At 31.8% G+C, this 139712-nt stretch overlaps 16 protein-coding genes, 3 long non-coding RNA genes and 2 other non-coding genes across 48 annotated transcripts in view; 6 read left to right on the forward strand and 15 right to left on the reverse strand.

The window, feature by feature from the left end:
- Positions 1 to 2645: 2645 nt before the first annotated feature.
- LOC108473988 (serine/threonine-protein kinase BSK7) lies at positions 2646 to 8676 on the forward strand. Of its 4 annotated transcripts, none has more exons than XM_017775829.2 (11): positions 2646 to 3229; positions 3642 to 3851; positions 3938 to 4158; positions 4542 to 4677; positions 4927 to 5060; positions 5134 to 5239; positions 5691 to 5776; positions 6412 to 6600; positions 6956 to 7108; positions 7426 to 7539; positions 7868 to 8676. In XM_017775829.2, the coding sequence occupies exons 2-11, from the start codon at positions 3770 to 3772 to the stop codon at positions 8111 to 8113; spliced, it is 1467 nt and encodes a 488-aa protein (XP_017631318.1). In that variant the 5' UTR covers positions 2646 to 3229; positions 3642 to 3769; the 3' UTR covers positions 8114 to 8676. The 4 variants fall into 4 exon arrangements, with proteins under 4 accessions (XP_017631318.1, XP_017631321.1, XP_017631320.1 ...); XM_017775832.2 differs by having other exon boundaries at positions 3655 to 3851; positions 7848 to 8676; XM_017775831.2 differs by having other exon boundaries at positions 3655 to 3851.
- Positions 8677 to 8726: 50 nt separating this feature from the next.
- On the reverse strand, positions 8727 to 11417 carry LOC108471383 (PHD finger protein MALE STERILITY 1). The gene is made up of 3 exons (XM_017773011.2): positions 11102 to 11417; positions 10385 to 10673; positions 8727 to 10283 (listed from the first exon to the last, which is right to left on the reverse strand). The coding sequence occupies exons 1-3, from the start codon at positions 11415 to 11417 to the stop codon at positions 8921 to 8923; spliced, it is 1968 nt and encodes a 655-aa protein (XP_017628500.1). The 3' UTR covers positions 8727 to 8920.
- Positions 11418 to 12081: 664 nt separating this feature from the next.
- TRNAV-CAC (transfer RNA valine (anticodon CAC)) lies at positions 12082 to 12155 on the reverse strand. Its single transcript has one exon. It is a non-coding gene; the product is annotated as a tRNA-Val (tRNA).
- Positions 12156 to 12606: 451 nt separating this feature from the next.
- On the reverse strand, positions 12607 to 20592 carry LOC108471004 (kinesin-like protein KIN-14J). Its single transcript, XM_053022768.1, has 22 exons — positions 20264 to 20592; positions 19722 to 19780; positions 19372 to 19519; positions 19135 to 19292; positions 18893 to 18991; positions 18187 to 18390; positions 18003 to 18086; positions 17760 to 17837; positions 17571 to 17663; positions 17446 to 17475; positions 16350 to 16691; positions 16193 to 16274; positions 15984 to 16082; positions 15735 to 15914; positions 15499 to 15605; positions 15252 to 15408; positions 14826 to 14994; positions 14483 to 14736; positions 14182 to 14345; positions 13500 to 14035; positions 13241 to 13341; positions 12607 to 13076 (listed from the first exon to the last, which is right to left on the reverse strand). Exons 3-21 carry the CDS (start codon positions 19457 to 19459, stop codon positions 13278 to 13280), a joined length of 2988 nt encoding a protein of 995 aa, XP_052878728.1. The 5' UTR covers positions 19460 to 19519; positions 19722 to 19780; positions 20264 to 20592; the 3' UTR covers positions 12607 to 13076; positions 13241 to 13277.
- Positions 20593 to 21970: 1378 nt separating this feature from the next.
- On the reverse strand, positions 21971 to 26815 carry LOC108470830 (uncharacterized). 6 transcript variants are annotated; one of them, XM_053022759.1, is made up of 7 exons: positions 26657 to 26815; positions 25646 to 25891; positions 25403 to 25467; positions 23633 to 25202; positions 23410 to 23552; positions 23100 to 23289; positions 21971 to 23009 (listed from the first exon to the last, which is right to left on the reverse strand). In XM_053022759.1, the coding sequence occupies exons 2-7, from the start codon at positions 25830 to 25832 to the stop codon at positions 22417 to 22419; spliced, it is 2748 nt and encodes a 915-aa protein (XP_052878719.1). In that variant the 5' UTR covers positions 25833 to 25891; positions 26657 to 26815; the 3' UTR covers positions 21971 to 22416. The 6 variants fall into 6 exon arrangements, with proteins under 6 accessions (XP_052878719.1, XP_017627807.1, XP_017627806.1 ...); XM_017772318.2 differs by having other exon boundaries at positions 26551 to 26815; XM_017772317.2 differs by having other exon boundaries at positions 26393 to 26809.
- A 6530-nt stretch (positions 26816 to 33345) lies between these two features.
- LOC108473362 (UDP-N-acetylmuramoyl-L-alanyl-D-glutamate--2,6-diaminopimelate ligase MurE homolog, chloroplastic-like) lies at positions 33346 to 37041 on the forward strand. 3 transcript variants are annotated; one of them, XM_053022767.1, is made up of 7 exons: positions 33346 to 35309; positions 35424 to 35540; positions 35636 to 35811; positions 36137 to 36282; positions 36535 to 36732; positions 36861 to 36908; positions 36985 to 37041. In XM_053022767.1, the coding sequence occupies exons 1-5, from the start codon at positions 33431 to 33433 to the stop codon at positions 36551 to 36553; spliced, it is 2337 nt and encodes a 778-aa protein (XP_052878727.1). In that variant the 5' UTR covers positions 33346 to 33430; the 3' UTR covers positions 36554 to 36732; positions 36861 to 36908; positions 36985 to 37041. The 3 variants fall into 3 exon arrangements, with proteins under 3 accessions (XP_052878727.1, XP_052878726.1, XP_017630363.1); XM_053022766.1 differs by having other exon boundaries at positions 36535 to 36764; positions 36861 to 37041; XM_017774874.2 differs by having other exon boundaries at positions 36861 to 37041.
- A 3540-nt stretch (positions 37042 to 40581) lies between these two features.
- Positions 40582 to 57203, reverse strand: LOC108473361 (uncharacterized). 8 transcript variants are annotated; one of them, XM_053022764.1, is made up of 20 exons: positions 57052 to 57203; positions 56813 to 56946; positions 56406 to 56523; positions 56138 to 56240; positions 55895 to 55996; positions 54265 to 54446; positions 51774 to 51969; positions 49752 to 50009; positions 48839 to 48982; positions 47137 to 47215; positions 45872 to 45985; positions 45617 to 45789; positions 44842 to 44960; positions 43490 to 43613; positions 43310 to 43381; positions 42949 to 43075; positions 42724 to 42838; positions 41464 to 41654; positions 41253 to 41365; positions 40582 to 41044 (listed from the first exon to the last, which is right to left on the reverse strand). In XM_053022764.1, exons 3-20 carry the CDS (start codon positions 56483 to 56485, stop codon positions 40769 to 40771), a joined length of 2568 nt encoding a protein of 855 aa, XP_052878724.1. In that variant the 5' UTR covers positions 56486 to 56523; positions 56813 to 56946; positions 57052 to 57203; the 3' UTR covers positions 40582 to 40768. The 8 variants fall into 8 exon arrangements, 7 of the variants coding, with proteins under 7 accessions (XP_052878724.1, XP_052878721.1, XP_052878723.1 ...); XM_053022761.1 differs by having other exon boundaries at positions 56138 to 56243; XM_053022763.1 differs by having other exon boundaries at positions 56813 to 56970; positions 57052 to 57199.
- A 4437-nt stretch (positions 57204 to 61640) lies between these two features.
- On the forward strand, positions 61641 to 63843 carry LOC108473757 (uncharacterized). Its single transcript, XM_017775496.2, has 2 exons — positions 61641 to 61818; positions 62122 to 63843. Exon 2 carries the CDS (start codon positions 62147 to 62149, stop codon positions 63725 to 63727), a length of 1581 nt encoding a protein of 526 aa, XP_017630985.1. The 5' UTR covers positions 61641 to 61818; positions 62122 to 62146; the 3' UTR covers positions 63728 to 63843.
- A 756-nt stretch (positions 63844 to 64599) lies between these two features.
- On the forward strand, positions 64600 to 66495 carry LOC128285221 (uncharacterized). Its single transcript, XR_008275663.1, has 3 exons — positions 64600 to 64684; positions 65146 to 65229; positions 66429 to 66495. It is a non-coding gene; the product is annotated as an uncharacterized LOC128285221 (long non-coding RNA).
- Positions 66496 to 67936: 1441 nt separating this feature from the next.
- Positions 67937 to 73830, forward strand: LOC108473756 (signal peptide peptidase-like 2). Its single transcript, XM_017775495.2, has 14 exons — positions 67937 to 68839; positions 69401 to 69559; positions 69663 to 69774; positions 70020 to 70139; positions 70247 to 70398; positions 70508 to 70690; positions 70862 to 70896; positions 71289 to 71445; positions 72023 to 72076; positions 72251 to 72343; positions 72478 to 72620; positions 73001 to 73071; positions 73281 to 73364; positions 73450 to 73830. The coding sequence occupies exons 1-14, from the start codon at positions 68693 to 68695 to the stop codon at positions 73581 to 73583; spliced, it is 1644 nt and encodes a 547-aa protein (XP_017630984.1). The 5' UTR covers positions 67937 to 68692; the 3' UTR covers positions 73584 to 73830.
- Positions 73831 to 74124: 294 nt separating this feature from the next.
- LOC108473758 (uncharacterized) lies at positions 74125 to 75042 on the reverse strand. The gene is made up of 2 exons (XR_001869806.2): positions 74858 to 75042; positions 74125 to 74562 (listed from the first exon to the last, which is right to left on the reverse strand). It is a non-coding gene; the product is annotated as an uncharacterized LOC108473758 (long non-coding RNA).
- Positions 75043 to 80397: 5355 nt separating this feature from the next.
- On the reverse strand, positions 80398 to 83349 carry LOC108471061 (cytochrome P450 86A22-like). 2 transcript variants are annotated; one of them, XR_008276141.1, is made up of 3 exons: positions 81536 to 83349; positions 80798 to 80905; positions 80398 to 80701 (listed from the first exon to the last, which is right to left on the reverse strand). XR_008276141.1 is itself a non-coding variant. In XM_017772632.2 (2 exons), the coding sequence occupies exon 1, from the start codon at positions 83164 to 83166 to the stop codon at positions 81583 to 81585; it is 1584 nt and encodes a 527-aa protein (XP_017628121.1). In that variant the 5' UTR covers positions 83167 to 83349; the 3' UTR covers positions 80398 to 80905; positions 81536 to 81582. The 2 variants fall into 2 exon arrangements, 1 of the variants encoding a protein (XP_017628121.1); XM_017772632.2 differs by having other exon boundaries at positions 80398 to 80905.
- A 9137-nt stretch (positions 83350 to 92486) lies between these two features.
- Positions 92487 to 94175, reverse strand: LOC108472917 (BTB/POZ domain-containing protein At5g41330-like). The gene has a single exon (XM_017774483.2). The coding sequence runs from the start codon at positions 93999 to 94001 to the stop codon at positions 92607 to 92609; it is 1395 nt and encodes a 464-aa protein (XP_017629972.1). The 5' UTR covers positions 94002 to 94175; the 3' UTR covers positions 92487 to 92606.
- Positions 94176 to 95260: 1085 nt separating this feature from the next.
- On the reverse strand, positions 95261 to 98620 carry LOC108470769 (uncharacterized). Its single transcript, XM_017772216.2, has 2 exons — positions 98195 to 98620; positions 95261 to 96876 (listed from the first exon to the last, which is right to left on the reverse strand). Exons 1-2 carry the CDS (start codon positions 98306 to 98308, stop codon positions 95617 to 95619), a joined length of 1374 nt encoding a protein of 457 aa, XP_017627705.1. The 5' UTR covers positions 98309 to 98620; the 3' UTR covers positions 95261 to 95616.
- A 6065-nt stretch (positions 98621 to 104685) lies between these two features.
- On the reverse strand, positions 104686 to 104757 carry TRNAT-UGU (transfer RNA threonine (anticodon UGU)). Its single transcript has one exon. It is a non-coding gene; the product is annotated as a tRNA-Thr (tRNA).
- Positions 104758 to 105037: 280 nt separating this feature from the next.
- On the reverse strand, positions 105038 to 107540 carry LOC108474089 (ubiquitin-conjugating enzyme E2 4-like). The gene is made up of 6 exons (XM_017775991.2): positions 107372 to 107540; positions 107203 to 107282; positions 106709 to 106823; positions 106502 to 106554; positions 106251 to 106379; positions 105038 to 105393 (listed from the first exon to the last, which is right to left on the reverse strand). The coding sequence occupies exons 1-6, from the start codon at positions 107413 to 107415 to the stop codon at positions 105260 to 105262; spliced, it is 555 nt and encodes a 184-aa protein (XP_017631480.1). The 5' UTR covers positions 107416 to 107540; the 3' UTR covers positions 105038 to 105259.
- A 1643-nt stretch (positions 107541 to 109183) lies between these two features.
- Positions 109184 to 112927, reverse strand: LOC108474088 (probable E3 ubiquitin-protein ligase RHB1A). Of its 3 annotated transcripts, XM_017775989.2 has the most exons (5): positions 112708 to 112927; positions 111428 to 111549; positions 110340 to 110772; positions 110097 to 110206; positions 109184 to 109997 (listed from the first exon to the last, which is right to left on the reverse strand). In XM_017775989.2, exons 2-5 carry the CDS (start codon positions 111488 to 111490, stop codon positions 109968 to 109970), a joined length of 636 nt encoding a protein of 211 aa, XP_017631478.1. In that variant the 5' UTR covers positions 111491 to 111549; positions 112708 to 112927; the 3' UTR covers positions 109184 to 109967. The 3 variants fall into 3 exon arrangements, with proteins under 3 accessions (XP_017631478.1, XP_052879210.1, XP_052879211.1); XM_053023250.1 differs by lacking the exon at positions 109184 to 109997 and having other exon boundaries at positions 110022 to 110206; XM_053023251.1 differs by lacking the exons at positions 109184 to 109997; positions 112708 to 112927 and adding an exon at positions 112550 to 112676 and having other exon boundaries at positions 110022 to 110206.
- Positions 112928 to 117712: 4785 nt separating this feature from the next.
- LOC108472510 (uncharacterized) lies at positions 117713 to 120661 on the reverse strand. 3 transcript variants are annotated; one of them, XM_017774048.2, is made up of 8 exons: positions 120314 to 120661; positions 119530 to 119682; positions 119099 to 119432; positions 118664 to 118808; positions 118436 to 118572; positions 118284 to 118343; positions 118136 to 118204; positions 117713 to 118041 (listed from the first exon to the last, which is right to left on the reverse strand). In XM_017774048.2, the coding sequence occupies exons 3-8, from the start codon at positions 119288 to 119290 to the stop codon at positions 117952 to 117954; spliced, it is 693 nt and encodes a 230-aa protein (XP_017629537.1). In that variant the 5' UTR covers positions 119291 to 119432; positions 119530 to 119682; positions 120314 to 120661; the 3' UTR covers positions 117713 to 117951. The 3 variants fall into 3 exon arrangements, with proteins under 3 accessions (XP_017629537.1, XP_052879264.1, XP_052879263.1); XM_053023304.1 differs by having other exon boundaries at positions 119976 to 120661; XM_053023303.1 differs by having other exon boundaries at positions 119781 to 120661.
- A 3220-nt stretch (positions 120662 to 123881) lies between these two features.
- On the forward strand, positions 123882 to 125651 carry LOC128285142 (uncharacterized). The gene is made up of 2 exons (XR_008275560.1): positions 123882 to 123957; positions 125281 to 125651. It is a non-coding gene; the product is annotated as an uncharacterized LOC128285142 (long non-coding RNA).
- Positions 125652 to 130005: 4354 nt separating this feature from the next.
- Positions 130006 to 132648, reverse strand: LOC108471384 (serine/arginine-rich splicing factor SR45a-like). 6 transcript variants are annotated; one of them, XM_017773012.2, is made up of 6 exons: positions 132502 to 132648; positions 131922 to 131981; positions 131704 to 131815; positions 131312 to 131461; positions 130530 to 130593; positions 130006 to 130415 (listed from the first exon to the last, which is right to left on the reverse strand). In XM_017773012.2, exons 4-6 carry the CDS (start codon positions 131393 to 131395, stop codon positions 130231 to 130233), a joined length of 333 nt encoding a protein of 110 aa, XP_017628501.2. In that variant the 5' UTR covers positions 131396 to 131461; positions 131704 to 131815; positions 131922 to 131981; positions 132502 to 132648; the 3' UTR covers positions 130006 to 130230. The 6 variants fall into 6 exon arrangements, with proteins under 6 accessions (XP_017628501.2, XP_052878412.1, XP_052878411.1 ...); XM_053022452.1 differs by lacking the exon at positions 131922 to 131981 and having other exon boundaries at positions 130548 to 130593; positions 132502 to 132639; XM_053022451.1 differs by lacking the exon at positions 131922 to 131981 and having other exon boundaries at positions 132502 to 132635.
- A 6145-nt stretch (positions 132649 to 138793) lies between these two features.
- Positions 138794 to 139712, reverse strand: part of LOC108473091 (uncharacterized) — a 1368-nt gene continuing 449 nt past the window's right edge. The window contains exons 1-4 of the mRNA XM_017774653.2: positions 139577 to 139712; positions 139351 to 139485; positions 139131 to 139259; positions 138794 to 139023 (exon numbers count right to left, since the gene is read on the reverse strand). The exon at positions 139577 to 139712 is cut by the window's right edge and continues 449 nt beyond it. Coding sequence (XP_017630142.1) covers positions 138925 to 139023; positions 139131 to 139259; positions 139351 to 139485; positions 139577 to 139712 — 499 coding nt within the window. The 3' untranslated portion in view covers positions 138794 to 138924. The remainder of the gene's footprint in view (positions 139024 to 139130; positions 139260 to 139350; positions 139486 to 139576) is intronic.

Below are 139712 nucleotides of genomic sequence, written 5' to 3' on the forward strand. Positions count from 1 at the left end.
TAATTGATACTTTAAATACCGAAATAAATTATTCAAATTCTGTACTAAAATAAATATTTAAAAAATTGATAAAATATAAATACTATTTATGACCTTAACCCTTCAAAAAGAAGACTGAAGACCGACAAGACATCCGTTAACATTGTAACGGGATTGAAAGAGAAAAGAGACGAAGAGTGAAGACAAGGATTCATGGAGGTTTAATTTGTAAAGCCCCCTTGCGTGATTGGGTTATTTGTCATTATCTACCCACAAAGACAATGCAATAACAGATCAGTATTTGTCAAACCTCATTTTATCTTTATTTATCTCTTCCAATAATGTGGTGTGTAATAATACTAATGCTAATACTACTAATTATTATTTTTTGAGTTGTGTTATTCAACAATGCTAATAAATAACGAATTAGCTTTAAAACATAATAACACAAATGTGTTGAGGTACTCATTAGCAGTGAATAAATGATACTTCAAAGTCTTTTCTTTTAAGGAATCGAAAATCTCTCAATAATATTTTAAGTTTTGTACTCTTTATATATTTAAAATTTAGTTTCTTTATTTTTATTTCAAGGAATTTAATCATTTTATTTTTAGATTTAAAATATAAGTTCAATTGTTATCATCTATGAGAAAATAGTTAGCATAGTATTTATAGAGTTTTAGATTCTATAAGCGGGATCGAGGATTAACAAATATTTTATAAGAATATAGTAAATTATTAAAAAGTCAATATTTTAAAAAATAGAGATGTGGTAATTTTCTAAAGTTGCTTGTGAAATAAAAATAGTACACTTTTAGCATACCAAATACTAATCCTATAAATATACATTTTTTAAAAATCCTACTTAACTTCGTTGATCTCTTTCAACAATAGTTGTTTGTATCGAGCCGGGCTGATTAGTTGGACTAGTTAGATTGGAACCAACCAGGGTACTAATTTGAAGAAGAGCCATAGATTGATTGACTTGATAACTAGTATGGACCGACTGAATTCGGCGGTTGAACTGATTTTTTTAATATTTTTATTTTTTTATAAAATTTTTAATAATTTATTTAATTGAATTGACAATCCAACCGATTCAACTAATAATTCAATTCTAAAAATTTTACTTTCAATTTTAATATAAATGTATTTGTTTTAGAGAAAACTATAACATAGAATGATTTAAACATAAAAAATATATATATATATATATATATATATATATAATTTCAATAAAAACAAATACATCCGTGATGCGTGGAGGCAACTTTTATAATATGAATGTAAGACCAATTAGCATTGCTACAATTGGCGGTGTGTTTTGAGGATTGCAAAATCTATTAATAAATATAAGTGTGTAATCCATTTGCTGAAATTTATTGCTATTTATTTTCACCTTTCGTTATCAGCTTCACCTCTTTTAACATTAGAACATCACTCGCATCAACTTCAGTTCATTGGTGCTTTTCCTTTTCAACTGTTAAAGGACGCGCTAATCAAAAACCATAACACAAAACAAATTAACAACAATATAATATTTACACTTATGAAACATGTATTATGAAATCCAGCAAAGTTACCTCCAATAAAGTAGATTTAATATGATTTATTTGTTGTTTAAACATAAAATAAACACTAATAATTAAATGCATTAAAATAAAAAATCATCACATGAACTTTCATTTGATTAAGGATCCCATATTCAAGTCACAAAGGGTATAGCAAGCAAGTCAAGACAAATAAGCAACCACAAAAATGCCACACAAGACATGGAATCTAGACATTCTGCTTAAAGTCATGATATGAATCAACCTTAATCACCAAGTTTGGTTCTGTACGTTGATAATCACATGATTTATTTTCATGGTTAAAAGAAATTAATATGTATATACTCATCGTATCATTAAAATCTAAAATTAAAAGAAAAAAAGGTAAAATAATATAAATTTTCAAATAAAAATAAAATTATATTATTAGCTTAATTAGCATGAATATTGTTGGTATCGAAATTGTTTTCGATGTAGGAAGATGTTTAAGAGTTAAGAAGGAATTATGAATAGTTTTAAACATTATATAAAAAATAAATATGATAAAGATTAATATTAAAAAAATAACTTTTATCTGACTTTAGCATCTTGGTCTTAATCTTTATCTCATCATTTAATTTTAAAACAATTTTCTTTTAAACTTTTCTAAAATGGGGTGTGAATTGTTGAAATCCAGCATGGCTGCCTACCTGAATTTTCAACTAGGAGCAATAAATTTTAAATTAAAATTGCTTCAATTTTTTGTATTTTGTATTTTTATATTTAATATTTAATATTTGATTTTTATTTTTATTTTAAATTTCAAATTATTTATTTTTAATTTAAAATTAAAAATTTTAATTATTAATATTGTTAAATTCATTAATATGGCATTTTAAAATAAAATAAACATTAAATTATTATAAATAAAGAAAATAATATTATAGTGAACTATAATTTTTTATTAATATCAATAATTAAATTTATATTTTAAAGTTAAAAATAAAATGATTAAAATTTAAATTTAAATTTAAATCATATACATTTTCAATGGTTCATGAAAAAGGTTTTGCTATCATTTGTCTTTTAATAGGAAAAAAAAGTATAAAAAGAGTTTTTATTTTAATTTTCAAAGGAGAAAATGGGTAGGCTATTGATTGTGGGGACTTTATAGGCGTGGTGGAGAAGAGGTCATGTCGGTGGAAACAATAAAATGAAAATAAAAACAACATTTCTTTAATTTTAATTTAATTTTAAAAACCGATAAAAAATATTTAATTTTAAAATTGAATAAGTTTTTATATCCATATTTTCTTTTTTCTAATCCAAATCTCGGTGCTCTGTAAAAAAAAAAAAAATCATTCGCAAAGTTCTGAGAAATGGAGAGAGAGAGAGAGCTGAACACTGATAAAACGGCTCAAAGGATCCCAGATTCAAAGATAAGTGAATCTTAAAGGAACAAATTAACAAAGAAAATAAAACTTTTTTTTTTTACTTAATTCCCTTTGAAAGAATCGAGATTCTCTTTAACTGATTCAGATTCTTCTTAAAAAAATGTTTCTTTGCCCCTTCTTTTTTCTTGTTTGTATTACTTAGCTTTGAATGATTAGAGGAATTGTGTCGAGATTACAGAGAAGTTGAAGTCTTTACGAAGATAAGCTTTCACTGACTGGAAGGGGAGAAAGTGAGTTGACTCGGTGGAGAACTCGCTGCTGCTAAAGGTAACGTTAATATTCTGTTTCTCCTATTTCGTTTGGTTGTTTCATTGTTGAGAAAGTTAAGCTGAAGATAAATGTTTTGAAAATAATTTTTAATTAAATCAAATAAATATATTTTTTGGTTTTATTTTTTCGGTGGATTGAAGTGGAAAATTGAGCTGAGTGAAACGGGCATGGTTTTAACCAGAATCAATATATTTTTTTTATTTGATTATAGGTTTTAGATTCGTAGTGGAAAAATAGAATTGAATGCGACATATGAGATTCGAATCCTTATCTTCAGTTTCTTTATTCTTTCTAATGGATTGCCGAAATGGAATATTGTAATCCAATTTGTTACTGTTGCAAGTGAATTGGGAGTTTTCTTTTAACAACATTTTGGAAAAATAAGGATTTTTGATTTACATTGAGTCAGTGGAAATTGCTAGGATGAAGAGTGTTTGTGAAGCTGAGCATACACATTGAAACCATAGAAAAAGTTTGGTAAACTTTAGACCCTCATTCGGTTTGTTAGTGTTGGAGGAGACCCGTCGAAGTATTGGGATGGGGTGTGGGTGTTCAAACCTATCTGCATGTTGTTGGAGTTTGGATCAGAATGGATCAATTCCTGAAGCTGATAATGTTGGTAAGTGTGACTGTGAGTAATGGATTATGGTTATTGGTTATTCTAACAGAGAGTGGTTTTAATACTAAAATTATGTTGTTTTCTAGAAAACGAAGACAAGGGTGAAGAAGATGATTTGCCTGCATTCCGTGAATACTCAATTGAAACACTCCAGATGGCTACATCTGGATTTGCCATGGAGAATATAGTTTCAGAACATGGTGAGAAGGCTCCTAATGTAGTTTACAAGGGCAAGTTGGAAAATCAAAGGCGTATTGCTGTTAAACGTTTTAATAGGTCTGCATGGCCTGATGCCCGACAATTCTTGGTAAGCAAATGCTGAACATGTAGTCAGTTATTTCAAGGTTTCCTATTAGTCATCCCTTAATTGCTCATCTCTGAAAAGTACAATAACAGAGGAAAAGGAGAAGCCTCTCTATTTCTATTTGCATTAGACATTGGACTCATTAAGTTAGGTTTTTTGAGGGTTATTATCTTCTTAGAGGGATTTGTCTCTTTCAGTTAAGATGCTGATAGGTTGTATATGCATGCATATATCGAATGTCTCTTAATTGTAATTGTAACCTTCAAGAAGACTTGTTCTAACTAGAATCTCTCTCTTCCTACTGTCATTAATTTTGTGTAAATGGCTGCAATTTAAGTTTGCTTTGTAGAACTTGTGCCTTCTAACTTTAGCTTCTATAACTTTAGGAAGAAGCAAAAGCTGTTGGTCAGCTCCGAAATCACAGGTTGGCAAACTTACTTGGTTGTTGCTGTGAAGGTGATGAGAGGTTACTTGTTGCAGAATTTATGCCCAATGAGACATTGGCAAAGCATCTATTCCATTGTATGTACATTCTTGGTTCCCTTGCTTCAGCTTCAGCACTTGGTTTATATTTTTCATTTTTCCCTGTCTTTTGAACAGCTGCCATATATGGGTCAAATAAAATTTGAACTCGTTAATATCTGTTCAATTATGGTTCTTTCCTTTTTTTCAATTAGTTTTGATTCTTTCATTCCCTATGCCTGGACTGGATTATTATAAAAAGAAATGTTAGTTCATACTTACCTTATTGTTGCACTTATGGGTTTTCAGGGGAAGCACAACCAATGAAGTGGGTAATGCGACTAAGGGTTGCTTTGCATCTTGCAGAAGCTCTAGAATACTGCACCAGCATGGGACGTGCCTTGTATCATGATCTAAATGCTTATAGAATAGTTTTTGATGATGTAAGTATGTTATTTACTTGTTTTTTATCCATAGAAATTAGTAGAGTTCATTACTTAAGCATATTAATTTCAGGAGGGGAATCCTAGACTTTCATGCTTTGGTCTGATGAAGAACAGTAGAGATGGGAAAAGTTACAGCACAAACCTGGCATTTACTCCTCCTGAGTATTTGAGGACAGGTGCTTATCTTCTTAAACAAGCAATAAGGTTCTTTAAATGCATGCCAATCTTTATTGACTAGCATCATATTTGGAAATTTGATGGTTATATTTATGGGCTCAGCTGTTGAATGCCCATGAAGTAAACCTAGTTAGAATGAATCAGGCTGTTAAAATAGGATTTTTCCCTGTGACCTTTTTTCTCTTCCCTTTATTTGATTCTTTTAGTTATTGATGTTCTACGTTACCTTATGGAATATGTTATACGTTAGTGGACTACCTATAGATCACTATCGTTTTCCTCTGTTCATGCAAGTACTTTTCTTTTATATTGTTATCTGTTGATTTATATGAGAAGTAGACTATGCTGAAGAAGGTATCTGTTCTTAAGCTGATGTACTGCGTACTATCGTTCACCTTTTCTGGATAGTTCAGTATTCCAAATTATTCTTGTGTTTTGTTCTTTATGCAGGAAGAGTAACACCAGAAAGTGTAATGTATAGTTTTGGAACCCTTCTGCTTGATCTTCTCAGTGGAAAACATATTCCTCCAAGTCATGTAAGTATATTAGGAACCACTCTGATGCAACAGACTTCCTGCAGAATATATGTTTCTTTATATTATCTTTCCATGGCGTTTTCATTAGTCCAACATGAAGAGAGGTATCAAGTTTTTTATTTATTTTCTGTTCAAAACATGATTTGTGATTTAGGATAGTGCTTGTCAATCTTAGGATTCTAAATTGATATTTTAGATTTTCTGTTTCGAGATCCTTAGAATGTGAGACAGACAACTAAACTTTGAATAATGGTTCTGGAGATAATTTTGTTGAACTAATACTAAATCATAAGTTTATTTCTGGACTGTTGTTAAGATTCAGGCTGAAACCTGTGAATGATACCACTTAGGTTGGTTTTTTCTCTAGATATGCTGGTGATGGAATGAAACTTTTTAAGTAGTTTTTCTTCTGGTTATTCAGAGTTTGTTCGTATGGGACTGCCACTTTATGCTCGCCAAGAATGTTATAATATAATTTTGTTGCTCGTATTTCCATTCTAGGACAGTGTAGTTACACTAACTGCTGTAGCCCAGGAATGTTATAATATAATTTTGTTGCTCGTATTTCCATTCTAGGACGCGGTAGTTACACTAACTGCTGTAGCCCTAACATTTAGTTTTATTACTTTGTTTAGGCACTGGACCTTATCCGTGACAGGAACATTCAGATGCTGACAGATTCTTGTTTGGAAGGGCAATTTTCAAATGATGATGGCACTGAGTTAGTGCGTCTAGCATCACGATGTTTACAATATGAGCCCCGTGAGCGTCCAAATCCAAAGTCATTGGTTACTGCATTAATTCCTCTTCAGAGGGACACTGAGGTTGTTTGTCTTCTCTTTCTCAAGTAAATTCATTTTATAATTTCCAAAATTTACACTCCTAAAATCATTTGGACATTATGGCTGCCATCGGAAGTCATATTCTGTTCTCAAGCCTTTACATTTATTTGAAAATAGAAATTATAGTTTCTTTTGATTTTCTTGTTCAGTCAGAGAGAGAGAGATAGAGAGAAGGGGGGGCAGGCGTGCATCTCGTCATCCTACATATATAATCTTACTGAACTCCAAATAGATGTAGATGTTTATTTTATATGCCAAGTTATTAGGTCTTTTCTATAATAAAGTTGAATAATACTTTGCCTTTAATGAGAATTTTCCTTTTTCAATTAATTTGAAGGTTCCTTCTCATGAATTAATGGGCATACTTCATGGAACTGATGCTGTTCCTTTGTCACCACTTGGGGAAGCCTGCTTAAGAATGGATTTGACTGCCATTCATGATGTCCTAGAAAAGCTTGGATATAAAGATGATGAGGGTGCTGCTACTGAGGTTTGTTTTCTTGTCTTAGAAGTGAACATTTTTTGTGTATTATTTGACATTCAAAATTGACAAATCAAGGTTTGACATAGTTGTTCTTACCTCTCCTTGGGAGGTATAAGGTCCAAGATTCAAATTCCGGTTTCACCCTTGGACTTGTTCATTATAATGCATGGACATGACAGAATTCTTATTTACATCTTGTACCATACTATTTTGTCAATATTGTATCGATTTCAAAATTTTTCATGTATAATGACTACTGGTTGTGTTGCTTCTCTCAGCTGTATAGTGAGTGCTTTTCTCACTGCTATATTTATGGTTTGCAGCTTTCCTTCCAGATGTGGACAAACCAGATGCAGGAAACACTGACATCAAAGAAAAAGGGTGATGTTGCTTTTAGGCATAAGGATTTTAGAGCTGCTCTTGAATGCTATACCCAGGTTAGAATTAGTTTATGATTCTTCTCTCAATGTCAAAGGCTTTACCTATCAATGTCTTCTTGCTAAGTAGAACTTATTGGAGGCAGATTGAAATAGCCAGAATTGCTTTTGCACATCATTTTTTTAGATCAATGCTCTTTTTTCCAGTGCTTTATATTATCTATTGTGATATTTATCATCATCCTACTAGGGTTGAGTTAATGCCATTAGAAAATTATAGAGAACAGTAATTTTGGTACTTTTGGTGTCATGGTTGGATCTAAAAGGGTGTAAATTATGATACTGATAATACATTTTTGAGCTGACAGTTACTAAATTCATGTCCCAGTTCATTGATGTTGGAACCGTGGTTTCCCCAACGGTTTATGCTCGGCGTAGTTTGTCTTACCTCATGAGCAACATGCCTCAAGAAGCCCTCAATGATGCAGTGCAAGCACAAGTAATATCTCCTATTTGGCATATTGCATCCTACTTGCAAGCGTCTGCTCTACTTGCTCTAGGAAAGGAGGATGAGGCACTAGCTGCTCTTAGGGAGGCTACTGAGCTCGAAAATAAAAAGAATGCAACTTCTTGACAGTGATCTAAGCTAAAATAAGTCACTCTCCAATCAACCCAGATGACCCATCCATTGGCAAAAAAAAAAAAAAGCCTCTCGCTCTCAGTTTTCGGGTAAGATAAAGAACAGCTTTTAAACTTCAAAAGAAACCTCGAACATAAAGAGCACATACAACGTTGCTCCTCGACTGCAAGATTGGTTTGGTTCATGGTCAGATCAAAACACTCTGTTACATGACACTGGAAGTGGGTTGGATTTTGTCAGTTTGACAGGTATTGGGACAAATCCATTATATCTACTGTTGTTTTCGCTCTTACAGACATATCTCAACACAATGATGATCCTGAGGGGGAATAATTAGGGAACAGAATATATATATTTGTAGAGAAGGGTTTAGTTGTTTAAAGTTGCATTTTTTAAAGGGTGAATAGGAAGATTTCATGTTTGTAATTTATGTATAGTTCTGATTCTGGCTGCTCACTTGAGATGAAATTGGCTGCTCTTTTTTGGTATGTTGTTGTTAGCTTATTGTTTGTATGACATTACATGGAAGAGGAAGGAATTTTTGTCACTACCAACAACTTATTCAATGTCCCCCCCCCCCCCCAAACAGGTTCATATTTTTAATTAGAAATCTTCACTTACCTAATGTAATTTGTGTGCAAGCTTTGTTTATTGTGGTTCACATGTTTGAAAATAATGTGATGGTTCATCATTATTACAACCCATTTTTTATATTATTTAAAGGGGCATTGGCATTAGCCAAGCATGATAACAAAGCTTATATAAACTATTCTTAAGGAACATGTATCCGTATGGTTGATTTTAGGGTAAAGAAGACAAGAACACAATCTTTTCCTCACATTGTTTGCAGAGGAAAACATGTGGGATTTCTTCATTATTTGGAATCCTAACACACCTTGTATGTTGCCAAACTTCACAAATATCACACGATATCAACCTTTCACCATCATCCTCTTTAGCTCCACAAAGGCAATCCACAATCCCTGACCCACTACCGTCGTCCATCTCTATCTGATCTTCGTTGCTGACAATGAAAACAAGTTTCTGACCCATTTCGACTGACCCCATTACCAAATCCGATCCCTTCACACTCAAATTCACTATTGTTTCCACAACGAAATTCCTCAGCCTCCAATACACTTCCCTGAAATTCTTCTCCACCTCTTGTTTGAGCTCATCAAACGTAGCGTTTTCTTTTAAACATACACACTCGTATGGGGGCAACGGCTTCTTCAACCCTTCATCTATCTCATCGCTTCTCGATATAACTGTACACAAGAGCTTGAATGTTTTCCCATTTGAGCAGTTCGAGTTGCCCTTCATGGAAAGCTCTTCCGTATATTCTTTAACAAGGAATTTAGTGTCGAGAATTATCCGGGTTGCCATCGGTATTGCTGAAAAAACCCCTGTACTCAATGTTGCCTTTTGATCTTTCAGGATATGCCTGTATAAATATGCAATGTCCTTCATTAGTTGAACCTTTGTGATCTTACATCTAGGCTTTGCTTTTGAATTGTTTATAATGAGGGCTTCAGAGTTGGGAAACACAGTGGAAATATCTTCCAAGCAATATTCTAGCACTTTAGTTACTGGATTTAAGCAACGACGAACCAAGTAGTTCCCCACTATGTGATTCCCAAGTGATTTGAGAACGAAATCTAGCAACCCTGTGTCACCAATATAAGCTCTTGCAGCATCCCTTACTTCTTGCCTCGAAACCCACCTGAACTCGGCCTTTTTTAGAGCTTCAACGATCACCCGAGTGGCCGCTTCAACTCTCTTCGGTGACCATCTGCAGTTAGTCTCTACTGTTGAAGGGTTACATGAATCAATCGAATTTTCTTTTGGAAGTCTTGACCTCAACTCCAACATGAAATGAAACAGGTCACCGAGAGTCACCATGGAATGGTCAGACAATGCTTGATACCTAGAGAAAATGACAGAAATGTCATTATTTGAAATGCTGAGATGATGATTTAGCAAGCACAAAGGTATCCCCTGGATTGCTTCAATGGCTTTTTGATAAATCGGTTGGTTTACGCCATAACATCCTCGTCCGAATTTGTATCCCCAACGACCGAACCAGGGATGACCATATGCTACTCCATAAAGCAGCCTCAATTCCATACCTCGTTTCTTTGAGGTATCATTTAAACTCACTTTCCTAAGAAAATCATGCATGGTAAAAAAAAATGTTGGAATATGCTCTAATAAAATGGGGGGGGGGACTTGAATTATAACTTGTAAATCAAGAAACAAGCTAACCTGGCTTGCAAACCAGTACATAAACGATCCCAGAATTCCATAATCTGATATCCAGCCAATTGATCCGAACCCATCTCCATGCCATTGACACAAAGTAAATGCCCAAATCCATTAGAATGAAACACACCGTGCATTATATGGCCTTTTAATTCCACTAAATTGAACTTACCCTTCTCTGGATTTGGGTCATCAAAGCTGGTTTCATCACAGTTGAAACAAGCAGCTACAGTGTCTTTAGATGGTAGCAGAAAATGATACTTCTTATTGCACATCATATGGTGCCCCCAGCCTGTGCTATATCAACAAAAAAAAAATCACTAACAAACAAATAAAGCAAACATGGGTAAAAGTATCATAGAATTTTTTGTAGTAAGAGTCAGATTGTATTTTAGGTTTTTTTTTACTCAAAAATGTGTAAACTAGTTATTGTACGTTAGATTAAAGAGCAAATTGATCTTTATGTTAAAAATATCATCCATCTCTATTATTAAAAATTGGTACACATGGTATGTCATGTGTCACTATCAGATTATTTCGTCAATTATACTAGTTTCGAACAACACAAATAAATGAAATTTTTAACAAAAATGACCAATTTACTCTTTAATCTAATGCATAGGAAATTTGCCAATCTTTTAAATAAAAGAAGCAAAATGCAAGCTAACTCTATGGTAATTTTCCCGGCAAACATGATGGAAATGGGAGTTTAGACTTCACCAACATATTGACAATGCTTGCAATGAAGGTTGATAGATGATGATGAAGATGCCTGGATTTGTTCTTCAACAATAAACAACACTACATGCAAAGGAGGATGACGATGGACTTCAAGCTGAAAAGACCAGCTAAAAACCCCATTGCCGCAGAGATTAATCTCTAAATGCCCATATTCAACAAGTGCTTTGACATTATCCCTAAATGACCCATCAAACTCAACTGGACAACCATTCTCACCAAAGGTTTTGAACTTGAAAACCCTTTCTCCTCCTCTTCTTCTCTTCCTACAACCACCCAAATCCAAATATGATGACATTTTTTTGAAGCTTGTGGGAAAGCAAAGGTATGGGGTTACATCCTTTGATATACTGCTGCTTGGGTTCACACAGATTGTGCTGGGGAAATAAATTTGGAGATGATTCACTATCTGCATGAATTGTTTGAAAAACATAAAACCCTCCATGCAAATCTATCGCCAAAGGGATTTTAAAATGGTGCCACGCTTGAATCATGTAATTGCAGCTCTGTTTGTTCCGACAAATTTTATGGTTCAGCTGGAACATGTTAAGTTGTTGATTCTATCTTTTAAGGATTCCCATAACATAAACACCATATTACTTCGCTAACTACCCCTTCCAGTTTTGAGTTTTTTCTCAACAGAAATAGAGGTTGGAATTTTGTACTACTTTATGTAATTAAGAAATTGCTACACCTTTCCATTTATCGATAATATTCAAAGTTGTTTGAAAGACAAATATATATATATATATATATATATATATATATTATAATAGAAATACCCTTGTTCTAGAATCTCATTTTTTTGTTGTTGGAAGTAGCTAGGAAGATGTTTCTTTTCAGACAAATGATTTCTTGTTATATAGTTGATATTATATCAATACTGAAAGGAAATGGGATTTTGAAGGTTTTGTCATGTTGTAATTAATTTGTCCTTTTGTTTTTACAGAACGGGGGAAAAATGTCTGAGCCCGGGTTCGAACTGGGGACCTCTAGTGTGTGAGACTAGCATGATAACCAACTACACCATCCAGACTTCTTTGATGACGTGATCGAGCAGTTGAGCTTTTCAACTTCATTTGATCTTCTCATATTAGTGTTTCCGATCCTTTGTGATATTTTTATAGTTATTCATTTTGCTTTCTTTGATAAAACAATAAATTATTATAAATTGCAAATGAGATTAGCAAATAACATAATAATCGGCTAACATATAAAAGGTCTAATTAATAAAAATAATATGATGGGTAATAATCCTAAACTAGTTTAAAATATATTTTCATACTACTATGAAAAGCAATAAAATAAAATGATAATTATTTAATATACTGCTAGTGAAATTTTTGGTTCACAAGTGGATTGAGAGTGTAACAAGTCACATTTATTTATATAATTAATTTTTTATTTTTACTACACTTATAATATATTTGTCATACATTCAATCTGTTTATGAAATCTAAAAACTTTACTGATAATGTATTAAATAATTTTCCAGAAAAGCCACTGCATTTGAGTTGAGAAGAAAATAGTTGAGAAAAATATCAAATGAAATAAATGGTTGGCGTTTTCTTCTCAACTAATATATATGGTATTAGCCTAAAATGCATAGATAATTCTTAAAATTTTAAAATTAAAATATTAACTAAGAATTCTTAGCCTATTTAGACACATATACAAACAAGATGATGCGAATCCAAGTGAAGATGACCCCTTACATCTGTATTGTGTTACAAGTGAACTGTTAATTCTCTAAATTTACCTTCCAATAACGTAAATGGAAGCTACTAACAACCTCCAGGCAATAAAAACATAGTAAAGCTGTAACTATAATTATAGATTAGGCTGACTCAGATTTCTACTACCATCTAAGTTATAATCATACATTTGAATCACTATCGTCGTTTCAGGGGCTTAGTCAAAGAACTGCCAGTGCTTGCAGCAGTAATTTCCTTAGCACCTAATTTGCATTGCAAGAAAGCCAAACAGTAAGAACATGAAAAGAAGAGGACCAAGGCTAGCTGCTGCCGATGGTGCTCAAGCACCAAGGCCAAATAATTAACATAATGAGAAAATGGCAAATAAAACAGTTCAAATATAGAATACCATTTAAATTTTACCTACTTGGTAAAACCTTTGAGGAGTTTATTAACATCGACAATCAAGTGGCGTGTGTTTGCACCACCTTCTGGGACAGCTGTGGAAGCTTTGTTGGGATGGTGGACCTATTTTCAAGCAACTTATTAGATACTACTTTCAGGAAATTATAAGCACTTTTAGTTTCCAGGATCCAGAAAATAGTTGATTACAAACTAAATCCTAGAACTCAATCCAGAACAAAAATCCTACTCAATAAAAGCTGAAGGAATTGAAGGATACTCACTTCCTTGTATTATCCGATTTTTCAGCTTTGTCTGATTTGCCAACCTTCTCCTGTTTATCAGAAGATTTGGATGGTTCTGGGAAAAGAGTCAACTGTACAGCACTACAGATTGAGCCATCAGTTTGGTTACCACCCATTGGTAGATCACCATCAGATGTATCACATAATCTCTCCTCCGAATTTCCATCTCTAAAGGCCAAGAGTTCAATATCATCACTGGTATTTTGACCCAAATCTGTTCCTGCAAGGTTTGTCTGAGCAGAAGATTCATTATTAAGCTTTGAGTCATCTACCGACCAATGAGAGCCAGCTTCAGAATGCTTATCACCGTTAACTGAGCACTTGTCCACATCAGAGGCTGTTTTCTCATAATTTTCCATGTTTTGCTGTCTAGAGAGGCTCTGGCTTTGTTGAGGATTCCCCCTAGAGTGTCCCCTAAGTGAGCTCATACCATGCTTAATACCATTGCCATTAAGTAACTGCAAATGCTCAATCTCCTGATCTTTCTTAGTGATGGTTTCTTCGAGGAATGCAACCTACAAGATAAATAGTAGTTCAGAAATGAAATGGCAGATTATTAAACAGAGAATATTTCCATTGTGTACTAACAATTGCTACTTGGTTCCAACACATATGCTACATTAACTTCTGGGAAAAGGGGGCAATGAGAAAAGACGGTTACTTGTTCCATAAGTTCTTTGATATCTCTCCCTTCTCTGTGTGTCTGTGGAGTACCTAACTCAACGCCAGAAACCCTCTGAGCAAATTTCAAGGTACTTATGGTTTCAGAATACGAATCTACATCAGGATTAAGGTGCACAAACGCAAGTGTTTTTGCCTTACCACCTAAAGTTTGATATTATGAAACAAGGACAATGTCAGCAAGATAAAATAAAAGATCATTTAAAATATGTAAAATATTATTGGGCAGAATGATCTGTGAAGCCACACTAGCGAAATTAAAATTTGAGAAATGAAATTACCCAGAGAACTCTGGAGAACTTGAGTCAGCTTGCTATTTCTATATGGTACGTGAGCATTCTTTTGTGCCAGAGCAAAGATAACGTCTCCAAGAGCAGAAAGAGATTTGTTTATATGTTGTGCCTCCCTAAGCCTATCTCCAGATGCTTCAGAACGATCTACCCGCTCACTGCCAGCAAGATCCACCAAATGTAAACTACCATGCAAAACAGCATTAGTCTTTATTTCCGTGCCACAGACATGAACTGTGAGAACACTGCACATAGTAATTTACTGAAACCCATTAGGCACAGAACTCCAAATAACAAGACATATTAGATACAAAATAGTAAGTGAAACTATAACCTATGGGATCTGCTACTCCTCTCATTTAGTGCTGTAGAGCCAACAGCCCTATTCCTTAAACCAATATTCATCAATTCCAAAACTTCAGTGGTTGATTTTACAGAATGCATGCTTGCTTCAGGGACAGCTAACCCATTTGGTTGGCTGGTGCTCCAAATCCCAAGTGTGTGCAAGTCAAAGGAAACAAAAATATATATATTTAAAACAGGAAAAAAGTGAAAAAGAATAACGCGTAACTATGAGACCAAATACATAAAATTAAGAATGAGGATGGCTGGTTTGTAAATCAGGAAGGTAACATAATGATAAATTTTGGTAAAAGATAAGTTATGAAACCAAATTTTCAGACCAGAACTGAGAAATTAAAGAACAAATGAGATCCAAAAGATTAAACTAAAGGATATCTTCTTTGAGAACTGTCATTGACAAGTAGATCACGAACTTGTTCATTATATATCTCAATCATTTGAACACCAACTTCATATATAATGGAACTTTTCCTGCTTTGAGAGGTTTGGAAAAGATCATTCAGTGCTCTATAATTGACTCCCCAGTCTTCTTTAGAAGACACATTGGGTCCACTCTGGAAAGAGAAAAAAATGCATAAGATTTAGCATAAAAGTTTAAAATAGATTACATATTTCAAATGGAAAGATGTTAATAAGTAACTAACCATTGTATAAGTTTTTCCTGAGCCAGTTTGACCATAAGCAAATATGCAAACATTGTACCCGTCGAGAACAGATCGAATCAATGGTTGGGTGTCTAAATATACCTCCTCTGAAGACGTACCAAATTGAAGAGTGTACACATATAAGGTGCAGTATTGAATATCATGGCTAAGACGATGTAGCAATTAAGCAATGAAATTGATTATTGACAAGGAAGAAAGTTACAAAAATTTAAAACCTTGATTAGTTGCTGGACTGAAGACCTTGTTAAACCTGAAGAGTCTATGAGCATCCTTTCTTTGCTTTAAGGGATTTGAAACAACCAGTTCACCATTCTCGCCAATATATTCTATTGTTGTTTGTTTCTTGCTTTGCCCTGGAAGAAATGGCCTTATCCTACAATAGACTCTAATATTTCCTATACAAAACAAGAAATTAATTCAGCTGCTTGGCAACAAAGCCCAAACAACTAAGATATACAATATACCTTTCAGATCCTGAATCTCATTGTACAATATTCTGTTTTCAGCAAGAGTCAAATGATAATTCCTGGCAGCATCTACAAGTCCTTTAAGCTTTTTTCCTACTTGAGGAAAGGGTTCACACAATGAGAAATGGTTCAAACCCAACATAAAAAGAACATGAAATCTAGATGGCATACCAAGCCAAAAGAACAGCCAGAAAAACCAACACTACCTAAGTGATTAAGTTCCTCTGAGTGGCTCTTTTTTGTCTTTAGCGCTTCACGCTTGATGAACTTAGATATTTCCCTCAATCCCTAAACAGTGTAAAACTTCGTGTTAGAGGGCCATCCATGAACATCAGATTGAAGGAACATGGCAACAGAACAAACTTTTAAAGCCCCGAATTGTTGATCAATGAAGCTCTGATAACTGCACTCCCTACTTTTCCATCTCTTTTGTGTGGATTCAGAAAATGACTGAAGATCATCTGCTTTTTTCTTTGAATCAGTTAGAAGACTCTCAAGTTCTTTTAACTTCACTTCTAACACCGCTTTGGTACCCTCAGCCTGAGCTTCCAGTTGTAGACAATGCCTTTCATGCATCTCTTTGCTGCTTTCTAGTTCCTTTCTTAGCCTAGAAATCTCAAGGTCATTCTGAATATTGTTCTTCTTAAGCTGAAGCAAGTTCTGCTTTTCAACGTTACCCATCTCCTCCACTTTGCTCTTTTCAATCTGCAATTCTCAAGAAACATGCAAAGCAATTATATAAAAATGCCTATGGAAAAAATCTGTCTTTTTGGTATAAAAACAACAATTCCTTGCAAAGCACCACAAAGTGGTATGGTATTCAGGCTGTCAATGAAAATTAAAAATAAACTATTTAGTCAAATTTTGGCCATGTCAATCTTAGCTTGACTTCAACCAAACGGAACAAATTTAGTCTTCTCTAAATTGTAGTCTGGAGTTCCAAAAGCCTGCCTTATTAAGCATTTAAGCTAACATAAAAGTATCACAGCTCAAGGCAAGTACTTAAGCAAAAGACCCAAAATCATTTCTTTTTAGATAGATTAGAACAAACCTATTATAAATTTTCTAAATTAAATAATACAAACTAAATCATCCATCAAATTTTCTTTTTAAACTGAAGTGCTATTCCTTCACAAGAAAGTTTTAACTATCAAGTTCCCTAGTATCAATGAATCACTCCTGATCACTAGTTGAATTTCATACAAGATATAAGTGGAAATAACATGCAAAGAAAAAGTATGTTGTCCTTCTAGGAAATTTAAACAATAGTAAATATAAGTTAAGCAATTCGAAGAATTAGGTGCAATTTTGAGTTTCTGGTATATGAAAGATGAAAATACATGAAACCGATAGAATATTATGTCAATGGGAGTCTTTAGAAAATTAAATGCACATAACTAGAAGAAATTAAGAATAACAGTAAGCCATAAATTAAGTAAAAGAGACATAAGAATCACACCTTTATATGCTGTAGCTTGTTTAAAGCAACCTGCGGCAAACAGAACAGTTCCAGAATTATTTAGATGGGAAACAACAAAAGGCGAAAAAAAATAACACACATAACCTAAACTAATTGTCAAATACCTTATTTTCCTCCAGAGTTCCCTTTACTAGGGTCTCAAATGCTCTTATTCTTGACTGGTACTTTTCCTCCCGAGCCCTATAGAGGTTGTTTTGCTGTAGGGAGTTTTTCAAGAATATAAATATCCATTATTCATGCACAGTATATTAGAAAACATTCTGTAAGAGGGAAAAAGTTCCAACGCAATTTACATTTTTTAAGTTTTCTGCACGAGTTGAAACTCGCCACTCTATCTCTTCTACAATCTTTCTCAACAGACATGCCACATACTGAGAAAAAAGCAACATTAGGAAATCAAAAAAAAAGAAAAAAAGGGTACTAGGAAGAAATGAAATACAGTTAATGAAGAGCAGTGTCAGAAAACGAAAACAAGCGGAAAAGTATCCATGCATGATAAGGAAATACAGAATATGCATATAATCTGAATGCCATACATGAGGCAAATCTCTCTTATTTCTTTCAATACTTCCATCCATAATCCGGTACAACATGCTGAATAGTGACTGAGTCGAGGCATTCTGTGCAACAGTAAAAGCAAGAGCATGCATTAAACTAAGAGTTCATATCAAGAATCTAATTCAATACAGATACATGCATGGAAGGAGTCCAGGGTCTTACTTCCAAACTGCTTGGCTTCATTAATTCCAAAATTGTTGCATCAGAAAGATCAGCATTATATCCTTGCTTCAATTGGATGCTTTCAAATTCACCGGAAAGATTCCATGTCTTCCTTGAAGGATTTTGGAAGTTATTGGCCTCACCATTAGAATTGACACATACTCTAAGTGTCTTAAGGCACTGTAAAACTGGCATCATATGACCCTGTGTATATTCCAAAATATTAACAGGAAGGTAAAAAGAAAATGGCAGCAGACTCTGTAACTTAAACTTTGACTATGTTCATAGCCAAGGCCAGTCAACTAGGATAGTTCATTCTGGGGAAAAAGAGTGGTACATCATACACCTTAAACCAGATAGAGGTTTTCGTTCCATGATAAAATGATCAGATCCATCTAAAATTTTAAAAGAAGATTTGCTCCAACCAAGAAACAGTCCAGAATTGAGATCAAGGGTCTGAACTTTGAAATAGGAAGATTACATGCTAACTCACTCATACTTTTCACAGCAATTGATGTATCACCAAAACGAAGAGTACCAAGATTCACTTTTACTAGGTACATACCAAACAGAATTGTACCAAAATTCACCCAGACCTGACCCAACCTTAGCTTACTCCTTACAGTGCACAAGCTAAGATCAATTTGTAGGCAACCCGTTTTCTATGATCGTTTACAGAAAAGACTACCTCCAATTCTATTGGTACCTGCTCTATGTCGGATAATTCAAAGCTGGGCAGCCCCATTTCATCCATAGCCATCAGAAACCTCTTGACATTTACAGAGCCACATTTGGAACCACCATCCTGAAATTGGAGAAGAAACATGCTTAGATAGTGAAGTACAACATCCAGAAAAAGATGCAAACAAGCAAAATTAACTCTAAAAGAAAAAAGTGAATTAAATTGAAGAAAACACAAAACAAAGTATTAAAAAAGAGTGATCGAACCATTTCAGCAGAACTGGGACGCAGCTTGTTCAAAATAGTACAAAAGATGGTTCCATCAATCAAATACTGTCTGAGCTCCTCTTCAGTTGCATCCAAAGGCAACCTTAAATCAGGAAGCATGCCATTTAACCAGTTCACCAATGAAGACAGCCAGTCACCTAGCAAAATCAAGACTCAAAGTTTAATATAGGAAGATAAGTAAAAATATTGAAAGGGCTATGACATTTTATTGTTTACCACTAATTAGGCCTTCAAAACTTTCCATTTGTTCAATATCTACATCATGAGTTCCATTTGAGCCGTTAGCTGTACTATTTCCCCTCATCTTGCTTATTAGTTTAAAGTCCAGTGACTTCTCAAAGATCTCTTACCACAGGAACCAGTCCTAAAAGGGAATAATAACATTTATCTTAGTGAAAAGGTAGATATATATTGCATTACTAATTTATTCACAGTTAAATGCAAAAGGCAAAGACACATTATGTAATAGTACTTTGGAACTTTATGATAACTGTAAATGAAATTTTAGTTTTCAACAAATTTAGCTCGCATTAAGATGGAAACTAAGAGAAAGAAAAAAATATTACTCATTTTCAATATCAAGCCTTTGTTTTGTGGCGGTCTGGCGGAATGTGAAGGAACAAAGCTGTTCAAAATTTTAAAAGAAAAAAATATTAGGATAGAGATTCTTTTCTTTTCTCACACTTCATCTGAATAAAGTGAACATCATAAAACCACTCTACTAAGCAGCCAAAAGCAATGCTAACAATTCTTTTTGCTATCCAAAATGTTTCTAGAAAGTGCTTTGAAGCCAAATCAACGTCATTTTTTCAAAGCAATCTTCAACTCCAACAACAAAAGCTAAACTAGCCTTAAGAGTAATAGTTCTCGAACAAACAATAAAATTCAGGAAAAAAGAAAAGGAAAAACTCTTCACCGTTTTCTTAGCAACCAAACATAATTTCCAAACATCATGTTGAATTATCGATGCTCAGTATAGTTTCTTAACCAATTATTTAAAAAAAAAACTGAGAAAAACTATATAGAAAAGAATTGAAACCCATTCAGATTAAAAAAAATTCTACAGAAAAATAACATGTATTAACAGAAAGTAAGGTAAAGCACGAACCTGAGGATTCTAACATAAGCCTAGAGCAAGGTCTTGAAGATCCAACTGATCTACGGATTTGACAGCTCAGAAGAAAAAAAAAAGAAAAGAAAAACTGTTTTCCAACATTAAACACAGAATTAAAATGAAAACCAAAGCGGATTTCGAAATCTCGAACCGCCCAAGCTTTTTGTATTTACTTTTGTACTCGGCAAAGGAACAAATAGAAAATAATGGTAAGGCAGGAAACTTTTTGTTGCGTTGGAAAGTGGAAGGCTAAGTGTTCGAGAGTGTAATTCTAAATTTTCTCTTTGGCTTGATTTTGTGTGTTTTTGTTTTTAATAATAATAACGAACGTTTTTAAATTTATTTGTCTTTTTGTTTTAATTTAGTGACTTTGGAGTAAAGTTCCCGCCTTCATACGTTTGGTTTCTGCTCTTGTGACTTTCTTAATAATTTGGTTAAAATCTTCCATAGGTCCTTGAACACTTTACAAGTCTAGAATTTAGTCCTTGTGTTTTTATTTTCTAGAAATTAGCATTTTATTTTCCAGATTTCAAATTGTTAAAATATTTTTGTTAAATTTGTTGGCGTGGCATTTTGAAATAAAAAAAACTCACTTAATAATTATGTAACTAAAATAATAGCATTGTGATAAATGTGAATTTAACAAAATTATTTTATCAATGTTAACAATTGATTTGGATTTTAATTTCTGAAAATAGAAGAAATAGTTCCTAAAAGAATATATGAACTAAATTCCAAAATTTACGAAAAGTAGAACTTATGACATATTTTAACCTAATTAATTGGAAGATAAATTTATTACATAAATTTTTATGTGCAAAGTAGATTGTTATTTCATGCATATTATTTTTTTCATACATATTCTATAAAAATATTTAATGTCATAATTATCTTTATAATAAGATTTGTTATTTAAAGAAAAAAATTTTAATAACTTAAAATTGTGGTTTTTGATTGGTTTGTCTGCTCCTAGAAAGCCTGATTTAAATCATTATTGTAAAATATATATATTTAAACATTTCCTTAATTTAGTTGAACTCCGGTCAGAAATTGTTTTGTTAGCATTAGTACAGTAAAAAGTCAACTTTTGTTGCAAAGCAGGAAGCTTTATTATTAATCAATGTTGTTGATTGAGTTTTAATTCGATTGGGATAAGTATTATTGTCGATACAGAAGGATATGGGTCCGACTACACTAAAGCGCATTATCCTCCTATTTATGGGTTAGAAAATAACTATAGGTGTTGTTAAGTATTATGTGAAAAAAAAGCAGATATAATCTGAATTTATAATGAGATTATTAATATATATATATATAAAGTGTGTTAAGGGACCCGATCCGACTTGGTTCAACTTGGACAAAAAATTTTGTTTACAAGCCAGTTTAACTTAAATTTAAATTTTTTAAATCTTTTTTATTTAAATTTATTTATAAAAATATTTAAATAATAATACGATCTTTTTAGGCGTATCAAACCAGATTTGGAAAAAACTTTTATAATTGATCTTTGGCCCGGCCCATGAGACTGTTCAGGATGCATTTAACCATGTATCCTTGACATATTACATGTATGGTACCCAGCTCATGTACCAGAAAGATCAAACATGTCATATTCACTTGAATAAAATTTCAACCTGAGAGGAAGAATGGATTTTCACCTTAAAAGAAAATTCATACAGAGAGGAAGAAGAGAACAGGTAATGGCATGAAGATAAACTATCTGAAATTTATAAAATCGTGGACTGAATGATTTACTTGGTAATTACAAACTGTAAACCCAATATTGCTATATATTGGCTAATCCAGTCCCACTGGAAATCTATTTGGAACTGAAAAATTAACCTATAAATGATTATTATTGTTTGGGCTTAATGTAAACAATGTATGTAGGAGTGTCAACACCATTGTTTCAATCCATGCACTGGACTGATGACCACTTGAAAACCAGCAAAAAACACCTCCTCTAGGGTCGTCATGCTGTTCCGAGGAGGAAATAGCGAGTTAAGCGTGAATACAAGGTTAGAACACTGAAAGAGGCCAATCATGTCTCGATAAACACGGAACACTGGTTGTGTTGCCCTGCAAAAACTGCCTCTGTTTTCACAGATGCAGTTTGGCAAGAAATGCATGAAGCAGCATGTGCTGCTTTAGGTTTGCAGTCGAATAGCAGCATCAATTACCAAATCCTCTAAAATGCTGTCAACTAACTCTGTGAAAACTTCCTCCATATCGAGTCGGTTATCCATCCACATTCCAGATTTGTGCAAATCCTTTTCAACAAGTTGCTGTAATGTCTGTTGGGGCAGCTCCAAGAGGAGTTGCCAATCGACATGTCTCAACACTTCATGAACCAGATTTTTTGATAACATAGCCGGTTGAAGTCGTGGATAGAGAAGCGAAATCCATGGGGAGCATCCAAAATAACATTGATATATCTCCAAAATGACATCACTGATATAGCCAAAAAGCAGCCTACGATCGGTATAGGACTTCTCAGGCCATACTTCAACATTATTGAACAAGGATGCATCAGGCATTCGGTCTGACAAAAGCCATCTCCCAGAGAGCTCACCCCAATTGAGACCAGAAACTTGGAGAACTGCTCTTATGCTTTCAGACAAAGATCCTTGCTTATCCTTGGAAGTACCTGCAGTACTCTTCAGATCCAACTGGGATTCCAATAGCGAAGTTGCATTGTGTTCTTCGATATCTATACAAAATGGTTCGACCAGTGGTTCAGCTGCACAAGATTCAGATGTTAATTCACCATCAAAAAGAAAACATATGCCCTATTTATAATAAGCAATTTCTACCAAAGGGATTCATTCACCTGCTAGAGATACAGTGCTAGGAGAGTTAACGCTCTCTTCGACAAAGAACTGTTCAAGAACAGATACAGGACTTGGCTGCTCTTCTCTATCACCTGCGCTATCAGAATTTTCTGCTCTTTGAATGCTTGAAGGGCTTGATGAATAAACATCGATTGACCAAGGCGATGTTCGATCCCCTGATGGTGAATTCTGGAAAAACCAGAGTGACCAAGAGAGAACATAATTTTAGCACATAAGACAACAAAATTAAACAAAAGGAGAACAAGAGAAACAAAAGACATGAATGAAAGAGATGAATAGTTGATGTACTGGTTCGGTTCTTTGGGTCATGTCAGATTTCTGCACACCATTTGGTTCCAAAATGACACCTAAAGCGTTACTTTTGCATTCGTCCCACATGACAGCATGATGTTCTTCCATGACTTTCCCAGGACATACAGAGGTTTCATTACCTGCTCAGATAAGATAAATTGTTATTTGAGGAACAAATGATGATTGGGATTTCATTTTCTCTTTCAAAACGGAGAAGTACCTTTGTGACTAAAATCATCACTGACAGAATACACAGTTCGAATCACTTTGGTGGCAGGAGATAAATCACCATTGATACTCTTCTTTGCATTTTGCAGTTGATTATCTGGCTTCTTGTTATCAGACACCAGCTGCGTGCCCAAAGTATTAATGGGAGAAATTAAGTAGCTGCTTTTCTTTTCTTTCTGAACCCTCCACTTGTATCCATTAACAGTTGAATAGTTGTTGTATGGTGAAAATCTCATTTGTGGTGATGCAAACCGATGTTCCTTATCTCTTACTGGTGCAGGTCTAGGCAACAAGTCATACGGAGGCAATGACATTAAAGTCCTCAGTTTCTGTTGTCTCGATAAATCTTCATTTCCTCTATTTAACATATCTGAAAGGTGTTTACTAGGATGAAATTTTCCATTGAGATACCTTTGAGTCATATTTGAGGTTCTATGACAGCTCTCTGTGGATGAAGCAGCTTTGCTTCCAATGCCTGTAACAATGTTCTCCGTTTGGCCTATCCCATCTCTTCTGTTGACCTCACGGAAAAATTCAGACATTTTTCCAACATCGTGATAGCTTTTACTAGAAGAAATGCTTTCATTTGCCCGCCTGCTCGTTTCTTTAATATCATCTTTGATCTGTTTGAATTCATGAAGGGATTTACGAATATCATCTAGGGACATCTGGCGATGCTCCTTTTTGTTCACCCTCATAGCGTGCCGCAACTTCTTTTTCATGTGCTCAAAAGACAAGAATGTCTGCCTAACACTTTTCTCCTTTTTCCTCAAGCTATGACTAGACGGTGGCGACGGCCAATTACTGATTTTATCAGGATAACTTTGTTTGCCTGATTTCAAGACTACTGTGGCATTAGAACTCTGAGGCATATCACTTCCCTTAGAAATGACCATTTCAGCGTCTACTGACCCTTCACACTCCTCTGCTCCTTTTGGCTGACACTGTGATGTTTTGGCGTTGGAGGAAGATTGAGGTGGTTGATTCTCCGTCTGAGAATCCCTTAAATCTTGAATATGTTTCACTAGCAGAGAATTTGGGTCTTGTAGGAGTTTCATGAATAATTCCTTGTTGGAATTTAAAACCTCCAATGCTTCTATAAAATCATTAGGTCGGTTGGCTACCTCATTTATAGTAAGGTTCTCCCCATCAGTTAACTTTTGATTTACGAAAGCTTCAACTCGAAGATTAATCTCCGTCTGATGGCCATGCTTCTTACCTCCAATGTTTTTACAGCTATGGTTTCCTCCATTGCTAGTACTCACATCATTATCAGATGCTTCTGTCACTGATACTAAGTTGTTATTTGAAGGTTTCTCAGCCATATTTCGCTCTGAAGGCTGGCTATACCCCTCAATTGCTGCTTTACAACCACGAGCACGAAAGCGACTGGATTTCTTCTTTGCATGGCCAACAAGTTTGGGGTTAACCTGTTGATTTTGCAATTCACAAATGACTCTTTTCTTCATTGTCAGATGCTTCACAGACATCACTTCTTCTACATCATTTTTAACTTCTGGCTTCCTAGAATTTACTGCAACATTCCTGTTATCAACTGCATCCTGAAAATGTTCAAAACAGATGTATGTGAAGCATCAGACAAAGAAGAAAAGAGCTACCATGAAATGCAAAAATCGAAATCCGTGATAAGCTTAACAAAAATTGTAGCTCAGTATTGTTGCAAATTTTGTACCAAAGAAAGAACAAATGGTACTCAGAAAATGCATTGAATTTTATCATAAAAGCAGCTTAATAAACTCACATCTATGTGTTGACCCTTCTCCTCATTAGTAAGAAATCTAGTCTTATTCTTTGCATGACCATCACCTGCAGATGACATAATTGAACTTAGGTGTATTTGGCAGCTGTAAGACTTGAAAAATGCATGTGACATGATCAAGAATGAGAATAATTAACCTACTTTAAAGAACATATATGTATATATGATCTGCATGGAAATGATAATATACTTCATTCTCAACAAAAGATAAAAGGGCTTCTTTACATTTAGCCTGCCTGTTACCACGCTTCTTATCGGAAATGAGCTTCCCATGTGAATGTGCTTGGCGAAAATCGAAGAAGTGAATTAACCCCCAGGCACATCCTGACTTGTACTTTTCATAGATTGCAGGGCTTTTAGGTGACAGCAAAGGGCTCTTAAGCACTGGGCTCCTAGGCAATCTCCTATCCATTTTGGGTGCTAACAGTGAGGCATTTTTATGTGTTTATTCAGAAATCTAAGCATAAGAACCTGGAAAAAAAAATATCAAGTGAAGTTGTCAGTCAAATATTGCACATGACATCACCAAAAAAAAAAAACGACAAGACATTTGAATTTGAATGTTTTGCTAAGGTAAATCTACTTGAATGTGATGTAATCTTCATCATCTCATACTCATAACCCAGCAAAAGACCCTGAGTGAAGCAACCATGAGACTCACTGGCAATTAAATGTAGAGGATAATGAAAATAAAAGTAGAACATCCAAAGCCATTTAAGATCCCAGAAAATGAAAATGGAGAAAGTAAAAATCTGCTAAACAGATAAATACTCAGAACCAGAGAGAGAGAGAGAATCAATCAGCATTGTTTCAAATATAGTAAAAACTATATCATTCTCTTCATGTTTGAACCAAAAGAAAAAGAAAAACCCATTCCATGCATTATTCATCATCTCCAAAAGTCAAATCAAAACCCAAACAAAGAAAAGAAAAAGAAAACTTAGTATCTTCATCTACCACATGAGCACTTGCCAGTTCTTATTATAGTGCTATTCTGGCACTGAGTTCATAATCACGAGTCAATGTAGCATTAAAGACAAACCATAGAATAGAAGAAAAAAAGGGAGAGTTAACTCAAAGCCGTAAAGGAGAGGGAACAAATAAATTAAAATAAAAAATTTGTGGGAAACCTGGTTCAAGGATGAAGAAACAAGAATGGCAGAGAGTTTAATATGACATTGACAAGTAATACAGTAATAAGGTTTGGAGATAGAGAGAGATGTATGAAATATTTACAAACACACGGTAATGGGGTAAAGTTTTTATAAACTTTGAAATGAAGCAAAATCTTTGAATCCTTTGTCTTCTTTATCGCTCTCCCTCTCTTTTTCTTCTCTCTCTGCAATTAAATCTTTCAACCATCATCACTGCTTGTTTTCCACATATTGCATGGTTGGATTTAAAAATTAAAAATTTACTTTCTTTTTATATTTTACAAATTTGTTTTTGGCTTAAAAGGAAATAATTTATTTATTTTTGTCAATATTATTTTTAATTTTAAAATATGAGTTAATATTTAATGAATTGTAATTGAAAAATATTTCATTCGTATATTTATTTGTTTAGATATTATTATTGTATTATACTTTTGAAAATATTATATCTTACTGTCATACCTTAAAAATTCTTACAAATCGTAGCATAAATGCAACAACTTGTCTTTGATAATAATATTATTTAGTACATTATCGGTGTGCCATATTATCCTATCTGACTCATTTAATTGAAATATAATATTTTGTTATTTGATTAACGGAAGCAACATTATTTTAATGCATGTTTTACTATTTTTTCTTAACTATGAACAAAATCAATACAATAATGATATACAAAATGTTAAAATAATGAAAAACTTGCTTATAATAAATTAAAATTAATATAATATTATGCTAAAAATACTAATATAATATAAATATATAATTAACGGAATAACACAATTCAATTTTAGAGATAATATTATTGAGAAGAGGCCGTCATAAATCTTCAAAAGACTTAATGTTTATAGATAGTAAAATAACATGGAAGATACCTTAATTATAAAAATATACATAGATAAATATTAAATTTTATCGATTAATAACAATTAAGGTTGTCGTGATCCTACTTGATTAGGTTGCAAATAAAATGAGCTTATATCTTAAACATATATAAATTCTAGCTTTTCCTTGGATCTTTTACAACTATAATTCATATTGGTCAATAAAAGTTAAAATTAAAATTGTATTTTATGATTAAAGTAAAATATGTAAGAGATTGCATATATTCATTACAATATACAAAATGAATTGGTTATTATTATTTTTATTTGATAAAACATTTTTTAAAAAAGCATAAAAATATGCATATCATTCTTTCTGAGCCTTATGTTATTTAAGAAATAGATGGTAATTCGATTACTAAAATAGTGGGAATATAAAATTATTGACTTAAAATAATATTCAAAATCTAAATGGAAAATTTCATTCGAAATTTTTAAATTTTAAATTTTGCTCCTAATTTAGTCATTTTATTTTTAATTCAATGACTTCTTTTAAATTAAATTATATGGTAGCTTTAAAGTGGTTTTCGTATGAAAGCTGTGTAAGAAAAATACATATTAACTTTCACTCCGCTCCTTTAAAACAATATTGATGAATATTACAATCCGAGAATCAAAATAAATAAAAAAACCTCACAATGAGATTTAATATTTTTATTTGTTTATTTGGCCTTCAACGTATATAATATTAGCTACGAGTTTTTTTAATTATCACTTAATTTAATTTAACGAAAGTTCTTTAATGATATTATCCATCGACATTAATTACTAAATTAATGGAGAAAACTAAATTCCTGAATTTTAAAAAAAATATACTGAAAAAATATAAAGACTAAGAGAATAATAATTTGAATTAAAAAGTTAAAATGGTAAGGTTTTTTTTTTTTGACAATCTATAATCGGGTGATAAAATGAGAAGTAATTTTGATGGTAGGAGTTAATGAGATTTTGACTGTAAAAGTATAACAAGATCTTTGTATTAGGAAATATATTATATTTTATCTTATTTATTAAAAAATAAATAAGTTAATTTTTATACATTAGTTCAAAGAGAAATTTAATTTTCTGTTAGAAATTTTATTAATTTCTATTGTTAAAAATTAGTTTAGTTGACAAAGATAATCGACGATTACATGTGACACATTACATGTACTTCATTTTGACGTCATAAACTAATTTTTAAGAATAGAAATGGATAAAATTTTAATAAAAAACTAATTTACTCTTTAATCTAAGATATATTGACTAATTTACTTATTATTTTAATAAAAACACAAAATATAATCTAACACAATGGTACAAATAGCTCAATAACATTTTGCCGCGTTGAAATGATAATTAATATATTAAATTATGTAAAAATGAAAAATGGTTAAAATGGCAAGTAAGTTTGATGGTAAGGAGTTGAAGCATTCGTGCTTGAAAACGGCAGCATCTTGGACGTTATGGTGTAAGAAATTCAAAAAACTACAAATTTTGGCAGAGGCGTTGCTGTCTGATGGAAGGTGCAGAGACATTGTTATTTGTCTCTACGTTCCGATTTTCGTTTTTGAATTTTGCTATCTCTTTTTATGAGTTTCGGCTTTTGGGTTCAGCTGAACCCCTTTTTTTTTTTTTAAATATTTTCAATTTTATATTATATGTATTTTTTTGGTTAAGATATTATTATATGTATTTTCACTTGCACAAGAAAGGATAATAAGTGCTCAATTTGACTTGCAGATGATTTCAAACTACGAATGGTGAATTAAATTTAAAAATTCTGGGTTTGGTTTTATTGTTTTGATAATAAAATAGATATAATTATGATGGTTTAAATAAAATAATATTATTTTAAAAATAAAGTATAATTATAATACTACCTACTTAGTCTGATGAATAATAACTTCCATTGATTATAGGATACAATCATAACAAAGTTTAGAGTTATTTCATTATTAGGTGGGTTATATTTTCACATTTTATGTTTTATATTAATTTGATTTTACTTTATAATTATTTAAATATATATTTATAATTATATTTTATTTTACTTGTAAATTCTAAAAAATCAACTATTTAATTACATTAAGCTCAAGGGTTTTTTTTTTTTTTGAACTAGCTTAGTGACGTTATATAGATTTGGAATTCTAAATATGGACAAACATCAAAGATTGCTGTCATTCTTTATGTAGGCTCAATTAGTATTAGCATTCATGCCTATTAATGATGAATGGCCTAAAATATTCAGCATGCTTATTTTACCACTACTGGTAGATTAACACACTTAATTCAAAATGATCTTTTTTAATGCAAAACATACTCTCCTTTTTCCCCCTAAAATACGTTCAAATAATTCCATATAATTTTAATTAAATAATAAATAAATATTGATTGAGTTAATGTCTAATTAATTCGTAATATATTAAATATTTTATTTTTTAATAACCACATATTATATACATGTTATTGTTGAATGAATTGTTTATAGAGTGAACCTTAAACCATTGTCAATACTATGACAGACCTTTACAAGACCATTTTTGTTGAGCCAAGCCCGGCCCTGGGGTCGTCTGGAAGTGTTGCCGTTTAGGGTCCAAGGCTAACAGTGGTCCAAAATATTGTTTTTCAACTTTTAAGGGGCCCCCCAATTTTTTTTTTTTTTGCTTTTAAGAGCCCAATATTTTTTTTACCAACTTTTAAGGGACCCAAAAATCTTTCTTCAACTTTTAAGAAACTTAAAACCCCATTATATTGGTTTATTTAGGGCTCCAAAAATATCAAGAACGGGCCTATGTTGAGCACATGTGCTAAGAAACCATATGGACATTATATCACCATCACTCCAATCAAATAATGTATAGCTCTATTGTTAGTAAATTAGAACGCATGGAGTTCATTGTCTCTCATAAATAAGTCTAACTATATTATAGAGGTGAGCAAAATTCGATTCTATTCAAAAAATTCGATAAAAAAATTAAATTTTAAATTAAATAGTTCAAGTTATTCGGATAAACTCAATTAAAAAAATTAAAATTTTTAATTTAACTCTAATATAAATTATACAATTCGAGTTATCTGAAAATCCGAATAAAAAAATGTAAAGCTATGTCATTTTGATAAATGTTTACCGATCAGCCTTAGTTATGTAATTAAATAATTTTGTATTTCGTCTACTAGTTAAATAATCAATTAACGTAAACGCAACATCGAGTATAAATAATAAGATTTGTTAACTCGGCTCAACTTGACTCAAAATTTTTTAATTCAATTCGAAAAAATTTCAAACTAAATTCGATTATTAAAATAAAATTCGTCACTCGATTAATTAAAAACTTTTACTCAATATAATTCAAATAAATCAAATACCTACCCCTGAATCATAACACCGAAGAAGGCAGAGCGATAGAGAGAAACCAAGACACTTAAACTCGTATAGAACAATTCCACCAAACAACCATCCAATCCATCAAAACTAATAGCTCTCCGCTTTAATCAAAAGTAAACTACCACCATTATATCCATATCTTCCTTGTTGATTGTGCCTGTGAACAAGTTTAAATGCTTATTTTGAACACAATAAAGTTATGTTAGTCATTCCAGTATGTTGAGCTACCAAATAAGATTTGGTGACAGTCAAACAAAGCTTAAAAACAACATCTGTGGATGGTTTCTGGTTTGGTTGCTATTCGAATTTATATAAAAATAAATAAATTCAATTCCATACATTTTCAGTTAACTATCCATATCTTTCGACCAATTGGGCTTTGGGGACCGTTTTGAATCGGGCCCCGACATAACTACCATAGGGACCACTGGTGGTCCGCTGCTGCTGCTTGCACCCAATCCACGACCATCTATACGGCAACAGCAATTATACAATAAAAAGAAAAAAACTACTATGATTTAAAATTACAGCATAATGTTCACTTAATTGCAGTGTGACTGGACATAACAAATTGAAATAAATTATTATGGTTATGTTTGTTGGTCTGGTAGGTAATTAAGTTAGGTTTTGACATTGAAATCTGGCATTTGGATTTTGAATTTGAATCTGTAGATCTAATGATGTCCGGTTTCCGTTTGTACATTGTTAACATGCTAATAAAGTACCACTACCTAAACTAAAGAACTCGAAATATCAATGAATTTATTAGAAGAGTCAATGTGCCCCACCAAAATCTTTTAAGTACTGCTTTGGAATTTAAGGCATTTGTTAGTAAATTTATACAGTTCTTTATGTATTCAGTTTCAGTATTATATACTTTTAATAACAGCAATTTAATATTTATATTCAATTAATTTAATAACTAAAATGGAATTGATAACAACCTCAAAATTCTAAGGTTAAATTCAATTATATAGCACTGCGCAAACATTACTTACATTACAAGGAAGCTATGTAATTAAAAAAAAGGTTTTGTTCTACTTCTCTAAAACGATGTTGAAAAATTTTACAATTTTAGATTTAAGGGTAATCTATAAAAATAGTCACTTTGTTTGCCTCAAGTTATATTTTAGTCACTTATGTTTGAAATGTTACGTTTTAGTCACTTATGTTATTATTTTGTTACGAAGTGATCACTCTACCGTTAAGTTTCATTATCTCTCTAACGGTAATTCTACCTGACAATCCAACTAGATTTGAAGTGTCAACTTGGATTTCTAAATGGTTAGAAAATAGATTTTAATTAAATAAATTTAATTAATTAAAATTTTAAACCTTAAACCTTAACTAAAAATTGTTCATTTCCTCTCTTTTATTAATTTTCTTAACTAAGAAACTGTTCATTTCCTCTCTTTTATTAATCTCTTCTGTTTTTAGTTTTTTTTTTTCATTTTACTGGAAAACCTATTATCAAGATCAAAATAGTTGAAATTAAATTGACTGCTTCATAAAGATGGATTCAATAGAGGGTCCAGATATGTCTTCTTTGCATTCTTCTATGGGATGTCTACCAACGCAAAATAAAATACATGTTCACAAATAATTTCAAAAATTCGAAGAAAATATCAAGAATTTTAATTTAAGGTTTTCATTAATAATAAAAAATTTAATCTTTTGTTTTTCCGTATTGAATTACAAGAGATAGAGGAATGTAAAGAAGACATACTTAGACCTTTCACTGAATTTATCTTTATGAAATAGTCAATTTGATTTCAATTATTTTGATATTGATAATAGTTTTTCCAGTAAAATGAAAAAAAAAACTAAAAACAGAAAAGACAAAAGAAAAATTAAAAAGAGAGAGGAGATGAACAATTTTTTAGTTAAGGTTTAGGATTTAAAATTTTTAATTAATTAAATTTATTTAATTAAAAATCTATTTTCATTCCATTTAGAAATCCAAGTTGGCAGTTAAAATCTAGTTCGACTGTCGTGTAGGAGATAATGGAACTTAACGGTAGGGTTGACCACTTCGTAACAGAATAATATCATAAGTGACTAAAAAGTAACATTTCAAACACAAGTGACTAAAATGTAACATGAGGCAAACAAAAGTGACTATTTTTGTAGATTACCCTAGATTTAGAATGACGCATTTTACGACCCCAAAATCAATATCTATTTTTTGCTTATTTAGTCTTTTATTCATGTAATATTGACCTCCTAAGTAAATTTTTAATTTTAAGAATGTCACATAACCCAATTTAATTAAATTTTTTTCACGGTGTTATCAATTATTAAATAAAAGGAGTACAGGGACTAAATTTAAAAAATGTAAAGAGTATAGGTGTTGGGAGCAGAATTAGACTCAACTTATATCGTTGTATTCAAATTTTTTAAGGCTTTAAGCCCAATTATTACATGGGCCTCAGGTCCAAAATTAACCGTGGTTTTGGAATCGAAAAGCCGAAACGGTATCCATGTCTAAACGGTTCAACCTTTAAACGACGCCGTGCAGCAGCAAAACTCCCAATCTTAAAACCTCTATCCCCTCCACAGTCCTAAAACCTCACTGCGACTTGTTACTCTCTCTCCCCACCCTTCAATGGCTTTCTCTCTTCTTTCTCTTCCCAAATTTCTCACTCCTCACCCCACTTATAACTCTTTAAAAGTCCACCGCCACCACCGGCACCGCGGTGTCCATTTTAAGCATCTTCGTCTTCCTTCTCTCCGCCGCCTTCCGGCTATCGGCCCCGACGGGAAGTATTATCCGACTCCCTCCGACGATGACCCTCCCGAAGCTCCCGAGGATTCCATGCACGGCGTGGACAAGTTTCAGCAAATTCACCGCCAAGCTGCTCGTGCCCGCAAGCTCCAAGAAGAAGACTTCAACAAACACAAGTCAAATTACCTTTCTGCCATTGCTGACGTGGACGAAGACGAATTGAGTAAAGAGAAAACGGGAAACGACGACGGGGATGATTTGTTCGGTGAAATCGATAAAGCCATTGCCATGAAACGGCAAGAGATGGTCAAGCAAGGTTTGTTAGAACAAGCCCCTAAAAAGGCGGAAGCCATTGATGAGCTGGACCCTGATGAAGTCGTTGACTTGGAAGAAATTGACAAATTACGAGGTTTGACTGTTGCTTCTGATTCGGACGAGGGAGAAAATGAAGATTTAGATGATGAAGATTCTTCGAAATTCGATGTCGGTTTGAGTGACTCTGAAGGTAAAGAAAGAGAGAATGATAAATTTAATTTGTTGGATCCATCATTTGATTTAGATTTAGATAGTTTTGGAAAGAGTAAGGTTAGAATTGTGGAACCTAAGTTTAAAATGAGTTTAGCTGAGCTTTTAGATGAAAGTAAAGTGGTGCCAGTTTCGGTTTACGGGGATATAGAGGTTGAGATAACAGGGATACAACATGATTCTAGGTTGGTTAGTGCTGGAGATTTGTTTGTTTGTTGTGTTGGGAGAAAAACGGACGGGCATTTGTATTTGAGTGAAGCTGATAAGAGAGGAGCTGTTGCTGTTGTAGCGAGTAAAGAGATTGATATTGAGGATACCTTGGGATGCAAGGCATTGGTCATTGTTGAGGATACTAATTCGGTTTTGCCTGCATTAGCTGCATCGTTTTATAGGCACCCTTCAAGGAATATGGCTGTTATTGGGATCACTGGGACCAATGGCAAAACAACCACGTCTTATTTGATAAAAGGGATGTATGAGGCCATGGGTTTGAGGACTGGGATGCTAAGCACGGTTGCTTACTATATACATGGTGATAATAAGTTGGAATCGCCAAATACGACCCCTGATGCTGTTTTGGTTCAGAATTTGATGGCTAAGATGTTGCATAATGGAACTGAGGCTGTTGTTATGGAGGCTTCTTCCCATGGACTAGCTTTAGGGAGGTGTAATGAGGTTGATTTTGATATTGCAGTGTTCACCAATTTGACTAGGGATCATTTAGATTTTCATGGGACTGAGGAAGAGTATAGGGATGCTAAAGCAAAGTTGTTTGCAAGGATGGTGGACCCTGAGAGGCACAGGAAAGTTGTTAACATTGATGATCCTCAAGCACCTTTTTTTGTTGCGCAAGGTAACCCTGAAGTTCCTGTGGTGACATTTGCAATGGAGAATAAGAATGCAGATGTTCATCCCCTGAAGTTTGAGTTGTCACTATTTGAGACACAGGTCTTGGTTAATACACCTCATGGGATATTGGAGATTTCGTCAGGTTTGCTTGGAAGGCATAATATCTATAATATTCTTGCGTCTGTGGCTGTTGGGATTGCTGTTGGGGCACCCTTGGAGGACATTGTTAGAGGGATTGAAGAGGTTGATGCTGTTCCAGGCAGGTGTGAGTTAATAGACGAGGAGCAGGCATTTGGAGTCATTGTGGACTATGCTCACACACCTGATGCCTTATCTAGACTGCTTGATTCTGTAAGAGAGCTTGGACCAAAGAGGATTATTACTGGTATGCTTGTCGCTTATGTTTTTCCTTAAGAAAACCGTACTTCCTCTAAGTCATTATCATTTTTTACCCTCTCCCTCTCTTTTCAACCTATTAACAAGATTGTCCTACATGAAGTTATCGGTTGTCCTGGGGAGAGTGACCGGGGAAAGAGACCAATGATGGCAAAAATCGCAACAGATAAAAGTGAAGTGACAATGCTGACATCTGATAATCCGAAGAGTGAAGATCCATGTAAGTATAAGAAAATGGTATAAATATCATGAGCTGCATTGCTAGTTGCTTAGAAATGCAAACCTACTTACTTACATGTTTCATCTTTTGATCAGTGGACATCTTGGATGACATGTTAGCTGGCGTGGGGTGGACAATGCAAGATTATTTGAAATATGGAGAAAATGATTACTATCCTCCTCTCCCAAATGGTCATCGGCTTTTTCTGCATGATATTAGGCGGGTAGCATTACGTTGTGCTGTTGCTATGGGAGAAGAAGGCGATATGGTTGTAAGTTTCTTGAAGTGAATTGGTTTGTTTCTATATTCCAATAATTTAGAAAACCTAAATCTTCATGAGTATAGTCATATGTTTTTGTAAATGAGTGTCTTACTATTCTGCAATTGACCTAATGTAACTGCAGTGCTCACAGCCTCACACATCACAAATGAGTTGCCCTACCTATATATATATATAATTTGTTGAAAATTTAAATTAGTTAATTCTCATAGGTTTCTTGTGTTAATCATGTAGTTTATGCCTTTCCTTTATCATGCCCTTCTCTGCTTGTACTAGTTGATATGTATATTTGCTAAAATGATGCTGTGTGTTGCAGGTGATTGCTGGCAAAGGCCATGAAACATATCAAATTGAAGGTGACAAAAAAGAGTTCTTTGATGACCGCGAGGAATGCCGGGAAGCATTGCAATATGTTGATGAACTCCATCAAGCAGGAATAGACACCAGCGAATTCCCATGGCGGTAGGTTTATTCTCTATTACTTATGCTTAATTAACGAAGAATACTTCTGTTTTGATCAGTGTGCCTTGTTCCGGACAATTTCCTATGTGGAAATGAGTTTCATGGTCGGCAAATTATAAGAATCATGTCTTTATTATATGTGATGCTGTGTACAATGCAAGCTTACAGGAAATGGAAGAAAAGAATGGTATGACATGGTTTTATTTGATAAGGACTATAATACTAATGATTCTTCCTTTCCTATGTGAACAGGTTACCAGAGAGTCATTAATTTCCACGAGTGTACAGATAAATTGATGTCAATACTATGGCAGGGAATAGTACCCTTAGATCAAAATCCTGCACTTTGGTCCGTACTGAAAAACATGACACTGCTACAAATCTGGTGCAGGAACTCATATAGGCTGTTTGAGGGCATGAGTTTGCAGAGTCATTGCTAAAAAAAGAACAGTAAGAGCTCCACCGCGCAATCTTGTAATTTTGTATGTAGCTTCGTTGAATTCTTGTAGGACTCCTTGTGAATGTTAGTTATGAGTTTGCCCTTTATTTTTTTCTTGATTTAAACTCTTTTTGTCCAGGTTTTGCCAGTTTTGATGTCATTTCAAAGACGGCTAACAGACATGAATGTACGCCTTTGTATGCCGAGTGACTATGTTTGTGTATATGTAAAATAACTGTTCTGAAATTGTGTAATGATGACAGATTCTGTCAACTTGATGCCACACTTTCTAAATGGTGTTACGGATTGGATTGGTGCAACAGCATATTCTTTTTTAATCTGATGGAATTTAAAAAAAAAAAAAGCTCTAAAGGATAGGCTTCTTAATGATTTGATGTTATTGTTGTTGCCAATGGTGAAGAGAAAGTAAATGATGGCATAACAAGTTTAATCTATTTGAGAGAAACCCGTCATTGTGATATATAGACGCATCTGTACTACAGAACCAAAGCAAGCATGTTATGTTCACTTTCAGGGTTTGATATTGTTAGGATAAACACTAGTTCATGCATTTCGAAGCCCCCTACAGAAGTTACTGTTGGATATAAATACGTGTCTGTCTCACATCATGTGTTCATATATTTAGAAGATTATATTGTTATATGCGTCGGATATAAATGTAAGGATCCAAAATCTGCTGTAAGCATGATGTTTTGGAGGGGCGACATTTGATGACTTGATCATCTAATATTTTCCCTATCTGTCTACTATATAAGATGTCAATAATTTTACAAGTAAATGTACTTATATTTTGTTATGTTAATACACTATTTTTCTTTCTAAATTGAGATAATATAAAATTTTGAACTTTGAATTCGACAATTGAATCTACTTTGACATTTGTGTATTTTTTCTTTTATCAATTTTAGTACATAAATTTAATAACTAGATTTATTTTCGTCTTTAAACTTGAAAAATATAAATATTTTATGACATGATACTTTGAAATTATTTCATATCATCACTTGAAAATTAAAATATATATATAAATTTTCAAAAATTACATGATACAATCTTAGAGTGTCACGTATAATATTTTAATAATCAAACTAGTGATTGAATGGTTAGACCATTTTGATTCAGTCGGTTTGATCGGTTTAAATGTTAGACCAAGAAAAATTAAAAAATTATAAAAAAAATTAACTTAGTTCAACCTATTCAACTATTGATTTATGTCCTGGTTTTTAATTTTTACTTCTTTCAAGCCATTTTTATTCAATTAATTCAACTTGTTTGGACTAATATGCTTGTTGATTCTCGATCCAATCGATCAATCCAATTATGTTTTAAAAACACTAATTATATCATTATATCTTAACAGAATCCTAGTTTATAGACAAAAACAGACCCAACCGTAAAATTCAAAGACAAAAAATTATATTACTCATTCTAAGTTCTTAAGATGAACTTAATCTTTGTATTTATCATCTTCTAAATTGGATATGTAAATAGAGGCTTTAATTTGTTAAAAGCTGAACATTTTATAAAATACAAGATTTTATATTATTTTTTTTTAAATTATGAAAATATAAAATTACTAAAACAACAAAGTATTATAGTAGGAAAAGAATAGATACTTTGAAGACAGACAGATTCATCAACGGATTCTTTATCATATCTTTTATTATTTAATTTATTTATGTTCGGTATAGGATAAGAAGACAATTAAAAATCTTTTATTTTTTCAATCCAATCACTGTTTTGATTTTGGGCTCTCTTTTGATTTTGGAAAAGATACATTTTCTTTATTAATATACTGCTTCTTCTACACATTCATGTCTAACCCATAAAGGGAACGACTAATAATTAGTACTCATAAAAAAATTGATAATTTACTCATGAGAAAAACCTTTACCACATTAGGCAATAATTTATTTTTAACGTTTAATTAGATTAGATAATCACTCAAATTGAGAAAAAAGCTAATATTTAGAATGAACTTAGATAAATGGTTATAAAAATTAAAATGAATCTAAACAATCATTTGCTCAAATTTATTATACATGCAAAATAAAAAATAAAATCCCTAATTTTTAATTTTGAAGAAGTGTATTTTTATCACACATGTCAACATTCTATTGGTTATAAATCCAAAATCTAACTGTGTTAATTAAATACCAATAAAAAGTATCAACTTTGGCTCATGGTTTCTAAGTTTAAAAAATTTTAGATACATGTAAAAGTTGCTAAGTTAAAATACGTCAGGATATATTAATCTTTTTAATTTTGCAAGTAAACCATTAATTCTAAAACAACAGAGAAGTACTTTTACATGCTTTGCCATCCAAAATCAGTCATTTTGTTAATCTATTATACCACCTGTTACATGAGCAAATTGTAGTGAATACTATTTTGTGCATTGTTTTTGTCTTCATATTAATACGTATCAAGATCGACATGTTTCGATGTATTAATTTGAGTTTATTATTACTTTATTTATTTTTCACACATATATATATATATTTATAGTTTCTTTATAAATTATATATTATTTTAATAAAATAAATTATTTATTATATATACATGCAAATATATCTAAATTAGCTTTCTTATCATACGATGCATAAACTAATTTTATATATAGATTAAAATATATTATTTAAAAAATTAAAATAAGTAATATTGTGAAAAATAAATTTATATTATTTTATAAAAATATATTTATTTTAACTTTTAAACAATATTTTAACATACCGCAAACATATAGTAAAAACAATGTATTTAAATACTATATATTGTAAAATTTTAAATATTGTATGAATAGTGTATAAAATTTTAAAACTATATTCTAAGGAAAAAATCATTGTTTTAAAGATTTTAATTCTATTATTTAAAAATACAATTTTTTGTATTATATTACTAATCAAATTCTGTTTTAAAATTTTAAATTCAATTTTTAAAATTTAACTAAATATTTTAAAAATTAAATTAATTAGAAGTACCCAAAATACTCCTATTTTTAGGTCTCCCATTTTTTAACCTAATTATCCTCTCAGTTAATTTAATTGAAAATTCTAAAATATAACTATTATTTATGAAGTTTATAAAATTTTGAAAATGTTATAATTAGTTTTAAACATGTTATATAATTTTAAAAAAATTGAAACGTTATAAAGTTTTAATAAAATTTAAACAAATTATAAAGTTCTAGTGTTTTAAAAATATTATAAAGCTTTTTAAATAGATTTTTTAGAAATAAGAGTAAGCATTAAATAAACATACACATGCTTAAAAAGTATTACCAAATTTAAATTGCAAACAATTTGCCCATAGCCCATGACAAGAAATATATTTTCATTGGATAAGAAAATCCCAATTTTATGATCTAATGTCTAAGAGAAAAGTAATAAGATAATGTAGTGTATTAGATAATTCGATTAAAGATTGAGATATTTAATAAGAATGAATTATTCAAATAATAGCAGCTAATTGTATTTGTTGGCTTCAACATAAAAACTTAATTATGCTTTATAATCATTACTACTTATCACATGAGCATATTATCCATAATCCATCACCAGAGATATTAATTATTGATTCTATAATGAATTTAAGGCACACATTTGACTCAAAATTTAGGGGCACGAAGAATACCATTTTCTAAATTTCAATTTTATCACTATCTTTTTCGATATGAGTTAAAATTATATTATAAAGAAGTACTAATTGAATTGTCTGTAAAATGGTAAACCACTAATGAACAAACCTTTTTGGATTTGAGTCCAATATTTGAACATTATATCTGTAGTTGTTTTATATAAGAAAAGTAAAAAGACAAAGCACCGCCATATTAATATTCATTCTTTTGTTTTACGGATTTCTTTTTAGTTAATTGAATTGATAAACAAACAATATCATACAAGAAAATATAATTGAACAATTTATATACTATGATATATTAACAGCTAAATTTTGAGCTGATGAGTGTTACGTTACTCCACAGATCATTAATCTATATACATATATATACACCCTAATACAAATATATCAATCAAAGGTGCAATGATCTTTCAAGACTTGGCGAGCAAGATCCATTGATCCACATTTTTTGTAGATTAAATGCAAATTGAAAGCTGCCTCCCTGCGAAGGTCACAATACCCATCTTTTTTGTGGTTCTCCACCGCATGATCCCAGTTCTCATTGGGGAGTTTTGGGATTGGATGATCCTTCTCCTTCATCGCTAACACCTTTTCATAGTATGAAACCGCCAGGGTCACTAGTCCGACATGATGACATGCCCGTCCGATGTTATACAGTGCTTCCTGCACAACGTTGTGTCAGCAGAGGCATTTCTTTTGCATCCAACCAATTGAATCACAAGAATTAGTAAAAGAGCAAAATAGATCAACTGACTAACTGAAGTAATCCATGGACATACTCATTTCGATGACTGAATTCCAAAACATTCATTTGAACAAGTTTTATTTATAACAGGAAAATGCAAGATAAAGTATGAGATGAAAACCAAACCTGGCTGTTCTCACAAAGACGAAGGTTGTTGTAGAGGAAAGCTAAACCTTGTGCAATACACTGATGCTTGTTTTGGAGTCTAAGTCCAAGGGTTAAATTGATCAATGCAGTCCCTATAAGGGAAAATGAAAATTTCACATCAATGAGACGTGATAAGATGCGTTTATATAAGCATCCTAGGCGAACTACCAAAAAAGAAGAGAAAATATACCAATACACAAATTAATTAAAGGATTCTCTGGCAACAACTTATAAGCTTCAAGGTATTCTCGAGCAGCATCTTGGTGATGACTAAGCACGGTAAACTGATGGCCAGAAATGACAATAGGTGGTATGCAATCTTTGTGTTTGCTACGGAAAAAACGTAAAAACTTACAATGCCTTGAATAAAATTTTCCCGATCTGAGACAGTAGAAGTAAACCGAATTTAGTAACTAGAGTATTCAGAAAAACCAATATGTGCATAAGTCAAGATGACAAAAAAAGCAAAACATATGATGCCACATGATAAATACAAATTATATTCAAATGATGCTTAGCAACTAAAAGTTATAACCAGGTATGCTTATAAGCTTCAAAAAGTGGTCCAAGATCATTTGAACGTCCCTTTTACCATGACTAGTTTGATGGCAAAAGTCGCAAGCTATGTTACTCAAAACTTTCTATAACATATATATATTACAGTTATTTCAAACAAAAACAACAGCTAACCTAGCACAGATGGCAACTCAGCAATATGCTACTGCGCATGCAAGTGAATGGAAAGTGTGATGTAGAATATTAGTAAATGTTTTAGAAATAACAAGACTGAACTTTATTTAAGATATTTTAAGGTTTTTCCACAACCAGAATTCAGATAAATAATTTATTGTTAAATTTACAGTACTATAATTCAATTTAAATTTTCTTTTCAACTAGTCTTTTCCAGATATTTGGGATTACTATTTTGAGCAAAATTAATTAACCTAAGAAACCCCACGCCTGTTAAATTAGAAAATAAGAATTAACCTCCAACTTCATAATATTATGGGATATATGATATGAATTTGAAATTTAAAGCAATAAAAAAAAAGCAATCCTGTAGCTAAATGTTAAGAAAATATTAGTTAAGAAAATAATTCAGAAACAATCAAGCATATAAATTGCTATTACTATTCCCTTAAATTATTTCATCATTTTTGTATGCTTGCCTAAGAGACTTCCACAACAATTTTTAAATAACTGTTAAATCTGTCTCAAATTTCTAGAAAAGGTCCAAGATCTGATTAAAATTATATAAATATTGCAAAATGTGCATATTATCTATAATTTTTTTTTTACCATAAATATATATATAAGTGGATACAATTTAAACCTTTCTCAACCAAGAAAATTTTCATAATTTTCTCCTCCCAAGAAAAGACCGAACAATAAGTCATAAAAATTGACAAAAAAAGGTCTAAGAATGGAATAAACATAGGGGAATGAATACCTTGGGAGTACTTTGTAATAGCAGTTCCAAGCAGTAATACTGTAAGGGTGCTGCTGAACAATGTGCTTTATGCAGTCAAACCCATGCTTGGAATCCATGGTGTAGTATGCCATTTCTGTAAAATAACATGAAGTTTTAGCAATTCATCAAAAATCTAAAATGATGAAGAAAACATGTAATGGGCCAAATCTAAAAGAATGAACACTAGGTAAAGTGAGGAATTACGTGCTCCAAGTGATCGAAGCTGCTGCTGCTTCTCAACAGGGAAAAAGTTATGACCTGATTTTAATGCAAGTTTGATAATATCCAATGCTTCATAATACCTTTCCAAAGATTCCAATGCCTTGCATAACTAATTAGCAGAAAGAACCATTATTTAGTATGAAAAAAGAAAGAAAGAATAAAATATCTTCTATCTGTCTGAAAGATCCAAGGAAATAAAGGAATCATGTAAAAGAATTTATGGTCAAAAGAAATCCAATTGTAACACTCAGCTTCAGAGTCATAAACTTTTACTGAAGTGAGGAAAAAGATTTAAAATTCAAAGATATCACAGCAAGAGGGAAATAAAAAGAAGTGTACTAACGTCTATGATAAGGTCTTGCTGCTCCTCATCTTTTAGAAGATTAACCAGAGGTGGTTCTCTAAAATGTTCTTCCTGCAGCAACAAACAATAAAATATATGTACAAGTAGGTAAGACTGAAATCAGTCTCGTTAGTTTAAAATTTTAAATTCTTGTTAAATAAATATACACATAAGGGTTACCTCAGATTCATTGTTGGCATCATCACTATGCCAATCAAGTCCGGCAGCAAGTGCAGCAGCTTTCTTTTCTTCCTTCAAAGCTGCTTTCTTTTGTAGCAGCTTTCTTGCTCTGGAAGCTTTCAACCTATCCTCCAACATCACTCTCAAAAAGTTAGTTCATCTCCACTGGAAGAGAGAGAAGGAACAAATCCCCAAAACAAACAGATTCCAGGAAAAGGATATACACTATATTTGCAGGGAAAGAAAACAGGGGGGGGGGGCAACTGCGTGAGAATACTTTGATTGATGCTTTAAAAAAAGAAACAAGATATCTTTAAGTCATGTACTAATTTTAAATGAAAATAACACAAGCTTTGACTCAAACCTTAATATCATTATCTTTGAAATAAGTTCCCTCAGAAGATTGTTTCATAATTCCAATATTTAGGATAAAAGGATCAGTAGGAAATGACTGCAGTCTGACTCAATAGGACAAAAAGTTCAGTATAATGGATTTCTTGTTCTGCCAAATGGAGAACAGAGGTTGAGTCAGAACTGCCCCTTCCTAAGAAAAGACGAAGTTAAGATCTAAAATACTCAAAAACTGCTCCTGAAATTAGGTTAAATAAAATCTACTTAAATTGGTAGACTTCTTTTTCCATCTTTCCCCTTCATTTACTTTTTCCATTTCATTGGATCTTAGTGTTAAGCAAGTTATATGCGGCTGATTGAAGATACTATCCAAATGGAGGTATATAGAAATACTTGGCATGCCAAATTAAATAGGACTAAAAACAAACCAAGCATCTTGCGGTAAGTTTAATAGAGGTCAAGGTCTTTTCTTTTCTTTTTTTCTTTTTCACTTAAAGAAAAAACTTTCTTCTTGTATTTAGGCTCATTTAATAAAATAAAGAAGAAGCAAAGATTAATTAAGAGAAAGCTCTTCTCATTTAAACAAAATTGGAGCAAATTAGCTCGAGTCAACTTGGCACTTTGACAAGTACTTACAAATTCAAATTGAATTAGAGCTTGAGTTCAATAAAAGCTCAGACAAGCAAGGCTAGAAAATGAAGGTAATCTGCTGAGCTCAACCACCAGAGTCCTAATAGCCAAGAATAGTTCCATTATTTAACTTGCATGTTGTTAAAGACTTAAGATCTAACATCTATAAGAAAGAACATCAAGATATCTTTTTCCCCCAATTTCATTAGGCAAAATAAGAACCACCAAAAATAGCAAGCGAGATATGCAATTTTATGAAAAACAATAATTCTATAGGCCACCCATTAATACATAGGAATATTTATGAAAGTATAAAAGTTTGGATGGGGAGGTGCTCACACCAAGAATTGAAAATGAAATTCACTACTCACCTATCTGCTGCAGTTACCATTGGTCTTGACCCACAAAACACACCATCAGTTTGCAGATCATCAACTTTTTTGACTCTTTCAAATAGTTCACTATCTCTTAGGCGGCGCCTAACTTTTATCTGACCAAGAATATCCAGTAAATGAGAAAACCGGAACACATGGATTTCTTTTAAAGACAAAGAAACAGGAATTTAGATCTTAGATTATACATCCAATGTGCTCAGATCACTGTACACCACAGATGTCCCTCACAACTTTTCATGCCTTGGAGTACCCGTAAGTGACAGATACCCTCTACAAAAATGGGTATGGATCCTCCACATAAGTTAAGTCATAGACATGTTTGAAGTTACCCATGTTAGATATATGCAAACATCAAACATGCACCGTAAGTCTCAACACCAAAGCTCCAGATTACTAACTTAGAAGTGCTTTAATAGGAGGAGCTGATATATACTCTAGCATGTGCCATTTGATATTGTGAAGTATATTACACTTCAAAGCATATACCAGGGAAGCGAAATGAACACATACCCTAGAAGATTCAAATTTAGACTGTAAACATGTTTAGGCAGTAGATATGTACAAATCAGAGTTATACACACATTGATTCCAAAGTAAACTTGAATGTGAACATCAAGTCAAACTACCTTCTTGTAGATAATTTTTGGTGATTCAGAGCTAGAATCTGGATGTATTGTGGATCTCCATATTAAGTTTTGGTCAAAAGAGATCTAGAAAATGGTACAAGATTTAAAAAAAGACTTCTCATTACCTTTATCCCAAGAGATTCGATATAAAGGGACTCTTGTACCAATGGAAGAATGGTATTGACAAAATCCTCCATCATCCCTTTAGCTCTATAAATGTTGCATAGCTTCAATTTTATTTTCCCATTAAGCCACCACAATTTAGATGCATCAGAATTCTTGTTAATATTCTGTAAATCTACATGCCACAAATTAAAGAGAAAGGATTATTATGGACTGCCCTACATGCTAAGGATGAGAAAAATCATGAGAAAATTTACCAAAACTTTGGGGAGGAGAAAGCAAAGAAATGGCTTCATCTTCTTTAGAATCTTCAATAAGCAGGGAAGCCAAATTTAAACGGGCGTCGATGTTGTTCTCTAGTCGTTCCAGAGCTGAATCACATCCATTATCAACCATTAAAAAGAGAGAACTTGAGTGCAAGAATGAACTTGCTAGTAAAGAGATGTTCCAATAGGCAGCTCATTAAGACTATCATCAAGCTTTATGATGATATTCCCACATGCAGAAGGCAAGTATTTTTTCTAAAAAATTCACTTACTCTACCATGGAATTGATAAAGCAATTATTGATTTAAATCATATGTTTAAAATCAAATGTAATCAATCATCATCCTTAGTATTGTTTTCATATTTTGTCTCAAGACCCGTGTAAATAAGGTTCCTCTGTGCTCTTTCTCAAGAAATCAAGAGCGTCAACAACATAGCTCTTTGGGTCTTTCTCTGGTGGCAGTAGATCAAGGCTGAAACATGTGTATATATATATATTGTGTTCTGGTGTTCTAGCATTCTCCATCCACACACATTCACACTCAATATTTAACATGGTCAAACCTCGGTTATTTCTTGCAATCTTGCTTCTCTTAATTTTTCCATCCACACTAGTTAACAGTCAAGATATTAAACCGGGACTATAATGCACAATTCAAGTCGAACAGCAATCAAAACAATAGGTTTACCTCAATATAACAAAGAAGTATAATAGGAATCATTACAGGTTAGATTCAGGAAACTCGATGCATGCACACCTACACACATACACACTTATGATTCCAGCTCTGCTATTTACTCATAGCACTTATAGGAGTATCACCTTTTGCACTTAAAAAATAAAAAACCTACCATTTTTTCCCCTTTTCCTCCTAAATTCTCTGCATTATTCTTATATTTTACTTTCTATTTTCCATGATTATTTCATCTTGGAATCTGACTCTTCATTAGACCCTAAGAATACTAATTTAACCGGATCCATCATCCTCAATTCCTCATAACAATCTATTAGAAATCAAAATAAATTTTCTCCACATATGCACCCTGAATTGTTGGAACTTATCCTCCGAGGAAAATGTTCCAACAAGGCAAGTGCGCCTGAGACACCTAAAATGGTTCCTGAACTCTTATTTTGATCAAGTACAACTTGGGGGAAAGACTTTTGAACTGAGCCCTTTTTAAGTTGGAACAAACATGTAACTACTAGGTGAACATATAGGCCAAAAATGCTTCCAAAGAATTATCTGTTCACATACCTTTTCGAAGGAACTTAATTGCTAGCACTTTTTCTCCCGTGGACATGTAACACTGAGCAATTTTGTGATGTAAATGGTCCTGTCGAAGGAAATAGGAAATAAAAATAAGAAAGCAACGGCACTCTAGTGTTCTAAAAATAAAATAGGTGCATGGAAATATAGAGACAAACCTGCTCAGCTGAAAACAAACAGATATTCGCAAGTTATAAAAATTAATACCAAAAGGACCACAAGCATGAGAGAAGCAATGTACAGCCTCATCAACATCCATTGAAAAATATTTAAGGGAAATGAAACTTCACTTTAACAATTATGTAATGGAAGCCTAGAAGACAGGCAACAAACCTAACCCCCTGTCATCAAACTAGAGTAGTTACCCATAAAGCAACTGCAATGTAACTGCCAAATTGCAAGGCCTATTTTTAGACCTTATTAGTCCCTATTACTTGGTCTGGTTTACTATTTGTTACTAAACCCCATATGATCTGCAAATTCATAACCTTCAAGTTTCTACATCTGTGTTTAAGCTCAAGAATATGGTCCTGAATCCAACACAAAGTTTCTATTAAACAAGCTATTCAAATACCAAAACAAAAGTCAAGAAATTTGACAGAATCTGTAAACAGTCTAAATTCATGCAGAGACATTCAACAGTCCTCACTCCTCATCGATAGAGAACTACAAACATTCAACAGTGGATACCCAAGTACTTACCCTAAAATTAAGCTGACAGGTCACTTTTTGATTGCTGATACATCTAATATCATTTATATGTGGAGTAATTCTTGTTCCTTAAAAAAGTAAGCCCCTCCCTAGAGTTCAAGCACTCTACATTTTCATGCTATAGCAACAACGATTTCTTGAAAATTTCAAAACCGCTGATTAATTTTGAAAACAAAAACTAAAGACACTGATTTGCTACCTAGGGCTCGTCCTACTCCAAATAAAACAGATTTATATGCGCATGCAAAAATTACAGGTATGCTCCATATTATGTGCATGGGTATCCACATTCTATGACAAAGGTGTCACACACCAAGAACAGACTGAACAGATGCAGCTAACTTCACCAGATCCATTATTAATGCAACCAAAGGCATAGTTCCATCTATGTCAAAGCAAATATAAGAAAGCAAAGAAGAGTGATGGGACACAAAGGTGGGAGCTTGGGACCTTAACACGATGCAGAAATTGCCCAGAATTTGCATAAAGCATCAGTATAAAATTTCTAATTCAAATAATTCCAACTCCTACAAAACACAGGCAAGCAAAGTCCTAATCCTCTCATCTCTTGCAAAATGTCTTAGACCACGTTAAAGTTTTAAAAGCACACAAACATACATTAAACAGAAAGCATAGTTAAGAACACTAAAACTCAAACACAAAGCATTAGACAACTGTTGATTTTAAAATAAAATAAAATAAAAAATAACCAGTTTTCCAAGATATCATACAGATTCCATAACTATAGGAATCAGCACTATAACAAATATGGAACTCAAATATACCAATAAGCAAAAAGAATGTGTTGCATCTACAAAAAAAATAGCAAATATAATTAAATAAATCTGGAGTTATATCAAAGAAATACAGGATTATAGAAAAATAGACAAACAATCACTTTTTACATTTTGAAGAAAGCTAATATAGAGAGAAAGAGAACAAGATTTGAGCTAGTGAAAGAAACAATAGGTTGACTTACATCATCAATTCCATCATCATTCTCCAACATATTGTAATACTTCAATGCAGAGTTAACAAGCCCAAGAGTCATAAATGTATCTGCAACCTCAGTAACCAAGTCAGCATGATCATGTGCTATGGATTGCAAAACACTGCAGAACACCTGGAGGACATTTAAGAATATTCAGAGACAACTAAGGAGTATGACAGATCAAATTCAAACTTCTAACATATACATTCCAAATGCATGCCCCTAAAACCCTGAATTTCAATGATATGGAGAACTAGTATTCACAAGGCTAAATACTCAAAGAGCCCTCACGCTTAGTAAAATTTCCCACATCTACATGGCTGTTGGCACATATGTGACAAAATAAAGTCTCAGTCGATGCTAATGTGGCATACCACATGAACTTTCATATTTTTCCATGTGAATGCTTACATGGAAATGATGGTGGCCACATAGATGCTGACATGGGAAAGATAATGGACTTTAACAGGATTCCAGTCAAAGCAAAGGCTTAAGAAACAAAAACAGTACTGAAAATCTAACACCAGTGAGGTGGGATAGAATTGACAACCTGAAGATTACCTTTGTGCATCCTGTTACAAGATCTCTAACACTATGAACAGCTTTGAAATTTGGCTTATATAAAAAACTCTCTACCTGATTACTTTATCATTTGAGACAATATGCTTTTATTGCAATCAAATGAGCCCTTCACCAATTATTTAGGCTCAATTGAGCCGTTATTTGAATAGAAACATTAATTCCATTATGGTTAGCAATATCTTGATATTAGGGATGCTACGCTGTATATATAAGCCAGAAGAATATGCCCATGAAACATGCAGAATGAAAAGAAGTTTTATTGGGCACTTGCCATTAAAAGAGAAAACAAAATACCAGCACAAGATAAAAATGTGTATACCTCTGCTTTCTCTATATCTCCCAGGTGAATGTGGCAAATTCCTGATTTTGTTTTCAAGTTGATAGGCAGTTCTTTTCCTGAATAGTAGATAGCATGGGCTTGCTCAATTTGCCGAAGAGCCCTTTCATATGCATTATTTTGCATTAACATAGAAACAAGAAGATTAATAACACTCAAATCAGCCTCATCTTGATGACCCTCAAGATAGCCCTCCAAAATAGCAAAAGATCGTTCAATCTGACCACATTTTTGGTATAACTGAGATGGAATGAAACAACAAATTACAATCTCAGGTTAGAGCAGACCATTATGATGATGGATTCTATAAGAGTTGAGGCTGTTGGAAATTGAATGAGATTTATGCAGCCTATTCCAGCTAATGAGAGAGGTTCCTTTTCCTTTCTTTTGGCATAGTGTGTCCCCGCAATTCACACATAGTTATGGAATAAAATTTTATATAGGAATTAGAGTAAAAAAACAAATGAATAAATAACAGCCAAGGGGCAAAAATTCAGTATTTTATATAGACAGGCATTGCAGAACCAAATATTTGGCCTCTCCCATGCATGATTTAGAATGAATCGGTCAACATCCAAGCATAGAAAATTATAATTAAACAATGTAGACATAAAGCAAAATACCGCAGTTTCTTGTTTTTTCTTAAACCAATATACTCATGTTAAGATTCAAGAGTTTAAATAGATTTACACTGGAGTTTCAATTTATCATTGGAACAAAGTTTAAATTAAGGGAGTTTTAACCCCCCACCCCCACCTGTGCCCAACCAGACTACCTCCCTCTCCCTCTGTTCCCTCTTCTTAATTTAAAACAAGGGAGGGGAAAATTAAACAATAAATACTGGGGAAATAAATGAGATAGGGAAGACAAAGAGGAATTTAGGAGACCGACCTAAAAATTCGGCAAAGGAACTGGTAGAACCAAGGGAGAAGGAAATCTCCAAACTCTTTACTCAAAATCTCAATACACAAAATTCAAAACTATTAAAACTTGGAACAAAATACATACTTTCAGGTTACACCATAAATCTTAATATAAATCTGAAGCACTAAATAAATACTAAAATTTTGATGATAGAAATATAAAAATTTAACAAAAAAAGAAAAAAAAATAGTTTAATCCTTCGATAAGCTTCATTTTATTCCATACCAAACCTTTAATTTATAAACCTGATTAAATATAGATAATCAACTAATGAAAACTATTACCTATTGATTTACTAGCTCATGGTTGCCTACTCCCTCTTCTTGTCCCTTCTCCCCAATACACTCTTTTCTATTTGTAATTCACTTATTTTCTTAAAACTAGCCACAGAAGCCACATAAACAGATCAGTACACGTAGGTACTTACCATATGACAATGGCTTTGTACAAGCCTAACCCCAATTTATGAACAGAATAAAGGCTTATATGCCCGACATGCTTTTAAATATGTACTCTTTGCTGCAGTATTGCAGCTTTTTCTTTCATTTTCCCCTTTTCATGGCTTCCCAAAAACAAGGCCATCTACTTAGATCCTATAAGCCAAGCCCCTAAAAGACCAGTCTATCTTTTCATCTTTTATCTGCACGCTCAATAATTGAAGATCCGCAGCGAAGATTTCCCACAATTGGACGATACCCTAGGTATAACCCTCCCAAAAATCCAGGATTTTTGCTGACACAATTTTGCTTATAAATACACACATGTGATGAAAGAATGAAAGATAATATTGAAGATGAACATTAATAGATAAGAATGAAAATCTTAAAATTTCACAGCCCCTTTGGCTGCTGAAAAGGCCATGAACATTCGTTTCCAGCCAAAAACTCAACTACCTTCTACATTGCTAGCAATTAACATTAGAACCATTGCAATCAATGGAATCAACTGACTCTGATGATCATATAGAGGGAAAATAACCACGAATTTTTCCAATCTAAATAGACAAAAGATGTGGAAGAGCTAAGAACTGGGTAATTATTGAGAGTTAATATTTTATTAAAGGAGCAAAACAGTGTTCACCTTAGCCCCACTTTTCAATGCTTCAGCATTGTCAGGAGAGATTTGCTGAATTTGTTCATATGACTCAGCTGCTTTCTGGTAATCACCGAGCTCATCATAAAGTGATGCTTGAAGATATCTTAAACTAATATCTGTAGGATCTGCCATTATTGCTTTAGAAAGGCAATGGCAGGTCAGACTAACATTCTCTTGCTCTCTGTAACAGATAAATGTAATAGATCGTAAACAAACTGACATTAAACTAAACCAAGATAAAGCGGCAACTGAAATATGTCAATGTGTTGCAAATCTCAAATTGTTCTGGAGAACAAGTAGAAGAATTAAATCCTCTTGCTAATGAGCCTCATATCCTTTTAGGTCAGGTGCATTTAACACACTTGGTGCACTTAGGTGTGCTTTTTTGTAAGGCAATAGACATTAAAAAAAAAAAAACTGCCTGATTGAAGTCCTTTTTAATTTCTATTACTTTTAGCTTTTTCTCATTAATGTGCCTTTACTAGCAAGAAAGGGGATAGTATCAAACTCTCTACTTCTCAATATTTGAGCATTTAACAACAGACAAGAAAAGAGGCTGGTACATTCTATTGTGGTCTAAATCCTCTATCTTGTAATGACACATACAGGAGAAACGGTTCAAAGCATACTTGTGAGCTCAGCCTACTTGATGCAGCCATGGAAAGAGAGAAATTAAATACCTACAAAAATGAAATACTATAGGAATTGGATAGAGCAGGAATTACTATGTTATAATTTGATTCATTTGAATGGGATACAAAAGGAAGATTATACTAATGTTTGGTTGGCTACAATCATATAAAAGAATATACAAGGAATACCTATGAAAAGCTATTTTTCCATTAAAATATAGTATTTAGAGTGTCAAAATTATTTTTAGATTTCTTTGAAAATGCCATTCTACCTTTTAATAAAAATTAAATTTTAAAATTGTTTTTAATTGCTAATGAAAATATAATTTCATCATTTAATTTAATAAAAATATCTTACAAACATACAAGAAAAAGAAGAAATTTCAACTCAATTTTATTTCTCTTTTCTTTACTTAATTTTCCTTTTATTAAAACAATATTCTTTTGCCTTTTTTTTTTTGTTCCTTTTTTCTCTCTCTCTAGACACCTTAGTTTTGCTTTATTCCCCGACGCCAAAGTAGTTGCCACCAGTGCACTCTTCTCTTTATCACTCCCCAAGCATGTTATTTTTTTCTTCTTTTCTGCATTTCTTCCCCTTTTTGCTCTGTAGGCTAGTGAACAATGCTCTCTCCCTACACCAGAAATGGCAGTTGTGGCCAGCTTTAAAGGAAGAAGTGGCAAGCTTCGATCACTGACCAAGACAAAATCATTTAACTGAACTAAATTTGGTGGCACTGCTGCACTGAAGTCACACTTCAGTGATTGGAGTCAGAGACTGCCTCAAGATGCAGGGCTTTTATGATCAATTTTGGCCACTACATTTGAATGGAAAGGGGTGCCATCAGAGAGAGAGAGGGGAAAAGACAAACAAACAGTAGGTTGTGGACTGAGGTGGTCAGGATTTGTAAATATTCCAAAGGTCAAAGTTGTGCTTTCATAAATCGTTAAGGGTTGTTTCTGGGGAAAAACTACATTTTTAGGCATTACTAACAGTGCACCAAATATCCACTTTAAAAGATGTCAGAAATGGCTATTCAGGCCTTGTAAGGAACAAAGACTAAATGGCTATTCCAAGGAAAACCCATTCTTTGAATAAAGCATAAGCTTGGATTATGGACAATGAATGGTAAAATTCTGTAAAAACAAACAAGCATAAAATCCCTAACTTTCAATTCCAAAACCCCCCATAGAGGCAAATTAGGCAAACCTCCCCAAAATCTGTCCCAAATCACTGGAAATGGGAAAGATAACACACATACTTTCTCTATTTAAGAGGTAATTAAAATGACATGGTAAATCTGACATTTTAAAGTGACACCATCATCCATTAGTATAGTTACATCCATATGTAACTAAAGAACTAAAAGTTATCTTGATCATTGACGTTAATTGGATTGAATCAAGATTGGTACTGATATGAAAAATTAGAGCTCCTAAAATCAACAGAATTAGTTGGACTGTACTTCAACTTTATAAAGAAAAACATATGGGCATATCCATTTAAGCACTAACATCAGGATACAACAAATTGCAAAGATGGTACTCTTTATACATTCTAAGAAAGGAGCCAAGAACAACTACACTAAGCATATTTTATTCCAGTAAGACCTTAAAATAAGAATGAATCAATGGCTAAGAAAAGACCAGTTAGTAACATATTGAGCATTAACTAAGAAACCAGTTAGTAATAAATTGAGTATTAACTAAGAGACAAGATAATAGTTTTAAAATTAATCTCGTCAGTATTCAACAAAACTACAGTAACATCATAAAAGGTGAAAAGAACTTATTCCATTGGGTCAAGCAACAATGAGTGATAAAATGGAAAAAGACAAGAAACTTACATGGACCAGGTAAAAAGCAGTTTCCACAGATCAGGATCTTTTGGCTTAAGAAGTCCAGCTATGATGTAGAATTGAAAAGCTCTTTTATTATCACCAAGGGCTTTATAAGAAAGCCCGAGCATATGATATAAATGAGGAAATTTTGGTTCAAGTTGAACACCTTCCTTCAGAACAGATATGGCCTGTAAACAAAAATATTTGGGAAAGATTTAGCAGGGATGATTACAAAAAACTAAAGACTTGAAGGGGTGGAGGGAAAAAAACACCCATACACACGTTGTTTAACTGAACCAAATCCAACAAACAATTATTACACCAGGAACCTAACTCTAAAATGAAGTGAAGTACAAGCACATTCTAACAAGTAAACAGACTACCATCTTCCAAAGCTCAACCAACACAGATTGAACTGGGCATCATAGCAAATAGTTTCTCCGCCAACTTATAACCTCATCACTATCAAGAAAAACACAACATAACATGCAGCAAGTGTGTTAATTAAAAATGAGAAAGATAAAAGAGTGTTTAAATTAAAAGAGAGAGAAAATATAAAGGGCAAACAGAACCGTATAAAGAACACAAATGTAGCACATACAAGGACAATCCAGAAGCGTTGATCAATGCTGACGGTGTTACATGTATATATATATATTTTCTGCTGAAAATAACTAAAACTGTGAAGAGATCCGTAGTTTAATCAAAAAGAGAGAATCCAAGGTGACACTTTGAATATCTAGTAAAAGGGCATCGATGCAAGAGCATGTGGCAAAACAAAAAAGCAAGAAACCATGTGAAACGTTTTTACTATTTTTTTTTTCATTTTTCAGCCTTCAACAAGATTGTTCCTCATTCGCATTGATTTTTTCTGATATAAGCAATGAGATTCAACAATCTTAGGACTTAAACACAGAAAAGAACATGATTAAAAGCATTAAGTACAACCTAGCCAAAAGCAGAAGATGCAGCAGGCTCTAAGCAGAAAAACATAATGAAAAAAATAGGGCAATTAGTAGAAAAACAGAAGCAATATAACTGTTTTTTTCCTTTACAAAATCAATAAAAAAAATTCACCACATGGGAAGAAGACTTCAGTATATTTTTTTCTAATTAAAAAATAAAAGAAAAAAAGAAAAAAGCTTTTTGTATCAGCAAGAATTTCTTCATGCTTAATGGCTGAAGATGTCAAAATCCATCCAAAATAAAGACCATAAATTGATACAACATAAAATTACATTTAGGTACAAGAAGAAACTAAAATCAGACAACCTAGATGACAACATTTTAGCAAACACAAATGGTGATAATAATAAAGATATGTATTAGAAACCATTCCTAGAAGGATCATATGTTTCAGGGCATTAAAAAAAGACAGGATCATACATGTAAGTTCTGGCAGACTATAAACTGCTATACATACTTCTTAAAGCCAAGCGTGTAAACTAGCACAAGGACTTGCCAAAGTACAGGATATTCGCTTCAAAATCATTCTCACCAACTCAATCCAAATTCCAGCAAAAAATAATAAGTAAAATATCACATTCAACAGTGAGTGTTTGGGAGCACAAAATTATTGTTTAACTGACATGAATACCCCCCAGAAAGAGATGGACTTGTTAATTAAACATCATACCTCTTTGAAACGACCATTTCCATAGTGAACTGTAGCATCTCCAACAATTCTCTGAATTTGGGGGCTCAGTTTATTCCCTCTTCCCTTTCGCCTACCTCGTTTCTTATGCCGCATTAGTTGCAAATAACAAATAAGACATGCAAAAGAATTTGATAAGCCACCCGAAACAACTGTAATTATGATTATTATCATATTGTGAGTTAAAAAGAGCAAGGAAGGAATAACTGCTTAAAAAATATGAACCTTGCTTGATTTTCTCCGACGACCACAGTTCAAAGTTTGCATTATTTCATCCATAATCCCTTCCGAAATATCCTCTTTTCTAGCCTTCTTTGATGATCCTTCACTGCTGTAAAAACAAATTTGAAATCAACATGTAAAAGAATCACCTCTTTTTTTTTCCCTTTCTCTCTATCCGATCAAAGGAATGCATTCAAAATATGTCAGCCAGTACAATTCTAGCCTTTTGAGGGGAAAAAAAATAGAGGAAAAGGAAAATTGACGGAATTACCCCTGCATATCGGCAAGTGCTTTGCGCTTCTTCTCCGCCAGAGCTTCATAATCAAGAGGAAGGTTGCCGGAACCCGACATTGTAACAGGACCAAAACAAGCAATGGCTTAAACAAAAACTGAAAGTGAACATAGAGGTAAAATTATAAAGTGTAAGCATTCAAATAGAACGCACAAATTATAAAATATGAAAGGGTAAAAGATGCTACGATAAAGAATCAGATAATTGCATTGTAAATACTAAAATATCACTCAAGCTCAATGAAAAGAACATCAAGTTTATTCACCACTTCGAACTAAAATAAATTAATATCCAGCCATCTTATTGATCCAGCGAAAGTATCAATCAATTTCAAAAATATGTTCTTTGAAAATTTGGGAAAAAAATCCTCTGCTGCTCGTACTCACCTGAACGGCAGCCACTCGTGTCGATACGACGCGAGTAAGGACAAGGGACAAATGTCCGATCCTTCCGAAACTGCTATTGGCTGTTGAAGAAGACGACGAACAAGTGGTGGTGGCCGATCAGAAAATTAAAAGCACTGGAAAAGAAGAAAAAATCAAAGCTGCAAATAGAGAAAAGAGAGAAGAAGATCAAGCCGGGGAAAGGACAAAAAGAAAAATAAACGAGAGACGGGCTTTTTAACCTAATTGATAATATTTGATTTTGAGTTAGACTAGTCCTATGATCACTCGTTTATTTATGGCTTAATGCTTGATTTTCACCCTTCTGTACTTTTTTTTTTCTCCGAATTAGTATACTATCGTGACGCGAATTAAAATGCATCATGTAACATATCTAATCAAATCAATATGCCACGTAGTAATTAAATTTGTATAAAATAAAATTTTAAATTTAATTTTTTAAAAAATCACATTTACCTTTAATTCACTATTCATCTTATTAGTATCAACTAGTGTTCACCATCAGTGTTTATCATCGTTAATCATCATTGATCATTTATGTGATATTGTTAAGATACGTTACGTGTCACTTTTGTTTTTAAGTATTATATATTATTTCAATTTAAAATTAAACAAATCATATATAATATATAAAATTCAAAAAATTTAAAAATATTTTTATAAAATTCTAAAAGATATAAACATACATTTTAAAAGTTATAGTACTTTTGTAAAAAGAAAACTTAGAGTGCATTTGGTTTCAGGAAAGAAAGGTAATTTTCATTTTCATTTTCATGAAAAATGAAAATAGTTTAGAAAATATGTTTTGTTAAAAAATTGAAAATATTTTTAGAAAATAAAAATAAAAATACGTGAAAATTATAGAATAAAAAATGTTTTAAGAAAATGAAAAAAAATAAAAAAGGATTTTATTAAAACAAATTTCTACTTTCATTTAACAAATATAATTTTCAATTTACAAAAATAAAATATGAAAGTAGAGAATTTTCTCTTAAACCAATCCAACCTTTAAATTTTCAAATATATTCTAGAAAAAAAACTTAAATTGTTTTAGATTTAGATATATTTAAAAAATTGAATATATATTTTTGAATTTTTTTGCATTTTTTAAATTTAAATACTTGTTTAGTTTTTATAAAACTTTTTTAATTTTTATATATTATTTTGATTTTTAATATTTATATTTATATATTTTATAAAAAATATTTTTTATTTTTTAAATTATTTATATATTATATATGTTTTTAACATTTTAAACATCCTAATAACATCACGTAAATGGTCAACGATGATCAATAATCGGTTATGACTAGTCAACGTCTATCAATGGCTCCGGTGGCGACTAGAGCAATGCGTTATTGCTTCAAGAGAAGCTCCCATCGAAGTTCACTATGAATCTTGGTACCTATCATGAGATTTATGGACATTATCTAATAGTAAGAAGTTTAAAAAAAATTCTTTGTATATACATTGAACCATTGTTGGTCATATTTCTCTTACCGAGAAATCGAAGAAGCTATACAAGGGTTTTTTCGGGCCTACTCATATGATACCCAATCATATGGTATCTAAGCTAAAAATTCTATGACACCAATATGAATTGGTCTCTCGGTTCAACTAGGACCCAGTTCTGACCGACTTTCTACCAAAATCAAGATCGAGAAAGGAAGTTTTCCAATCATTGACTCAAACCCATTGGCGAAGTCCACTCGGCGGAATAAGGGGTATTTATGGCGAGCAGGCCAATCGGTATTTCACAATAAAGTGATAGATGGAAGCGCCATTAAACGGCTTATTAGCGATTAATAGATCACTTGAATGGCATATACATCACACATCTGGATCAAGTAAAAGCTCGGGTTTCCAAAGAAGCCACTGCTACATCCATTTCATTAGGAATTGATGATCTTTTAACGATACCTTCTAAGGGATGGCTAGTCCAAGATCTTGAACTTTGTGATCAGTTTTGGCCTTTTGGGTACTAAAAGTAGTTTTTTTCTTTTCAAGCATGAAAATAAAAGAAGTTGGCAGTGAAAAAATTTTATTTAAAAATTAAATTGCTAAAACAACTCTAATGAACATGTCACATGTCCTTTTATAAGATTAGAAGTAGAATTTTATATTATTTATATTTATTAACATAATAAATATAATTTTTTTAAATATTGTAAGCACTTTTATTGATCAATAAAATTCTCTTGTTCTCGTATTTCTTATTCATTTACTTTCTCTTTTATTTATTTTATAATAATATTTAAATTAATATTTGATTTTCAATTTTTTTATCCAAGTTAGTGTGCGAAACAAGTGATATTAACCTAGTAAAAACATTACATATAACTCATCACGTGAAATTAACTCTAAATATATTATATAATGTTGTTTTCAATAAAATTATATATATATATATATATATATATTGCAAAGAGTTCTTCTATTTATGAAAATTATTGATTATAACATATATTAAATTTTCATAAATTTATCTACTATCTATTAACCCTGATAAATTTGATAAGTTTCATATTCGAACTGTTAATGTAAATCAGTCACAATTAACAGGAAGATAAAAATGTATATAATTAATCAAATAATACTTTATGATTATATTTGTTGGCTCAAATATAATATTTAATCTTGATTTATAATGATTGTATCACCGATTACATAAACAAAATACTTATAATCCATCACAAAAATATAGATTACATGAACAAATTAATTAATCATGATTATATTGATTGTACCACACAATTTGCCGATAATCCATCTCCTTGGATAAGAACCCACTTTTAAGATCTTATGTTGGAAAAGAAAATTTGTGGTTTAATGAATTATCAATGAATTTTTAGGCTATTGAAAATTTTGAGATCTAAGATTTGAATCTTATCATATATGGGCTTTTAGTTTAAATTTATTACACTTAAGTTCCATCACATGTAAGCTTTATCCACATTTGTTATGTCCTAGATCTAGGTATATTTTAATTATTAATTCGATGTTTTATATTGTTGATTCATGTTATAATTACTTGAATTATATTGTTTGTAATTATGGTTAAGGTTTATTGATTTAAATAATTTAAGGTGATAGTTAACCACAATTCACATGGTAGTTATGTGAGGAATTGTAAAGTAATGAGAGTAAAGATTTATGAATTAGGTGGGCAGATGTCTTCTTTTACACGGGGGCAAGAGAGGTGTATATAGGTTCTTTAAGTGGATCTTATGTTGCCAACTATCCTTTTAAACAATAAGCTTTAATGAGTAATGGTGGAGCACGTGCCTGTAATAGCTATAATCCGTCATTGTTACTATTAATGGGAGTAAATCTCATTAGTTTTATATCTGTTATGTCACTTATCTGATTACATATTGAGATCTCAATATGATATTACTTGGAATTAACATGATGATGTTTAATCAATTGTAAAGTATAATAGTAAAGATCTACGAAAAGTTAGTTGGGCAGATGTCTTCTTTTACATGGGGACAAGAGAGGTGTATATAGATTCTTCAAGTAGATCCCATGTTGCGAACTATCCTTTTAGACAATAAGCTTAATGAGTAATGATGGAGTTTCGACATGTGTCTCTAATAGTTATAGTCCGTAATCTCATTAGTTTTATGTCTACATGTCATTTATCTGATTACACTTTGAGATCTTACTATGCCATTGTTTAGAATTAACATGATGATGTTTAAGCAATTGTGAAGTATGAGAGTGAAGATCTATGAAGAGTTAGTTGGGCAAATGTTTTCTTTTACATAGGGATAAGAGAAGTGTATATAGGTTCTTCAAGTGAATCTCATGCTTCTGTCTTTTTAGACAATAAACTTAATGAGTCATGGTGGAGTTTGGACAGATGCTTCTAATAGCTATATTCCGTTATTGCTACTACTAAAAGGAATAAATCTCATTAGTTTTTTTATTTATTTATTATGTCACTTATCTAATTACATATTAAAATCTTAATATGATATTGCTTAGAATTAGCATGATGATGTTCATTGTTTATAATTTGTTTAAAGCATTTTAACAGGAATTTTCTTAAAAAGAAAAAAAGAAAAAGAAAAAGTATTCGATTGAGGGAGAGTTAAACTTCATGGTATAATGCTAGTACTATAATAATGGTTTCCAGTTCAAATTAAATGATTCTACATTTGCTTGGTTAATTCACTTATTAGTTATTACTATGATGTTATGAAAATATTTTATTATTACAGTGGTTTTGTGAAAAATGCCAATGAATCCACAACCTGCAATATATCTTGCAGTGTAATTTTATTTGTTGGTACATCTCTTTACCTACCACCCAAATTCTACTTCTTTCCCTTATTTGTCGACTATATAAGATGTCAATCATCTTTAGAAGTAAACGTACTCATATTTTGTTATGTTAACCCTTATTTGGCTTAATGCAATAACTCTCTTTCTAAATTCTTTAGATAATATTGATTTTTGAGCTTATCATCTTCTATAAATTGGATATGTAAATAGAGGCCATAATTAGAAGATAATCAAAGCAAATTCTTCTTATTAATGCAAAAAGATTTTTTTTTTTTTTTACATATTTGAGAAGAAAAATAAAACTATTACTAGCTAGAAAATCATCATGAAATAGGAAAAATCCATTTATTTCACACATGAAACATTGGTGTAAGAAAAAGAACAATCTGTAACAGCTGGAACTTGGCATACGGCCAAGTTCTGTAAAAGGAAATCAATGTATGGGATAAAAGCACCAAATAAGGACAAAGAACTATCATGGGCTATACATGGTAAGCCAAATCTTTTATTTCACAACAGATCAAAAACTATATAGAAAGTTTGGTGAAAATCCAAAACAGGAAAAGTAAAAAAAAAAAAAAAAAAGCCAACTTCTGCCCTTGGTTTTGATTGCTTAAAAGCTAAAATATATGCATTGTTTAATACATATTAACAACGTATCATCCTGGATTCAACCCTGTGTTTTCGACTGATATATGGTTAGAACACAAATCTTCTATTCTACATGGTTCTTCTCTATTGCTGATACTGTTTTCAAATTCTTTTACTAGGCATTTATTTATTTATTGTGATTTTTTATTGTGTTTTGTACTAAAAAAAGTATCAGATTTGGTCTTGATATGAGCAGCACAACAGCTGTCATAGTTGTATGAATGTTTTCTTACACTGGGGACAAATGGGGATAGCTATCTAATTTTATATAGGGGGATGGATTTGGTGACTTGAAGCTTCAAAGATATGTTCATTTCATTACTATTGTCCTAATTTTTTGCAATGTTCAGTTTTATAGTGATGCCCCTAGTATAAATGGGAGATATGGAATTTCAGCAGCGTTGGGAGTTCAGGAGGAACGATGATGAACTCGATTCTTCATTCGATGATTCAGTATCGAGTGACGGGTCACTTATCAGAAAGCAGAAGCTGGTCTCAAGATTGATTTCACTTGATGATGATGAAAGTAGTGAAATTAGTAGACTTAAGCAGAAGGACAATGAGAATCCTGCAAAAGAGGATCAAATTAATGTTGGGAAGGTTAAGAAAAGGAAAACTAGGAATATGAGCAGCAGGAACAAAATGAAGAAGGATTCTGTTGAAAAAGTTGATTTGCAGAAGGGTGAAACAAGTGGTTATGATCACCATGCCCCATTGGATGATCTTAAAAACTTCATGGATTCATTGTTAAAAGATCTTAAAGTTACAAGAGAAAGTTTATTGAAATGGTTGATGGATGAAATGCAAAAATTGGTGACTGATCATCCAAGGGGAAAAAAACCTGGAGATGACAAGGTTCAATTGCAGACAAGGAAAAAATCTAAAAAAGTTGAAGATCAAAATGGAAAAGTTCACATGGAAAGCACGCGACTTCGACACTCGAGTAAGACTGACAAATGCACTCGAGTCCAACAGCAAAACAAGCTGCAGGTACTGATTCGAGATGAGGAGAGCAATAACAAGCAGCATCAGAATGGTTTCGGATATGGCATGGATAGATCTTTAATTAGATTTCCTACAGGTAATACTGCTACTGGTTCTACTGATTATTTCAATACATTAGGAGATCGACTCGGGCCTGGAAAAGTTGTTGAACTTATTACTTCATCAAAAAGGAAAGGAGATAGCTCGTTGATAGCTGCTGCGAATCCTAATCTTCAAACAAGTGATACTGATCAAAATGTTCAAGTCCATTGTCATACTGGTGTTGTTTTAGCCATAGAGGCTCAAAAAGCCAAGAGTGGATCTATGAAGAGGAGTGCGAAAGGTAAGGAGACCGTTGATCTCCGCGATCACCATCAAGTACCTGAAGATCAAGCGAGCCATGGCCAAGGCATTACAACCGCAGGCGCCGGTACTAACATAGAAAAGCCGGGATCATCGGTTGTTCAAAATTTTCTGTCTAGTCCCTTTGGTCAGGCACCTTGGGCAATATATCCCACGTTACCAACTCTTCTAAATGACCCAAAATTTGCAAATCAGGGGCTTGATGCTTCATCATACAACCATGTGGTACCAAGAGTGAACCAAATGCTGGAACCAGGTTCTAATCAAGGATCATTTCCAGTTATCCCACCAGACGAAACCATTCAAAGATTCGCATGGATGGGATCCAGCACCCCAACTTCTGGTATTGGAACTGGATTTCCTTTCCCATTTCATCAGGGTCTAGATTTTGGTTTAAGCATTCCAAATCCAAAACAAGTCAGCCCACAAAATCTTTCACAAGAAACTAACAAACCCCTGGGCTTGAAGATGAATGGTGGAGCTACAAAGTTCTCTAGTGGAAGCTATAATTTACCAGAACATAATGCTGCACACAATCACCATAGCCATGGAAGACTTATATCATATCAGATGCAAAACCTTAAAGATGGTCATCTTTTCCTACAGTAATTTAGTTCAAAACCAGGAACAAAGTCTTTTCATTTCCATGATGTTCATCATCAGCATGTTCTTTGTTTTCCTCATCCGTTGATCTTTATAAACCTGAGTTGATGTTCTTTTTATAACATGGCAGTAAACATTCCAACATGTTGGATATTGATGAATGTATCAGAAACCAAATAGAGTGAGGAACTGAAAATGAGTATTGCTTCTAGAAAGTATTTGTTTGACTTGGGGGTGTTCATTGAATGTGGATGGAATCACTATATATTGATTCTAATTAGTTCCATGTCTGTCTACCATAAGTGACTGTATAATTAAACAGAGGATCTTCCTAGCTTCCTCATGTTGGAGTTTGGACACTTTTTGGATAATTATTAGTACTTTTTTAATTTAAACAATGACATCCCACCATCATTTTCAATTTAATAGCTACAACCTTGTTCATCTTATAAAGCACTTCCTATTACAACTGTGAATCCGGATTCTGTCTGTAATAGCCCGATTTTGGGTCTAGTCAGAACAGTGGTTTCGGGACCACAAACCCGACGAAAAAAAAATTATTTTTATTATATTTTTATAGTCTATAAATTTATGAAAATATTTCGTAAAAATTTTATTCAAAAATTTTGACGTTTGAGCACTCAATTTAGTCAAAAGGACTAAATTGTAAAAATGCAAAAGTTGAGTTCTTTATATATGAGGTGCCTAATTGTTATGAGTTTTAAATTGAAAGTCCTTATGTGACAATTATTCCTTTAATAAGTTAGTGAATGGATATTTGTTTGGTATTTTTGAAATTTGGTTGAAATAAAAGGGTAATTTTGTAAATTAATTAAAATAACCTAATAAGACAAATGATAAAAGCTATCATTTTTTTCATTCTTTCTTCTTCAACCGTGGAAAGAACAGAAAATAGCAGCCATGGATGAGCTCCATTCGGCCAAGCTTTTATGGCTTATATAGGTATGGTTTTTGTCCCGTTTTAATGATTTTCGTATTTTGAGATCCTCGAAGCTTAAATTTTCTATTTCTACCAATTGATTGAAGAGAAATTAGAGTTTAAAATTTACCCATTCATGATATGGTTGTGCTTTGATGATTTATAGTGGATAATGAATGTTTGATGTGTTAAATATGAGTTTTATTCAATGAATTTCGGTAAAAATGTCAAAAAGGGTTAAATTGTGAAAGTTACAAATTGGTCATAAGTGTGTGAATTAGTGAAAAATTGGAGTTGTCATAGAAGAGAAAAATGTTCAGCATGTCTTAAACCTTATAGAAATTGAATAAAATTAATTTACGAGCATTGGGGCAAAAGTGCAAATATGCAAAAGTTTAGGGGTCAAAATGAAAATTTGTAAAAATATGATTTTAGACCCATATGAATATTGTGACTGATTGGTAGGCTAAATGTGATGTTATAGATGATGAAAATTGAGACTTGGACCTAGAACGGAAAGAAATCGATTTATGGACGAGTATGTCCTTTTCACATTTGTGGTATCGAGGTAAGTTCAGTATGTAAACAATACCATGCTATACATGTATTTAAATGTTATCATTACATGAATTGTACAGATATTAATGTGTATGTAATTAATAGAAATATGATAAGACAAAGCCTTAATAGACGAGGAAAAATCCCGTTTGAACCTTAGGAATAGAATAGGATACGAGTGACATGTCACTAGGAATTATGAGTCTAGATGACTAGCTCGAGAGTGAGCATTGAAATGTCATGAGATATGAGGTAGCTTTAGCTACAATTGAAGCACTTATGTGCAAAGGCTTTTCCAGTATCTAATTAGTATTCCAAGTGTTCAACGGGCAATCCAAGGAAAGAGTTAATGATGGTCTCAATGAGGTAAGTCATTGGTGAGTATGCACTCGAGTTATGTTACGAGTTGTGCAAGTATGTATACTAATCCTATGAGAATGCCTTGATATGTGATGATCTATGATGCATAATATGTGTTCTTACCATGATGGATAAAATGGTGTTGTATTAATATTATGAACAATGATCATGAATGAGTAATTTAGCCTTGACAGATTTGAGTTACTGCAGTAGTGTAACTTTGAAAATACACTAAAATAGTGGAAAATGAGTTAGAGGCAGAATAAAGTATGGGATTAAAGCTTAATGAGTCTATTTTCACATGAAAGAAACAGAGAAAGAAAAAGAATTCCATATTGTTTGATATTTGAATTCTTGTGAAACAGGGTCTGAATGAATTCGAGATCCCTGTTCTAAATTTAGAAATTCACCAAAATTGTACAAAATTATTAAGAGTTATACCTTACATGAATGGATTCCTTATTGAGTCTATTTTATGGGGAATAAACGGCATGGTCGTTGGAATTTTGTACAGGAGAAATTCAGTTTGTAGTGTACAGGGTCAGAGTGGTCATACCCTGAAACAGGGAGACTTTAACTAATAAACTGTACTATTTGGCTTAACCAAAATTCTGGAAATTTTATGGAAAAAGGAAAATAAGTCTAGTTTTAGGGAAAATTAACGGAACTTAATTCGAGTTTCGTAGCTCAGATATAAATAATTTAGTGACCGTTGCTCAGAAAGACAGCTTGTAGTGAACTTGAAAATATGTTGTAAACATTGATAAAACAAGTTAATGAGTTGCTTATTGTTTTCATATGAACTTACTAAGCGAAAGCTTACCCCCCCTTCTTTCCCATGTTTTCTAGAGTTTCCAGGTTAGCTCGGGTTGGAGGCCGTCGGAGATATTATCACCCTATCGAGTTAACGTTATCGAGTAAGTAAACTCAAGTGATTGAGTTTATGGCATGTATAGGGTTTTAATGTGAGTATGTAATATTATGATTTAGCCAAAGGCGTTGGCTTGTTATTAAGGTAGTATTAGTCATGTAAATTGGCCTATGTGGCTAATGACATTATGGACCCATATGATTATTCTTATGCATGTATGTTATTATCTCTTGTGATGTGGCTTACAACATGTATGCCTAGAGATTGAATTGAGATTCATTGATGAGCTAGTAACTAATGCAGGATTAAGTGATTGGTAAATAGTTAATAATGCTTCATGAATGGTTTGTGAGGTAATGATAGTTATGTCTAGTATGTGGTAATGATATGGGCAAATTCTATAACATTTATTGCATAAGAAAATAACTTGAGCATAACATGTTTGTAGATGTTTAAGAGCTCATTTATGCCACGTTGTATGTTATTGGATAAGTATGTATCTATGCATGTGGTGTGAGAGTGACAAAAGGCTTGATAATTAGCCTATTTCGCCACACTACCGAGCACATAAGCGTGTGAAGCCTTAACGCAAGAGATTTTTCTAAGTTTTCATGAGTTCTCGATTGGGTCCCGAACCGCCTGAATGCATGTATTGGGCCTAAAAGCTCGCATAAGGGATGATTGCATGTGAAAAGAAAAGTTTTTAATTATTTGAGATTTCATGGCCTGTTTAGTATGGAAGTGTTAGTAAAAGTCAGTAGCACCTCGAACCCCGCCCCAGCGTCGGATGTGGGCGAGGGGTGTTACACTGTCTGTTTCGGTTAATGCCGTCGGTTTTATTAACAAACTTTATGGCTAATATATATTTTCATATTCAGATTAATTTTAGTGCTAATTATGAAATTTCATCAAATTAAATTTGAAATATAAATTAAATCACATCTATCAAATTGTATTTAATAAATTAAATATAAAATTAAATAAATTCACAATTAATAATAAATTTATTATATTAATAAAATTATGGAAATTTCAAACTCAATAATATTAACAATTAATTTTCATTAAATCAACCTTAAAACTTGAATTAAATACAAAAGAGTTAGCTAAAAGGTTAACATTTCATTACATTTGGATACTCAAGCACCAAATTAGATAAAAACAACATAGGTACCACATTAGAAAAAAATATTAAACTCAAATGCCAAATGATATATTAACAATTTTTTTGATCCATTTAAGCGCTTTTCTTTCAATTAAATACTTATATTTTTTAATTGGAACATATACGTCAAATATTCATAATAAAGTATCTAAATTTAAAGCTTGAATCCTTTTACTTATTCCATCCAAGCTGAGACTTTTGTTGGGGAAAGAAAAAATATTACACCATTAGTGATCATAAATGAGAAAGTGTGGTCTTTGTCGATGAGTTAGATGTGGTAGTTTTATTAATTAGGGAAAAACATACCCACATGCATGGTCCAATAATAAACAACAGAAAACGCGTCCCCAACGTTTTGATGTTCCAACACTTGAAGCCATGAAAGATAGACAACCGACACATGGAGAAATAATAAGTTTTCTTTTTTTTTTTTTTTGGGAGAAAATCTCAATGATTTCTGCTTTATCGTAATTGAAAGTGATCCCTTTTATGTATTTCATTTGTACTGAATCATTGTCGCAATACGAGTTAGATTAGCCAATCAAGAATCTTTCTTTCTTCCACTGAATGGAAGATTTTAAAAAGGGGAATGAATTCAACTTTGATTGGATTCTCTGTAACTTGGAAAAAAATGGGTTTGGAATTTGTGAATAAATTTTAACTTTACACTACATAGTCAAATATTCAATGAGTACTATACAATAACAGATTAAAAAATGGAAAAGAAGAAACTTTTTTTTGGAGAAAAACTGTCATGTGATTCCTTCACAAATCACAATCGTCTTTCCATTTGAGAAATGGCCAAATAATGCATATTGGGTTTTGAGTATTCGAGCCTTTTGACGGTTGCTTTGCTTTTGCTTAGCTTATTAGCTCATTTTTCTCTCCCAAAACTAGCAGATCCATTGCTCATTTATTAACTACTACAGCTCTTACTCCTGTTCATTATTTTATTAAATACTAAGAAGAAAACAAAAAAGCCAACAATACCATAAAGCAAAGATTTCTGAAATGCGTAGAAACAAGGGAACTTCAAACAGTCCCTGAACTAGAAGAAGTAGAACGGAAACCCCATCAATGGATTTGCAGTTTTTTTGCAGGGTATTCTTAATTACAGCCCTGATTTCACTTGTCTGTCAAGTATGCTCTGTTACAGCCGGTGATATAGTGCACGACGATGATTTAGCTCCAAAGAAGCCGGGTTGTGAGAACGATTTCGTTCTGGTATTAATTTTTCGAGAATGCTGCTTCTTTTGCTACTACCCAGTTCTTGTTTCCTCGTTTTCTCAACTGGGTTTTGCTTGAATTTTGGCTTTTGATTTCTTGAATGACTCAAATTTGTCTGTAAAAAGTAATCTAGCTTCATTTTGGTAAATTATTAGTAGATACAGCATGTTTTTATAGTCTTAACAAGGTGGCTGAACCTGTGTCTTTTTCTTTTCTGATGCAATTGTAATTTGCTGATTTTTATGCAGTTATTTCCCCTTGGAATTTTTATTTTCTTATTGTATATTACATTTCGAGATTGATAGTTACTTGCTGTTTGTCTTAGTGGTTTATCTTATAAAAATTCTACAAGTTGGAATGAGATGGGTCATATGGGATTTCCTGCACTCTGTCAACTGTCATTTTGTTTCCCCTTTATAAGTTTAGGGCTTTCCATGTTATTGGAGTGGAGTTGTTTTTTCAGAACTGATTTGTGCAGCTGTTGTATCTTGTTGAGCATTATCCTTGTTTATCTTTTGTCAATAGAGTTTTAACTCTCAATTGTCTCAAAATTGATAGGTCAAAGTTCAAACTTGGGTCGATGGCATAGAGGATGCCGAGTTTGTCGGTGTAGGTGCCAGATTTGGTACTACTATAGTATCGAAGGAGAAAAATGCAAATCAAAGACGCCTCATTCTTTCTGACCCTCGCGATTGTTGTAGTGCCCCGAAGAATAAGGTTTGTTTATTTTATTACTGATTTACCCTTACATCTTTGTATGACATGCACAACAAGCAAGTATAGTAGTAAGTTCAGTTACTAATATCAATGGTTTTCTTAGCTTGCTAATGATGTCATTATGGTGGACCGAGGTCACTGCAAATTCACAACCAAGGCAAACCATGCACAGGCAGCTCATGCTTCAGCTATTCTCATTATAAATAACCAAAAGGGTAATCAAGGCTTTTGGTCATTATTTGATTTATGTGTTAATTAGTTGGGGTTCGTAAGTGCATTGTTGTAAAAAAAATGGACATTCGTCGTTTTTCCAAAATTTACCCTTTTGGATTGTCATAGAAAAATGTGGTTGGCAGAACTCACTTTTTAAATAATTGTTGGATGAGTAGTTTGACCTATAAAGATGACATGTTGGAGGACAATTACATTGCTAAAGGTCAAACTCGTACTTTCCATGCAGAACTCTACAAGATGGTATGTGAGCCTGATGAAACTGATCTAGATATACATATACCTGCTGTCATGCTCCCACAAGATGCTGGTACAAGCTTGGAGAAAATGCTGATTAGTAATTCATCAGGTAAGCTTCCATTCTGTATTTGTTTTTCTTTAAATTTTCTCCGGCATATACTATCACCCTACTAAGACCAATAAATGTTTCTTTCTAAATGCTTTGTGCTTTTGCAGTGTCTGTACAGCTTTACTCTCCGACACGACCGCTAGTTGACATAGCTGAAGTGTTTCTATGGTTGATGGCTGTTGGTACCATATTGTGTGCTTCATATTGGTCCGCATGGAGTGCAAGAGAAGCCGCAATTGAGCAGGACAAACTATTAAAGGTCGGAATCAGTTAAATTCACGTATTTCCCATGCAGCATGTCCAGAGTTGTGTCATGTTTACAGCCATATTATGCTTATTAATTTGTAGACCTTATCTTGTAAATGCAGGATGCCTTGGATGAAATTCCAGACACCAGACCTGTAGGTTCTGGTGGAATTGTGGACATCAACACTACATCAGCCATCTTATTTGTTGTTGTTGCTTCTTGCTTCTTGGTTATGCTTTACAAACTTATGTCATATTGGTTTGTTGAGCTCTTGGTGGTTCTTTTCTGCATAGGTGGTGTGGAGGTACAACTTCCTTTCATTATTCATCTACGCATGCATGCATATGAAGCTTCGCTTAATTCATGTTATAGTTTTACATGCACAACATGTTTCTATAACATTACCATTTTTATTCTCACTTTTTGCCATATATTTCAATGAAATTTTTAACTCTAAAGTCTAATATATTTGCAGGGTCTTCAAACTTGCTCGGTTGCTTTACTGTCAAGGTATTTTATATTTCTTTCTTAGTATGAACTCAGTATCTTATGAGAAGTTTACATTAAAAGTTCTGCCAAGTCATCCACTTGTTGGTTTCTTGTTGCTTGATTCTTGAATATTTACTGCTGAGCATGTATTATTATTTTATTTTTTGCATGATATGGTGAGGATGATGATAACATCAAAGTATTATGGGAAGTCGAATGGAAGGATTTAGTTTGAAAACTTTTATCTGTTCGCAATGGGGTCAATCTCATCAATAGATAAAGAAAAATGGTTGGAGTTTGTAGCTATGGATGTTTATGATTTATTAGTTTCTATCTCTATTTCTACAACCTTCATTAGTTAAGTAAATTGACTTGCCTTTTCAACATTGTGAATAAATTTTTATATCTCACAGGTGGTTCAAGCGTGCTGGAAAATCATACATTAAAGTGCCTTTATTTGGAACTCTCTCATACCTTACATTGGCTGTTTCCCCTTTCTGCATAGCATTTGCTGTTGTTTGGGCTGTTTACCGCAATGTTTCCTTTGCTTGGATAGGTCAAGATATACTAGTAAGGATATACTTTCTTGTTAATTTTCCTAATATAGTTCAAGATTGTTGAAGTTCAGTTATGTGAACGATCAAAAATCCTTTTCTCAGTCTAGATTTTTACTCTTTCAATTGTTTGATGCACTAAAATTTGGGTTAGTTTAGCAACCATACATGAGAGTGAGTTCGGTTGCTATGTGCTTCAACAATAGAATGTGCCTATCTTAGTGCACCATTTGTACCTTATCTTGTGGAGTAACATTTTTCTTTCACATAAATGGCAGAGTAGGTTTAAGACAAGTTTATGTTTCAACTAATAGACAATGTCTTTTGTTTTCCCTAAACCTATGGCTTTGCTAGAATATTCACTCCAAGTAAATTTAGAATTCTCTAACCAGTCAATATGGAGCTATCTTAAGTATCCTGTATTCCAACACCACATTAACGAGTAATGATCTCTACCATCATTTAGGTGGATGGATATGAGACAAATGGCTTATTCCTAGTTCTTTTGCTTCTCTCGCCTTTTTTTTTTTAAGAAGATGTTGATGCAAGATTAACATGGCGGAGTTCAATATATAATTTTGTTTTTTGCTCAGGGAATTGCTCTTATGATCACAGTTCTGCAAATTGTCCATGTACCTAATCTCAAGGTAGCATTACAACTTTATTTACTTCATCTCGTTATGTTTTAGACTTGTATGAATCGCCATTATATTCCTCGAGTTTTCTCTTTGGATGCCCCAAATAATCAAATATTCAATGATTTTGATCAATTCTACTATATCTAGGAAACAAATTTTTATTCTGACATATCTCTGAATCAGGTGGGAACAGTTCTACTCAGTTGTGCCTTCTTATATGACATCTTTTGGGTATTTGTTTCGAAAAAGTTGTTCCATGAAAGCGTGATGATTGTGGTAAGTAATCCGTCTTATCCAACTCTAGTCCGTGTGCTATATCAGAATTAGAAGGTTAGTCTTTATACTATTAAGGATATTCAAAATATGAAAGGCTAGAAAGTAATACTGATTTACTCGTGTCTATTGCATAGGTAGCTCGTGGGGATAGAAGCGGAGAGGATGGCATCCCAATGCTACTGAAGATCCCACGCATGTTTGATCCATGGGGTGGTTATAGCATAATAGGATTCGGTGACATCCTTTTACCTGGACTGTTGATAACATTTTCACTCAGGTCTGAACTGTTTTCTTCTTTTTGCTAAATCTTTTATTCATGTTGCTGTTCTGCACATGCAAACTTGGCCCTTAAATATTCATACCTTTCTTCTACAAGAAAAATGCTCTTCCATACCCGTTCAAACAATGTGTTTTTAATTGGTTCTATAGTATAGCATGTCAAGAAAACAAGTGCAATGTCCACTGATGGAATACTTTATAGAGTATTTCATGTTTCAGGCTACAAATACAAAATTCATGCATCAATTTCCCGGTCAAGGATTATCTGAAATTTTATTTATCCCTCCATCTCATTAATCGGAAAGAACGATCCTTTTTTTTTTCCCTTTTTATTATTTACCCAGAAGTTAGAACTCACTTGAATCACTCGTGTAACAGGTATGATTGGCTGGCTAACAAGACTCTTCGAGCTGGCTACTTCTTGTGGGCAATGATTGCTTACGGCTTAGGTAAGAGTCGACAATGCAATCATATTGGTCCCATAAACAAACAAACAAAAAAACAGTAATTTTCTTGTTACTGTGACTGTTAAAACATTGTTTGTAGACAAGTGATTAAAATACAACTTGTGAAAATTCCCTTCAGTATGTAGCCATTACCCATCATTCACTTGGATTTTACAAATGACAGTTTTCAACTCCTTACTCACCCATGGCAGGTCTTCTCATTACATATGTGGCTCTAAATTTAATGGATGGACATGGTCAACCAGCACTCCTTTACATTGTCCCTTTTACACTAGGTAATATTTGTTACTAAAAGACAGTTTTCTTCTAACTTGAAAGCTGCAGTCTCGTTTACGAAAATTTAATTATACCTTGTTGCAGGAACCTTTTTAACCCTAGGAAAAAAGAGAGGTGATCTAAGAGTTCTCTGGACAAGAGGAGAACCCGAAAGACCCTGTCCCCATATTCGACTTGAACACCAACATCATGAAGAGCTGGACGACGACAACCATTAGTAAGACCCATTCTCTGTAATTTATATTGTAGAAATTGTTGTGTGGCTGAGGCTGTTCATTTGGAAACTTAATTTAGCTCTAGCATAAATCTTGATGACCTTTGAAGACAAGGCATGTTATCAATTAACAATAGTCTGTATCATTCAAAAAAAAAAAAAAGACAAAAGAAAGCGTGCATTGATAAGCTTCAAAGAATTGCAACCGTAGAATAGAATCTGAAGAATAAATCACACTGTTGTTTCTAAAATTTTCATTTACATCTTTAATGGCAAGGATGACCTGCTGCAATGTTGAAATGGGGTTCCATTATATGCCAATTATCACCTCTAGTATGTTTTATTAAAGAGTGAATTTGTTCTTGATTTTCTGGAATTGAAATGAAGAAAGCCAAGTTCTCTGACGTAAAATCCGGTGATAAATCCTGGACTTGTACCCAGAAATCAGCGAAAAAAAACTCGTGCCTTCAGGATTCTGCCCTTTCACTAATTTGTGAATTAGCAGTAGACAATTATTAAATGACCGAGACCCATTTGAGATCACCTTCTTCAGATCAATAAGATGGTTAAAATTGAATCAGATATAAACCACCCCTAATCGGTTTGATACTAGCTTCTTGTATAGCTCTACATAAGGATAACAATCCACATTCCATCGCTGCAAAATTGATTACTCTTTAACCCTAAAATTTACCGACTAAACAAAGTTCATAGTCCATCTCCTCTTTGTGGGTACCAATTTTTGCCCGGGCCCATTTACTATTAAAGCCCAAATTTTTAAACCAAAAACAGACCCAATTTTGAAGCCCAAATACTTAACCCTAACCCACAAACCCCAAAAACATTTTTCAGCCAAGACCCTATCCTCCAACTGCCTCCATGCTTCTACTACCCACGTTCTCCACCACCACGCACTCCACCTCGCATGTCCGGCCAACGAGCGTGAAGCACGACCCACGGCCCACGGCCCACGTCCATTATACCTGCGACTTGAGCAAAGAGATAAGAAGAAACTGTTTGTATTTTGGCTATAAAGCCTTCATTTTTTTCATTGTAAAGATGGGGGGGTTTCTTTTCTTTCTTTTTTTTTTTTTTCAGAGAAATAGAACACGAAATATAAAATATACACAAAATCAATTCCAAAGAAATAAGTGCAAAGGAAATTTAAAAGGTGATCCTTTAATTTTGATCATCTATTACTTCAGTTCATTCTTTTTTTTTTTTCCTTTCTTTCCACACATACAAAAATATAAAAAAGGAAGAGGAGAAAGATCATACCTGAACCCACCGTCGCGGCGTCGGAGAAGCCCTCTCTGAAATCGAAGCTTGGCTCAAAATGGCGGTTGAGCTGCTTCTCTTGGATTTGGCTCAAAGGGGGGGTTTCAAAGATGGAACATCCTTTGTTTTAAGCAGTAAATGAGTTTTAATATATATATATATATATATATATTGTTGGTTAAAAAAGAGACAAGTCAAACGGCGCTCTAAATGGGTGAATTTGTGCATTTTTACCCCAAATGGGTAAATTTCACATCTGGTTCCTCGCTTTTGTGTCCTCATTTGATTTTTGCCCTTTTTGCATGCCTTTTGTTTTTAATTTTTTTCCCTGGGATTTATGCGCTATTACAGTTTGGTCCATGTTGAAATGCTGCGTTCAGGGGCAGGGGATAATTTACGTTTTCAATCCTTATACATTCACACGCATTGCGTTTTGGTCCTCAATTCTATTTTAATGATTTGTTTTGTATATAAACTGTCCCTTTGATTTTGTTTTTCTTTCAATTAAGTCTTAGTTGTTATTTTTAAAGAATAAACATTTTTTGTTGATTTCACACTGCTCTTTTTTAGTTTTTTTTTTTATGTACGTATTTGTTTGTTTTAAACACTTTCATGTATTATGGTACTTTAATATATATATTATTTATGTTAGGCTTTTTCCATTTCATATATTATACATGTATATTTTTACTATGTATATTACTCCTATGTATTATTCATTTTGAAACTTCATTTATGCGTTATTATATAATATATATTTTTTTTGTACATTTCTAATTCCATGTAAATTATTTATTTTATGACATTGATTTTAAAATTCATTCGTATGATACTGTTTTAATATATTATTTATTTATGTTTTTTAAGTTTTATATCCATTATTTGTTAAAAGTTTTGGTGTTACCCCTATAGTAGTGGTGTTACCCCTATAGTAGTGTCTAATGTTTTAAAAATTTCCTATCTTCCATATTGTTCATTTTATTTTAAAGCTTGATATTTTATTTGGGTATTTTGCTTGGAACCTCTTTTAAGTTGGCGGTTAACTCATTAATTTATTATATTATTTTTATCATTTTTTTACTACTATTGTACATTATTATTATTTTGGGTTACTTTTTTTTAAATTATCTTTATATGATATTCATTTTTTATCTATTTTATTAAAAGTTAATTATTTTAAATATAGTTTATTACACTTATTATTATTTTAGCATCATATTATTTTAATTTTACTATTATTATATTGAGTAATACTATTGATATATTGCTATTATTGTCATGTTTATTATATTATCATATTTATGACTATCGTTGTTTCCATTTTTATTATTTATTAAAACTTTTTTATATTAATATAGGGTTAGCATGATTAGCATATTGTCATTTCTATGTCATCCATCATTATTTATCGTTTTTTCCTCCCCAAATTTTAATCGTTTTAGTTCTTTTATTCCATAATGTATTCTCAACTTGTTTTAATATAAAAACAATTTTCTATACTTAATCGTTTTAAAAAAAAGTGCCTTACTGTATTGGGTTCGTCTTTTTTTTATTCGATTTAAGTATTTTATTCAACATTTTGTTCCCAAATAGTTTTTAATAAAGGCAATTTTCTATACTTAATCTTTTAAAAAACGTGCCCTACCGTATTGGGTTTCGTTTTTTATTCGATTTAAGTATTCGAATATCCTTCTTAATCAATTTATTCTTTAAATTTTCTCCTAAACAATGGCAATTTTCGATATTTGGAAGCTCGGAAAATTGTACCCACCGTATTGGGTCTCGGTTTTTGTTCGATTCAAACATTCGAATATCCTTCTTATTGAATTTCTCCAAGTTTTGAAAAGTGCAGGCAGTGTTCTATATTAAAAAAATTCGAAAAATCATGCCCTGCCATACTAGGCTGTGGCTTTACGTTTGATTTAAATATCCGAATACCTTTTTAAAAAAAAAAATAAAGTGCTCGAATGTTTTAAATAAAAGACAAACTCATAATCGGGGGTCAAAAACGATATGTCCTACTGTATTGGACGTGACGTTTTACCTTGAAGCGAGATGGTCTTTAACTCATGTTTAATTTACTCAAATGTTTCAAAAATGATGATCGTACTTTAAAATATTTTCAAATCTTTAATTTTCGACATTAAGACATAAATTAATCAATGAAGTACCGATTTTGGGCATATTGGGGGTGCTAATCTTTCCTCATACGTAACTGACTCCCGAGCCTATTTTCTCAAAATTCGTAGACCAAAATGTTTTATAAGGTGGCCCAATCACACCACAAAAAGAATTAGTGGCGACTCCGTATCTTCGTTTTCAAAAGTTGATTTCCCGTTTTTTAAAAAATGGTTTCGACACTCTTCTTGTATATCTTCCGCGTTGATCACCAATTCTTTTTTTTTTTTTGGCAAAGATGAGTTTTGAAAATCTGATTCCAGTCTAGAGAAGCAAACTATCCAAAGAACACGAAAATTGATTGACAAGCAATACTAAACGGCAAGGTCACTACTTGGAAAAAGAATAATTAAAATATTTTTATAATTAATAAGTTTTATTATTTTTAATTAAAATTATTGAATATAAAATTTAAAAATAATAAAATAAATAGTATAATGAAAAATAAAAATAGATAAAATTATAAATTAATAAAAGATAAAAGGTTAATGTATATTTGCCACCAAAGTTACACCCCATTATTACTTTGGTACCTAAAAGTTTTATGTATCAATTTGGTTCTGAAGTTTTCAATCCGTTATTAGTTTGCCCCTGTTAACAATGTTGATCTTTATTTTTCAGAAAGAAATTAAAAATCGAAAAAAGGAAAAGAAAATAGCAAAATATAAAAAACCCAATTTTTAAAATAAAAATATAGAATTATATCAAAACCCTAGAATTTAAAAAGTTTTTATTTTTATTTTTTTAAAATAAAATACAAAAAATTGTCAAACAAATTCAGAAAAATCTAAAAAATTTAACAAATCAGAAAAAATCGAAAGTTATATAAAATTTCTAGAAATTAAAAAACATTTTCTATTTAAAAATACATAAAGTTTAAAAGTTCAAAAATACAAAAGTGTAAACTTTGTTTAGAAAAGACTCAGTATATATATATAATCAGAAAAAAGTATGGAAAGCTTTAAATTATTGAAAACTTTTTTTTCACTTTGCCATACTGTAATATATTTTTAAAGATTTTGAATCTAATAATCGAATTTAAAGTTTTGATATAAAATAAAGAAAAAACCAAAATCACACCTTTTTTTTAATTTTATATTTTCATTCACATATTGTAAAGCTTCCCATATTTTTCTGATTTTTTAAAATTTTGGGTTTTTTGAAGTTTTTGACAATTTTGTAATTTGGCTCTCTTTTTCTAACTTAATGCATTTTTTAAACAGTTTTTTTTTAATTTCTGGAAATCTTATATAACTTTCCATATATTTTTCTGTTTTGTTAAACTTTTTTAATTTTCTTTAATTTGTTTGGATTTTTTTATTTTCTCTCTACTTTGTGTTTTATGTACTTTTAAATATATATATTTTTTAATACTGGGATTTTATATAATTTATATATTTTTCTGATTTTAAACAAAATTGAGAAATTTTCTTATTTTCCCTTTTTCGTTTTTAATTTATTTCTGAAAATTAAAGTTTGGGTGATGTGGTGCGCCACATAACCTTTTTAATCTCGTTAATGGCTGGGGCAAACTGATAACAAATTGGAAGCTTTAAATACCAAACTAATACCAAAAATAAAAATAAAAATTTAAGTATCAAAGTGATAATTAGGAGCAACTTTAGGGTAAATAGTATATTAATCCAAGATAAAATTACCTTTTATTTAAATTTCATTTAATAAATGAACTTTAAGCATGGATTTAAATACTTTTCTATTTAAATAATACTAGATTGAAAAATTATGCAATAAATATATTTATTAAAAGTTGATGCAAAAACAAGTGTAGTTTTAGTTAAAATAGTGGAATTAAAAGTTTAAAGTTTATTATGTATTGGGTTAAAACTAGTTTCTTTCCCATGCAGACTTACAAGTTAAACATTGTATTTAATATCTAATATTTTTATAATTAATTATTTTAATTTAAAAATAATAATTGACAATTTGTATAGTTATTTTTAAAATATTTTAAAAACTTTTTAATTATTAAAAGCATATTTAATGTATTGCTAATTTTAAAAAAGTTTTAGAATTATGTTTTTCAAAAAAATATAAAAACTTTTTTATCTGATTTTGAAAAAAATAAAAAAGGTTTATTAAAACTTAAAAGTAATTATGTAGAATAAAATTATTTTTTAAAATTATTTTTATAAAAATGTTTATAGAAAATAATTAAAATGTTATTGAAAACTATTTTTAAAAATGACTTTGTAAAGTAATTAATGATGAGTCCTACCTAAATTTGAATATTAAAGATAATGTGTCGTTCATTTAGAATTTGAAAATATTAAAAATATAAATAATCTTAATTGTAAAAATTATAAAGGGTTTAATTATATAAAACTTAAAATTTATTAATAATCTTAATGTGAAAATATTTTTTAAAAATAAACCTTAAGCATTGAGATTGAATTTTAAATGGAAAAACTAAAAAAAATAGTAAGGGTTTTATTATAAATTATAAAAATTATAAATAACCTTAATGTAAAATTGTTAAAATTAATTTCATTATGGATGATTAAAAGTGGGAAAAATGACATAAATACTATAACAAAAATTGTATGAAACAGTAACATTACATCATCTATGTCATTTTTCCAATAATTTAATATCATGTTAGTATTTTAGTCTAGAATTTTAATATTTTCATCCTGAAAAAATCAAATTCAAATGAAAATCCTAAAATTCAATATGAAAGTATTGACATGACATTAAATTATCAGAAGTGGATAATATCTCCATTTCATATAAATTTTCTTCATTGTACTAATTAGAAAAAGAGATGATCCATAATACAAGAATAAAAAAACATGGGGTCAATAATAAAATAATTATTATAGCATACCACATATCTCTGCAGCTAGATTAGATCCCATATTATCAGAGAAATATACTTGCATTCTTGCAGCACTAACCGGATGATATGAAAAAAAGACAAAAAAAACATCCAAAATTCTTTTTAACTGTCAATGCTTGTTCCATATCCGCTCTACGAAAATGAATAAGATCGTCAGTAAAAAGGAGATGAGAGATTGCCGAATGCCGATCCTCATCTAGAAAATTGAATTGTAACCCATTCTTCTCTTTCTACTGCTTGAGAGATTAATTGTGTTAGCCTCTCCATATCAAGTACAAATAAGTATGGTAAGAGTGGATCTCCCTTGTCTATCACCACGCTGCGGCTTGAGCTCCTCTGTAAGTTCACGGTTCCATGGAATTTGCATGGTTGAAGAAGAGACACAGTTATGATCAAGCGGATAATTTTCATTGAGAGATCAGTCTCTCTCATGAAATTTTTCGAAAAATCTCACTTGATTCTATCGTACTTTTTTTTAGATCAACCTTGATGACCATCCATGATGTTCTTTCTTTATACAAACGCATAGTATGAATAACTTCTTGCACCACTATAATATTATTATAAACACTTCGATGGCAATAAAATTGACAATTAAAATTGGTTTAACAATGACAATAACATTTGACATAAGTGGTCTTAACCGGTTAACAATTGTTTTAGTGATCACTTTAAATAAGACTGTACATAGACTTATCATAGAAGTTTAGGTCCTTCCACCTTGGGAATCAATACTATAAGCGTTTGATTTAATTCAGGAGGACTCGGGCCACCTCAAAGCGCATCCAAACCAGCTGACAAATTTGATCCTTCACAAGTACCCATTGGGATTGAAAGAAACGAGCTTAAAATCCATGAATAAATGGGGCATTTAAGGGCGCCATGCTAAACAAGGTTTTTCTCACCTCCTCCGAAACACTGTTTTCCAAGGCCGCAAAGTCTTCATCTCCCAAAATAGGGAAGCTGTTGCGCAAAGGGAACTCTCCTGAGAACGAAACCTCGAGGGAGTATAGCTGCACAAAAAACTTCACTGCGTCAGCTTTCAAAATTTCACTTTCATAACACCATTCACCATGATCAATCTTAGTCCTCCAACAAAATTGAAGGCTTTGCTTAATTATGTGGACCATTCACATATTTAAGTCTTGAAAAGGTTCAAAGACTAGATAAGGTGGTTGGTTTAATTGATGTAACTGTATAGTTAAACCATTAACTAAGGGAAAAAAACTAAAAATTAAGTGGTAAAGAAATATAATTTGTAAAAAAAAAATGCATGTTTGAAATTTAAAGATTATTATTAGAAAAGATAATCAAGAATTCCCAACATAAACCGTAAATAAAGATGAAAGATATAAATATATATATTTCTATTTCATAAAATTGTGAATTTCTAAATTCTTCTAACAAATACGAAACCCATAATAAATAATTAAATGTAAAAGATCAAAACTTGTTTTATAGCATAAATTACCAAAGTAGAAACTAAAGCAATTATGCATGTTAGCATTGTAACAGTTGCACAATTTTCAATCATTTGGGAAGTCTATTTAACGTATAATTTGGCATTCAGTTTTTCTTTATTATTATTTCACTTGCAAAATTACATCTATAGATGGCTTATAATAATATGCTTTATATCATACCTGCATCAACCATATCCTATTCACAAAATCTTTCGCCAATATATAATTCAAACATACACTTCTTCATCAGCTTTGTGCATCTTTTCTGGGACAGGTTTGAGGTTTCTTGGGTGCACGTCCATGCAAAGCCCATATTTCATGAACAACGTTAATGACATCTTTTGCTCTACCCGGTGCCCTGCCGCCACTGTAAGTCGATGATGGAGCAACACCGCCGCGGCTATTGATTTCATTTGAAGATAAGCTAAATCTTTTCCTAAACAAATTCGGGGTCCCGCGTTGAATGTAACAAATCTATACGAATCCTTTGGCTCGAATTTTTTGCCGTCTTCGGATAACCACCTTTCTGGTTTGAATTCCAGGCAATCTTCACCCCAAATGAATTTCATACGACCAGCTGAATATATAGAGTATGTCACGTTTGATCCAGCAGGGACGAATGTCCCATTAGGCAAGACATCATCTGCTATTACATGCTTTGAGTCTTGTGGCACTGATGGGTAGAGTCTTAATGTCTCAGATAGTGCTGCTTTAAGGTATATTAATCGGTCAACTTCTTCGAATACAAGGGGTTCATTTACCCATTTGGAAGTATCAGTGCCACGTGTCTCCATCAAAACGTTAGTAATTTCTGTGATGATCTTTTCTTCCACCCTTAAATTTTGACTGACTAACCAGAAGAACCAGCATAGTGCGACCGAAGTCGTGTCACGTCCAGCTAAAATAAAGTTTAAAGCCACGTGTCTAAGGAATTCATCTGAGTAGGATTCCTTTTTTTTCATGAAACGGGACAGCAAGTCGTCGTGTGGGATCTCACCTTGATGCTGACTCAGCAATTCAAGCTTGCGTGTATTAATGATTTCGGATAAGAATTTATCCATGTGGTCGAGGCTTCGGGTCAGCTTCACTTCCATTCCAAGCCCCAACCATTTTTTCAGCTTCCATATGATTTCGGGCAAAATAAATCGCTGGAGCGTGGCTTCTGTGGCTCGATCAAAAGCCGTTGCGAAGCCGTTCTCGGGAAGCCCTGGAGATGCCGTTTGAGGATCCTTGCCAAATGTCAAGCCACATATGTTATCGAAAGTGAGCCGAAGCAACAGGTCCTGAAAATCAACCGGCTTCCCTTGGAGCTGAGCCGTCTCAAGAATCGGGCAAAACCGCTGCTTGATGGCCCGGTTAACCCACCGCGACATGGCTTGGCGAAGCGTCCTGGTGGTAAACTCCAACGCGGCAGTCTTACGCTGGAATAGCCACGTGTCACCATCAGAATTAAAGATCCCATCACCAAGCAAATCATGAAACACAGCCTGCCAAAACGGCCCCTTGGGATAATTGTCGAACCGGCCCTTCAAAATATGCTCCAAGTTCTTCGGATCGCACGTGACGGTCACGAGACCTTGCTTCCGAGCCAAAAAGGGAATAGCAGCGATGCACGTCTGGTACGTGCCGCCGCACGCTCGTAGGTTGTCGGCAATCCACTCATGCATACAATTGGAGTTCTCAATGAGCCCCGGAAGGCTGCCCAATAAAGGCCAGACACGTGGTCCATTGAGCGACCGTGCGATGAACTTGAACCATACTAAATAAACCACCACGGCTGATAGGATCATCAAAGCCACTGATGCATCCATTTGATCAGCTTTGTAACACTCTATATATAATATATGAGTTGAAGCTGTTAATGCACGAACATGAGAGCTCTTAAATTGAAACGACAATGGCGAAAAATAAATAAAACCCTAAATGTACAGAAAAGGGAGAAGAGACGAGAAGCCTGTGAATGTGTGAGTGAAAGAGAAGACAAAAAGGGTTATATAGAGAGGAAATAACACAGAAAGCCAAAGCATGCAATTAATATTTGCAGCTAAATTTGTTGAGAATATCTCTCTCTCGCTATCCCTTTCGGTCTTTCAAACTGACTGATTCCACTTTTTTCTTTTCTTTAGTATTTTATTAGTGCATGGACCTGATTAATTCAGACTGTAAATGGAAACTCATAGCCTTTAATGGCCGACTGGGGTCGTTGGAAAAAGCACAACCCTAAGCCACCAGATTAGTCGAGCTTGAAGCAAGTATAAATTAAATACCCACGTAGCCCCACTCTCAGAAAGACAGAGAAGAAAAGGGGTCACCTAATTTTGCAGGAAGAAGCTTGTCCTTAAATTCCAACCATTGCAGCAGCTAGCATTGAATGAATGTAAACGGGAACAATAAGATTGGTTGAGCAACCATACTCCTTACATATGTCGATATATACATACTATTTTCATATAAGCATTAAATTGATAAATTTAGACGTTAGTGTTTAAATATTTTATCAATTTATTTTTTAGTTAAATTTGACTTTTAAAAAGAATTAAATTTGAAAATTAATATTTTCTAAAAAATTCTAATTATTATTTTTAACCGAAAAATTAAATAAAATATTATAATTTTTAAACTTGAAAGCCGAGTGTAATCCACATGTACCCTATATTAATTTTTAAAGCTTAATGAACTTTTATATTTTTATTATTTTTATAAATTTTAAATGATTTTGTTGATATGGTGACATATAAGACAAATAGTACCATGTCAATATATATCAATATGAAATACACGTGAATTGCCACGTATGTTGTCACACCAATATTGTTAAAAATTAATATTTTAGTTAGCATTTTCATTAAGAAAAATTGATTTGATTTTTTTAAAATACTAATGGCTAAATTTAGCTAAAAAGTAAGGGTCAAATGGACAAAAATGTAAATGTTAGGGATCGATTTATCATTATACCTTCTATTTGTATATAGATTAAAATATGCCATAAGTTATTATACTCTTCACAAATATGAAATTTATTCTTTGTACATTTCTTTTCAAAATTTAATTCATTTACTTTTTAGATTTCAAAATTGATTCAATTCTTAACACTTTTAAAATTATTTTGTTAATTCAAGTTTAAAAAAGTCATATTTTTAATTATATGGCTATCAAGTGAATTTTTATTATAAAAAGTCCAGCAACAAATTTAACAAAAGAAATTTAATGGTGTTAATAATTGGATTTGAATTTTAAAATTTGGAAAATAGAAATATTAAATTCTTGAAAATAAAAATAAAATGATTAAATTTCAAATTTATGACTTGAATTTATACTAGCAGTTATATTTTATATTTTTATGATTTTTATAATTTTAAGTGTTTTACCATGATGCAACACGTGGCAAATTCTGATTGATTAAAGAAGACGATCGATTTTTTAACAGCGTTGGTGCTTTGGGGTGAACCCGAACCATTGTGCAAAATTCTTTGGGTTAGCAAACGGAGAAAACCAGGATACTTTAGGGGCAATTTGTGTATTAAACTTAAAAAATTACTAAAATTTATTAAATTATATATTAAATATTGCAATTATTTAAGTTCTTTTACCAATTTAATATATAAATACTACTCATTTTACCAAATTAAATTAAAATTTAACCAAATTTATCAAACAATTTGTATTTTCTATAAAAAAGTTCAAATTAAAAGAAAACTTTGGGACAGAAATTAATTTAGACAAGACTAAAATAAAATTTTAATAACCTACAAAGATTAAAATAAAAATTTTAAAAATTTAGGAGGATTACAAACAACATTATTAAAACCGTACAAGACCATTATGATAATAAATAAATAAAAACAGATAAGGTTTGAAGCTGTTGGTATATTAAAATATTATTTATTTTTCAAATGAAATTTTCTATATAAATATTTCATATATTTAAATTTGAGACCTGCAAATTTTTAATAATTTGGAATTTTATCCTCTAATCAGTTTTTATAAATAAATATATATATAGCCTAATATTTCTTTTATACAAAACGGGATAATACTTTAATTTCTAATCTTTTTTTTAAATAAAGTAAAAAGTAGAGAATCTCGAAAATTCGAAGTTAAAATTTATTTTATTCAAAAATATAGTTTATTTTATTTAGTTATGAATACGATTACTAAAGGAAATTTTTATTCCAAATTTGACAGTATATATTAATAAAAATTTACCTTTAACTAATTCTTTTAAAAATAAAATAAAAATTACGCATAGTAAAATAATATATTGACAAATGGCAGATTATAAGCATGCCACCTAGAAATTGTTTCCTTTTGTAACTTCAAATTGTTAGTGTATATATATTAAATTTGAGATGAATTATTATTAATTTTTGCTTTTATAACTTACTCAAATTCTTTTCAATTAGAAAGTTTTTAAATAATGGTAATTAATTAATTTTAAATAAGATTATTTAACGAAATCATTTCAAGTTTAATATAAAATTAGTATGGTTTCATTTGTGCTTTGTGTTGAGTTGATTATTTATTTTTAATTAAATTATAGTGTAAAAAGTTATAATATGCTCAAAGTTATTGTAAATCTTCATACTTTTATTTTTTGGAATTTAATCCTTTTAGTTTTTGAAATTTTAAATTTAGGTTATTTGTTAATACCGTTAAAATTTTTATGTTAAATTTGTTGGTGTGACATTTTAAAATTAAAAAATGTTATTTCATTGATATCCATGTAACAAAAAATTGTAATGGACTTGAACTTAATAGAAAATTTTTAACCGTGTTAAGTACAATTCTTAGAAATTCACATAAACATTTTAATTAGAATAAAATATTTAGATTAATTAATAACATTTGAGGGACTAAATTATGTCAAAATTAAGATATAAAAATTAAAATTTAAAATTGAGCAATATATAAAGATCAAAATTGAAATTTAATCATTATTGTATAATCTTAAAAAATAGAGATTAAAATTGAAATTTAGCTATTATTTTCTAGTATCAAAATAAAAGAAAAGAAAAAGAATATGAAGGTGTCTAAATTATGTAAAAAATTAAAATAAAAAATTAAATCTTAAATTTAAATAAAATTTATGAATCAAAATTAAAATTTAAGTATACTTATATAATCTTTAAAAAAAAGAGATTAAAACTGAAAATTAACTATTGTAAAAGGAAAAAGGGACAAGAAGTCCTTAGGGGTCTTTCTTTTATACGTGGTAGTATACATTGGATTTACTTATAAGTTTAAAATATTTGATTTTATCCATGTAACTAATTACTTGTCTTCGTCTTTTTTTCATAACAAAGAAATCTTGATTCTACTTTAAGTGACATCTAATCGACTTTTGTCAAAGACCTTCACTCTACCTCTCTTACTTAATATAGTACTTAATCGATGGGTCCTATTCCAAAATCCAAACTTTTAAAATCTAAACCCTTTCTACCAATTTTAGAGTATACTTATTTATGGGCCAAGCTATTCATTTAAATTTTAAAAAAAATAGACCTAAAAAATGAGTTTAGACAAAAAATTAGGCACATGTAAAATATTGGTTGGGCTCAGGCTTTGAACATACAAGGCCTGGGCCTAGCCTGACTCGACCCATGTTTTAGTTTGTAGTATTTTACATTATGTTATTTTTATATATATGATGTAATTTATGAACACATTAAAAATATATATACTAAATATATAATACTACTCTAATGTAAATATTAAAATAATGTTAAAATGATTATAAAAATTTTCAATAAATAAAAAAGTATAAAATTGTTACCTATTAAAATAAAATAAAATAAAATAAAATATTTTTTAAAAAATAATATGAGTGGCTTAAAACGAACTTGGTTAGTATTTTACAAATATGAATGAATTTGGGCAAAATTTTAAGTATACATTTTAGGCTGAATTAAACTTGACAAAAAATAAATATATTAATATTATGCTTAGCCTTAGCTTGACTTAATCCATGAGCACATCTACTCCAGAGAGCGAGATTATTATTTTTTTCAATAATACTTTACAAATAGAGGTGATGTCAGGAAGGTTGGTACTATCCTTGGCCTTCTAAAAATAAAAGAAATTCAATTTAATCTTTTAAGAATATTAAAAATTTAAATTAATTTATGATAAAATTATATTTTAACCCTTTAAAATATAAAATTATTATATTTAGTCCTTTTAAAATAATGAAATTATAAATTAATATACGATGTCTCAAACATTTTATAATTCATCTCAACCCTTCCTAAAATATTTTCTTACTTCACCCATATTTACAAACAATGGTTTTATTTATCCTTCACCATAGTTGCATCACCAAAACTGTCACTTCCGCTCCCTTCAATGAACATTAAATCTCCTTTCCCTTATCCACCCTAAGTTTTTACCGTCTACATTTGTCTCTTCCTTGATTGACCGCATTCAAAGAAGGTTATTTTCTTATTCCAAGTCTCCAATATGGAACCATAATTGCTCTTGATAAAGCATAGCATTTTCTTGGGATTTGATAACACCCCATGATAAAATTATACATTTAGCATCTTTAAAAATAATAAAATTATACAAACACTAAAACTACATTTAAATCATTTCAAAATTTATAATTCAATTTTAATTTAATTTTTTTATCTTCAATTGCTACTAACTAATGCAGCCAACAATTTTAACTTCTTTAACGAAGAGGAGGTTATATTATTTTTCTTTGGTGAATTATAAAACAAGAGTAAATCTCCAATAACAACGTGACTAATACGATTAATACTATTCAAATTCAGATCACATTTGAAATGATGAACTTATGTTTAAAAGAGAAGATTGCATTATTGATTCAACCTAAATTTACATATTTTTATTTGTGCATTAATTTTTCATATTTTATTTTAATTATTGATTATTAAGTATTAACTCCTGTCATTCTTATTAAAATATTATAACAATAATAATTATTTATCGAACTAACATGGATCCTAAATTATTTATTAAATTATTATGTTTAGAACTGTAACTTTGATTTTTATAATTTTTATATATACAGGGCGATTTAAGATCTCAATTTCACAAAGATTCTCTATTTAGCGAAACTGAAATCATCATAGAAGGTCCACTCTAAGCATTTTCCGTCTCTAAAAACCCTCCTCCAAGAAGAAGGTGAAGCAAACAATCAAGGCAGAAACTTTGTTTGTATAACAACTTTGTTTTCTTCGACCATTATCTCTAATGGCTCTCCGCAGTTACCACGACAGAGACTGCTCTCACCCTAACAACTCTTCACAGTTCACACTTCCACGACTCAAATTTTTTGTTGTAAACAATAATTATATTATATTCAAAATTATCAAATTTAAGACCAAAAAGAAGAAATGCATCCCCATTTCACGAGGTAACTTCTCAAAGGCAATTTACGGCAACTCATTAAAGACATGGAAAGGGATAAAAGCCAGATGGACCAAACATGTATGGTTTCAGCACTTGAATGTCCTTATCATTTGGCGGGGAATCATATTTGACAGGCTTTGTCAATATTTTAAGCTTTAAACTCACCTAAAACACCATACCAGCATTTAATGTAATCAAGCCCTTTTAGGCAAGGCTGGCTAGGCTAAGTCAAGTCCTAACTACCCCAAATGCCATGTTGATCTTGCTGGTGCAGGACCGAACAACACATGGATGAACTGCTTCTTCAAAACTTGTCCAGCTCATGGTTTTTTTTTTTTTGTTATTGTTCCATCATTGCCAGTCACATGGATTTCTTCTGTCAAAGCATGGAAGAAAAAAACAGAACAAATTTCAATTTCATTTTAAATGAAATCAACAGCTAAGTCCATGGAATTGGACTTTAGTTCATCATGTTACCGTCGACTGTTTACAAATTCAATGTCAAAACCAAACCTAAATCTACAGCCCTTAATTAAGCTCACAATTAATTAGATAAAATGTAATTATTGCTAGTAAATATTTATTTTCGGATTTTTTATTTAGAAATAATAAATTTTATTTTATGAAATCGTTTAATTTTTAAGAATCATGAATTTGGATATCGAGTGTATTTTATTTTTGTTATAAGACTTATTTTTATTTCCTTCAAATATTTTGAGTAGACTTAATTTTTTTAACATATGTTGTCATGTGGCATATTGTTGGGGATAAAAAATTGAGAAATTTAACACACAAATTTAACGTGAAAAACTCTCTTAAAAGAGGATAAAAATCACAGGTAATGATAATTTTATTATAATAGTAAAAAACAAAAGAATACAAAAGATGAAAATCAAAACTAAACCTCGTAAACAAAGAACTTTAAAAATGTAAATACAAAATTCTCCAAAAGTGTTATGAGTTTTAATATTTTAATTAGTGTGTTTCCTAAATTTATAAAAGAGTTTATTTATTTTGTTTAACTTAACTTACAAACAATCTTTTATTTTATTTAATAAGAATTTGAATTATACAACTTTAACAAATATACACAATTTTCTTTAATCAAAATAAATTAAAAATTTGAAAAATTTCAAAATAAAACACCTCCAACAAAATGTCCGAAAATAGAATAAATTTTAGAAGACTGAACCTTTTAACGTTTTCTAACAAATTCACCGACCTCGTAAGATATTTTTTGACAAAAGACACAAAATATGACAGGTATTGGTCATGGTTAATAAAGAGTCAGGTATTAGTCAGTGTTAGTCTATTGTACAGAAGGTCAAATATGTAAAGAAATCAATTTGGGGCAGCTTGACTTTGAGGTTGTTGTACTTTTTTGAAAATTTAAATTTAATTGTAACTTTTAAATATTGAGTCCCTGTATTTTTTTATTTATAAATTTTAGTCTTTTCACTTAATTTTATTGTTAAAATTAACGGTATTAATGGTAAAATAATTTTTATCCCTTAATATTTATAATTTTTATCAGTTTGGTCATTACCATTTAAAAGTACATTAAAATTTTAAAAATTAATTTCATTCATATTTAATATATATACAAATTAAAAAATTATAATTTTAAAAATAAAAAATAAAATAAATTTTAAAATATAAAAAAATCCAAGATTCAATGTTATCTAAACTAGACCAAATAAACCATTCGAATAAGGAACATATTGACATATCGATCCGACAAGAAGTAAAAAATCAATTGACCTCTGAATTGGTACAAACTGACTGAATCAAGCTAAAAATTGATTGAACTAGCAGTTGAACCGATTTCAAACTGGCCTATCCAATTAGTTCCTAAAATGATTGGTGATTTCAAGCAAACAAAATATTAAAATTCAAAAATAAAAATTATAAAAATCGGTTCAATTGATTTTTAGCTTGGTTCAACTAATCCATACAGATTCGCGAGTCAACTAGTTTTTTACCTCTGACTGGATCGATACCCAAGCTAATTATTGGTCCAATCAGTTTGATCCAGTTTAGATAACATTGAATTTTGAATTTTTTTATTTTTAAAAATCTATTTTTTTTAATTTTAAAGGTTGTTTCATTTTTTTTAAAAATTATAATTTTTAAACTTTTTTATTTTTTTGTTTAAAATAAGAAAAGAAAGGTATGGACCAATTTGATAAAAAATCATAAATTTTGAGGACTAAAAAAGTTTAAAATTTTAAAAACTGGTAGATCCAGAATCTGTACAAACTGGTTGAATTGTGCTAAAAAATAAGTTAAATTGACAATTGAATTAATTTTTTATATTTTTTTTAATATACTTTGTTTTTTTTTTTTAATAATTTTCCTTTGAACTGATTTGGTTGATCGTTCTAGGAACCAATTGTTCAAATTAGTTTGAATTTAGTAGTCGGTTCAATCAATTTTTGTAGCTCAGTTCAATTAAATTGTACCGGTTCATAAATCAATCGGTTTTTTACCTCTCATTAAACTGATATCCCAATCGGTTCCCTATCCGAGTGGTCAATCTAGATAAGATTGAATTTTGAAAATTTGTTTATTTTTTAAAATCATTTCTACTTTTCATTTTTATTTTTAGAGAGTTTTATTTTTATCTCATAATTTTTATTTTTCAAAAACATTATAACTTTTTAAAAATATATTTTTATTTTATTTAAAATACAAAAAAATTATTGGACTACATCGAACTGATTTTCTTACACTGATTTTGTTTTTGCAACCCTCTTACCATTTTTTTCTACTTTACTTCTTCTTTGTAATTGAATTTTATGTTTTATCTGAATTTTTTCATTATAAAATTCATCTAACATATTTTATGCAAAATATATAGAAAAGAACAGAAAAGTTACTTTTAAGAAGTAATAAAAATAAATTTTGAATTTGGAGATGAGAAAAATCAAAGTCAAGGTCAAAAAAAAAACTTGTCAGAATATAAGTTTTATCGAAAAATTAGATTTGGATGAGTTTTTCACGAATTTTTAATCTTTTATCATCGAGTTATTGAGTAAATGATAAAATAGAAGAATATGTTTACAAGTTTTATGTTAATAAAAATTTTATTAAAAATTATTACATGTCACAAGGTAATTGACTAATTTTTTGAATAGCCAATGTAATTTAGGTAATGAAAATAATTTATGTACCATTTAAATAAATTAATATAATTTCGGTACCATTTGTATATATATATATATATATATATATATCACTGTGCCACTTTGTTGTTTAAGCTAAACTTAAACTACTGAAATTGAATATTTAGAAATCTGCAAACATTCTTAATGGTACGACCTGATTTATATAAAGAAAGACATAGTGTAGTTGCAAATGCTGAAGCCGCCGTTCTTGATAAAGTAATGCATACATGCAGAGTGAAGCTCACTTAAATGATTGTCATTGCCAAAAAGGCAAACTTCTAAATTTCAAACACCCACCAATATTTGCCACTGTTATTTTCTTCACAAGTCAGAATACTGCTACTGCCATTAATAATAATGCTTTCTCTGCCTATAACATAAACTGCACATGTTATGTTACTGTTTGGTCTAAATTAAGAGGAAAAGGGTTCCATATGTCAGAAAAACTCATCCTCCGCGGCTTAGCGAAACATCATATAATTTTTAGACAAAACCAAGAAAGAAGATCCTAAGCCAATCACAAACGCAACAGCAATAGTGGCAATTCAGTTAACAGAAAAGGCTTGCATCTTCTTGTTAATGATTCAATATTTAATTAAAAAAATCTGTTGTTTGATATAATGAATTCGATCACCAAGAATCAAATCAATAGCCATAAAACAATTACAAGATACAACACTGTCCTATAATTACAACAGCTAGCCAAAGGATCAAAACCCTCCCGTTGAACCTTGCCAAACCTCAACAGCTTGCTGATCCTTTCGGGTTACAAACATCTTGTTTCCACCAAATGCCAAGTTGGTTACCTTCAAGCCTCCCATTGCCTTCACTCTCCCCATCACATTCTTCCTAAAAACCCTACCCTTTAATCGACCCCCCGAACCCACCGCCACCTCCGACCACAACTCGATATCCCCTCCTTTACTGCAAAACACTTGATTCCCATGGCTCTCGATTTTGCACCCTAACCCTTCTTTCTTCCCATTCACTACCTTCCTTCTATTCTCAACACACATCCATGGATTACTATTATCATTTGCATCATTGTTCACAGCCCCTAAACACCTCAAATCCGCATTCAAAACCTCCCCAGAGCTCACTCCAACCTTGAAAAGCACATTCATATTATCCGAAACACAAACATCGGCAAAGCAATCGACTTTCTCCTTCAATTCAAAGGCTACATTACCCGACCTTATATCCCAGAACTTAATGTTCCCCGATACACCCGATAACCCACTATGCGACCCGGATGCCATGAGTAACCCGTAACCCGAAACCCATCTCAGCTTTGTAGCTGGGATGGCTGAATCGAGATCAGCCCCGAAAATCTCATTGCGAGCAATTTCAATAACAGGGTTCAATGTATTCATATCATAAACCAGGATTGAATTGGAGTTTCTCCTACTGGATTCGAAGCTAGTAAACAAGAACTCGCCTGATGAACCGATTGCTTGAACCGTGGAACCGGATCGGGTCGCGTTCTCCCAATTGAGAACCTGTTTGACGCGTCCTTTTTGGAGATCGAGAATCTGGAGCCCCGAAAAGTCGGTGGCCCCGGCCGCCGCGATATCCGGGGAAATTGCGAGCAAGGAATCGATGGCGGCGAATTGGGTCAAAATCGTTGACTTTCTTGTCAGCGACCAATCGAAAGACGTGATCTTGCTACCGTGGGAAACATGCAGGGACCCAAACGGCGTCGAGGCAATCGCAGAAGGGGTGTCGCGGCCGTTTAAGGGTAATTCAGACGACTTCCGGAGGGCAAAAGCGTCAAAGTGGGAAGGGTCGCTTAAAGAGCTAGTCAAAAGCGACTCAACGCCGTAGAATCTGGACTCTTCGATGAGGTCCCGGAGGTCAAAGTCTTTGACTTTCGAAGGAAGGGTCCCGCTGCGGAGGAGGGAGAGGAGGAGCGGGAACTGACCCGGGTCCCGGTCCACGAAACGATCCGAACCCGTTTCCGCAAGTCGATAAAGAAGGGATTTGGGACCCGCTTGGGTTAGGGTCTGCTTGGTCGTTTGGAAAATCCGACCGCCGACATTAATCGACACGACATTACTGTTCAACCCCGGTTCTGTCTCCAAACAACAAATATCGAATGATGGCATAATTGTCTCAGGGAAAACCTTCTTACCTTATTTTCAAAACACAAAATTTGAGCAAGATTTTTTGCGAGAGAAAGACAGATGGACTCTAATTTTGAAGGGAGAAGGAGATGTGGGCAATAAGGTAATATAAGGCGGGCAGGCGTAACAGTGACGGATTATGAAATCTGAGCATTTGAATGCATATTTGACAGAAACTGAATATTTTATAACTAAACACCTGAAACTGATGAAAGGAGCCGTCCAACATTGACAAGCTTTTTGCATGTCTGACTATCTGTTTGGTTTCTTTTTCTAGAAGCACAGAAAAAACAAAAATGGAACGAGAATGCTGTTTTGTCTTTTTTTCCCTGGAAGTATTTTTTTGTTACCTTTTAAGGCCTTTTTACGAGACAACACAATATTAATTAGTTCTTTCAGACCATATATTTATTCCTCACAACAATACCAATATTTACCTTTTTGTACAATAGAAATAAATTTAGACAATATGCTAATATTTTAATTTTTTAATTCATATTTTTACAAAAAGAAATGTATTTCAGACTATATGCGAACATTTTTATTTTGTCTTTCTTTTATTTGTTAATTCAGTTTTCTAAATTTCAATTTTTATTAAAAAGTTTAAACCTGGATTTCTTAGATTAATATTAATTATCACTTAATGGATATAGATATCAATTTAATATTAATATTAATATCAATTATGATTTTATACAATTTAAGTTATAGATATGTATTAAATGCGTAATCATATTGTTTGTAAAATTCAAAAAAATCCAGACTAATAGAACACATATATTTGTAAAATCTAATTTAAATCAAATTGATGTTTAGAGATCAATTTAACGAAAAATGGAATAACTTTGATCCCCCCATCAGCCCATCAGTTCAGTATAGATTTCAATTAGCCCAACAGACCAAAATGGTTCCCCAGTTTCAGTTTGGCCTTTGATTTGTTGATGGATAAGTTGGATAAGAAGTTAGGCAGCTGATTCTGATTTCCAGCTGCAGCTTTCCATTGAGTTACAAAACAACTTTCAATTCTTATTTTGAATTGATTTAAACCAAACATTTAAATAATTAACTATTTTAATCATTCAAGCTTGACAATGACAGACAATTTTTTTTTTTTTTTGAGTTTAGTGATATAGAAAAAATTTAATCGAAGCATCTTCAGGTAACAATATCACTAGAGCGAATTGAATACCCATCAATTTGCAGATACCAGAAAAAGTAAACATAGATAAAAAAATTTCCCCTTCTTTTAACGGCAATGCTATTATTATTTATTATTATTGCCATCTACTATCCTGTCATTAGGATTTTAAATATGGGGGCACAAATCAAAAGGACTGTTTTCGTATCTTTCTGCCTAAATTAGAGATATATAATACATATATTAAACAACAGAACTACGCCCATAAGACCCTGTTTCCTCCGAAAACATTGCAATATGCGCCGTCTGTGTCAAACCCCCCCTAAAATTATCAATGATATGGTTGATTAATTGTACCCTGTTGCTGTTACCAAATTGTTTACTCTGGATCCCCAAAGCCACACCTATGTTCCTAAAATGATTTGAAAATCAGTAGGCATCGACTAAAATGCGTACCGGTTAGCTTACTCCTGGTTGCATCATAGGAAAAAATGACCAATTCCTGGCTACGTTATCATCCTTTCCGGCCACCTTCTTGTTGGCCCACCAATCGGAACTAAGAATAGGCTTATGGGCATCAACTCCATCGACGTTGTCAAAATTGAATTCTTTAGCTGACCCGAGTGTTAAGGATTGATTCTCGTGGTGCTGCGGTGTGCCTTCCCTGTCTGCTGGAGCTTTCTCTGGTCTTTCATTGGATGTTTCACCGACACGATATTCATAATCATCTGCCACCTTAGTTGTGTTTTCTTCTCTTTCTTTTGTTGCTTCATTACGTAGAGATTCTGAAACAGCTTCAGATGATGTTGCTGCCCCAGTTTCCGCACATCTTATAACTTCTTCTGTAGTCAACTCAAATGAAACTCTATGATTAACTGCAACTTGATCAATTGGGTTTTGTTTATCCAAACTCGGATGTGACACAATTTCAGAGAGCGGATGATCCAAACGAAGACCATTGCGGGGGGTGGACGTTGTAGCATCTGGGGTTAAAGTTCCAGAACCATGACTTGATCCCCATTCACGGTTGGAAAGCTTCTCAAGGCTCAAGAGCTTGGGAGGGTCACCCATTCGGAACTCAGGAAAACGTAAACCAGAAGCAAAATCACCATCAGGGAAAGGAGATGAGGTGCCAGAACCTGAGATTCCTGAGCTTGGTGAGATCAGTTGCCCAATGGGGCTCCCAGGATGAAGTTGATAGGACTGAAATTCATACTGGTATATTGGGAATCTCTGTCCAGCCTCTCCATACTGGAGGTTAGGGCCAAGGAACTGAGCAAATGGCACCTCGGGCGAGGATGGTGTGGTCAAGTGTACCGACTCCGGAGGAGGAGTGAAGGGAGCAGTTGAAGGTTCAGTGGTGAAGGTGGAGAAAACAGGTGGTGAAACTAACTGAGTTTCATGAGCATAAGGGCCAATTGCAAAAATTGAAGCAGGCCCTGGGGAGTACATACTGGCAGAAATAGAGGTGAGAGACACTAACCCAGCTGGAGATTGAGTAGCAGAAGGGGGTTCAGATGGAAGGAAAGATGCAGGAGAGGAAGGAGGTGCAACAAAGGGAAGTGTCACTGTAACGGCTTGGGTTGGAATTTCAGCAGCAGGTATATTAGCACGGGAAGAAGTCGTTTCAGAAACAGGAACAGCAGGTCCAATTCGCTTTTTCTGTTTGTAAGATCTGAAACACCAATATTTGCTCCACCAACCACCCCATCTTTTTTTCTAGATGTCACCAAATTTAAGATGAAATGGATTAATACGGGAAATCACACCAAATCCTTATCTAACTAGAAAGAAATCAATTAAATGACACTGCAAAAACCTTGGTTCTAAAAGACAGCCATATTACAACAATAATACAACCCACCCTCGTTGAAGCTTTTACAGAAGTGTATCAAGTAATGAAACATATTAAAGCATACATGCTCAAAGTTATAGGACACCATGCTACAAATTTACTTTCAGCTCTTTGGCAGAAAGAGTATGAGCACACGGCTCTTTTTTCCAATTGAAAAGGTTTTAACCAACAAGATAACTCAATTTAAACCAACCCTTCTAACATCTAAGTTCAAGGAGCAGAGGTAATTTTCCTGCCCCTTTTTTAAGTACTTCTGAGCCTTCAACTTCGTGATTATAAATTACAATTTTTCAACTAGACCTCCAGTACAAGGAGATTATACCTACAGAAGGAATAAAGCAATTTCTATTATTCAGAACCACTGGCTATCCACCTTGAATTTGCATGTCCAAATGGGATTACCTGATCTTAATATCTACAGAAGTTTATAGTTTCCAAAATCTGAACGCATTTGAAACCTTCTAATTAGCTATCCCAATATCATGGCCATAAATAGACCATGATACAAATCCATTTAACAACTGTATTTAGGTTCCAAATTGTATAATTCTTTTGGTTTTTTACTTCTGATCTAGGAACCTCTGCTGAATGAAAGTAAAACTAGAAATATGACGTGAGGAAGATCATCTAACCCCAAGGTGTTTTCTCGGTAAATAAGGAACCATTTTTTTCCTGGAGAACCCACACAGACTAATAAACACTGTTTCATCAACACTGACTATTCTCAGATTCCTGAACTGCCAAGTTCAAAAAGTAAAATACCTGTATGTTCTAAACTTGGAAGTACCAAAAAAAAAAAAAAACAATTTATAAATGCAAAAACTTAAAACAATTTATAAATATAAGTATATCAAAACCACAAGCAACAGTTAAAAGACTTGATTCTGGAATAAATCAACATTCAATAAATCTAAGCCTAAAATCACAACGATTTAACTTGACATTTCCTGAGCCAAAAAAATAATCCTAAACTTGATTAAAGATCGAAGTTCACTAAATCACGGCAGAATATAATCAAAGAAGAAAAAGGGAAAAAATCATACAAAAACAGATCACGAAATGAATACCAAAGAAGCTTAAAAACACTTCTGGAACTCAACCAATTTGATCTAAATTCAATTAAAACAATCACAAACCAACAGTAATTAAAAAAATACATATGAAGGAAAATATAAATTTTACCTGAACCGTAGATTGCGGGACACGATTCTCAGCTGAAGCGATCGCGTTAGCCGCAGCATGTATAGTCTCCAAAGGGTTATTCATAGCTCTAGATTCTCCATTTGCGCCTCTCATTTCTACGTATTTTGCTTCTTCTTTTTCCGACGAACCAAACAGCTCCAAAATTATCTTCCTCTAGGAATTGTCAAATTTTCTCGAGAAAGAAAAAATCAAGAGAGAGAGTGATCGGCGAGAAGGAAACTGTGATTTATAGACGAAGCTTCCCCACCTATTTTGAACTCTTTTTTTTTTTTTGGTCATTAAATCTAAATCCTTCTTTTAGTAGATAACTAATATCGTGTGAAATATATGTATAAGCAAAAGCAATTAAGGTCAAACACGGCAGTCACTTGATTTTCTATAAATTCGATGTGATTAACGAAAAGACCCGACTTTAGGTTAAAGTTTATAAAATTCCTTAAATTATTAGCTCCATTTTACTAATATGCCCTTCCTGATCACAGTTATTTACTAATATGATTGTAGTATATAGAGATTTTACAATATTATGTAAAAGATAATTATTAATTTAAATATTTCATCAAACAAAATATGATAAAACTAACTATTAATATTTTTAACAATGATAAATTTGATTTTAAATAATAAATAATAATTAAATTTTATTTAAAATTTTCTAGTATAATATATAAATAAATAAGAAAATACAATTATCCAACTAAAGATAAATTTTAACAAAAAAAAATGTAAATTTTAAGCAGATTATTTTGTTAGGAGTGAAATTATAAAAGAAAGGGGATAATAAATAAAGTGGTTGTCCAAGGTGTGCACGTGTGCTCATCCACGTCTTGATGGGCTTCGTGCGCGCCCCTACCCAACCGCATAATAATATAATAATGAAAAAGAGAAAAAGGGGTCCCATCGACTTCCTCGAAAATTCTCCCCCTTTACCTGCCGCTTCGACCAACCTCCCACCGTTGGTCCCATCTTTTATTGCCCATTGTTTTTTATTTTAAGGGTAAGTGTTATACAGAAATTTATTTTAGTTATCAATATATTATCGATAGATTTACTTGAGCAATGTTCACTGCATATAATTCAGGCTTACTTTATTCTCAAATAAACCGTTTTTCAATTAAGTATTTTAAAAAATTATTAATTGAATTTTAATTTAATTAATATAGATATTATTGTTAATACAAAAGAATATATATTTGAGTATGATGAAACGCAGAGCTATGAATAATTTTAAGTCTTATATTAAAAATATAAATATAATAAGAATTTATAATAAAATTATTAAAATATATATATTTAGAAATAATTTATCATAAAATATCTATTAATTTCATCTTATTTTACCTCAAAAATTAATATTAATTAGTCTAGAAAAACATAAAACGATTTAGAATTTTTATACAAAATTTTAGTTCAATAATAAAATTATTTTTATTAAAATTTCAATTATAAATATATTACTATAAATATATTTTTAATATTATCTAAAATAATGAAACGTGAGCAGCACACAACATTTTCTTCCCTAATTTTTCTAATATCACACGAGAACAATATAATTTTTTAAATACGATGAAAAGTACCATCATGACCATTCGATTCAATAAATTAAGATAAGCACAACACTAACTTTTCAAAATTCATATAACTATAAAACATCTCAACTTTAATAATACAATATAATAAAATTGATTAAAGCTTAACTCAATTAATATTGATATTCGCTATTGATATAAAAAGATATGAATTTGAACAAGTTGAAACAGCTTATTTTTTATAATTTTATCCAAACATTTAATTGGTATAACATTAATAGTTTTTTTAATATAAACATATATTTATTTTTTAAAACAGTTGTCTAAAACTTACCGTAATTCTTTTTTAACTCTTAAATAATAAGATAAATGTGTTTCAATGCGCTAGAACCACGTGCTTCTGCACTAATAAATGCTGATACCAACCGAGTTAAGACTTAGCCGACTCATATAATAATTATTAGTAATACTAATAAGAGCTTAAAATCAAATTGTGTTCTTTATATGTATAACTAATCATAATTCATCCTCAACCCTTAATCAAAAAGATAAAAGGTGCTTCAACGCACTTGAATTTAAATCTTTATGCAATAATATTAACACCAATCGAATTAAAACTCAATCAATAAATAGAATTGTATTGTTAATAGTTTTAACTAACTAGTTTGTCTTATTTATTTAATTGTGATTATTATCGCAAGTGCTACTATATTATTCATTTAATGGTGATAATTATCATAAGTGCTGCTATAAATTTCATATGTTTATAACTTTTTTTCCCATGTTTCCTATTTAATCTTTCAATTCCTAAATTTAGAATTAGGTAAATTCATCATTACTCAATAAATTATGTCTAAATTTTCGTTTTAGTTATTGAATTATTCAAAATTTTCTTTTAAGTTATTAAATCATTTAAAAGTTTTTATTTAAGTAATGGGAATGTTAGAGTTTTTTTAAAAAGTTTCACCAGTGAGCTTCAAGCAATAATTTGATAAACAATAATGTGGATCAGTATTCATTGACGAGTAGAAGAACATACCAAATCTAACTGCAATTTGAATTTTTAATTGTCATATTTTAATATCTAAAATATGATTTATATATTTAAAGTAAATTTTACAAATAATTTACATTAATTGTTTAAAAATTATTTAAATTTATATTTCTCGTATATCAATTTATTAATATCGAGCTACAATAAATTGTTTTTTATATTTTTATTATAGAAAAATATTTCATACACCGCCACTGAAGTGAGGATATGACAAGTGTTTTATAGGGTGCGGTAATTTTAAAAAAATTAAATATATAAAAATTAAATATATAAATAAATACGATACTTCTCACATTTTTAACATACTTGAAGAATCTAAAAACTCATGCATTAAATAATTGCTCTTTATTATAACTTAAATTAATATTTCATATATCATAATATTAATAAATTTAAACACTGTCTAAATACATAATTATTATTTTACAATACATTATTTAAAATAAACATTTTATATTTTAAAAAATAGTTTTCTAACAATAATATTAAACACTTACATCAAACTAAACTAAAGTAACCCTATTTCCAACATTCAAATTTGAAAAAATATTAGTCCTTTATAACCTTTCTTCAAACAAAGTGACTTTCTCAAAAAGTGTTTATCCTTTTTTTCTTTTTAAGATAGTTAAAAGACATGGTTTTTATTCCCATCTCTTTATCAACTTAATGATCTTGTACCTTTTAAGGGCAAAAAGGTTTACCATATAGGTGGCATTTAATAAACTTACCTTACCTTTTTTAATATTTATGAAATTTATGCCACGATTTTTAAAATTAGAATAGTAGTCAAATGAATCTAACTATTGATTTTTCAATTTAATCAATTCATCTGATTCGATTAAATAAATTATTAAAAATTTATAAAAATAAAATTTTAATTCAAATATTTAGTTCAAATTATTCATACTAATTCTTAAGTCAACTGGTCTAATAATATATTTTTCCATACTAATCTCTAACCGGTTTCTGATTCAATTAACCTAATTCAAATAAACCTAATTTATACCCACAATCTCTCATCTCATCATTTTCATATACATGATAAAATCAAGTACTCAAATAGACAGGAATTATTAAGTTTTAAGTATATGCTGCCTGCCTACCTATCTAGCTGCCCTTTTCTAGTTTCTTTAATATTTGTGAAATCAATGGCCCAAAGTCCCCTTTAATCTAAGTCGACTGCAGGGAAAAGTGGCTTTTGGTTGTAAAACTATGCCCTAGCTTTGACAGTCTAAATGTTTGGTTTTCACAATAATATGTAGTAGCACTAGATTTGACACTAGCATACTCTGGTGGGATCTTCACCTTTTTTATTTGCTATAGGGTTTTGCTTTATTTATATGCACATAAATTGAGGGGCTTTAGAAAAGCTGAAAATAAATAAAATAATATATGATTTATGAATAAAAAAATTAAGTTAAATTGTGGGTTGAAAAAGAAAAATAAAGAAAAAGAGTGAGGTGAAAAGTAATGCCTTACTTTTTGACCAAGCAATAAGCAACAAAGAAAAAGAGATCTCTTAGTAAGTTGTCATATTTATTTCCCAATTATTAACATTTAAGTCAAACTTTTTTAGGTCATGAAAAAGGTAGTTTAATTCTCTCTTCTAATCACAATTATTATCTCTTTGAAGAGGCCTTTTAAGTAGGGAAAAAGAAGAAGAAGAAGAAAAGGTCAGTACATTCTGTAGATAAGTATGAGACCTTATTTTAACAAAACAAAGTTTACAACTTTTTTTTTTCTCTTTTAATATTCTTAATAATCTTGAAAAGGAATCTTCTTGTTATTCTCTTTCCACCCTTTAATGGAGTTGAATGGTTGCTGTTTAAATATACTCATTACTAACATAATTTATATATATATATATTTAGTAGCTAAATCTTAAATTTTTCTGTGATTAAAATTAAATTGTAAATTTTACGTTATTATTTTTAAGGAGTTAAAGTGTAATTTTATTTTTATTAATTTAAAATTTTAAAAATTTAAATAGAAATAAAAATTTCAAAATAATGAAATAAGGGTAAATTTTTTAAGTGCTTAAATAAAGACTTCACAAATGTCACATATCAAGTCTTAAATTGTATTATTATTATTTTTAAACCATACTTAATTTAATTGTTATGTATTTTATTCTAAAGACGTTAACATTCATCTAATTTTTATTTAAATTGGACTAAATGTATGAGATACCCTTATCGAATCACTTTTACAAAAAATTTAAAAAGTTTAATATTTGAAGTTAGCGATCTCTAAAAAAAAATTTATCTTGTAAATTTCTTATAATACTATTTTTGTAGTCTAAATTTTGAGTAGTAATATAATAGTAAAGGCGAAGCGACGATGATGAAGAAGATAAGACCCGAGACCTAAGTTAGGCAAGGAGACAAGGACTAACGAAAGCGAAGAGAAAGAATAAAAAAGGAAATTTGCCAGAGTCATGGATGGTCGACACGTGCGGAAACTGAGCGATGGCTATTGACGAAAAAAGAGAAAACGTTTTTGTTTTAGGTGACTGTAAGTGGGAGCCAGCCAATTCAATTAGCGGGGGTGGAATTGTAAATCCGAAATTTCTAGTCTTGACCTTTGACCTGACCTCCTTTCTCATCGGCTGTACTCTTCAACATCCTCGCCACGTCCATCTCTTTGCACGTGACAATTGAATGACTTTTCTCAAGATTAATGGTGTGAAGTAAATAAGTTGATTGATAGTTAGAGAAGGTGAAGGCAATCATGTTAGGTTGGATTGAGCGAGAAAGAGAATCAACAATGGCAGCTACCTGCGACAAGATAACTGAGTTTTGGACTTTGGCCCCAAAATTAGATTTCTCATGCCTTTCTCTTTCTCCTAATCAATCATCACTATAATACTAAAAAAAGGAATTTTAATTTTATGTTCAACGCCAACGCAATTTCTAAGATCTTGTTTGATAAAATGCTAAAAAAAATATCCAATCAACTGAAGATATTTAATTTCTTAACTTTGATAATTTGCCATGTAAACTACTAGGTAAAATTTTTTCATAAAAAGTGTGTAAACTACTTAGAGAATAAATTCAATTATTTTTTAATTTTATTTTATTTCATTTAAAATTATATTATCTTTTATCAAACAATTTAATTATATTTAATATTTAATTTTACGTAATACACCAAATATATATTACAACTTAAATTTAACATAATTTTCACTTTATCAAACATAACCAAAATTACCCTAAAGCATCATATAATAATAAAAGAATAGATGTCACATAAATGTTGAAATTTTATATAATAAAAGCATTAATGTATCTAAAATAAAATATTTTAAACAATTCTATTTCATCGATAAGTATGAAAAGCTACAAGAGTGATGTAGTTAAAGTTTCATTCAAACGAAGAAAGATGATAATAATAAAAGAATGTATTGATTAATAAGCGAGAATTGAAAATTGCAATGCTAAGCATACATTAAAATTTTAAAAGTATATTTGTTGGGAATGCTTTTAATTTAACAAGTTGGGATTAATTTAATATTTTTCATCGATAATTTTAATACATTAATCACCCTATTTAAATTCGTAAAACCTATCCATTAATTATCATAATCATACTTTTTAAATAATAATTGAAGTTATATTGAATAAAATCTTATATATTGACTTCATAATTAAGGTGTTCATCACGCTAGATGTAACTTAGGTTCGAGTCGCTAATTTATCATAGATTAACTAAAAGATAATAAATAATTAATTCACCAAAAAATTTATATTGAATAAAATTAACTAAAAGATAATAAATAAGACACCAACCCTAATTTATCATAGATTAGTCTCAAGTTTAATGTTACTTACAGATCTCCTTAATTTACTTAAAAAAAATTGCAAAAAGATGTAAATTAAGCATGCCCCCACGCAGGATCGAACTACGGACCTTCAGTTTACAAGACTGACGCTCTACCACTGAGCTATAGGGGCTTCTCCGCTTAAGGAAATAATATATAAATTTCATATCTTATAAATCCAACCATAAACTGCATAATATCATTTATCCAAATATCAGAAATTTGTAGACCAATTCAAAAGCCACGCAAAATGAATTTCCACCATAAAGTGTTGCAGACGTGGGAGATATAAATTCCATCAGCAGCCAAACAAGTCATCACCAAAGTTAGATCAACCGATGTGCAAATGGACACTAACAAAGCATAATAAATAGTAGTATAATTGAAGCAGGAACACAAGGAACAGGAGCATATGGGAGAACTGCTTTTCAAAGTCTCAGCAGTGGATAAATATTTGAATTATTGCACAGTGGATTAATTTACACAAACATCCCTGGAAAGTAATGATAAAAAGGGGTAAATAGAAATTTTTCCACATATTCCCCAGTTTTGTTGTGTTCGAATTTTCCTGGAGCTGAACATCATGTACAACACAAGATGATTTTCGTAGCGAGTATGCAGGGCATAATATCTGCCTAAAGATCTGGTTTTCCGGCGATTTCCTCATCATCCGAGGCAGCATATTCATCTTCACTCAGTTCTTCGTCACTTGACTTCACTTCTTCTGCTCCTGCAACATCTTCAGGTTTGGCATATTTCTCACGATATTCTGGTACACAAAAAGAGTCATAACTTATAAGCATTCTAGGAATAAGAAAAAAAAGGCATCCTTAAAATGCCATTGCAAAAAGAAGACGTGAAATGTATGTTGCCACATAAGTCAAATTGCCAGAGCACACTCTGAAAAAAACAGTACTTGCAACGATAGTAAACAGTAAACACCTTGGGGTCTTGTCGAGGATGATAAATGCGGTTTGCCACAATGAATTACTATTGAAAAGAATGGATTTCATTTGAATACAATATAAGAACCGAGAGAGTAGGTGAAATGCTACAGCCACAACAAAGTAGGTTGCAACCTCCTCTTTCCAAATACAAACATAGAAACTAGTCAGCTCAAACGTATTTTCTAATCCCTTATAAAAAACGTAGCCTGATTACAAAGAAAGGACTCCCGATGACGATAGGTAACAAGCTTCAGCTTCACGCCCCTTTTTATGTTTTTGCAGAGAGTTGGCAAGATTATAATTGGAGAAAATAGGACTCTCTGAGCACTTAAGAAGTAGTACCTCGATTACATCAAGAGGAATTAAGGATTAATTTCAAGAAACTAAAACCACCTCTTTGATTAAGAAAAATGTATCAATACAAAATTCTGATGCCAAGGCATATAGAAACTATAACTAAAACTATGAAGTTCAAGACTGATGTAACCTACTTTAGACTAATGATAAAGTTCAATCCTGTCGACAACTTGAATACTTGATTAATTGGCCATCAGCCAGCAGATATCACTTAGTTGATTTAGCACGACAAGAAATCCAACTAAACACCTTCGCTGAGAGAGGCATTCTTAAGAGAAAGAAATGCATATTTAAGATATAAAAACTTATGTAGAAATGCTACCTTTCACTTTTTCTTCATAAGCAGTACGATCACGCATCATAAGAGCAGCAGCTTCACCATTCAATGGGTCTGATGGATTGGGATACAAAAGGAGTTGAGGAAGAAACACTTCAAAGACATTAACAAGATCTGAAATTGAACACAAGGATAAGCAAAAAAAAAAGAAAAAAGAGAAGTATAGATCGTCATTTATCAAGTTCCAATAGTACTAGCAGCAACTTTGAAACAAAGAAACAATGCGCAAGGTTTACCGAACATAGGGCTCCAAGTTTGATTGATGACATCCAAACAAACTGAGCCAGACCTAAAACTCAAAGTTCAAAGATATTTTAGTTAACAATAATAAAGCATTTAAAAGTTGAAACCAGTTACTCACTCTAAATTACCAAATACAAGTTAATATCAGCCCTAAGACAGCTAGAACAGCCAAATTTAGGACTTAACATCCACAAACTTACATTTCATCAACATTTGGGTGGTAAATCTTGTTCACAAATCCAATTGATGGAGATTTATAAGGATAAGCATCTGGGAGCTCTACCCTTATCCTCCACATACCACCATGGTAAGGACCTGTCAAATTCCATATCAGATAATCTATGATTACAAATACTATCCCCATTTGGGTCTAAAACTACCAAAATCAAATTCTATCAACAAGCACTATCCTCATTCAGAAAAATTCAATGAACTACATAAATAAACAGTGGCAACTCAAATAAGAATAAATAATTAAAATATAAAATATTAACATCAACACTTCCATTGCGCCCAAATAATTCCCTTAACTTCTAGTTTAACCAAATATACTTTAACCTCCATTTTTTTTCCTTTTTACTAGATAAGCCCTTAACAAAAAATCAACACAAATACTTAATTAGTTACAAATCAAAATTTAAAAAGGCTTATAGATTCGTAAGAAGAAGAAGACAGTAAAGAAAACTATTCTTACTGTCTTTTGGTCCGTTGAATTCAACATAAAATTCTTGCATGCCATCATTCATCATCTCCACTTTGTAGTCACTCATCATCCTAGAAAAAAAATCCAACAAAAAATTAAAAAAAATCAAACTAAAATAAAGATACAGATTTTTTTCAAAATAAAGAGAAAAATAATTTACAGTTTCATCAAGTCCATCTCTCGGCGTTTACTTGGAGAAGACATTTTTTTTTTCTTAGGGAATTTCTCAGAGGAGAAAGAAAGAAGAGATAGGAAATTTTTCTTCACAAACAAAAGTGGCAGAGCACAAAAGTAGTTCGTACGCCAACAAGTGAACCCAAATACCTTATATACGTGTGTATCTTTACCGCAGTAATTCTAGTTTCACGTTCAGTAAATCTCTCTTTTTTTTACAAAATAGGATTTTAATTTAAAATAAAAAAGTTAAACCTTCAACTTTATCATTTTTAATAATAATTTTAAAATTTTAAAAATATATTTTTACATATTTTTCTCACATCATGGATAATCTAAAATATATCGAAGATTTTGCTTTTATATATATTTGTTTATGTTTATTTGGTAGAAGAATAAAAAGGATAGACTTTGGGGAACATTTAATTAACTATAAAGATAAGATTAGGTCAGACAGAACATTTTGGAGCACCAAGATTCCATATTCGTACTTAAAACTTTTTACACTATTTTTATCATATTTCGTTGTTGAATATTAGTAAGCGATATCGACACTCATTGGCTCAGCGTAGCCGACATTGTAATTTATTATTTGTGTTTTTCTATATCATAATTTTATTTTTAGTATATATATTTATATAATATTCGATAAAAAATAGCATGTAAATTAAAATTATATATGCTAGAGGAATATTTATTACAACTACATTAAATTAAAGTTTCCATTTTAATTAGAAAAAAATCTTATTTAATTTAACAAACAAAAAAATCTTATTCAACTAAAAAATTATGAATCAGACAATTGATCACAAAACAAATAATCACATTAACTTTACATAAACTCAAAGGAACAAAACACAGATAACTCAATGCTACAATTAATCTGCATAATGACCAGAGGAAAGAGATACAATTTTTATGAAGCCAAATGCCATCAACGATTTTTTTTTTTTTTTGTTTATAAGGTGAATTTGAGATTATTTAAGGAATATGTTATACTGAGATTATTATATTATATTATCATATTTTGATATTATTGAGAATATAAAATTATAAACTTAAGATAATTTTTGGAACCGAAAATGTGATGGCTTGAGCCAAACCACCCCTAGAAAAGAAATGGCGAATGATTGTAATGAAAATGGTAAGTGGCTAGAAATGATTAAAATTGGGGTGATTGTAATGAATGTAAACCGCTTAAGGTTCCATTTAAATAAACAGTAAACTAGCTTTGATGAGAGCATAGTTGTGATGAAAGGTAAGAATGAAAAATGATAATTTAGTGAAGAAAGTTTTAAAGATAATGAACATAATCGAGATTATATGAAAGATACACTCACTTAACATGTTGATTAAGTGAGTGCTACACTGCTACTTAAGTGCATTATTTGTTCAATAAGAAAAATAAGCACTTCTATTCCAGGAAAAAGTTGGCAACAGATTTCTGGATTGTTTAAATTTTCTATTCGGAATAGACATATTTATATTATGTAGCTAATATATATTTGCATGTATATTATGCATATTTTAATAAAAATTAAAATTAGACAATAAATATATAAAATAAAAATGACAATAACGATAAACTCAAAACGCTAGAGACAACATTGATATTAACTTCGTATTTTATAATCCCATAATCATACATAAATAATATAAGTTTTACCATGTAAATTTCAGAATCCCGGGGGGCGGGGGTAGAGGGGAACAAGTTTAGATCAAGCTCACCAAAGCACCAAAGGGAATCAGTGACATTGACAAATATACATAATTCATCAAAACTTCGATGTGAAAATCATACCTTCAATCAAATTTTTATATATATGGGCACGAATCATGTTATATACAAAATGAAATGGCTACTCAGTTTATCCCCTCCTGTCTCTTAATAAGGAAAATTATTTACACAAAATAAAAGAAACAAAATTCCCATCATTCTAAGGAGTTCACAAACTCATTATCACATCCAGTCCCACCCATCAAACAAATTTTGCACATAAAGATGAACTGGAGATGATTGTAAACACATGACACTTACAGAAGTAACCCCCCCAAAAGCAGACAATCATTGGTTCAGAAGATCCGAGTTTCCAGACTAATAAAAAAGATATGTATGTATATGTATGCATGCATGCATGTGTGTATGTATGAATGAATGAGAGAAGAAAGAGTTAATGTGCTGCTGAGCAGCTCTGTACAAACAAGGCACTACAAAACAGGATAACAGCATTGTATTCCCTCAGGCATAGGCCATCAAGTATTGAACTTTAAAATGGTATCAAACTTGTTTCTGTGATACTTTTTCTGTATTTCTTTCTTCTTTCTCTATTCAATTTCAAAAGTTTCCAAGGGGTGAAAGCACAATGAGACCAAGACTCCTTTATAAAATGAAAGAAGGAAAGGGGGGGGATGAAGGAAAAGAAATTCAAAACTGAACTTTGCCAAATCTGCAGGAGCCACTAAATATATGATGACGAATGCCAGGGGGGAGTAAAACTGAAATTCTGAAGGGTTTGGTAAGTTGTAACCTTTGCAACAAAACTTAAGTTCTAGCAGCCGAAGCTGAGTCCAAAACCAGGAAACTAATTGGTGGGCAAGTCAAATATCATTTCCTGCATCAGAAGATAATTAGGGCCCTCTTGTTATTTGCTTAGGTTATATACAATAATTCTTAAAGACTTATAAGAGATGAAAATAGTTTCAAGACAAACCTTATCACACACAGGACATGTCTCACTTCTTTCCATCCATTCAAAGATACATGCAAGGTGAAAATGATGCTCGCATTTTGTGATAATTTTTGGATTTTCTTCATCATATTCTGCAGGAAAGAACAGAAAAGGGGCCTATCAACAACCTTTCTATTTGGAAGTGGAAAAACGACTTGGCATAAAAAACACATCTTTTCTTGCAGTGAGGCAGAAAAGTTCATAGATTGCAAATGGAAGACATACCTTCCAAACAGGTTGGACAACAATCTTCCTCCTCCTTTGTAGGCACGATTGATCCAACTGGTTTTGAAAGTTCTATTTCTAGCTCTTTTGAAGATTCGTTTTCAGTAGTATCTTGTGCTTTGCAGTCCAATTCCTTTGCATCATCAGATTTTATACAAGTCTCTTGAGTGTTTACAGCAACTGTTTCTTGGCCAGAACCAAAATTTGTTGTTTGCACTGCTTCATCGCTCTTACTGCTATGAATTCCTTGAGCAGCTGAAGGAGTTAGAGGATGTCCTAAAGCTGCATCAAATGGAATTGGAGCAGGAGGAGATCGATAAGCATCAGGAACTGATACCTCAAGATTTGTGTCAACCAGCAGCCCAGTGGAGAGGGCAGAGGCGGTAGCATTGCAAGAAGATAAAGGAACATGCCTATCTGAGGCTCTTGTGCTCTGTTAAAAGAAAGAAATTAACTCAACAAAGATAATGAAAATGATTTCAATACGATAAATAATTGTTCAATATAGTTACCTCTTAGGGTTATCTTTGTATAAGTATTTAAGCAAGCCATTTTATAATATCTAATAAGTATGAGAGCAGAAAGGTCAACAAGAAATTCTGGCATTTATTTTTAGTTTCAAGTTGTTCTACGGTATAACTATGGCTCATTTTAGTTAGCATAAAAAGTATACGCAGATAGAGATCATTACTCACGATCAACATAGTAATGGGGATCAGATCATGATTTATGAGCAACATAAGGGTAATAGAGAATTCACAATTGGAAATATTTGTATTTAGTTGCATCCAGACGTCCATTTTGTAAAACAAGGAAAGATAGAAATGAAAAGGCCCCAGCACTTCACACATTTAAGAGACATTATGATCCTGTCAAGTGCACAAGAGAGTCCAGTTTAACTCATTCTTTAGTAACATTCACCCTAAATTTTGCACTGTGGCACTTAATAGAAAACACAGTACTCTACACTGAACTTGACGAGGGTTGAAGCCAAATTCAAAACATAAGAGGTCAAAGACACCATGAAAAGTGAGGATTAAAAGGAAAATAAAAGAAAAAAATTCCATGGAGGAAGAAATTATACTAACACAATAATCTGCTGGTGCACTATTTTCAACTCCTCTAGAAGAACAACAGCAGCAACCCCCCATTCCTTTTACTTACGCATATGACACTACTGGTACTTTGTAACATCACAGGGTGAGAAAATCTGTTATAAGAAAAAAAATAAAATCACTCTTGAAGATATAAAAAGCATACCATTCCTTTCAATAAACCATATTCATGCCAAATGCCAGATGAAAATGTAAAAGATATCATCAATACAAAAGCAAAGCTAGAAGCAGTTAGATATACAAATAGCATAATTCCTAATAGAAAGTTTTGAAAAATAATCGAAGTATGAAGTTCTTGTAGAAAAGGTAAAACCCAAAAGAAAGTAACAAAACTATTTCTGGCTTCTCACTCACACTTGTCATTAACAAGCAAATTGATAATGGAAAACACAAATAATACCCTAAACCAAAGCCAAGCAGCCTATTAGTGGATCACATACAACAAATATTATTATATTCTGAAATACAAGTAGTAGCAGAATTATAGATGTAAAAGCAAAAGTGAATCTGTTGCTGATTGTCAAACACAAAGAATGTTTAAAAACCTTCCCCCTAGTCAACTAAGCCACTGATGTGGTAATAGAACTTGGAGGCATCAGGTCCAAGGATTGCATCCTGGATAACCCTTACTCCATCTCCTGCTCTCAGAAAAAAAAAAAAACTTCTCCCCTAATCTGTTCAATTGTCCTGTTATAATCCCATATCCAGAATTTCAACATAAATTAATCAAAGTAGACCAATTGAGCCAATTAAAACCCAAACAAGATTCTGATAACTGAAGAAAGTAAAAGAGCAGGACGAAACCCTCTAACAATCACGGATCAACCACAATTTTTTAGACAAAATCTAATTAACCTATGTGGTGAAACAAGAACAACAAATAAAACATGTAAATTCAATAAGAAATCAGTTAAAAATCAGCTGCCTTCAGTTCTCTTCATCAACTAGCACCTGAAACAAGGTTCTATTCAATAACAAACTAGCATGGAAATAGCTAAATAGTAGAAACTAGAAAAAGAAATTAAATAAATAAACAATACAAACAAAATCAATTCAAACACAAACAACTAAATATCATAAAGTTGAGAAAGATACCTAAGTAAATTCATAATCAATTCAACAATTCTAGAGCTAGTAAGAAAAAGGAAAATCAATTTATGCTGAGTAAAAACCCTAGAGAAAACCATAATTTAATCAATAAACAACGAGCCAAATTCCAAGAAAGAAAAAGTTGAATAGGATATGAAATTCACCTTTAGATTGAAAGCTGGATTGGAAACGAATCCAAGAATTCCAAGTGAAAAGAAAATTCGATGATTAAAAATAAAATTTTAATCATTCATTTTGAAAGAGCAATTTGTTTAAGTTTGTTTCGTGTAGGAAAAGGCTTTTCAGTGGGAAAGGAGGACTTTTCGAATGCCAAGCCTCCATTTAAAAACAGATTCCACTACTGCAGAATTTCATAGAAATGTTTATTTTCGGGATTTATTTATCTCCACGCGCTAATCTGTTCAGTTTATTCCACGCACCGTATTTATGAGCAACAAAAGGCGGCAAACTGATAATGTTTGTTTTAACAGAGTTGGTGAGCGTTTGGTGATGACAGTTGGGATTAGCCAGAAGAAAATACATTGAAATTTATTTTTCATGTTATAAATAACAAACTTTTATTTGTTTGTTTTATTTTTCCTTTATTTTGCAAATCGCATGTGGCTAAGCTAGCTGGCTACTGACTAAAAATAGAATTCCTTTTGTCTTGTATTTCAAGGTAAAAAACGTGGAGTATCTGATTTTCTTCTTAGTAAATAAAGAGAACTCTATGCCTCCTCTCCTTGGTCACCCCCAGCTTATCTGCAAGTAAGGTCATATGCACACCATCTGCAGCTCGTGTAACACTACTTCTCTCCCATCAAACACCTTAGCCAACAGGTCTGCCACATAGTTGGCTTCACGGAAGATATGGAGTAAAATTCCCTGATTCTCCGAATAAGCGGATCATTGGTAGTGCCAACCGGAGCCTTGATAATCCCATCAACTGCAATCTTGCTGTCACTGTCAAGAATTACTTGCTTGTATCCTCTCTTCCATGCCATGTGAAGCCCGTCATGAATCGCCCAAAGCTCCGCCCGAATGGTCGAGCATCCACCAAACTTCCTGCAATAGCCCGCTATCAAGTCCCCATTGTTGTTCCTTAATAACCCTGCAGAAGAAAACAGTTGACCACTAGAAAGATTCGCCCCATCTGAATTAATCTTCAACCACCCTGGGGGTGGAGGCTTCCAACCGACATGCACCCACTGTAATCTTCAGAACCATATTACTCTCTACAGTTTACAGTTTTGTGCCCAACAAATGCTTCGACCAATGACCTCCTCTAGTGAAGAATTTGATTCCTGAAAAATCAAAGTGTTCCTCTGTTTCTAGATATTCCAGCAAGCTATAGCGAAAAGAGTATTCCAAGGAGCACCAATATATGCTAGTTCATTCGAATTTTTCAGATTAACAACCAACCATTCAAATACAACAAGAGAAAATAATTGCGTCTGATTTGAATGAGAAACAGTTCGCTGTCATACCTGATTGGCAAAAGAACAATCACGTATAACATGTAGAGCTCTTTCGGGTACCGACCCACACAACAAGAAGCATCCATAGCAATCCCTCTCTTGCATCTCTCAGCATTACTGAGTATCCTCTCCTTAGCAACCAATCAGAGGAAATTTTTCACTCTTCGGAGGCAATTTAAGTGCCGCAGGATTGACCAAAAGATATCTTGAGATTACTTAATCGGTCGTAAGCATCCGAAACAGAAGAACGCCCATCCTTCTTCCACCTCCAGCTAATGCGATCATCCCCATCTGTCACTTTGGGTGGCAGAATACTAGCAACCCGAGACAGCAGGGAGTGATCCAACCATAAAGAAAGTTTGTGCCATGCCCAGACCCCAGTTACCATCCAAATCTACCATCTCATTTACCATAGAGCGCTTGTCGACCCCAATTAAGTTTGTAAAGAGCTCCTATAGTGGATCTATATCATTAATCCAATGGTCAGTTCAGAACTCAACAGATTTGCCATCACCAATTAACCAAACCACATTGCACCTGACCTCCTCCCAGACTAAAGTGATTGACCTCCAAACAAAGGGCCATCTTTCTACCATTATTCATAGTCCCCCAAATAAACTATCTAGCCATTTTCTTCAATATCTCTACACACTCTAGACGGAATCATAGAAATTTGCATAAAATAGTTCGGAATTGAAGTAGTAACGATTTCACCAAAGTAACAGGATTGGCCATTGAGAGCACCCTAACAGCCCAACCACTCAAGTGACTCTTAACTTCGTCAAGCAAAAAGGCGTAGGTGCTAGAACAGATTTGTGGGAGAGAGGAATACAAGATATTTACCCTAGTCCTCCACTTGGTTAAAGCTCAAAATCGATTCCATCTCCTGCCTTACTTCATTGCTAGTCCTTGAGAAATAGGTGAACTAATCGAGAATTCCTTTCAAGTTATGGGCTCGTAATCCGTCAGCTTCACAAAACAACACTAAATCATCAGCAAAAAAATAAATGCTACAGCCGCGGTCCATCCTTGGCAAGTTTAATTGGCTTTCATGTGTTCTCATTCACCTCTTTCACAATATCATGCCCAAGTCTCTCCATTCCAAAAACAAATAGATAAGGTAAGAGAGGTTCACCTTAGCAAATACTCCTAGATGGCTTAAATTCTTCAGTCAAACTACCATTCCAAAATATTTGCATAGAGTTCGACGAGACACAATGCACTATAAATCTTACCAAATGACATGATAGTCCTATCTCGTATAAAGAGTACTCCAAAAAATTTCATTGGATTCTATCATATGCCTTCTGCAAGTGCACCTTGATGGCCATCCAACCTTTTTTACTCTTCCTTGTCCTCATAGAGTGAACCACCTCCTGAGCTATTAAAATATTATCAGTTATCGATGTCCTTGCAATGAAACTCACTTGGTTAGGACCAATAAGTTTAGGCATGATGTGCTTAAGTCTTCGAAACGAGGACAATCAGGGTTTTGTTTATAGAACCTTTAATATCATTCCCACTAAATACAATTTCACAAAATCACACAAAGCTTCACCAACGATCCCCACTCAATTGAAAGAAATGAGCATGCAAGCCATCGACCCCAGGAGACTAGAAAGGTGCCATCTCGAATAAGGCATATTAAATCTCCTCTTATGTAATCTTGGCCAAAAGAAAATCCAAATCTTGTTAGCTTAAAAATGGAAAACACGCAGAAATAGGAAAATCACCATTCACAACACTATTCGAATATAAATCATGGAAAAATCGAATAGCTTCCTCTTGAATTAAGGTGTGCATGGGCCGGTTTGGGTTCGGGCCAAGCCCAGATCGGCCCCAGACAAAATTTTAAGCTCGTTTTCTTAGCCTGGCCCGAAATATGAGCCTAAAAATTTGTCCAAACCCGACTCGAAATAAATTTGTTAAGCCCAACCCGGCCCGGCCCATATTAATTTTTTTTAACTTATTTCATTAAATAAAAAAATTTTAAAATATAATAAATCAAATACATTAAAAATAAATATTAAAATAAGAAACAAATAAAAAATGATACTAAAACAATTCTTAAAATAATACACAAATTAAAAATACAATAAGAAGTGATTATATTAAAATTGAAAATAAAATGTAAATATGATTAAAAATAAAAATATATATTTACTATATAATTCGGGCTGGGCCCGGGTTAAAAAAAGTTTTACCCTAGCCCGTCCCGTTTTTTAAACGGGCCTCTTTTTTTGCCCAAATCCATATTTCGAGCCTATATTTTTACCCGAACCCTCTCATTTTTCGGGTGGGCCTTCGGGCCGAGCCGGGTAACCCGACCCATGCACACCTCTACTCTTGAAGGTCCTCATCATCAAAGCACCATTCCTCACCTTGTACCTTTAAAACACATATTTTATTATGACTTAGTCAGGCCATCGCTCTCTTACGAAATATGATGTATCACGATCCCATGGAGTAGCCAATCTGATCTAGATTTCTAACGCTTAAAGAGCTCCGCAGGGTCTAAAATATTCTCCAGTTCTCTCCTAAGTTTAGATTCCAGACTAACCAACTTCGTAGAATAGCAACGTTTACGAGCAGCTTGGACCCCTTTTAGACGTCCAACAACTAACCTCTTGTGTTTACCTATTATTCCAAAGAGATCCCGATTCCACACTTTAACCTCCTTAGTAAAACTAGCAATCAAATGCGGTCAAGCAGCCCAGCCTACTCCAATGACGAGCTCCAAGTCTTGGAAACTATCGTGGGTCTCCCAACCAGCAAAATACAGAAAAGGTCGAATCCAGCTATTACTTAACAAGTGGCCTACCGATAATAACAACGAGCAGTGTCTGACGACCTGATTTTATTCAGTGCCAGAAACTTCAAATTTGAAATCCAACTCCGCAAAATGAGTTGATTGAAAATTTAGTTAAAATAATTATGTGTTCAGTAGGAAATAATAATATTAATATACTGAGTGATTAAATTGATTAAGCTATTAAATTAATGAGATTTAATTGAAGGGAATTGAAAGTCTTTAATATGCAATTTTATCAAGGACTATGAAAAAATTAAACCAATTATAATTCATAGAAATGTTTTCGCATGATTATATCATCAAAGTCCATTAACCATCATTAAACCATATTTTTAACTAATAAATTAAAAGTTTAATTAATGTTAAATTAACTAAGTATATATTTATAATATGATAAGTGGGAGAGAGGAGAGGTGACCATTATAAAAAAATTGATAGTTTTTCAAGCTTATCCAAAATTCACAAGTTATCGATGAGATCGCGACATCAAGGATCAAAGGCGAAAACGGGTAATAAACTCTATTTGTACTCTTATAATTTGAGTTTAATTTATATTTTATTAAATAATTAAATATAATCCAACAATAATGATGTCAAACATGAATCAAAGTTCGTACACACTCATTTACTTAATTTGTTCAAATTACGCCAACATATGTATATAACTGTCTGCATTGTGATAAAGTGATGCTATTTATATTGAAAATTATTTGATAAATGTGTTGATTACGATATCATGTTATTTGAGTTATAATATGATTTAATGGGGTTGAGATATGTCGATATATATAAATATATATAGGGTTCAGGGTCTATGATCTGACCGTCTATTTCATGTTATGCCACCCCCCATATGAGCAATTGATAACACATCAACTATTTTCAGCAGCAATTGTTTTAGTGTAGTTCATTAAAGGATAGGTTATATAAGGATATATGAACTAATGGGAATGGTAGATATACTGGAAACTAACAAAGGGCATAAGCCCTATATTACAAAGTTAGAAAACCGGGGAGATATCCGGTCGGTCAATCGACAACTCTTGCCGAATTAGTCTTTTTTCTAATCTAAGGTTAGAGCTAAAATATGTATGTCCTACATACATTGATGAAAACATTCATGGTTGCTCACTCTGCGCGTCATCGGTTTTCAGTCTCTTAGCAGCAGTGACGAATTCCGAGATCACCTTAACCTCATTTAGCGGTGGCTGTATCGAAATAAAGGATGTTAGAAAGGAAAGCTGTGAAAATACAGCACATTTGTATGTATGCATGAGTCTCTTAACAGAGAAGATAATTGACCTGTGACACAAAATGCCGCTGCACCGTATTAAGTATTTGTTCCCTTGGTGAATAACCACTGATGCTTCCCTGAAAATAAAGATAAAAGAACCCCATGAATTCTATAAATATAATAATTCATTGACGGCGAGAGTTAGTAGGGACCGACAAGTTTGAAGTGCCTGCAATATCTTCGCAAGGAGTCAGTGTCGAGTCTTGCCAAATTTACCTTCAAAATTAGGAACACATGATACAAGTATATTTAGAATCATAAAACAATGGCATATGTGATACATACTACAATTTTTGGCTTATACTAACCGATTGTGTTGCATGAATAATGGATTGAACATCTCTGTAACCTGTACGATTCGTTGATTTCATGGATGCAGATGGCAGCCATGGTTTTGTATTTCGAACTCTGGGTTTGGCAGGCCTGTGGAACTCAATGTTACTAGCTGTCCAAAAGCAAAAAAATAAACATGAAGGGGCATGATCTGTTAACATGAAAAAACAAAACAGAAGGTTGAGAACATTCGTTTGACTTACGGAAATTGCGGTCCTTCTCGCCAATGTCCGATCCACTGCTCGAGTTATCAAAATCATGATCATCACCTACTTCATTCCCCGTAGGATGTTCCAACACACTCAATGCATTCCTCTGAAGCTTAACTTCAACCCCATTCTTCAAAACCTTGAAAATGGTCAGAAAACAAGATTCTTCAATCACATATATAAACAATATTATTAAGGAAACAACATCATAAACACAACAAAGTTGATGTCTGGTCCATCCTGTCGGACTAAAAGCTATAGAAAACTAATCAAAAGTTAAAGCTACAAAAATCAGTGTGCAAAACAACTTAACCATTGATATATATTGACTATGGAGAGAATTTGCATCAAATAGTGGAATTTAAAAGGGGAAAAAAGAAAGAGAAGAGACTACAATAATGATAAATGAAAGTAAAGCTGAAAATATACCAGCCAGTGCCAACCACCTAGGCCCACAGCTTTCTTGACCACGCCTTGCAAGCCAACCAATACAGATTTTGTTCTATTATTTCCCGTGACAATAACTTTTGTGTGTCTCGGAAGAACCGAAAGCTCTTCATCGCCGCTTTCTTCCCTGAACGGCGACAGAACCCGAGAAGAACACAGTTCATGCTCCAACATTTTTGTTAACAATTGTCGAGACAAAGCTAACTTAGGGGAATAAGCAGCTGACTTTAGCTAATCAAAAACCCCATCAGCTCCATCAGTTTCCACGTTTGTTTTCGTTTTATTAATGGAAGATTCTGAGCCTTAGGTTATGATTCTGTAAAAAAGGACAAGGTTTTTTTTTAATGAAGTACAGAGAGAATCGTAAAGATTAATTAAATAGAAGCCAGAGAAGAGAAAGTTTGATCACTGACACGAATATTTAGAGGAAGAAATGAATGCGGGTTTTGTCTTCAGAGAAACCGATCACTGATTCGCGAGACTTTAATTGATCTTAATAAATGAACTCCCACGAAAAAGAAGACGATGCTACTGCTATCTCATCATTAAGCTTCCGTTCATATCACCTGAAACAAGCAGAAATGGATTAAAACTTAAAACCCTTTTTTGTATTAAGAACTTTAAGGTTGAAAACAATCCAATTTGCAATATATTAATCACCAACCCATGGTGGGAAAAAAAAACTTTTTAAAAAGCTGGATTGTAGATATCAATAGCCAAGAAAAAGTAGACCAATGAAGACAAGTATGTTTGGTTGCTTAGAAATTTTAACTATAGAACAAAAACTTATAAATAAAAAAATAAAACACTCATGAACCATTTAAGGGAAGCATCAGAAAAATAAATAAAAACTGGTTACATTCTAAAACCCTCCATTAATCTAAGAAGAAAAGAGATAGATAGAACAGAAGAAGCTGTAAGATTCTCTTGGCCGCATTTTCTTCGAGGAAACTTTAGTAAAACAAAAGTTGAAAAAGGTCAGAATTTTGGCATTTAAAAAGAAAAAGAACGCTATTAGTCACTTTCAACGTTATGCTCAAATTCAATAAACAAAACAGCTAAAACCCAAGTGAGAATTAAGAAACTATTTGGTATACAATCCATTCAAACATAAAGCCTAAAAGGCTATTTTATAAAAGAATCTTGCATAGAATAAAAGAAACCCCAATTTTAGAAGGAAAAAAATTCCGATGGTACCTGAAGAACACGATAAAAATGCAAAACGATTCAAAAGAAAGAAGAAAAACACAGTACAATACAATGAATGTGTTTTACGGGTCGGGGATACTGGATTTCGGGTTCAGAAAATTGGGTTTGTAAGCATTTCTTTATAAGAAAAATAAAAAGAGGGGGAAAGAAAAACGCCTATTAGTTGAGCAAAGAGAGAAACTGTAAATGCAGAGGTTTTCGAGAGAAAAGAAAAGTTTGAATCGAAAAATGGGAAAGGGGGAGAGAGAAAGCACAGTGAATGCTTATCAACTGCCATGGGAAACGACCTGCCATGGTGTCGTACGGTCGGTCCTTTCATTTTCCTTTTGTAACCGGGCAATGCAACACGCCATTGTGTTTTATTTTGTTGAAAATGGCTCGGCTAACGGCTATAATAAGCGGAGTGGGGGTATTTAATGGATGTGGGACCCAGAGTGATATGGAAGTGATAGTGTGGGTCCCATTGGATTAATTCGTTTGGTGAGGAAATGGTTTTGCATGGTTCCTATTCTTACCTACGCACTCTCCCGCACACGAATTCTTCATGACTGCGTTAAATGTTGTGGTGTGTCGCCATACCCCATAAGCTTAAATCCCTTCATTTTGTTCCTACCTTGATTCGTTTGAATTCCTATTTTAGGTTAAATTCTGCTATTATTTTTGTAAAGTTTTGTTATTACACCTCCTATTTTCTTTTATATTTTAATTTTGTCATTTTAGAATTTGAAAATTCTATTCCTAATTAAATAATAACTATTAAATTTATTAAGTTAAGTCTTATTATTTTGAAATTTAATGTGTCAATTTGTTTTCACACATTACTCACAAAAATTAGTTAATAGATTTAACAACAGTCGTTTACATTAAAACTAAAATTTTGAAATTCAAAAATTATAGCTACTAAAAATGATCCAATATGTAAATGCGGACTAAATTATAACTTTAATCAAAATATCTGATCGATGACATAATTTAAACATACGGATTTAATTGTTACCATTAGATCAATACTAAAATTTCAAAATTCGAAAAGTAAACGAGCTAAAATCAATTAAATTAAGGTACATGTACAAAATTTACAATTTATGCAAAGTACGGGGTCTTATTACAAATTTTGACCCTTTTATACTTTACAAAGGTTGTTAATTTAGTATTTATATTTTAATTTGATCAATTTTAATTTTATCCTTTAAAATTTTATAGTCCTCGCCAAATATTAACTATTGAATTCATTTTGTTTGATAAAGTGTTGAAGAAAAATCAATCAACTATGAATTAATATTTTCATAACTTAATTTTTCAAACGCGTTTGATAACCCACAATGAAACCAATTGAATAGATTTTTGCTACAAAAAAATATATATATAAAATGATAAGTAGATAAGTTCCTACACATCACTTAATAGAGAATAAATTTAATGGTTTTTATTTTATTTTATTTTATTTTATTTCATTTAAGATTATATTATTCTCTATCAAATAATTTAATTATATTTATTGCTCAATTTTAAATAAAACACTAAACATATTTTATAACTCAAATTCAATATTTATTTTTTAGTACTTATTTTTCAACATTTAATTTTTAGTTTATCAAGCATAACCTAAGTTACGATATTTTCAAAATCTAATGCGCGAATATATTATCATATGTATAATCCCATGTCAGTTTGTTATTTTTACATATTACTCACTAAAGATTCATGTAATAGAGTAACGGTGGTCATTTACAGCAATACTGAAATTTCAGAATTCAAAAAGTATAAGGACATAAATTTATCCAATTGTAGTATGTAGGCTAAATCTGCAATTGTATGTATAGTATAGCTCCAATAATTGAATTTGATCAAACAGATTTAACTCCTATTGTTTCAGTTGGGATTAAAATTCTAGAATTTGAAGAATATAGGAGACTAAAATTTATCAAAGAAAAATATAATGATTAAATCTCGACTTTTATAAAGTACATGGACTAATATTAAAATTTAACTTAAATTTTATTTATTTTAATTTAATTGTGAAAATTAATCATTTAAACTCATCCGTTTCTACTTGAATGGATTCGAATATGAAATTGATACAAATTTTAAATATTCAAAATTAGAGAAACCCTGAATTTGAAGTATTTCAAACTTAAAATAATTTAGACAAATAACTATAAATTATTTGAATGCGTAATAATCTAATTCTAAAACCCAAATGACTTAATTCAAACCTTGAGTAATTTATTAAAAAAGGGTAAAGTATAAAATAGTCACTTTTATTTGTCTAGTATTACATTTTAATCATTTATGTTTAAAATATTACGTTTTAGCCACTTATGTTATTGTTTTATTACAAAATGGTCACTCTATTGTTAAGCTTTGTTACCACCCTAGCAACAATGTTACGTGGCAATCTAAATGGGTTTTAAATGCCAACTTGGATGTCTAACTGGGATGAGAATAGTTTTCCAATCAAAATGGAAAAGAAAACTAAAAGAAAAATGAGACGAATGGTTTCTATTCAGTTTAAAGTGTAATTAATTTAAAATTTTTAATTAATTAAATTTATTTAATTAAAAACCTATTTTTGTTTCAGTTTGACATCCAAGTTGGCATTTAAAACCCATTTGGACTGCCACGTATGATTCTTATTAAGGAGGTAACGGAGCTTAATGATAGAGTGACCACTTCGTAACAAAACAATAACATAAGTGACTAAAATGTAACATTTTAAACATAAGTGACTAAAATGTAATATGAGGCAAACAAAAGTGACTATTTTTGTAGTTTACCGTAAAAAAATTTAAATTCAAATTAATTCTATCAAATTTTATTTAACTCATAATAACTCAGAATAATTTAATTGGGTAAAAGTGTTACGGGGCTAGAACTTTAATTTAACAATCTGTGTAGCTTTAGGTGAAAACTTTGCTTCAAATTCACTTAAGTCACTCTAACTCTCAAAAGGCACTGAAATTTAGCGAGAGTGAACTCTTAGTGTTTGACTAAATGCTCTCAAAAGTATTCAATTACTCTAAATGAGATTATTGCAAATGAGGGAGAATGCCTCTATTTATATAGTTGAGCTCTCCCAATTTAACAGTATAGTTTAAATTACATTGAGGCTAATATTAAAATCCATCTACAATATGCAAGTACTAAGGGATTTAAACACTATACAATCTTGTAATATCCTGATTTTGGGCCTAGTCGGAATAGCGATTTCGTGACCACAAAATCCAAGATAGAAATAATTATTTTATGATTATTTTGAGGTCCATGATATGATTGCATGATTGTGTGAAAATTTCGTGAAGAAATTTTATGCATAAAGTGCTTAAATTGAAATTAGGGACTAAATCGAATAATTTGTAAAACTTGCATTCTAGAAGTTTTTGTATGAAATTGTTTTGAAATATTAATTAGGAGGTATTAAATAGCAATTTTACCAATTTCTAAGTCTATGGACAAAAATTGGACATGGATGGAATTTTTGGAAAGTTTAGTAGTAAGGGCATTTTGGTCATTTAGGGGTAAAATGAATTAAAATACAAAATTAAAAGCCAATTTTGCTCATCTTCAACCCCATGGCCGAATATAGCAAGGAGAAACCATGGCTAGGGTTTTTCAAGCTTCCAAGCTCGATTGTAAGTCCGTTCTAGCCTCGTTTTTAATGATTTTTACGTTTTTAGAGTCCTAGTAGCTTGATTAAGCTTATGCTAGCAATAATTCAACCGAAGGTTCATATTTGGAAAAATACCCATAGGTGAAATTTGTGTATTTTGGTGTTTTATGATAGAATATGAGGTTTTAAATTATGTTAGACAACTTTTACTACTCGGTTTTAAGTGAAAACGAGCAAAAGGGCTTAATCGGTAAAAATACCTAATAGTCATAAGTACATGTTAGAGTGAGAATTTGATGTTACCATAGAAGGGAAAAATGATCAGCATGTCATAAAACATAAGAAAATAGGCTGAAATTTAATTTAAGAGCTTTGGGGCAAAAGTGTAAATATGTGAAAGTTTAGGGGCAAAACTGTAATTTTGCCAAAATATGATTTTGGGTCAATTTGAATAATGTGAGTCCTAATTAGACTATATTTTAAATTATAAAGCAAGGAAAACTAAAATTTGGGCTAAAATGGGAAAAATACCAAGTTGTGGATGAAATGGTAAAAGTAGCCATTTTCGCATACGAGGTAAGTTCATATGTAAATGTTGGTAACATAGTTATTATTTTAAATGTTTTAATGTTATTTAAATGATATGATAATTATTATGAAATATTATACTGTGATAATTGTTTGTTAATATGTCAAATTATGTGATATACTTGGAAAATGTGAAATACTACCGAGTATCGGTAACGGCATTCCGTAGAAGATGGTTGAGACACGTGATTGAGAAAAAGGTCCCGTTGAACCTTAGGAATGGATTAGGATACAAGTGACATGTCACTAGGATATTTGGGCATCTGAACTCGTTGAGTTGAGTCCGAGTTCACTTATGGATGCGAATGTCCGAACTCGTTGAGTTGAGTCCGAGTTCGAGAGATGTAACTAGGCATCCGAGCTCGTTGAGTTGAGTCCGAGTTCACTTATGGGCGGGTTACATGGTAGCTTGGCTACATATGTGGCACTTATGTGCAAACTTTCTATGTATCCGAATTATATTCCGATGTGTTCAACGGGTAAAATTCTACTCAAATGGAGGAATACTCGAGATGAAAGGGACGTATTGGTAAGTGTTGTGAAATGAATACTTTGAACAGGTATGTACTTAACCCTTGGGTTGAAAACTCGATATAACAACAATATGGTAAGATGATAAATGAAAATGTGATTTGAATGTCTCGGTGATGATTATGCAAATGATGTTTTATGTTTGCGTATATAGTTGTGTTACTTGTTATTTGCATGTGAGCTTACTAAGCATTTATGCTTACTCCCTCATTTTCATTCCTTGTAGTGTTGACAAGCCAGCTCGGAAATCGGGAACGGTCGGAGGCACACTCACACTATCCGTATACCATCTTGGCACAATGGCTTGTATATTTTGAGTATGGCATGTATAGCATTATAATCATTTTGTATATATGGTCTTATGATATGGTTATTGAGTGGTATGGAAATGCTTGGTAATGATTAGCCATTGGAATGGCTAATCATGATCGTATTTGGTGTTATGTATGCTAAATTGCTAGCTAATCCATGGAAACTATGAAATAGGTAAAATTTACCATAAAATAGATTCAGACAGCAACAGTGATGTGAGTTTGAAAAATCTTTAAAAATAGTAGAGATACAATTACATGATGAATAAAATAAGGAATTGAAGAATTATGAGTCTATTTTCATATGGATGGAACAAAACAGGTATATGAGTTATATTTTATGAGATGTTTAAATTTTTGTGAAATAGGTCTAGAGCGATTTCTGGATCCCCTGTTCTGATTTTGGAAATTTACCATAAATTTTTCAAAGATAATTATAAGTCATGATTTATATGTACAGATTCCTTATTAAGTCTAGTTTTATTAGAAACAAACGGCATAGTCATTGAAACTCTGTACAAGGAGATATCTGATTCATAATACACAGAGGTCAGAGCAATCGAACCCTGAAACAGGGGAGACTTTAACTAATAAACTGTACTAATTTGCTAGACCAAAAATTCTAGAAAAAAATTAGTAAATAGATATACGAGTCTAGTTTTAGGGAAAATTTATGGAATTGGATTTTGAGTTTTGGAACTCGAGATATGAATTTTTAAGCGACTGTGACGCAGATTGCTAGCTTGACTAAAAATTTTAAAAATAAATTGTTTGAGCTGTTTAAGTAATGAATTAAGTCTGTTAACACCTCGTGTTCGACTCCGGCGACGGTCTCGGGTACGGGGCGTTACAATCTTATCCCTTAAGATTTACAATATTCATCATGGTAGCTCTACTTTACTAAAATGTTTCATTAGGCCATAAAAACTTCAAATAAATGGACTTCTCCATATGTTACATGAATCAGACCAATTCAAGTGGGTCAAATGAGTCTCATTTAATCAATGGATCTCAATGGGTTGTTCCAATATGCATCCATCACGGACATTGATCAGCGGTCTGTGACAAAAGTACCTACAAAGTCCTTTTATTACAAAGATTGAATCAAATTAGTCTTCGTACCATTAAATGTATCAATTTAATCCATCTATTGCTAAAAAAATCCAAATAAGATAAAATTGTAATGAAGCTAAAAATTTTTTGTTTAAAAAATGATATGAAAATTATTTTTTTTTTGGGGATGATGTCATATTTGCTACTTGTACTTTTATAAAATATCTAACGTGGCACATCCACTTCCACAAATTGTCCAATGTGGTACATGAACTTCCATAAAATGTCACCATGGTACCTCTACATTGGACATTTTCAAAGTATAAGTGTCTCATTGGACATTTTATGAAAGTATAGGTACCATGATAGAACACATATTAATAATTCAAGTATCACATTAAACGTTTTATGAAAGTACATGTACCAATGTGACATCATCCCTTTTCTTATTTCAAACTAGATATTTTATTTGCATAACCGTAAAAAACTTTAAAATATAACTTTATTATACAATAAATTACATTTTCTAAACAATAAATGTTAATTATGTTTATTTTAGTATTATTTGATTCTTTTTAATAATATAATAAAAATTAAATTTATTCATTTAAAATTAATTTTAAAATTAATTTAATCCAATCTCTATAATAATAAAAAATATGTAAAGTATATTCACAAATTTAATTAACAAGTTTGTCCAAAAGTTCTATTTATTACGTTTAAAAATAACATTAATTTATTTTAAGAATTTTCAATTAAATATAAACTGAAAAATATTTTTATTGAGAGGGTTTTGCATACTAATATTAAGCAATTTTAATTTGCTGGATATCTTTATTCCTAGAGCTGTTTACAAGATGTCCGACAGCGATTTTTAACGGCTAGGATTCAACTGATTATTCTGACAGTGGGCAACTTTGTCATTTAGTTTAGCACATCTAATATCCAAGCCGCCGATTTTGTTCCCATGCATAGCCAAGCCGATGACCGGTTGCTCCAGAAAAAGGAGAAGCATGTGAAGTACACGTGTTTGAGATCCAGCTGTCACATATTTTATTAGGTACTATTACACCTGTACAGACTTGTATAAATACCAGATTTTGGTTAAATACGTTCATAAATATATGTATTTTTTATTTTTAATAATAATATTTTAATTTTACATAATTAATGTAAATAATAATCACTAAAAGATAAATAAAATATGTATCATGATTAAAAAATGAACAATGGAAAAAAATAATTATATTATAAATGCATTAAATAATAATGTTATTTTGGGTTCTAAAATAAACTATATATATGTTATCACTGTTGAGTAATATTATTATTTAATATATTTTTGCTTTTGACCTTTTAAAAAAATGGAAAAGTAAAACTTTTTTGTAAGTCTCTTTTTGATTGTTTTGTTTTTCTTCATTGGCTCACAATGTGTCGTGGCATTATTTGGTTGGTTGACGTTTTAAATTTTGCCAGAAATTGACATGATAGAGAGATGTAACAAATTGATAGGCAAGATAAAAATTCAAATATTACATTAGATATTTTAAAATGAAGAAAATTTACCATTATCACTAAAATAAATTAAGTTCGCTAAATAAATTTATCATCTAAAAATATATCAACTATAAATTTCAATTATTGAAATATAAAATAATTCTTGTATGACAATGATCTCATATTCAAGCTCTAGTAAATGTATTTTAGTATTTTTATATTTTTAATTTTTTTGCAATTCTATAATTTTATAATTTTTTCTATTGTTTAATAAATTTTTATAATTTTTAAATATTTTAAAGGGTTTTAGAATGATAACGTCACAACAATGTAATTTACATGACATGTGATAACATATGATTGATTATCTAGTTTTTTTAATATCAAAAGGACTGAACCGAGAGCATTTGATACCATTAGGATTAAAGTAGGTCAAAAATTACTTTAAGGATCAAAGTGAAAAAAGGGTATACTTCAAGGACTAAAGTGTGTATTAAGCCAAAAAAAAACCATAGGTATTAAAAATAAACAATATAAATATATAAGTACTTTCACTAACATAGAATATAAAAAAAATATTGTTGGGGAAGTCATACTTGTTTTAAAAAAAATCTTTGAAATGTCTTTCGTTGAAAGTTTAACCCTCAACGATGGAGGTATTGTGTATGGGGTGTCTATACTCAATTTTATCTTTTGAGTTTTCTCTCTAGACTTCGCGAAAAACCTCGACATGTTCACAAAGTGGGAGCACCCCATCCACCAAGGAAATGTGAGCACTTAACCTTGGTGGGGGATATTTAATCATGGTAATACTTGAGGAGGTGAGACTCACTCTAAAAGATGTATTTAAAATGTCATATGTTGGGAGCAAATAGAGCCCTTAACGATGGAGGTATTGTGCCGAGGGTGTTTGTGCTCAATTTTATCTTTGAGTTTGTTTCTCGACTTTACGAAGAGTTTTCGATGGGCTCACAGAGTGGGAGCATCTCGCCTACTAAAGAAATGTGATTATTTGGTCATAGTAGGGTTTAAATTCGTACCCTTACATGACATTAGTTGGTAAGAAGACAAATTTGAGAAACTAAACATAAACAACCTACACACAATACCTCTACTATTGAGAGGTCTATTAACTCCAGACGAACGATATTCTAAAAATTTTCACAATAAATCCAACCTTCCCTCAATAAATATATTTTAGAATTAAATGAAATGAAATTATAAAACAAATTTGAAAAATTATTTTTCAGGTAGGATTTAAATACGGTATTTAAGCAAGTCCACTTGGAACTTTCTTACAAAATTCGAAAGATTTTATTATTTTCATCCAAATAAATAAATTTTTTTTTGAAGTTTTGAAATGAATACATTTGAAAAATTGATTTGAAGTCCGCCCTTCAACCAGAGTTCACTTCCAGATTTTTTCCCAAAGTGTGGGCCATTACCCTAATTCCTAACCTTACATGCTCTTTTTGTCTTTTGGCCCTCAATTTTGTTTTTAATTTTTAATTCTAAATTGGGGTTTCTTAACAAATTTAATTTGGATACATTTTATCTTTAATTAATATACTATTTATAATATTATTATATTAATAATCATAATATCATTCATCATTTCTGGTTCATATGATAAAGATATTACCTACAAATTTAATTCATTACCTAACAAAATACATTTAAATTTAATCTTAATTACATATAGATCACAAACTTTGTAATATTCCACTCGTTCAAGAATATTAGATTTAAAAAATTAAAATAAATGTAATAACTTAATTTTTACCAGGCATAATAATTTTATAAAATAATAAAATCCTTCTGGGCCTAACATAGTAATTTACTTGCTTATGGATATTTTTACAAAGCAGAGCCAAGAGTGGTGTGTTTGCATTAACTTCTTCCAGAAATAAATTCTTGGACACATTTGTCTCACCTCAATATGTCAAGTTATTTTCCCTCAAAAATCGATCCCAACATGTTCTACTAAATAAAGCAAAAGGCAAAAGGAGTAGTACTGGTTAAAGGCTTTGCTTGCTGTCCACTCAAAATCAAAGTCCAAATGTTCATCACACTTTCACATGCTCTAGTGGTTTTTGGAGAAACCCTTTTTATTTTTCATCTTTGAATCACTCATATCTAATTGCAAAAAACAAAGCCAAGTTTAGGGCACATCATAAATATAATAAACATTCAGATAGATGAGATAAAAGGGTGACATTCATAATGATCCCACACAAGGGAGTGCCCTCTGAGCGTGCCCTCCCTATATAAAGTCATATTTATCACTTCTCCCTCAATATGGAGAATGAAATTTCTCATCTACGATGACCACCGCCATCACCAGACAAGGAGCGCTCTCTGCGCCTCCTATGTAAGTCACGATCATCTCTTCTCCTACCATATGGAGAACGAGAACGGGATCTCCCTCGTCTACCCCTTGAATGATAATATCTGTTGTTTTGTCGAGGTGAATAGCTACGAGACCGTCTGTGGCCTTGTCCTGCGTAATTTTGGCATGTTGATTAACATATAAGAATAAATGACAAGGGTGAAACTTGAAAACATCATAAAGAATTTCCAAAAAATGCAATAAAAAAAAAATACTAGTATCCACCTCTTCTATCTCGCACACCTTGATACCTCCCAGGTGTCGGTGTTCTTCCTCGGGACCTTTTTGCCTGCATTGTTAGCTCAAAAGTTAAAATATAGCAGATACAGCGAGAACTGGTGATTTACTCAAAATAGTTATTATCATCACAAAGTGAAAAAAGTTCCCTACGTAGACTGAACCATGGGTAGAGTTGCGAGGACTTAAATATTAAGTCTTCAGTTAACACCAATCTCGGGTTTGATTCCTGGACAACCACTAAACCATTCCCCTTATCCGAAAATAAAAGACAGTTGCCTACATTACATGATATTGACATACACAAGAGGTTTACATAACCAACAAAAAATTTCTAAAATATTACAAGCATGCAAGATCTTTATTGTAATGAATAAGATAGGATATTCACCTTCACGGAACAAGCAAGAAAAGACCAAAAAAATTGATGAAAACATGCATGTCAGGCGGGTATTTCAAAATTGAAAAATAATAAACAGCCTCTCCAGATACTGTTACTGTTGTGGAAAAGGAAAAAAGGGCATGCAACCTTCTGCAAAATAGTGAGTTTGAATCCATGAGTTTGGAATGTCGATGCAGAACTCATGTCGTGAGAGGGTACAGGTTGAACTGTTAAGAGCTTAGTTTTCGATGAAGCTACACATACAAGACCTGCTGCCAAAATTTATCAGGCAACACTTCGGAAGAAAGCAGAAGTTAAGATAAAATTCTATGTAAACGATTTAGCTTCGGTATAGACTAACAAGTCGATCCTTCGTATAAATTAATACCTTTTCCACAGTGATTAATCGGCCTTCAAGCACTGAACGATTCAGATACTTGATGCAGCGCTCTGCACCCTCAACAGTTTCCATGGTCACGAAAGCAAATCCACGAGATTCTTTGGTGTGTGGATCAGTAACTAGATGGCACTCCAAAACCTGGAAGAAAAATTCATCCGATCTAAATCCTCCACTCACTTAAGATCCTAAGGGAATTCTTGTTATATTGATTTATACTTTTTTTTCCACTACCATGGAGGTTCTTAATGAAAACAAGGTTGATGGTTCATACTACAACTTGAAGCACAACCCCGAAATTACCTCTTTATCGAGAGACATAAAAGAAATTGAAGCACTTGAAAGAACAAAGCATGTTGTCTCCATAAACAATCACTCCATACCTTTCCTTCATTGCCGAAATACTTCTCGAGATCACCGGCAGTAACTCTTGTGGATAACCCAGTAACATATAAGTTATTTCCTGGATTGGATGCATCCTGAGATTCACGGCTCCTGGGGCAATAAAAACTAAATCACTACAAACAATTTGAACTGTAAAAGGCAGATAATACATGATACTAATATACTAAAACAAACAAATAACTAAGCTTTCATATACCTAGACCTGGAGCGACTCCTACCAGACCTAGGCTGACGTCTTCTTCCCGGAGAAACCGACCTGAAAGTGTCAGTTTGAAGGAAAATTCAATTTACTTACATCAAAACAAAATGACCTAAAAGGGGGGAACTGACCTTCCTTCCTTGAATATGACATCTGCCAATACAGCAAAAGACAAATTCAAGATTTTAAACACTAAAATTTTCACTTCCTTACCTCAATGATTTTAAACATTCCTTTCTTTTTATATTTATTTTCATTATTTTCTTCACTATCGGTCATTTTCTCAGCAACCAAACATAATAGTTTTCAGCCTTTTAAGTGATAAACAATAAAATATTCATGATTCCGCTATCAATTACATAAAATTTATGAGTTTTGCTTCTTGAATCTTAATTTTCAGAACATGCAAAAATAAAAATCATAACACAGATTCATAACAATAAAATCACTGAAAATCCTTGGAAATAGAGTAGATTTATTTCTTTAAAAAACGATATTTTACTAAACTGGCGAGGCTCTCTAAACAGTCAAAATCTAAAATTATAAAGGAATAGAGGAATAAAAATTGAAGATTTACCTATTATGCGGAGAGAATTGCTGAGTCAACTCAGATGCCCCAACTCAGTAGGCTGGTCTATGTTGAGAAACAAGGGAATCCATAAATGAATGGTTACATTAAAAAAAAAAAAAAACTCACTTTTTGTACATAAATTGAAAGAAAAAAAAGCTTAAAAGTAAAAAAAAATCGCATACGTTAATGATTAAACTTGGGCTTTTTTTGCAGCCTTGAACAAAGCCCAGCCCGTCTAAGAACTGTGCTTAATTTTACTTTGTTGAAATGTATTCTAAATTGAGCCTTAACTTGATTGGCATGAATATTATTATTAATGTAAAATAATGTGAGTTTGAATACACTGAAACGCATTATTCTCTTATTTATAGGTTAGGGAGGAGCTATGAATAATTTTAGGTATTCAGTAAAAGGTTAGGTAATGGTCTTGGCCCTTAAAATTGGTAGATTATTTATTTAAATTTAACAATTAAATCATTATGATAAATTTATACGAAATGTAATTGAGATATCAACACAAACACATGAAAAATAATTATACACAATATAAAAATAGCATGAACACAACATAAATATATCGACGTATTAAAATCCATATTAAATAAGTTATTAACATGTAATGTTTTATACAAATATAATATTTTAATCACATAAAATATAATACAAAAGGTACTCAGTTTAACTCAACATTGCAAAAAAGAAATCATATTAATCAAACAATAGTTTTTGGATACAATCAATGTTAATTATAGAAGTAAATATCAATTTTACACATTAACTTAGATTTAACGTGTAATATTATATGTAAACTTTAATTTATTTTAATTATATATTTAAAATTTTATTTTGATTCACTTATAAATATTTAAAATAAATAAATCCAATAATTTTCATGTTAGGTAAATAAAAATTTTTGTATATGCAAAAAGTAAACCTATAAAATGATATACTATATCGAGTATAGTGTTAATGATTTGTAAAAATCAAATTAAAATTAATATTTATGTATTACATTGAATAAAATCAAATTTTATGTATGGAATTGAATATTAAATCATATTTAATGAACCCACCTTTAATTTAATGATATTGAAATGTGTCTAAAAACCAAAGCCTTTCAAAAGTTTTTTTATTTTTATTTTGCTACTATGACATTTTTACCATTAAAATTATCTTTTTACATATGCTTATGTGTGATTAAAACTGTTATGGTATTCACCTCTACTCAATTCTTAGACCGGCACAGCTTTCATACCAACCCACAACCAAACCAGCATGTATAGCTCGTTGATATATAGTTTGCCACTAAGTAGTTCGCTTGCATGTGTTCGTATCACCATGCAGGTAAACCCTTATTCAAGAAACACATGTTAACCTATACGTGTTGACCTGTATGAAGACCTACTTAATCTTAGTATATCAAATCATGGAACTGTAACATATAAATAGGAATTGGCTTTAATGAGTACATAAAAAACACTCAACAAAAACAAACCCTTTCAATTCTAAATCAAACAATTCTAACTAAGGAGACGACTTTTAAAGATAGTTATAGTTTGTAACAAGTACTCGTATTGCTGTATACGGAGAAGGCTTTTCTTGTTTTAGAATGAAAGGACTTTTGTTTGAAATAGATGAACAGTGATATTTCCTAGTGGTGAATGATATACAATATTGGCATTGAAGAACATGCAAGACAATGGCGAATAGCAAGTTTTAACAAAGAAGCTTTACATCCCAGAGCATATCAGCAGTTGTGTTTGGTTCACAGCTCAAATTGATAGCAGGAAAGGTTTGTAGTGAGACATGAAAATGGAAGTTGGTAAGAGACCCCATCCTCACCAACACCACTTTTGAATCTTTTGACGTATATAAAAGAGAATTTATGGGATTCTTCCACTCTTCAATATACTATTAGTTTCACTTCCCAACCATTACCAATACCTAGCTAGGGTCTCTCTAGCATTTGACTACTTTTTTAGCGACATTCCCCTTGTAGCATGAATCTCTCTCCTTACCTTCTATTTGCTGTTTTAGTCATAGAAAAGCAAAAAAAAAAGCAAAAGCGAATCTTGTGTACGAGTATACGTTTAATATGAGTATATTTTCATTAGAAAAAACTTACTTCATCATCAAGTCATGAAAAAGGCAAATCTGAGAAATTTCCCTCTTCATTTTCTTGAAAAATTATTGAGTTTATTAAGCAACCAGGACTAGGTGGCATTATAACACATCACCCAACAAAAGGAATAAAAGACAAAGCAAAGTGGTAAAGTAGGGTTCTGATTCTTTATAGCAGAGAAAAAACAGGAAATAAACATCAGTTCAGTCAAGGTAAAAAAGGGAAGTAATATTATAAAACAAATTATTAAAAACACCATCACCCAAGAGCCAACATCTTCCATTTGTAGGGGAAACATCAAGAGACTGTAAACACTTTAATAGGCAGTAAAGTGGGGAGAAATCACCCAAAGATGCCATTGTTTGAGTTCCATACTAATTACAGCAACAATGGCAGGGAGTTTTGGTTTAAGCCTTTAATATCTTTACTTTTTATATAAACTACATTGGTAGTCTTCAACTATTGGTAAATTTTTTTTTTACGCTCAATTATTCAATTCTGTCTTTTTTAGTCACTTGTTCTTCAAAGATTAATAAAAGATGACAACTTTTAAAATTGACATAATAACAATTTTAATCCTTAACATTTATACATTGTGTCAATTTAGTATTAATTCTAAAAATTGTTTCAAAGAAAAATAAAACTGAAAAGGATCAAATTACACAATATATAAATGTTGAGGGATAAAGTTATTATTAGACTAATATTTTAAAAGCTACCAACTCATTTTCCATCTGCTAATGATCAAAAAGAAAAATCAAATAATTAGATAATTATTTTATAATTTTTATAATTAAATAACTCAAAAATAAAGAAACTTACCAAACAGTTGAATGTCTAGCAAAGTAGTTTACCCTTATTTTTTCTGAATATTTATGTTGTTTACCCAAAGTTACTTTCATTATCACTGGCATGATATCTTGTAAAGTAAAATGAAAAGGGTTGGTCCATTCAACCAATCATATCCCATTCATGTGCATACTTATGATATGCTAATATATTTAATAGTTGTGGCAAATAAGTATATATGTAGCCAACAAAAGCCCTTTTCTGCATATTTAGGGCCATTTGATTCTATTCTCAGCATCCCAAAAGAAAGAAGTTCCTTTTTTTTGTGTGTGTGTTTAAAGTTTCTAATAAGTCCACAAACCAATCATCTAAATAACTATAGCCTGCAATGCAATGATATGATATTGAAGAAGTGGCTTTTAAGAATCTTTTTTTCTCCAATATTGAGTTGGTCAAAGTGTGCATAGAATCTTCTCCTTTTTAGTGCCTCTCTCCCTATATATAAACTATATATTATTATGATTTTATTTTATTTTTTTGGTGTTTTCCTCCCCCCATTAATGTGGGTGGTCTATCTGGTCTCTCATTCATTTTTTTTTAATCCTGCAAGAAAATGTTTGATCATAAATCCTAAATACTTGTCGTTCTCTAGTTGAGCAGGTGAAACTAAAGATCTTAAAGGGTATTAAAAGTCAGTAATAACTCAATGTACTTTTGCGGGAAAGCAGAGATCTTCAGCTTTATTAATTTTTAGGGTAAATTACACGGAATTACTAAAATATTAATAAATCTCTTTTTTATCACTAATTATAAAAAATTATAAAATGGTCAGTTAATCTATTAGTATTTTTTTGTCACTTAATTATGAAAAGTTATAAAATAGTTATCCAATTATCAATTTTGTCTTTTTTGATCACCGACAGGCTAATAGTAGTAGCTTTTAAAATCGGCATGATAGCAACTTTAACATTCAACATTTATAAATAATGTCAATTTAGTCTTGATTTTTTTAAAAAAATTAACCTTAAACATTTACACATTCTGTAATGTTGTCTTTTTTTTTTTGCTTTTCTTTATAACATTGAGGTTTAATTTTAAAAGAATGAGAAAAGATAAAAAATATTTATTGGATTTTTGGGTGTTCTATTTTTATATATTTTCAATTAAATTTAATTGATAAATTTTTCTTTTAGTTTTTAGGTGTAAAGGTCAAAAAGAGTTAGAGTATATTGTAAGTAGCTGTAATTAGTTTGTTTTGATTGTTAGCCTTTCTGTTAACAGCGGTTAACATACAATGTATTAGTATAAGTATGTGGCTTAGTAGAAAATGAAAAATAATGTAAAATTTCATTTTGACAATATTTCAAAGAATTACTTTTTCAAAAAAAGCAAAATTACAAAAATTACCTAATTACACCATGTGTAAGTGTTGAGGTTAGATATTTTAGAATCAAAGCTAAATTGATACAATATATAAATGTTGAGGGTTAAAATTACTATTACGCTAATTTTAAAAATTATCATTCTTAATCAGATTGTGACAAAAAAAATACTAATAATTAGATGATTATTAATGTAATTTACCCTTATTTTTATCGGTTGTTTTAGAATTTGGTACTGTTAGTTTCATCTTTGAATTAGCAGCGCTATGGAAGAACCTTTATTGAAGTTCTAAGAAAAAAGAAGCCATTGCCCTTTTGATGACTTTAAAAATAAGAAGATTATAGTTTAATTTCTAGCTTCTGATACAAGGAGCTGCAAGCTGCCATTGCCAACCAGTCTAATTCTCTTTGAATTCCCATTTTTCAAAATATAAAATGCAGAGGTATAAATTCCAGATATAACTATAAGCATTAGGTTAAAGTTCTTGAACTATAAATATCATTTACAGCCTTGAATTTCAGACCCTCCATATGAATTACAATCATCAAAGGCTTTTCCATAGGCTAAATCATTATAGACCCTGGATTTGACTACACTAAATAGAGTTAAAAGCATTTGATAATATAAACTAATCCTCTACCCTTGGACTTGGAAATTGCTTTGACTGTTATTTTATTGAAAGATATTTTTAAGTTCTGTTTTTTTTTTTCTATTCAGGAAAATATATTTGCCTTTCCTTTTCATTGCCTTTTTTTAAAGGTTTTTTCCTTCTTAATTACTTTGTTTCCTTTCCTGTCTCATTCATTAGATTGTATTTCATATTCTTTATTAAAAATAGTAAATTAGTTTATGTACATTAGATTAAAAATAAATTGATATTTTTGTTAAAAATTTCAATTATTTTATTATTAAAAATTAGAGTAATTAACGGAATAATCAAATAGTTATATGTGACATGGCATATGTACCTCATATTGACATATAAGAACTATTTTTAACGATGAAAATGAATGATATTTTTAACAAAAATGATCAGTTTATTTTTTGATCTAGCGTTTTTTAATAAAAAGAGACAAAAAAAAATCCAACTCATAATACAAGGACTTTCGGAGTACTTTTAGGCTCGAATCTTCTTTCATGTTAGCACCTCTAAGATATAACATCCAATGGATTTAAAATTCGAAGTTTCACGTCTGGAATTTCTTCTTCTATCCTATACTGTTATGGATTTATATAAGGGCATTTTTATGTTGGTGAACAACCCTTTTTGTTTGTGTGAACAATTCAACATTCTGTGATGAACATTGAAGGGCATAAATATACATAGAAAAGGGAAGATACCATTTCTCTTTAACCAAACATTTAGACAAAAAATGTAGCATAAACCCTCCTAAAAAAACCTACTGGCAAGTGACATATTCCAATGAAGATTACCCTTTTTGGTAACCGATCACTGTAATTCTTTTTTATAGTAAAAAAAGAAGAAGAAAAGTTTGCAAGTTGCAGAACAGTTTCTGTATTGATTTTGATAGGAGTTGGTAAAGATTAATCAAGTTCTCTTCAAGTTGTTATAAAATGTTCCATAATAAGGCTTAAAAAAACCAAATGCACCTTTAAACCAGAGGAACACATGGAATTTGAGACTTTTGATCAACATGTTCAATATTCTGGTATTAAATTCTAACACAATTTACCAAGCCAGTTAACTTGAACAAGTTCATTAATTAAACAGATTTTCAACCACCAACATATGTTTGACCCCCATATTTTATCTTCCAATTTTTTTAAAGTAATGGATCCAATTCAACAAGTGAAGATGCTTGACATGATCATTAAATATACATATATATTATTCAAACCTTTCAAAGTGTTATTGATTATGGGCACTTCACATAAAATATGTTATCATATAATAATATTAAATATGAATTATTAAGTTTTTAAGATATTAAGTTCGAGTATTGGGGATGAAAATGCTTTTGATAATATGTAAAAATATTTCAAACTCAATATAATGGCTGCAGTTATTCACACTAATTAGAAATTACAATTATTTCTTACTCTAAAATGGTAGCCATGGCGATTATCCTAAAGATACTAGAAGGCTAAAAAAACTAAGGTTTTTTCCCACACTATCAGAAGTAGCCATGGTGGTATTGAAATTGATTTTGACAGAAACTGTTCATAAAATCTCCTCTTGCTAGTGTTTCATCATCTTCAACCTCATGCAATACCTGCAAAATGAAGCAATAAAAAAAAATGAGATATTTACATTTTACATGCACTTTTAGTATCCAAAATATATTAAGTAAAAATCGTTTTAATGGTGTATTAGAAGTACCCATAAATCATCTTCCTCTTCATCTCTGGTTGAACATGCAGCTTTGGGAATCTCAATAGCTTCATCGTTGCGTGCGAATCTGCCACGTATACGAGGACGGCTGTCGGCTAGTGTTTTGCGGCATGCATACTTTAACATCAAACATAAAACCAAACCACGTTTAGAAGGGTTTTTAAAACACAATGGATCCAATTAATGTGGTCTCTAAATAAATCAAAACCTTAATTGTTTTGTTGAAGTTCCTTTGATTGCGCTTTGCTCTGTACTTGGAAATCCTTTCTTGTCTCTCTTCTGGGTTGTAACGTCCTACTTTAAAGGGTGTTTGTGCTTCCTCATATGACTTTTGGTTCATATTCTAAAGCCAAAGGAACAAAACAAGAATCAATCCCCATTAGGAAAAAAAAAAAAACAGAGCAAGAAACAGGGAACAAAACGAAGTAACAAACCTCTAAATCTCCATTGCAGGTGTTTTGGGGCATGCTCAAAGCTTGACCTTGAAAATTCTCTGACGCCACGAGAGGATCAAAACAAGGTTGAAATGAAAAGTTTCTTCGCAAGTACTTTGTTACCTCTTGACATTCT

The sequence above is a fragment of the Gossypium arboreum genome, chromosome 12 (genome assembly GCF_025698485.1).
Source record: "Gossypium arboreum isolate Shixiya-1 chromosome 12, ASM2569848v2, whole genome shotgun sequence".
NCBI lineage: Eukaryota > Viridiplantae > Streptophyta > Magnoliopsida > Malvales > Malvaceae > Gossypium > Gossypium arboreum.

What these genes read in the sequence shown, in the direction of transcription:
- LOC108473988 (XM_017775829.2), top strand. Translation starts at nt 3,770, where the DNA reads ATGGGGTGTGGGTGTTCAAACCTATCTGCATGTTGTTGGAGTTTGGAT. An exon ending in TCCTGAAGCTGATAATGTTG is followed by an intron (nt 3,852 to 3,937) that starts GTAAGTGTGACT and finishes GTTGTTTTCTAG; the next exon opens with AAAACGAAGACAAGGGTGAA. An exon ending in CTGATGCCCGACAATTCTTG is followed by an intron (nt 4,159 to 4,541) that starts GTAAGCAAATGC and finishes CTATAACTTTAG; the next exon opens with GAAGAAGCAAAAGCTGTTGG.
- LOC108471383 (XM_017773011.2), bottom strand. Translation starts at nt 11,417, where the DNA reads ATGTCATCATATTTGGATTTGGGTGGTTGTAGGAAGAGAAGAAGAGGA. An exon ending in CAAGCATTGTCAATATGTTG is followed by an intron (nt 10,674 to 11,101) that starts GTGAAGTCTAAA and finishes GATATAGCACAG; the next exon opens with GCTGGGGGCACCATATGATG. An exon ending in TGTACTGGTTTGCAAGCCAG is followed by an intron (nt 10,284 to 10,384) that starts GTTAGCTTGTTT and finishes TGATTTTCTTAG; the next exon opens with GAAAGTGAGTTTAAATGATA.
- LOC108471004 (XM_053022768.1), bottom strand. Translation starts at nt 19,459, where the DNA reads ATGAGGGGAAATAGTACAGCTAACGGCTCAAATGGAACTCATGATGTA. An exon ending in GTGCAGAAAACTTAAAAAAT is followed by an intron (nt 17,664 to 17,759) that starts GTAAATTGCGTT and finishes AACTCCCTACAG; the next exon opens with CAAAACAACCTCTATAGGGC. An exon ending in AGAGGAACTTAATCACTTAG is followed by an intron (nt 16,083 to 16,192) that starts GTAGTGTTGGTT and finishes CCTTTCCTCAAG; the next exon opens with TAGGAAAAAAGCTTAAAGGA.
- LOC108470830 (XM_053022759.1), bottom strand. Translation starts at nt 25,832, where the DNA reads ATGGATAGGAGATTGCCTAGGAGCCCAGTGCTTAAGAGCCCTTTGCTG. An exon ending in TGGTAACAGGCAGGCTAAAT is followed by an intron (nt 25,468 to 25,645) that starts GTAAAGAAGCCC and finishes TGTCATCTGCAG; the next exon opens with GTGATGGTCATGCAAAGAAT. An exon ending in AGAAGGGTCAACACATAGAT is followed by an intron (nt 25,203 to 25,402) that starts GTGAGTTTATTA and finishes GAACATTTTCAG; the next exon opens with GATGCAGTTGATAACAGGAA.
- LOC108473362 (XM_053022766.1), top strand. Translation starts at nt 33,431, where the DNA reads ATGGCTTTCTCTCTTCTTTCTCTTCCCAAATTTCTCACTCCTCACCCC. An exon ending in ACCAAAGAGGATTATTACTG is followed by an intron (nt 35,310 to 35,423) that starts GTATGCTTGTCG and finishes TCCTACATGAAG; the next exon opens with TTATCGGTTGTCCTGGGGAG. An exon ending in TCCGAAGAGTGAAGATCCAT is followed by an intron (nt 35,541 to 35,635) that starts GTAAGTATAAGA and finishes TCTTTTGATCAG; the next exon opens with TGGACATCTTGGATGACATG.
- LOC108473361 (XM_053022761.1), bottom strand. Translation starts at nt 56,485, where the DNA reads ATGTCGGGTTCCGGCAACCTTCCTCTTGATTATGAAGCTCTGGCGGAG. An exon ending in GAAATGGTCGTTTCAAAGAG is followed by an intron (nt 54,447 to 55,894) that starts GTATGATGTTTA and finishes TTTTGTTTACAG; the next exon opens with GCCATATCTGTTCTGAAGGA. An exon ending in TTCTCCTCCCCAAAGTTTTG is followed by an intron (nt 45,790 to 45,871) that starts GTAAATTTTCTC and finishes TGTGGCATGTAG; the next exon opens with ATTTACAGAATATTAACAAG.
- LOC108473757 (XM_017775496.2), top strand. Translation starts at nt 62,147, where the DNA reads ATGGGAGATATGGAATTTCAGCAGCGTTGGGAGTTCAGGAGGAACGAT.
- LOC108473756 (XM_017775495.2), top strand. Translation starts at nt 68,693, where the DNA reads ATGGATTTGCAGTTTTTTTGCAGGGTATTCTTAATTACAGCCCTGATT. An exon ending in GTAGTGCCCCGAAGAATAAG is followed by an intron (nt 69,560 to 69,662) that starts GTTTGTTTATTT and finishes TGGTTTTCTTAG; the next exon opens with CTTGCTAATGATGTCATTAT. An exon ending in TCCATGTACCTAATCTCAAG is followed by an intron (nt 72,077 to 72,250) that starts GTAGCATTACAA and finishes TCTCTGAATCAG; the next exon opens with GTGGGAACAGTTCTACTCAG.
- LOC108471061 (XM_017772632.2), bottom strand. Translation starts at nt 83,166, where the DNA reads ATGGATGCATCAGTGGCTTTGATGATCCTATCAGCCGTGGTGGTTTAT.
- LOC108472917 (XM_017774483.2), bottom strand. Translation starts at nt 94,001, where the DNA reads ATGCCATCATTCGATATTTGTTGTTTGGAGACAGAACCGGGGTTGAAC.
- LOC108470769 (XM_017772216.2), bottom strand. Translation starts at nt 98,308, where the DNA reads ATGAGAGGCGCAAATGGAGAATCTAGAGCTATGAATAACCCTTTGGAG. An exon ending in TCCCGCAATCTACGGTTCAG is followed by an intron (nt 96,877 to 98,194) that starts GTAAAATTTATA and finishes GGTGACATCTAG; the next exon opens with AAAAAAAGATGGGGTGGTTG.
- LOC108474089 (XM_017775991.2), bottom strand. Translation starts at nt 107,415, where the DNA reads ATGTCTTCTCCAAGTAAACGCCGAGAGATGGACTTGATGAAACT. An exon ending in GAGATGGACTTGATGAAACT is followed by an intron (nt 107,283 to 107,371) that starts GTAAATTATTTT and finishes TTTTTTTTCTAG; the next exon opens with GATGATGAGTGACTACAAAG. An exon ending in ATTCAACGGACCAAAAGACA is followed by an intron (nt 106,824 to 107,202) that starts GTAAGAATAGTT and finishes GGAATTTGACAG; the next exon opens with GTCCTTACCATGGTGGTATG.
- LOC108474088 (XM_053023250.1), bottom strand. Translation starts at nt 111,490, where the DNA reads ATGGGGGGTTGCTGCTGTTGTTCTTCTAGAGGAGTTGAAAATAGTGCA. An exon ending in GTGCACCAGCAGATTATTGT is followed by an intron (nt 110,773 to 111,427) that starts GTTAGTATAATT and finishes TTCTTTTAACAG; the next exon opens with AGCACAAGAGCCTCAGATAG. An exon ending in TTGTCCAACCTGTTTGGAAG is followed by an intron (nt 110,207 to 110,339) that starts GTATGTCTTCCA and finishes TCTTTCCTGCAG; the next exon opens with AATATGATGAAGAAAATCCA.
- LOC108472510 (XM_017774048.2), bottom strand. Translation starts at nt 119,290, where the DNA reads ATGTTGGAGCATGAACTGTGTTCTTCTCGGGTTCTGTCGCCGTTCAGG. An exon ending in TAGGTGGTTGGCACTGGCTG is followed by an intron (nt 118,809 to 119,098) that starts GTATATTTTCAG and finishes ACCATTTTCAAG; the next exon opens with GTTTTGAAGAATGGGGTTGA. An exon ending in CGAGAAGGACCGCAATTTCC is followed by an intron (nt 118,573 to 118,663) that starts GTAAGTCAAACG and finishes GCTTTTGGACAG; the next exon opens with CTAGTAACATTGAGTTCCAC.
- LOC108471384 (XM_017773012.2), bottom strand. Translation starts at nt 131,395, where the DNA reads ATGGAAACTGTTGAGGGTGCAGAGCGCTGCATCAAGTATCTGAATCGT. An exon ending in GATTAATCACTGTGGAAAAG is followed by an intron (nt 130,594 to 131,311) that starts GTATTAATTTAT and finishes CTAACAATGCAG; the next exon opens with GCAAAAAGGTCCCGAGGAAG. An exon ending in AGGTGTGCGAGATAGAAGAG is followed by an intron (nt 130,416 to 130,529) that starts GTGGATACTAGT and finishes AAAATTACGCAG; the next exon opens with GACAAGGCCACAGACGGTCT.